Below are 144,179 nucleotides of genomic sequence, written 5' to 3' on the forward strand. Positions count from 1 at the left end.
GGAGAGCTCTTGCCAATTGATATTATGTGGGGCTGGGAGGTCTCTGGTGGTCCAATGTCCTGAACTCGGCTCTCCCACCTCAGAGTCTCATGCCTGACACCCGGCCAGAGCACCAAGACCCTGTCAGCCACACGGCTCAGAAGAAAAGCAAGAAAAACTAAAAGAAAGAAAATAAATAAAATAAAGTTATTAAAATAAAAAATTACAAAACTATATTATTAAAATTAAAAATTAATTTAAAAAAATGGAATAGACCAACCAAACCAATAAACAAATCCACCAATGACAACAAATGCTAAAAACTATACTCAGATAAACATAAAAATCAGAAAGTAGTCTGTTGCATACAGCAAACCCCAAGTCTACCCTTGCTCCCAAAGTCCACTGCCTGAATTTTGGGATGATTCATTGCCTATTCATGTATTCCACAGATGCAGGGTACATCAAGTTGATTGTGGGGATTTAATCCGCTGCTCCTGAGGCTGCTGGGAGGCATTTCCCTTTCTCTTCTTTGTTCGCACAGCTCCCAGGGTTCAGCTTTGGATTTGGCCCCGCCTCTGCGTGTAGGTCACCTGAGAGCATCTGTTCTTCTCTCAGACAGGACGGGGTTAAAGGAGCAGATGATTCGGGGGCTCTGGCTCACTCAGGCCAGGGGAAGGGAGGGGTACGGATGCGGGGCAAGCCTGCGGCGGCAGAGGCCAACGTGATGTTGCACCAGCCTGAGGTGCGCCCTGTGTTTTCCCTGGGAAGTTGTCCCTGGATCAAGGGACCCTGGCAGTGGTGGGCTGCACAGGCTCCTGGGAGGGGAGGTGTGGATAGTGACCTGTGCTTGCACACGGCTTCTTGGTGGCTGCAGCAGCAACCTTAGCGTCTCATGCCCGTCTCTGGGGTCCATGCTGATAGACGTGGCTCGCGCCCATCCCTGGAGCTCATTTAGGCAGTTCTCTGAACCCCCTCTCCTCGTGCACCCTGAAACAATGGTCTCTTGCCTCTTAGGCAGGTCCAGACTCTTTCCCGGACTCCCTCCCGGCTAGCTGTCGTGCACTAGCCCCCTCAGGCTGTGTTCTCGCAGCCAACCCCAGTCCTCTCCCTGGGATCTGACCTCTGAAACCCAAGCCTCAGCTCCCAGCCCCCGCTCGCCCCGGCGGGTGAGCAGACAAGCTTCTCGGGCTGGTGAGTGCTGGTCGGCACCGATCCTCTGTGCGGAAATCTCTCCAGTTTGCCCTCCGCACCCCTGTTGCTGCGCTCTCCTCTGCGGCTCTGAAGATTCCCCCCTCCGCCATCCACGTCTCCACCAGCGAAGGGGCTTCCTAGTGTGTGGAAACCTTTCCTCCTTCATGGCTCCCTCCCACTAGTGCAGGTCCCATCCCTATCCTTTTGTCTCTGTTTATTCTTTTTTCTTTTGCCCTACCCAGGTACGTGGGGAGTTTCTTGCCTTTTGGGAAGTCTGAGGTCTTCTGCCAGTGTTCAGTAGGCGTTCTATAGGAGTTGTTCCACATGTAGGTGTATTTCTGATGTATTTGTGGGGAGGAAGGTGATCTCCATGTCTCACTCCTCCGCCATCTTGAAGCTGTTCCAAAGAGACAAGATGCTTAATAATAAATGAAACTGTAATAGACGGTTTTGGAAAAATTTATTCTGAAGGCAGTGTGGATTGGTTTGCAAATTGTGCCTCAACCAGCCAACCCCAATGTTCCTTCAGTTCCAATCTATGCCAAGCAGGACCTGTCAGTAAAACAGTAAGTGAGAATGGTTGTGATGCTTGACAAAGTGAAGGAGGTGGTTACTGGACTTACTGTTGCAATGTGAAAATCTGAAATCAAGATACTGAGACAACGGAGACATAAATTTGGAACTAGGTAACTAATCAAGTATTTTTTAAATGAAAGAGCTAAGCTAAGCAAAGAGTGAAGAATGGACAAGGTTTAGAGAAGGAACATGACCCGGGGAAGGTAACATTTGAGTTGGAGAAGCTGAATTGTCTAAAAATAGAAAACCTATGAATCACTTACTTTGGATTAACTCACAAATACCTTGCTGGGTAGAGGGTAGACTCTTGAAGGGAATCAACTGCAAATGTTGAACAAACAAATAATGAATGAATGAATGCATGAAAGAATATCTGGCTCAATTTATGTTCATAATTTCAAGTAGTACCATTACACTCTGTTCTTTAAAGCTTCTGCCATCCTCTTTAAGCAGACACGTCTAACTCTCTCAACTGTAACTGGGTTACAACACAAAACAAACTGGTTTCTTCCTTAATGAGCCACACCCATGTCTGAAGCATTTTCTCTTACTCGCATTATGTGGGTCTCTCTTCAGCTGAGGTCCTGCATGCCTAAGGGTTTTCTCTGGTCTGACCCAACCCAGATCTATAATGAGGCTATACTCATAACCCTGACATTCCAAAGAGACCAGAGTTGAAGCAAAATTACATGCTAAGTCTTCAAAACAAAATACAATAACCTAAATCCCCTTGGTCAGTTAATATTTGCAAAAATGCTGTCAGTAAGTTTTTAAGCAAACACCATTTATTTGATCTTCCGGAATTATATGTGAAAGGAAAAGGTAGGACTGCTTACCATTTACCTTAAAGTGTAATTCACTAAACTGGAGTTTGGACATTCCTTCTGAATATATAAAAATAACAGGGGTAGGTGTAGGAAGGAGAAAAACAGAAATATTATACTTCAAAATAACACACAAGAGATCTTTGAAAGTTTTGTAAACATATACCTCTTTTTATAAAGAAACATGTTTCAGATATAAATCCATAGATCTATAAATCTAATGTCATTTAAACTTATTTAACTGTTCGCTACTCTGCTACTTTGAATTTGAAGATACCACGTACAATGATAGACCTAATTGCACTTTGGTTATATTCTTATTAAAGAGGCTTAAAATTAGAGCAAATATAGTATTAAAACTCAGCATATAGTATGTATAAACTTTTTAAAATCTTCTTTTAGGTATTGTAGCCTACAGGTTTTTTTTTAAACAACAAAAAAAGACTCTTTTCTGTTTAATAACTGGTATTGTCGAATTTTTTTAAATAGGTGTCAACTGAAAAATTAATTCTAATAAATGATGTGCCTGGATTTAGCTAGATATGTTGGTGTCTGGATGTGGTTGAGAACTCATGAATCTTACATGCTGAACTGCACGTGCTGCACGTATTAGGTTCAACCACAAGAAGTTTGTTTTCCAAACAGATGGCCAACTTCAAATCCAGTCCTGCAGAGTGTTAGGGAATTGAGTGTTTCATGGTATTAGAAAGGGAAGGAGGAGAGGGAAGTAAACAGTCAGCTTGCCACTCCTTTCAATAGCATCCTTCAACAATTGTAAATATTTATGCACCCAACATAGGAGCACCTCAATACATAAGGCAAATACTAACAGCCATAAAAGGGGAGATCGACAGTAACACATTCATAGTAGGGGACTTTAACACCCCACTTTCACCCATGGACAGATCATCCAAAATGAAAATAAATAAGGAAACACAAGCTTTAAATGATACATTAAACAAGATGGGCTTAATTGATATTTATAGGACACTCCATCCAAAAACAACAGAATACACATTTTTCTCAAGTGCTCATGGAACATTCTCCAGGATAGATCATATCTTGGGTCACAAATCAAGCCTTGGTAAATTTAAGAAAATTGAAATTGTATCAAGTATCTTTTCTGACCACAACGCCATGAGACTAGATATCAATTACAGGAAAAGATCTGTAAAAAATACAAACACATGGAGGCTAAACAATACACTACTTAATAATGAAGTGATCACTGAAGAAATCAAAGAGGAAATTAAAAAATACCTAGAAACAAATGACAATGGAGACACAACGACCCAAAACCTATGGGATGCAGCAAAAGCAGCTCTAAGGGGGAAGTTTATAGCAATACAAGCCCACCTTAAGAAGCAGGAAACATCTCGAATAAACAACCTAACCTTGCACCTCAAGCAATTAGAGAAAGAAGAACAAAAAAACCCCAAAGCTAGCAGAAGGAAAGAAATCATAAAGATCAGATCAGAAATAAATGAAAAAGAAATGAAGGAAACGATAGCAAAGATCAATAAAACTAAAAGCTGGTTCTTTGAGAAGATAAACAAAATAGATAAACCACTAGCCAGACTCATCAAGAAAAAAAGGGAGAAGACTCAAATCAATAGAATTAGAAATGAAAAAGGAGAAGTAACAACTGACACTGCAGAAATAAAAAAAATCATGAGAGATTACTACAAGAAACACTATGCCAATAAAATGGACAATCTGGAAGAAATGGACAAATTCTTAGAAATGCATAACCTGCCAAGACTGAATCAGGAAGAAATAGAAAATATGAACAGACCAATCACAAGCACTGAAATTGAAACTGTGATTAAAAATCTTCCAACAAACAAAAGCCCAGTACCAGATGGCTTCACAGGCGAATTCTATCAAACGTTTAGAGAAGAGCTAACACCTATCCTTCTCAAACTCTTCCAAAATATAGCAGAGGGAGGAACACTCCCAAATTCCTTCTACGAGGCCACCATCACCTTGATACCAAAACCAGATAAGGATGTCACAAAGAAAGAAAACTACAGGCCAATATCACTGATGAACATAGATGCAAAAATCCTCAACAAAATACTAGCAAACAGAATCCAACAGCACATTAAAAGGATCATACACCATGATCAAGTGGGGTTTATTCCAGGAATGCAAGGATTCTTCAATATAAGCAAATCTATCAATGTGATAAACCATATTAACAAATTGAAGGAGAAAAACCATATGATCATCTCAATAGATGCAGAGAAAGAGTTCGACAAAATTCAACACCCATTTATGATAAAAACCCTGCAGAAAGTAGGCATAGAGGGAACTTTCCTCAACATAATAAAGGCCATATATGACAAGCCCACAGCAAACATCATCCTCAATGGTGAAAAACTGAAAGCATTTCCACTAAGATCAGGAACAAGACAAGGTTGCCCACTCTCACCACTCTTATTCAACATAGTTTTGGAAGTTTTAGCCACAGCAATCAGAGAAGAAAAGGAAATAAAAGGAATCCAAATCGGAAAAGAAGAAGTAAAGCTGTCACTGTTTGCAGATGACATGATACTATACATAGAGAATCCTAAAGATGCTACCAGAAAACTACTAGAGCTAATCAATGAATTTGGTAAAGTAGCAGGATACAAAATTAATGCACAGAAATCTCTGGCATTCCTATATACTAATGATGAAAAATCTGAAAGTGAAATCAAGAAAACACTCCCATTTACCATTGCAACAAAAAGAATAAAATATCTAGGAATAAACCTACCTAAGGAGACTAAAGACCTGTATGCAGAAAATTATAAGACACTGATGAAAGAAATTAAAGATGATACAAATAGATGGAGAGATATACCATGTTCTTGGATGGGAAGAATCAACATTGTGAAAATGACTCTACTACCCAAAGCAATCTACAGATTCAATGCAATCCCTATCAAACTACTACTGGCATTTTTCACAGAACTAGAACAAAAAATTTCACAATTTGTATGGAAACACAAAAGACCCCGAATAGCCAAAGCAACCTTGAGAACAAAAAAAGGAGCTGGAGGAATCAGGTTCCCTGACTTCAGACTATACTACAAAGCTACAGTAATCAAGACAGTATGGTACTGGCACAAAAACAGAAAGATAGATCAATGGAACAGGACAGAAAGCCCAGAGATAAACCCATGCACATATGGACACCTTATCTTTAATAAAGGTGGCAGGAAAGTACAGTGGAGAAAGGACAGCCTCTTCAATAAATGGTGCTGGGAAAACTGGACAGGTACATGTAAAAGTATGAGATTAGATCACTCCCTAACACCATACACAAAAATAAGATCAAAATGGATTAAAGACCTAAATGTAAGGCCAGAAACTATCAAACTCTTAGAGGAAAACACAGGCAGAACACTCTATGACATAAATCACAGCAAGATCCTTTCTGACCCACCTCCTAGAGTAATGGAAATAAAAACAAAAATAAACAAATGGGACCTAATGAAACTTCAAAGCTTTTGCACAGCAAAGGAAACCATAAACAAGACCAAAAGACAACCCTCAGAATGGGAGAAAATATTTGCAAATGAAGCAACTGACAAAGGATTAATCTCCAAAATTTACAAGCAGCTCATGCAGCTCAATCACAAAAAAACAAACAACCCATTCCAAAAATGGGCAGAAGACCTAAATAGACATTTCTCCAAAGAAGATATACAGATTGCCAACAAACACATGAAAGAATGCTCAACATCATTAATCATTAGAGAAATGCAAATCAAAACTACAATGAGATATCATCTCACACCAGTCAGAATGGCCATCATCAAAAAATCTAGAAACAATAAATGCTGGAGAGGGTGTGGAGAAAAGGAATACTCTTGCACTGCTGGTGGGAATGTGAATTGGTTCAGCCACTATGGAGAACAGTATGGAGGTTCCTTAAAAAACTACAAATAGAATTACCATATGACCCAGCAATCCCACTACTGGGCATATACCCTGAGAAAACCAAAATTCAAAAAGAGTCATGTACCAAAATGTTCATTGCAGCTCTATTTACAATAGCCCGGAGATGGAAACAATCTAAGTGCCCATCATCGGATGAATGGATAAAGAAGATGTGGCACATATATACAATGGAATATTACTCAGCCTTAAAAAGAAACGAAATTGAGCTATTTGTAATGAGATGGATAGACCTAGAGTCTGTTATACAGAGTGAAGTAAGTCAGAAAGAAAAAGACAAATACAGTATGCTAACACATATATATGGAATTTAAGAAAAAAAAATGTCATGAAGAACCTAGGGGTAAGACAGGAATAAAGACGCAGACCTACTGGAGAACGGACTTGAGGATATGGGGAGGGGGAAGGGTGAGCTTTGACAGGGCGAGAGAGAGTCATGGACATATACACACTAACAAACGTAGTAAGGTAGATAGCTAGTGGGAAGCAGCCGCATGGCACAGGGATATTAGCTCGGTGCTTTGTGACAGCCTGGAGGGGTGGGATAGGGAGAGTGGGAGGGAGGGAGACGCAAGAGGGAAGACATATGGGAACATATGTATATGTATAACTGATTCACTTTGTTATAAAGCAGAAACTAACACACCATTGTAAAGCAATTATACCCCAATAAAGATGTTAAAAAAAATATATATCATCCTTCAGAAACTGAACTTTTTCAGATCTAAAGCAGTTCATGGAACTTGTTGAAAACTTACATGTTTGACCCTGTACACATTAAGGACCTCTGATTGTCTCAGGGGAAACCACAACCACCACACACACACACACACACACACACACACACACACACACACACACACAGGCTATTTTCAGTGTTGAGGGAAAATGGAGAAATTCTTATTGTTGCTTCCAGTGATGGATGGTCCTACCTCTCACATGGTAGATCAATATAGATTCTTGGTATCTGAAGTTTTTTGATCTGCATTTTGATCTCTATAGAACCTTTCTGTGTCTGAGTTCTATGCTTACATAAGATATAAACTAACAAGCTCAAATTTTGCTGCCTAAAATCCCTCTTCTTACTGTCATCAACCATAAGAGAGGAGAAACACCCGAGATAACCCCTGGGAAGATTCTCCTTACAAAAGTGGAAGAAAAGGGGAGTCAGGAGTTTCCTAACAAGCAAGAAGAGCTTTTTAATTGCAGGGTAACTATGTATAAGGATCTCTAACTAGACTATAAAAACAGTACTATGACTGCCTTCTATTTATAAAAGTATGGGCACATTCTGAACTGTCATATATTTTCTATGTCATTGATTGGTTCTGAAGAAACAGTCATAGATTTTCTACATCATTGCTGGATTCTGAGAAATTTATTCATAAAAAAAAAAAACCTGTTGCCTGAGCACTGTATTAGATATTGGATAATCAAAGATGACTAAGAGAATGTTTTCTAGGAGCTCACAATCTACCTTGAGCACAATAGCATCACTTGGGGCAATGTAAGTTAGTTAAATACCATGTGTTACAGCTATATTTGAGGCATATACACTTCTCATACTAAAGAAGTTTCAAAAAAGATGAGACTCTTTTAAGACTTTTGTTAAAAAACAGAATGAATTCAAGGTTTCTCTACTTAAGCTTGCCAAGCAGACTGGGAACCAGGAAACATATTTCTTTTTCATAAATGAGTCACTCTTAAAAATACAACATGTTCTTTGCCTGTATGGTTTATGGAATCACTAATAAAATGTTTCTACTGTCATAGGTATGAAGTAAGAATTTGCTAGCTAATAGTCTCAGTGACACCCTTGAGTTGGAGGTAAGTTATGGATAAGGAACAAGGAGCAAGGCGAATGACTCAATGGACAAAGGCTCTGCAAGACCCAAGATTCAGCCCCGACTCAGCCATATATTCATTATTTTAAGAAAAATATTTCACTGCCTTTAGACTCATCTTCAAAGCAAGGGGAGGAACGGAAGGGAACTCTCAGCTCCATAAAAGTTTTATTCTAATTTGAATTTCCTAAACCCTACATATATCAAACAGGGAACACGGTCAGAGTAGGGTTAGTTATGTCAGGGATTGGAGGCAGAAAAAACAAAGGAGTTGCATTTTGAGAACTATGCTGATACACAATAAGGAACGAGAGGCAGCCAAAAATACCAGAAGTGAGTAGTCAAAGCCTAATGCCAATAGTCAGGAATAGGAGCCTGAGAAGCAGTCCCTGGCAAGCAGATCAGATACACAGATCATAAACAAGCCACCTTCATTACAAAGACCTTGATAACTAAGGTAGGTCTTTGCTAATTCCCAAGCCTTTGTGTTTCTGTTTAAGAAAAGGAATAGAGAGCTAAGTTGCATGTAATTGTTAGGTGCCAAGGGCCATATTATGTACTTCCACAAATGCTAGCTCTTTAATTCCACTTGCTTTTGAGGAAACTGAGGTTCAGAGAGTGTTACTAACTGACCCAAGGTTCAAGGGGGCATGAAAGAGCTGGATGTCAATTCTGAAAGGATCTGGTGATGAGCCCTTTGGCTGAAAGTGAACACTGTTTCTTTTTGCAAAGCTTTTCAATTCTTTAGGTTGGGAAAAATGAAAAACAAAAAATTTTCAAATGCTTTCAAAATTAAAGATCTATCATTAACCAGACTTCAAGTACAGTAAGTCCTGCCAGGATGTGAGCTAAGTAGGAAATGAGGAAAGCTAGGAGGTAGGGCCTGGGACCCAGAGATGAGGCATAATTCATGCTACAGCAGGTGCTCAGAGCCATACTAAGCCCACTGAGATATGAAGGTAAACAGCAAAGGAGGTAGAAGACAGAAAAGAAGATCGTGGTAGCCATGAACAGGGAGCAGCCCAGCCAGGCAGATATTCAACCACCTGGGGCAGAAGGCATGTAAGCTCCAGTGTCAGAGAGTCTGGGGTCTGGCAACATATAGAACCAAGAAGAATGGCAGAAAGTGTGAGGGCAGATGTCTGGGTGCCTAACTTGGAACTGGGGTTCAGGAGTGGGCAAAATCTCAGCTGCCAGTTGAATTGGACAGAATAATCCAGTGTCCTATCCATTAATTAGCAAATCAATAATTTATTTTGCACCTACTGAGTTCAGTATTTGTTAGAAAAAGGCTAGGATAATTTACTCCAAAATTTAAACAGTCAATAGTTCCCTTTTAGTATAATACCTTCTAGGTCCATCAATGTGAACACAAATGGCAAGATTTCATTCTGTTTTTTATGGCTGAGTAATATTCCTATATATATACAGTTGTGCCTCCAGATGAAACTGCAACCCTGAATCAGAAACACCCGACTAAGCTTACCCTGTGTTCCTGACCCATGGAAACAGATATTTGTTATTCCAGTCTGCTAAATTTGGGGATAATTTGTAATACAACATTAGATACCTAACGCAATAATTTAAACTAATCCAATCAGTGCATTTCATTCTTCTTGCCACAGTGATAGAATGGTGGGCATTTGTTCTAAGTTGGTGCATTTGGGGTGACTTTCAAGATTCTTAGTGGGGATTCCAGTACATGGAGAGTCTCCTGTCTCCTAGATGGTAAAATGTGCATATGTAAATGTTGGATCCATTCTGCCAGGATGAGGAAAGCCACCTAGAGGACAAAGCTGTCATTCTGAAGAGGGTAGAACATAAAGGACTGTGGAGACATAACCAGAACTGTGATTTTAAAAAAGAAATGCTTGTGTTTCCATCATTCCTCTGTATCTTTTCACTTATACAAGCCAACCAAACTCTTTAATTGTTTAAACTAATCTAATTTGGGTTTTCTGTCAACTTGCTACCAAAAGAAATATCTCAGTGCATACACAGGCAAAGACTATGCCTTTAAACCTTAACAAGCATCTTAGCTTATAATGTATTATTAGAGCATAAAGACTAGTCTTATAAAATTTCCTGATTCTCTGGATCTCAAACACCTGGTCATAGAGCTTAACAACCTGATTAGCTCTCCTTTCCCTTTCTCTGGATTATGCTGTCTTGAGTCTTGTTTCTTAACAGATGAATTCCCTTCGACATAAATCTGTTGTTCACCCCATTTGTCTACTGAGTAGCAAATCCTGCTTCCATATGCCACTCTCTAATTCAGACACCATCTCCAAATATTAACTGCCTTTGAGAGACCAGGCTAAAGGCAAGTCTATTCTACCGGTCCATTCTACCTGGCCATACCTTTTCTTTTCTATCTGGTGATTACCACTAAGGTCCCAGGTCCAGTATATCTTTTAACTGACTCACTCACGAAGCCATTATGAGATTCAAATGAAATTGAGTATAGGTCTGATTTTATAATAGTTGCTCAGTAAATGTGTATAGGATACATAAGAGATCTTTTAAACTTGAGAAATAAATGTTCATAAAGGAAAATGAAGTGAAAGATTGGTGAAATTTGATTATTCTATCATTTTTATTATTCAGAGAATGTTCATTGTAGAAAAAGTAGAAAATCTAGATAAGTAAACCACTCTCTCAATTAAAATAATCTAAAATATATCCATCAGATATATATATATATATATATATATATATACTTATATTTCTTCCAGTTTTATTGAGATATAATTGACTTACAGCACTAAGTTTCAGGTGTACAGCATAATGATTTGACTTACATACATCATGAAATGGTTATCACAATAAGTTTAGAACTCTGTTTCCACTCCACTATTGTTGGCAGGCCCTAGGTCCTCACTGATTATTGGCTGATTACTTCAGATCTTCATGATATGGGTGTATCCACTGGCTGCCTAGTGTGTTCAAGACATGACAGCTGACTTCCCACAGACTACTGGTCAGGAAGAGAAAAAGAGAGAGTGTGCTCCCAGGAAGGAAGCTGCAGTCATTTTTATGACCTAATCTCAAAAATACCGTCAATTCTGCCAAGTTTTACCAGTCAGACTTGTAAAATGTGGGAGGGGACTACACAGGGTGTGAATACCAGGATGGGGGAGCTATTTTGGAGGCTGGCCAATTTGGAGGCTGGCTACCCCATCCATGTACTCCTCTGCAGCCAGGAGCAGTATCCACTTCCCTAATACCTCGTGGGAACACCTCCATGTGTTCCCATGGAGCACTAATTCTAATGGATTATAAGGAGTTTCACAAAAAAAGTGGAGTCTGTGACCAGAAGAGTTCAGGCAACAACACAAAACTAACGTATTTCTTTTTGGATAATAAAACTCTTTTAAAACAAAATATTCTATGGGCCCTGTTTTATATGGAATTCTCTTTGGCAAAAATTAATTGGACACTTGGAGAAAATTTTCACCTTGATCACCCTCTAATCCTAATATGTTATATACTCCTTGATTAGTCAACAATTGTGTAGTGAAAGTCCCCACTGGAGAAATTCACACCAGAATAGTAGTTCTGAGTCTCTAGCTTATGGGCCAAATTCACTAGTTGATAGGTTTCAGCTGGAGTGTGAGTAAATTCTTGAAGGAAGATAATTTATGACTATAGTTTGAAGTCCTAGGCATCACCAATTTTCCAGAAGCTCACAGGATAGAAGGATTGTTTCATGGAAGTAATAATGATATATATTATCCTGCTTTCTATCCCACTTTACAGTTTCACGCTGCACTTTTTATAACCATTGTCAAATACAAATGTTTGTAGTTATCAGGACAGAATATATTACCCTGTCATAAAACAAAGAAGAAAAAAACTTTGCTTTCAGAATAAAAAATTAATCTCCCTACTCAAAAAGCAGCAGAATATGAAAGATAGTCTTCACTTACAATAAGAAGGATTTAGAAATAACTCATGGTTTCAAATCTTGGGTTGAAATGAACATTTTGAATGTTTTCATTTATCTTGTTCCTTGAACACTCCCACTTCCTGCCCCAGAGCAATTTTAAGGTTTTTGTAATCTTCAGACATTCTTATTTTTGGAGGTCACAGCTCATGCCGCATCAAATATAGTGGAAGCTGTAGTAAGTTGCCCAAACCTCCCTAAAAAATAAAGCACTCACTCCACTAAGATTCTGGGAGTGTTAGACACTGCTGAATCATAGCTAACTAAGCCCCTCTTCCAGTACTGCTCTCAGTTATAGGGAACTTCTCACCCAAGCACATAGTCCCTCCTCGAAAGCAGCTTACGTCTTGGAATGTAAGGAAACAAATTCATAGCCCCTTTCCCCAGTTTGGGACAACTCTGGTCATCCCAAGTCAAGATTTCCCTATGGGATTAGCCAAGTCCTTGCTGCAACTGCATCGCAATTCAACTTCTCCCTCTGTCCAATCTTCTCCCCTCACCACTCACAGGTATGTTCCAATGAGTATGTCTCAGTAAATCTGATTCCTAGCCTCCATCTCCAAATCCTCATTCCCAGGGAATTTGACTTAAGACCACTAGTATTCAGAGTGGGACTAAAAAACGGATTTTAAAATGGGATTTTAGAAGCTAGATTACCTGCTGGAGGAGTACTTATAATTATTGTCATACTATATTAGTGAAATTGTTAAAACTTTCACTGGTGATTAACTTGGATGGCATAATGTTGGAATGGAATACGCTGATGGTACAATATGCCATACATGTGAAGAAAAAAACAAAAAGCCAAAGGTGATAAATTACCTATTTAAATTACCAACTTAAAGTACAATTCAGAGGCAATATATACAAAGACTCTCACCTCTCATAGCTGAAGGGAGCAAACCAGGACCAAGAGCTCCAAAGAGTATTGAACTGCTACCTGGAACGTCTGCTATGCCAAGATCAGAGCTCTGATTGGGATGGAGTAGGATCCTTAGATTTGGAATGGGAATAACTGAGTTTATGAACTGGAAGAACTCAACCTGAATGTTCTGGGCCTGTAAGAGTGGCCCACTCCTCCAAGTTGTAGACAAGTTTCCCCCTACTTGAGAATTATGTAGAGGCTTCTGCCTTGCAAGGCAACACATACCTCCCCCGCCCCCAACCTTTGAATATACCAACACTTCTCCTCTAGACCAGTAATTAGGGTTAAGTAACAACATAACATGGCTGGGAAGAACTGGGCCACATAAGGGAGGAATGAGACACAATGCTGAAGAAATTACTGGATTTAGCCAAAATACAGTGACAGGAGGTGGGAGAGTATGTAGAGGATGAGGTCCTAAGAGTACAAAATGAAAGAGGGTGGGCAGAACTCAAAGCTCTGTAAGGAAGATTGATTGATATGGGATCACTCCTCCATGATGCAAGATTTAATGCTCGATCAAGGACTCTAGAAGACAGTACTAACAGCCTTCTGGGATGGCTCTAGTAAGCTTGAGGAGAGAAATGGCTCATATTAGGTGAAGTAAAAATACTAGAACTCTCATGGAGGATGGTGGCAGGAGATATCAAGTGGCTTAAAGACATGATTATGCCAGAATAGTTATACTACCTAAGGCTGGAAGCCCACCACCCAATTATTTTCTATGGAAAAGCCCAAAAGATGTTCCATTTACCAATATAATAAAGAATGAGTGGGACATCGGCATGGTTGAAAAGATCAGTCATGGCTGTCATCAATAGATCAAAACTGATGACAGGAGAGGCAGATACAGAATAATGAGGATTCCCGAAGAACATAGGCCAGTGGTGGCAACTCACTATCCGAATCAAAGACATGTAATTATTGTGAAGGTCAAAGTGGCAGCCAGGGGAGGTGAGAGATGTGCACACTTAGGAAGATGGTTAATAGACCATGGTGTTCTCAGGCACAAGATAATTGGATAGCCAAAACTGTGTTGCTTAATTTATACAACCAAATGAATCAAGGATGGATAAATAGGAGGCTGGGAACAACTGTCCTAATAAAAGTCCTAGTTTCCAGATCTGAGCCAGTTCTCAAGACCAGAACCCATTGGCTAAAGGAGAGAAATGAGAGACAAGGTCCCAATGAGAACATCTAAAAGTATCCAGGGGCCTGCCACACCAGTGAAGTTTTGAGGGACTCTCTAGTGCAAGACATGCTAAGGCTTCTCTCACAGAAACAAACAAACCAACAAGAAACACTGAGCAGCCCTCTTTGAAGGCAATATATTCTGTCTCATTTACCAAATGATATGCAAGTCTGCCAGCTTTGAGAGGGCCCAGATCATAAAGGTTTCTGTTACTAATTTAGACTCTAGTGAAGGCAGCCTTATCACTTGAGCCATTTGAACAAGCAAACCTTTATGTTACTAGAAGTATGGCAAGTTCCAATAGGAGAATAGCATATAAATCTCTAGATTTACAGAGCAAGTTCTGGTAAAAGGCCATGCAAGTAAACACCACTTGGAAAATAGTCCCTGATGTGTTACTGGGGCCTGGTAGAGATAGAGTATCTATCCGTGGGACAACAAAAAGACATTTAACGAGAGCTACCCATCATGAACTATATCCTATCAGAACCACAAAGTCATGAGATCAGGCATGTATGTCCACAGCAATTTATTGTTAGACCGAAGAGCTACATCCAGGATGGCATGAACAGGGCCAGAGCTACATGAACAGGTGGTCTGGACTCCAACCCATATATCACTGTAATACTGGTACCTGTCTCTGAGCCAAAACTATGTTCACATAGGGCTTCCTTATATCTGGCTGGATGAAGGAAGAGGGAAAAAGGACAAGTTTCAGTCACAGATAGCTTGACTCAACATGTGGTGAGAACCAAAAGTGGATCATTTCACATTTCAGCCTTATTCAGGGCAGCACTAAAAACAGCAGGGAGGAGAAATCCTCCTAGTAGGCAGAACTTCAGGTAGTACAAGTAATCATTCACCATCTGTGATAAGATAAATATTTCTTAGTAAGAATATACATAACCTCAAGGACAATGGCAAATAGTTGGCCAAGAGACTGGAAGAAAGAATAGATTTGGAAAAAGGAGGTCTAGGGATAGATCTATGGGGCTGGGCACAAAGTGTGATCCTTGGATCACATGTTAATGCCCACCAGAGGACATCTATTATGAAAGAGGCAATAAACAATCAAATAGGCAGTTGACATCAGCCAGTAAGTATAACTTGTTTGCAGCTATAACCTCAACTCAACACTTGGAGAAATCTAACTGACCAGCACGTTACCCTAATTGCCAGACAGAGGAAAGAAACAAAACAAACCGAAATTATACTTTGGTCTTCACTGTCTTTTTATTCTCAACATCTGAACTATAAATAAAAATATAATTAAAAAGTATAAAGCAGTCAACGAAGCAGAAACTTGTGACCAATAATCAAGAGAAAACACAGTTTATACAGTCTCACAAATGACCCAGACCTATTTATTGGAATTAGCAAAGACTTTAAAATTATAAATGTGATTAAACTTTTATAGGTAAAGATAGATACAATGAGAGAGAAAGAAATGGAAACTCTAAAAAGAACCAAAAGGAAAGTTTATAACTGAAAAATTCAATATCTGAAATTATAATATTAATTGAGTGGGCTCAATAGCATACTGGAAAGAAAAAGAAAAAGAAATTAGTGAACTTGAAGATAAGCCAATAAAAATACCTAAACTAAACTGAAACAGAGAGAAAAAAGGTGCAGATTGGGGGGATTAGTAACTCGTGAATAAATAGCAAGTGTGTAACAGGGTCGTAATTGGAGTCTCAGAAAGAAAGGAAAGATAAAATCGGAAGGGAAAAATATACTTTAGAAGTTATTGTTCAATTTTTTTTAATTTGATGAAAAAATATCAATGTACACATCCAAAATTTCAGTAAACCTAAACAGGAAAAGTACAAAGAGAAGCACACCTAGACACGTTTTTTTTTATATATATATCAATTTATTTTATTTATTTTTGGCTGAATTGGGTCTTCGTTGATGCACGTGGGTTTTCTCTAGTTGCTGTGAGTGGGGGCTACTCTGTTGCAGTGCGCAGGCTTCTCATTGCGGTGGTTTATCTTGTTGTGGAGCACAGGCTCTAGGTGCATGGGCTCCAGCAGTTGTGGCTCGTGGGCTCTAGAGTGCAGGCTCAGCAGCTGGGGTGCACAGGCTTAGTTGCTCTGCAACATGTGGGATCTTCCCGGACCAGGGCTCAAACCCATGCCCCCTGCCTTGGCAGGCAGATTCTTAACCACTGTGTCACCAGGGAAGCCCCTAGACATGTTTTTGATGAAAACCAAAAATAAAGAGAAAATCTTGAAAGAAGCCAGAGGCAAAGAAAGAAAAAAAAAACATATGACGTATAGGGAAACAGAAATACAGGAATGACTGATTTCTCATTAGAAACAATGCAAGTTACAAAACAATAGAAGGGCACTTTAAAGGGTAGAAACAAAGCAAACCAAAACAAAAAGTCAATCTATAATTTTAACCCAATAAAAATATCCTTCAAATATGAAGTTAAAATAAGGACTCAAACAACAAAAACAACAAAGTTAAAGGTGTCAACAAGTCAAAAGCAAATGAGTCTAAGTCTAGCCATGGTAATCCCTAATTATCATAGACATTTAATTACCTCTGAAAGTGTGTAATGCTGGTATAAGAAACAGAGGCCAGATTACTAGGAGGATTTGTTGTGTGGAAGAGTAAGGCCAATACAATGGAGTTCTAACAATAACTTTTTAATGTTTCATGTATGTTTGAGATTCTTTTAATCTCCTTTCTTTAGGTAAATGTAATAGTGCCCCCCACACACACACATAAAAATTAAAAATCTTTAGAATAATGTTTATTTATTGAACAACTACTGTGTGCACAGTCTGTGAGCCAGTCTACTTGTTAGGTACTCTAGAAGTATTAAGCAGAACTCTGTAAAGTATATAGAAACCCACTTGCCCTGAGCAAAAAAGAAGATTTTATGAGCTCATATAAAAAGGTAGAGATATCTGAAAAGGCAGGGCTAGATCTAGTCTCAGGGACATCCCCATTCAGGGTCCTTTAGGATTTCCCATCTCTTCTCTTTACTTCTCCTACCTATTGGCTTCATCCTTTAATGAAAGAAACTGCACGAGACCCAGCTTATGGTTTCAGGTGGTTCTAGTCTTCCATTCTCTACAGTCTTACAAAGAGAACAGAACTCTCTTCCCTATTGGAATCATTTTTAGAAAATAGAAAGTGCTTGTAATGGCCCAGTTTATGTCTTGTGCCATCCCAGTCTTTGGCTGAGACTGGGATCATCAAGGTATGATGATTGGTCCACCTGTCTTGCCAACATGGGGCAAGAAAACCGTGATGGTCAACCCAAAACACATGGAGAAAGAAGTGCTTCCCGAGGAAAAGGTTGTGCTATTATCAGAAGGGAGGATGCCCACCACCATAGGGAAATGAGACATTGACAAAATGCAGTTCTTGGCCTCAAGACATTCACAATTTAGCAATAAATGCAATAAAAATGAACTATAATACTGTAATAAGAGTGCTATACCCAAGATATGTGCAAAGGCCTAATGGACAATGACAAATTTTAGCAATACCAAATATGGTATTTGGTGGAAAAGGATTCCTAAAGAGGTTGTATTTGAGCTGGAACTTGAATAATGAAAGGGAGTTTAGCAAGGGAAGAGAAACAGGGCACTCATAGTGAAGCTGTTGAAATACAGTTTAAAAAAACGTGGAGGGCTTCCCTGGTGGCGCAGTGGTTGAGAGTCCACCTGCCGATGCAGGGAACACGGGTTCGTGCCCCGGTCCGGGAAGATCCCACATGCCGCGGAGCGGCTGGGCCCGTGAGCCATGGCCGCTGAGCCTGCGCGTTCGGAGCCTGTGCTCCGCAATGGGAGAGGCCACAACAGTGAGGCCCGTGTACGGCAAAAAAAAAAAAAAAAAAAAAACCGTGGAAAACAGAACTGTGCATTTGGAGGGCAGTGAGTGTTCCAGCATCATTTAACAAATGGACCAAGAGGATGAGAGGTGGACTGAGGGAGAAGAATCAAAACATAGTTGACATCCAACTATCAAAACATAGTTGACTGTAGAGATCCTTAAATGTCATGGTGATAATTTCAGATACTGTTAGACCAGCCAGATACTCAACTTGTCAACCAGTTATATGTCAAATACATGTTAAACAAAGTATCCTAAGATGAATAAATTGGGAGGCCCACATGGCTGAGAGACTGACAATGGCACTTCCTCTCCTTTATTCCCATTGAGAGTACAGCCACATGTGGCAGTTTACATGGGTTCCTATCAGTGGACAATTTTGTCTAGGTTTAGCTAATCTCATTCTCAGAAAAGGCTAAGTGGCCTGGTACTGCTATTCTATTACTATTTTCTGTTTCTGACTAACAATGTACCACAAATTAAGTGGCTTAATATAACACCCATTTATTATCTCAGTTTTCATTGGTCAGGAGTCTGGCAGGGGTCAGCTGGATTCTTTGCTCAGGTCTCATATGTTTGCAATCAAAGTGGTGACTGGAGCTTCCATCCTACCTGAGACTTTCCATCCTCTTCCAAACTCATTCAAGTTGTTGGCAGAATTTACTTCCTTTTGGCTGTAGAACTCATAATGGCTTCCACCTTTTCCAAGACCAGCAAGAGAAAAATCTCTCTCATGTTTCAAATTTCTTCCTTTTTAAGGGCTTCTGCCTGATTAAGTTGGAGACACCCAGATAGTCTTCCTTTTGATTAACTCAAAATAAACTGATTTGGGACCTGAATCTCATCTTCAAAATCCACTTTGCCATATAACATAACATAATGAAAGGAATGAAATCCATCCCATCACAGCACCACCCACACTAAAGCGGAGGGACTCATACAAGACATACACACCAGGGAGTGGGAATTTTGAGAGCCATTGCAGAATTCTGCCTACCCAGGTTTATTAAACATATCTGCAGAGAAACTGTGGTAGATTGAATAATGCTCCCTTACCCAAGATATCTATGTCCCAATCCCTGAAACCTGTGAATGTTACCTTATATTACAAAAAGGAACTTTGCAGCTGTGATTAAATTAAGGATCTTAAGATGGGTAGATTATCCAGGCCCTAAAGGCAATCACATGCATCCTAATAAAAGAGAGATATAGGGAAATTTGATAGACACAGAAGAGAAGGCAATGTAACTATGGAGGCAGAAATTGGAGTGATGTGGTCACAGACCAAGTGATCCCTGCAGCCACCAGAAGCCGGAAGAGGCAACGGAAGGATAGTCCTCTGGAGGATGCCTGCAGAGGGAATGCAGCCCTGCCAACACCTTGTTTTCAGCCCAGTGAAACTAATTTCAAACATCTGGCCTCCATAGTTGTAAGAGAATACATTCTTGTTCTTTTAAGCCACCAAGTTTGTGGTAATGTTTACAGCAACCGTAGGAAATGAAGATAGAAACCATGAATTAAAGGTGAGACTAATCATGTACAAAGAGGCCAACTCCATGAGAAGGGCAGGGTCGTCACTTTTAATACTAGAACCAGCTCTCTGTCAGCAACTTTATGAACAAAACTAATTTCAAGCAGGTCTAGCAAGGTCAGAAAAAAAAAAAAAAAATATATATATATATATATATATGTGTGTGTATCAAGAGGACAATCTGATACCTCGATTATTAATATGGACTTTATCCTAAGTGTATATGGTGGCTTGAATATTAAAATAGAGCCACCATGATCAGCAAAACCTTTTAATCATGATCACAACTTTTTTAAGGTTTATTTTTAGGTTTTATAATGTAAGTAGTATGACAACTTAGTGGTCCATGGATATAATAAATAAATAATTAAATATACATATTTAATTATAAGCTTTAGTTTTCTGTTGTTTTTGGTTTTCTTACTGTTAGGAGTTTGAAGGCCATTTCCATAAAAAAAAATGGGAGCTATTAGAGGCTCCAGGTCATGGACTTGTCATAATACAATTTATATTTAAATAAATAACTTTTGGTATTATTGTGGAAAGTAAGGGTTAAAGAGAAGAGACAGAAAACAGGGAGAGGTTAAGAGGTTATTGGAGTAGATTATTCACACTAGGTCATTCAAACTGAATTGTGAATGAAGGTAGCACAGTCCTATCATTAATCCAGTTAATAATATAATAATTAACAGCATACAGGATTGACAAGTGTGTGGCAGTCTCAGTGACTTTGTATTACTACTCATAATAATTATTGGGGGTAAATACGCTGTCAATTCCATTTCACAAAATCATTTATTCAACAAATATTATTGAGTATTTACTATGCGCTTAGTAGTTTATTAGGAATTGGGGAGGAAATTAAGATTAAGTTGGGATCAAGGTCCTTTCCCAAGGACACAAAACTTCTACTTACTGAGATGTTAACACATTCAGGTCTGTGTGACACCTATTTCTGAAGGGCAGAATGCAGGACAGAAAAAAGAGGAGAGTAAAATATGAAATAATTTAGCACTATTGTAACTGCTTAAAACCAATGATCTACTCATTGCCTGGAGGAGTTAATATGAGGAAAGCAACAGAACCCTGATAAACTCTAAGAGATGCTCACTGGGGGTCCCAAACTCTTCTGAGGCAACAACAACATTTCAAGGTCTTTTTCATGTCCCAGAATTGTAGCTTTGACTTATACTAATAAGCCCCCCAAAACGAAAAAAAAACAAATTCAGAGTTTTTTTGTTCAACTTTTCCCAGCCATAGCTAATTTGATTTCTAATTACATGATTAGAAGTTAACCTGATTAGCTCTGTCTGAAATAAGTAATTCAAACAGCACTTTACTAGAGAAAGTGGAATTTACAGCTGGATTAAACATTCTAAAATCGTGTTATAAATATTCCTAAAGCTGGAAATGATCTTGAATGATCATCTTGTTCATCCTTCTACTTTCATCCTCCTATTTAGATGTCCTTCTACATAAAGATGACTCCAGTGCTGTATTCTGTTTCTGAAATATTCCAGTACAATTAATTACAACATACTTATTGAAAATTTATGTGCTAGGCACCGTGTTTTGAAAAAGAAAACTAATTCCCTCAGTAATCCTTCCTTATTCTTTAAAAATTTTTAATTATGTTTGACATTAGAAAGAAGCAATCCTGAACTCCCTTCCCCTTTTAAGTTTCATTAAGTTATTTTCCTTAAAAACAAACAAACAAAAAAACCACCTTCAGTTGCCCTCCAGTTTCAGTCAAATAATGTTGAGTAAAGCATGATCCAAATTGTAGTCACTATCAAATTAAGACCATTAATTACCTGTGTGCCCTCAACCTAAGCAAAATGTAGAATGTATATTTACTGGGATAATTCAAGCCAGGAAAAAACACTTTGCTGCACTTGCTAGACCTCTCTCTGACATTCTGATTTATCCGTGGGAAATGATGGCCTGGTTTAACCTGAATGCTCTTGAATTTTTCCATCATCAAAAGAAAAATCAGTCCCCAGTGTCTCTATAACACCAAGGCCAGGTTACTTCACCCTGGGATCAAATATCACCTTTCGCTTTAGATGGCTAACAGGTGAAATAATCTTACATCTTTGTGATTTATTTGACTACTTATATTTGCATTAATTGTGTATACAGTGTGTTTCTTGATTATTATTTCATTTCCACTTATTTTATACCTATTTCTCCCTAGCAACAGAGAGTCCTCAGCCCAGACCTGCTAATGCATGTTTTTCACTTAAAAAAAAAAAAAAAAAAACTAAGAAGTAATATTAATAACAACAACAATAATAAAAGGTTCCATTAATTAATCTAACCTCTATAAATGCCAGTCATTTGCGCCTATGTTTCCTCACATCTCCACCTGGGTTAACCTCTTAATGTTATTATGGTAGGTTTGTGTCCCCCCTAAGTCATGTTTACACATAACCTCAGAATGTAATCATTTGGAAATAGAGTCTTTGCAGATGTAGTCAAGTTAAAATGGAGTCATACTGCACTAGGATGGGCCCTGATCCAATGACTGGTATCCTTATAAGAAGAGGGAAATTTGGACACAGAGACAGAGACAGAGGGAAGAAAATGTGAGACATAGGGAAGAATGCCATGTAAAGATGAAGGCAGAGATTGGAATGATAAATCTATAAGTCAAGGAATGCCAAGGATTGCTGGCAACCACTAGAAGATAGGAAGAAACCAGGAAGGATTCTCCCCCAGAGCCTTCAGAGAGAGCATGACCTAGGAGACATCTTGATTTCAGACTTCCGGCCTCCAGAACTGTGAAAAAATTCTCTTACTCTAAGTCACTCAGTTTGCTGCAATTTGTTACAGCAGCCCTAGGAAACTAATACAGTTACTGTGAGGATTAAGTAGGACAATTTATAGCCATGCCTACAGTAAGCATGCAATAAAAATTAGTTATTATTTTATTTTCATTATCAGTATGAATCCAGATTGAAACTCAAAATGTAAATATGATTAGGGCACATTCCTACTTTAAACTTTTCAGTGGCTTTCTATTGCCCACAGGATAGAATCTAAAACCTTAAGACAGCTCAAAATGCCCTGAACAAAATCTGACCACACGACCGCTTCTGTATACTTCTTTCTCCTTCATTCGCTCTTCTCCAACTATACTGACCTTCTTTGAAACCCTTGTGCTCTCCCATCTCCAAGCATTCTAACATGCTATTCCCTCTGTCTGGAACATTCTTCCCTTTCCTTTCTCCTCCTTTAGGGCTCTGCATAAAGTCCTTTAAGGGAAGCTTTCCTGAGTAGGAGAGATCTCTCTTGAATCCCTTAATACTCTGTACTTTTATCTTCTGCTACTTTCATCAAGTCATATATCATCATATCACATTCCTGGCTACCCTGTAAACTCTAAAAGGACTGACCACAACTGTTCTCTTCTTTGTGCTTGTCAGTACCTGGCATATAGTCAGCAGTAATTCAATAAATATATATTACTTAAATAAATGAATAAGATTATTTAATTATAGTGCCATAAATACAATAATAAAGATACAATCATAGCCCATAAAAGGAGAACAGATGGGTAGACTCTCAGGCCACCTAGGACAAACTGCAAGTCATAGAATTTTGGATAGGAAGTCTCCGAAGCACATTTATTTTAGCGCCTTCCTGTATTTTATGATCCAGAAGCTGAATGAGGTAAAGCATTTGCCTAAAGCTGAATAGCCATCAATGGCAAAACTAGAACCAGTATTCCTTTTCCTCTCCAAAGAGTTCTTCCATAGCATTTTGCTGCTTATACTAAGAGAGATGGATCTGGGACCTTTAAAAAATAAATGAATAAGAGATAATGCAACTGAAGGAATGAACCTGGGGAAAACACTAGACTTGTTTACAGAGGATGGAAATAATAGTGATGAGATGAGAATATGTTCAAGTGGCTCCAAGATTGCCAAATAGGGTGATTCAGAACTGATAGGAAGTAACTCAAATTCCTTAAGTGTAGTCAGAGGATGTGTAACTAAGGGAGGATAAATTAAATTCCTGAAGTGCAACAAGTGTGAGATCCGGGGAGGAAGAGAAGAGAAATTCCCTAAATTGAGATATACCGCAGAAGGAGCAGAGAATTTATGAAACACCTGTTATGTAATAGTGTCCTTCCAAGCCCAAATCCTGCCTGCCTATCTGCCCCTAATAGCTCTCGCCAACTGTCTATCTCCCTGGATGTCATCGGATTGATAAGACAACAAGAAGTAGGAACTAACAGTGCAGTTTAACACAGATAACAGAGCAGCACTGCGTGTACCAGGGCATGGAGGAAGTGTCTTTAGTCAGATTCCTTTACACCCTAAATCCACAAATTCCAGTGTTATCTCTTCCTCTATCCTGGAATTCTGCCTATTTTTCCTATACTTTTCTCTGAGTAAAAGCCCAGTCTTCCTATTCACTCTACTTATACTTCTGGGTAGATAGACTTATATCTACTCAATCAACCAATCTGGAAAACTCGTAGTTACTTGACCCTCCTCTGCCAATATCTAATCAGTTATTAAATCCCAACCAAATTCTTAACATGGACAAGAAGACTTTTTATAGCTTGGTCTCAGCCTACTTTCACAACACTTTTTCCAAATATTTATCCTCATATACCCTATACTCTGGCCACACTGTCCTCTGAAATCTTTACATACAGTAAGTCCCCTACATACAAACCTTCAAGTTGCAAAATTTCAAAGATGCGAACATGCGTTCTCATGTCCAATCACATAAGTTAGTTCACGTGTCTGGCATATATTGTCACATGCGTGCATCCTCCACAGGTGTTTGTGCTTTTGTGTACTTTACTGTACAGTACTGTATAGAGTACAGTATCTTTATTTCAAGCCCAGGATGTTCGGAAACAAGCGTAAAAGCAGCGGTGATGTAGGTAGTACTGCTAAGAAGTGCCAAGTGATAACGATGGAAACAAAAGTGAAAATAATTGAGATAGTGGAGCGAGGTGAAAAAACAATAAATGTCACTCACTCTTATAACATGAATCGTTCAACCATCAGTACAATTCTAAAGAACAAGGAAAAGATCATGGAACATGTGAAGTCTGCTGTGCTGATGATGTCAACGATAATATCGAAGAAGCGTGGAAAAGTGATGGAGATAGAGAATCTTCTCAGTGTGCAGATGCAGGATCAACATCAGCGCTGAGTCCTGCTCAGCTTAATGCTGGTTCAAGAGAAAGTTTAAAGCCTTTATGAAGACTTGAAGAAGAAACGTGGTGAAGAATCAGAGGGCACATCTTTTAATGCCAGCCATGGCTGGTTTCAGCGGTTCAGGGCTAGAGCCAATGTAAAAGTAAGCAGTGAGGCAGCAAGTGCAGATACAGTAGCTGCCCGGGAAGTTCCTGAAATGCTCTGAGAAATTCCCGCCCCCCCCGCCCCACCACAGGACCAACCTGTACTTTTTTATTTTTATTTTTTAAAAGACAAACTATTAAAAGTAAAATGACTGAACTCACACGAGATCAAGATACAAAGACAGAAATTCAATGTAGAAAAAAAGACCTTGCTGGGAAACAGTCAATGGGAAACACAGGAAACATTTCATAGACGCACAAAAAGCTCACGTTGTAAACAGGATTAAGCTGCTGTAGGTTCCTCATCACATCAGGGTTTCATTTTGCTCAGCCTGAGATATCACTCGATTTCAAACTGCCTGTGATCCACTCGGTCTAGAAAAGCTTTCCGTTCAATGAACCCTTCCTTCCCTCGATTGTGGATGGCTAGTTCTTCACCAATGCCCTCTTCCTCCTTGAAGCTCTCCCAGTCCAGCTCGGCCTTCTCTAGGATGCTCATCTTCTGCTTCTTGGCTCCTATTTTCCCCAAAAGGCTGTTCATGCCCCTTGACCTTTTTAACCCTGACCCGGCAGGAAGTGACGGTAGAGCTGAAGGGACATTATTAGCCTAGGGATTTTTCTTTCGCATTTTGCTTGAAGAAGGATTTGGCTTCTTTAGATGTAGCATCCACTTCCTTAGTCACCCTGACTTCACCAGCAAAATCAAACACCTTGGTGATTTTAACTTTTTCTGTTTCTTTAGGTTTCTCTAGCTCTCCTGCTTTGACCAACAATTTACTTGAACTTGTCTCTTCAGCCTCCTCTCCTCTTTTAACTTGTGTACACGGAGGCACTTTTGATTTTAGTCCTACGTCATTGAGGAAGCTGGCCCATAGTTCATCTTCCTTCTTTTTCCTCGTATCCTCTGACTCAATGCCTTTTTCTTGCTCTGCAGCTACATCTTCCTCCTCACTACTACTTCCTCCAGATTCCTCGCTGGCATCCTTCTTGTCCTTTTCTAATGAGAGGCTACCTTGTTTTCTCTTCCTGGCCAGAATGCTCTGAGCCTTTCTTTTTCTCCCTTTGGTTTTCTGTGTCTTCTCTTCACCATCCACTTCATCTTCCTTCACTAAATCATTTACATCATCTTCACTATACTCTCCACCCGATGACACGTAGTCCTCGTCCTCCTCCGAGGTGGAGAAATCTTCAGAGTCGAATTCCTCCAAGTCGCTAAGGCGCGGGGCGGACAGAGCCACAGCAGCTACCCCCAAAGGCAAAGCTCTAGGGAGAAACCATAGACAGAGATGTGGCAGGGTCGGCGGCAGCTGGGGCAGCCCCCGCAGCGTGCTCTGAGAAATTATTGATGAAGGCACATATTTACCCGAGCAGATTTTTAATGTAGATGAGGCAGGACTGTACTGGAAGAGGATGTCAGACCAAAGTTACACCAGTAAGGAGGAAAAGTTGATGCCAGGCTATAAAGCAGCAAAGGATAGGCTAACTGTTGTTTGGTGGCAATGTTTCCAGTGATATGAAGCTGAAGCCCCATCTTAGATTATCATTCAGAGAACCCAAGAGCCCTTCAAAACATAGCCAAGGGCTCTCTCCCAGTTGTATGGAAGAGTAACCCCAAAGTCTGGGTTACACAGGCCGTTTTCCAGGACTGGTTTTTCCACCACTTTTTCCAGGAGGTGGAGAAATATTGCTTGGAGAAGAACATCCCATTCAACATTCTTTTGCTGCTCGACAATGCTCCAGGCCACCCCCATTCACGGACAACTTTCATCCCAACATCAAAGTAGTGCATCTGCCACCAAATACTATGTTGCTTATCCAAATTACGGACCAGGGAGTTATAGCAACTTTCAAGAAATATTATTTACATCACATTTCTTGTCAGGCATCAAAGGTGAGTGATGAATTGGGAACAACTTTGTGACAATTTTGGAAGGACTATAACATCTACAAAGCCATAAAAAACATTGACTTTGCTTGGCATGAGGTTACAGCCATCGCCATGAACGGAGTTTGGAAGAAGCTTTGCTTGCAGTTTATTCACGGTTTTCATGGATTTGAGAAGGTGGATGAGGAGTCCAAAGAGGTCTTCAGCAACTTAGTGACCCTCAGTGAGAAACTGGAGCTAGATCTGCAAGAGGACGATTTCACTGAACTCCTTGCTGTGCAACATGAGGAGCTTACTAATGAAGGCCTGATGGAATTGGAGGCCCAGAGAAAGGATGAAGAGAGACAAGAGGAAGAAGAAGTAACTGAAGAACTGAAGAGATTCACAATGCAGGAAATGGCAAGGGGATTGTTTTTATCTGAGGAGGCACTGTTAGTTTTTGAGGCACAGGACCTGAACATAAAATGGTACATGAAGGTTGCAGCAGCCATTCAGAATGCAATCCAGTGCTACTGTGTCATCTATGATGAGAAAGAAAGAGCTAATACCCAGAAGATATCACTGGATCATGTTTTCAAGAGGGAAGATAGAATTGAATCCAGCAAGGAACCAGAACCTGTGCCATCAACGTCAGGCGTGAGTGAATTTGCAGCTTGCCCTCCATCTCCTATTGCTGATGGTCGTTCAGCTCTACCATCTCCCACCTCCTCTCCCTCCTCCAGTCAGTAGCTCTTCTGGCCTGTTCACTCGATGCCAGCCCCTGTATGCCAGCTGTCGTGCTGTACTACTGTACTTTTCAAGGTACTGTATTGTAAGATTAAAAGTGTTTTCATTATTTTGTGTGTTTTTTTATTTGTGTGAAAAGTATTATAAACCTATTATAATACAGTAATATCTAGCCAATTGTTTTAGTTGGGTACCTAGGCTAAATTTGTTGGACCCACTAACAAATTGGACTTATGAATGCCCTCTTGGAATGGAACGTGTTCATATGTAGGGGATTTACTGTATTTTCTACATTTTCACATTTTTGTTTGTGTCTGGAGGAGAAAGGGGTAATTTAGTTATTCAATTCTGAATGCTTTGCCAGAATAAAAATTTGGGCTAAAATTATATAATCATACACAATTTTAATATATTATATTAATATATTTTCACATATATATTATATATGATAAGCAATAAAGTATCTAGCATGTTTAATTATGAAGTCTATATACGTATTATAGACATTAGTCATTACTCCACTATACTTATATGAAAATTTAGAGTTAGCAATTTATATGCGCATTAAACTCATCAAATGCTAATGACAGTTTAAATAATATTTAATAGGCATGTCTTTGTAATTCTTTTAATAGTAGCAGTGAATATGATTAAGGTAATTAAATATTGCCCCTGGGAAGTGAATGCCTAAAAACCCACGTATGGCGTTTTGAAGACTTTAAGAAACTAATCAGAGATGTTTGGGTAATGCAGCAATTTCTTTGAAGACATATATTTAGTTAAGGAAATTAAGCAATTCTGTACTTTATAACTTTAGAGTGATGGCTATTCCTTATTTTGTGCCTTCAAAGTCTTTTGCTTATAACTCTAGTATAACATTTACTTTGTTTTGCCTTTTATAATAACTACCAAAATAGGAATGAGTCTCCATTAAGACCACAAGTCTTACAGGGTAAGAGTAAATGTATTTGAAGTAGTAACACAATCATTGTTTAATGAATTCATAAGACATCGTACGTAATTTTATTTATCTCAGGATGTTAGGATATTTTAATCCTTAAATTTTACTGCTTACTTATCTCTCAAATTTACCCCCAATATGCTATCTCCATGGATATTGACACTTAAACATTTTCAATTATTTTCTAGATTATTACAATAACCCACTAAATAATCTCTCTGCAGTTAGACTTGCCTTTCTTATACTCTCTTCTACACTGCTGCCAAATTGATCTTTCTAAATGTTAATCTGATCAGATCACTCCCTGCTTGTCCCTACTTTATTAGTCAGGACTGTGATGGGAAATCAGTGTCACACACAAATGGGGCAATGGAGAAGATTTAAATGAAGGGACTGTTTTCAAAGATATGAGCAAGGTCAAAGGAATGGTAAAGACCTCAGGACTCTCAACAAGAGAAAGACACTACCACAAGGCATTCTAAAAGGGAAAAGGGAGAGGGCCTTTACCAAAACCAGGCAAGAGATCTGTAGCTACAGGAAATGACCTTCAGATGAGATTGTGGCCCTAGGTTGAGGAAAGCAGTTATTGCCTCACCCAATTGATTTGGATCAGGTAACCTAGAAGTAGAGCATAAGACAGGTAGTCTTGTGCAAGTGATCTTTGAGGAAGTTCTGAGGTGAAATCTATAAGGGAGTAAGGAGAGTGAGAAAAGGCAAAAGATGAAATTAAGCAAAAATGTGATTTCAGGAGAGGTTTACATTCAATCTAATCCCATAGGACACTTCAGAACACAGATTGTAGCTAGAGGTTTTCTTGCCCAGAGAAAGAAGGGCTTCACTTTCTTATCTGTGCATTAGACAGTCACTGGGGACTGTCTGACCCCGGGAGAGGAGATAGTTTAACTTCTCAGAAATCTTTGGGTGTAACAGCTTCAATCAGCCTAGGGCGATCCTCCAGAGAAATATGCCAGTTTGAGCAGTTACCAGCCAAGACCTGCAGCCATTGGGGGATGGGCGCAGCAGCCCAGCCTAAGCTCTTCCCATCTGTTCTCGGCTTCTTCAGAACTTGGGTTGGTCTAAATTTCTGGAAAAACTTGTAAAAGAAGCATTAGTAGGGTGAATTGCAGCCTTCTTTACTTCAATTGATTTTAAATTATTAAATGATACTTATCATCTCCTTCTCCTTCTCCTTCTAAATTCCTCTTATTCTCACCTAGAACTTCAGATGGCCTCAGTAGCTTGTTTGGTGAGATGATTCAGAATCTCATCGCTGAGAGGCTTGATACCATCATTACCATACCTTTACCAGGCAATGATTGCTGTATTTGTTCATTTATAATTAGGTTAGGCATGGACGTACCAAGAAATATCCTGTAGTTAACCTAAGTACCAAACATATTCCTCCATGCTCCTATTAAGTAACAACAACCATATCTCCTTAGGATCATCAGGTTAAAATACCCAAGTGTATACAAGTGTGCCAGTATGGTAACTCCTTTCTTTGTTTGCTGGTCAATTTGAAAAATTCTAAGTTATCAGCTGTCAGCCATGGCTTAAGTTTAGTGAGACTTTTGCAGTGTCTTTGAGTGAAAGCATCCCTCTTCTGGGAAATAGGACCTCTAGGCCCACAAGGCCTTAAGTTGAGCAAACGGAAAACACAAATTCTCTCAGTCGGGCCCTGGAGTGACTGTGAAGTGAAGTCACACCTTCCTCCATCACTTGGTTTCTGAACTCATTGAATAGTACGGGACATAGCACCATATATGGCCATTGGTTTAGGATAGAGGTACTGCTTTCTGAAGGATAGTATCCCCATTAAGGGGTATCATCTCCAAACTGATATTGCAGATGTACCTTAAATGGGCATTTCCATGCTCTGTCAGGTCAGCAGCCTCCAAATGATTCAATATATGGTAACATCAGAGGATTTATTTGCCATGTTCCCATCATCATGCTTCTTTTGCCATTAAAAGGATCTCTTGGTCTGAGGAGACAATATGTGGAATCCTATTCTATAGATCACTCTGTGAGCCCTTGCATATTATGCTGACTGAGATACTGCTGTTAAAGAAAAAAGGTAAGCACGTACTAGGAATATGTGTCACTCTGCTCAAGACAAATTATTGCCCTTGTCAGGATAAGAGGGGCACAGTGTTATCAAATTACCATCAAGTGTCTGTTTGGTTTCATCAAAGTATGGTATCATACCAGGGATTCAGCATTAGAATCTGTTTCTGGATAGGATGGACATTTAGCTGGGGCATTAGCTAGATCAACTTCAGTGAGAAGGGAGCCCATGCTATTCGGTCCAGAGGTAGTCTCCATCTCTGTCATCATGGCTACTCCATTCATGAGTCTATTCAGCAAGCATAGAAGTTGGTTTATAATCTATTGGACCAGTCATCCTCCATACCTGGTTAATATATGGTAAGTTCCTCTTATTTTGTGTCCATTCCCATATGTCCACCCACATTCTACTTGCTTAGACATCTTTGTCCCTAAACTGCCAATTTTGTTCCTTGCATGCCTCCAGCCAATTAACCAAGTCATTCACCACTGCCTATGCATTCCTGTATATCTTTGTTTTGAGTCACAACAAAATTGGGTGATGAATACTCTCAACAAAATTGGGTGATGAATAATACTGACCAAAGCCCTCTCTACTGTTCGAATTTTCTCATCACTACTGTCCTTCAAGGCTTCCTCTGAGTGGGCTGTACTGTAACAGCAGCCCATTTGGGGCCCAAACTAAAACACCAGGCTGAACTATCCACGGACCAAGTCTGGGTTATTTTCTTCTTCTCCTAAGATGGTCACGAAGAATCATCCCATGAGACCATAGTTGTGAGCTGTGTGAGTGGTATGTTTTGAGACTGTGCTGGGTGACATGGAAGTCTGAGACACTTATTTTTCCAGCTCACTTATGCCCTTTGGAACTGCTTAAGGCTGATCTAAGATGTAATCCTTCCATTTTTATAAATAATTGCTGCTTGGGCTGCTAAAGTTTATGACTTGGTGGGTCTGACAGCCACCAGCAGTGAGCAGTTTTGGTGTCACAGCTACTTGATGTTCCTTGGCCAGATATTTATTCTGCCTGTGATCCTGACTATCAAGGAGAAGTTGGACTACTACTCCACAACGGAGGTAAGGAAAAATATGTCTGAAATACGGGAGATCCGTTAGGGCATCTCTTAGTATTAACATGCCTGTGATTAAGGTCAATGGAAAAGCACAACAACATAATCCAGGAAGAACTACCAGATCCTTTGGAAATGAAGGTTTGGGTCACACTGCCACATAAAGAACCATAACCAGCTGAGGTGTTTGCTGAAGGCAGAGGAAATACAGAATGGGTAGCAGAAGAAGTTATTTATAAATACCAGTTATGACCATGTGACTAGCATCAGAAATAATGACTATAACCACCATGAGTATTTCCTCCTAATTTGTTATGAATAAGTCTTGTGTGTATTTATACATATATTAAGCAAATAGCCTTGTTTTCTTTCCTATCATATTTCCTTACCATATAACATAAGATTTATTGACTTTCTATCAGCATTTAAGTATTGTTAATTTTAAGTCATAGTATTTAAGTTATGGGATAGCTGGAGAAGAGTAAACATCACTCAAGGATTTTACTTCCTCCTCTGGAGAAAAGATTAGTGTATTTTCAGTTGTATGCAGGATGGTTGTATCACGTAAGGTGGTATTATGACTTTGTTATTATCTTTATTTGGAGATTAATTATGGTTTAAGAAGATATGTATAGGGGAGGAGACCAAGATGGCAGAGTAGGAAGATGCAGAGTTAACCTCCTCCAACGAACACATCAGAAATACATCCACATGTGGAGCAATTCCCACTGAAACAAACTGGAGACTATCAGAAAGACTTTTACACATCCAAGGCTGTAAGAAATATCCACATGGAGTCAGGTAGGAAGGGAAGAAAAGTGATCATGTCAGGACCTCTGCCCCTAGTAGGGGACACAGAAGAGAAGGGGGATGACACAGGCTCAGAGATCCTGCCTGGGGAATGAGCAGTTTGAACCACATAGGTCAGAGACCCAGAGCCTGAGTCCCCTTATCTGGTTTGAAAACCAGTGGACTGACGTGTGGACTGTAAGAAGCCTCGACTCCACTCATGAGGAGTGCACACACACTTGATTACTCCAGAAACAGGCTGGGGAGAGCAGATTAAAACTGCCCAGGACTCTAGCTGGTTTCCTGCAACCATCCCAGCGTGCACCCCAGACCAGGACTAGAGCCCTCTCCAGACTCTCTTGCTCCTCAGTGCAGCTCCACACTAGGGTAAAGGCTGCCACAGCCGAGGAAAGAATGCAGTTGAGGGAGACAAAGCTGGTTTGGACTCAGCACAGCATCTGAGTGGGGCAAGGGCAACCATTACTGGTGCACATGAAGGCAGCAGATCAGGATTGGTCTGGAACTCTAACTGGTGTGCTGGGACCACTGCAATGCACACACTGGCCCACACCAGGTGTCCACTCCGGCCTGTCTTGCTCCAGTACTGCTCACCTCTGGGATGAGGGTGCTGGTGCTGGAAGCTGAAAGAAAACACACTTAGTGGGAACAGAAACAGCTCAGACCGGATCCTCATGGCTTCTACTCCAGCAGCTTGGGACCCAATCCCACCCCCAATAAGGTAGTGTTGACACTAAGCAGAAGAGAAGTCCTAGCTCCTACCTGGTTCTGGCTGTAGACTCTCCAGCCCCACATTCCACCAAGGTCATAGCTGGTAGCACACCTTGAGGGAAGAAAGAAGGAAATAATAAAGATTAGAGAGAAAATAAGTGAAATACAGACCCAAAAAGAAGCAATATAAAAGATCAGTGAAACCAAGATCTAGTTTTTTGAAAAGATAAACAAAATTGGTAAACTTTTAGCCAGGCTCATCAAGAAATAAAGAGAGCAGATGCAAATATACAGAATAAGAAATGAAAAAGTAGAAATAACAGCCAATATTAAAGAGACACATAAAGTCATAAGAGACTATGAAAAGTTATATACCAATAAATTGGACAACCTAGAAGAAATGGATAAATTTCTAGAAACATACAATCTTCCAAGGCTGAACCAGGAAGAAGTAGACAATCAGAACAGACCGATCAGTAGTAGTGAAATTGAATTTGGAATAAAAAAAAAAAACTCTCAGCAAACAAAAGGTCAGAACCTGATGGCTTCATAGGTGTATTCTACCAAACATATAAGGAAAAGCTAATACGTCAAACTATTCTAAAAAATTGAAGAGGACAGAATACTTGCAAATTCATTCTACAAAGCTACCATTACCCTGATAGCAAAACCAGACAAAGACACTACAAAAAAAAGAGCAAATTACAGACCAATATCTCCAATGAATATAGATGTAAAAATCCTCAGAAAAATTAGCAAATAGAATTCAAAAATATATAAAAAAGATCATATACCATGATCAAGTGGGATGTATTAGGGATGCAAGGATGGTTCAATATCCACAAATCAATCAGTTATACACCATGTTATCAAAAGGAAGGATAAAAATTATATGACCATTTCAATAGTTGCAAAAAAATCATTTGATAAAATTCTACATCCATTCATGACAAAAACTCTAGTCAAAATGGGTATAAAGAGAACATATCTCAACATAATAAAGGGCATTTATGACAAATCCACCGCTAACATCATACAGTTAGTGAAAGGCTGAGTGCTTTTCCTCTAAAATCAGGAACAAGACAAGGATGCCCATTCTTGTCACTTCCATTAACATAGTACTGAAAGTCCTAGCCACAGCAATTAGATAAGAAAAAGAAATAAAATGCATCCAAAATGGAAGGGAAGAAGTAATACTGTCACTATTTTCAGATAACATAATACTCTGTATAGAAAACCCTAAAGTCTCCACCAAAAAACTATTAGAACTAATAAATGAATTCAGTAAAATTGTAGGATACAAAATTAATATATGCAAATCTGTTGCTTTTCTATATACTAACAATGAACTACCAGAAAAAGAAGAAATAAAACAATCCTGTTTAAAATTGCATCAAAAAGAATAAAATAACTAGAAAGAAACTTAACCAAGGAGGTGAAAGACCTATACTCTGAATACTATAAAACAGTGATGAAGGAAATTGAAGATGATACAAATGGAAAGATATTCTGTGCTCTTGGATTAGAAGAATTAATACTGATAAAATGTCCATACTACCCAAAGCAAACTACATATTTAATGCAATCCCTATCAAAATATCCATGACACTTCACAGAACTAGAACAAATAATCCTAAAATTTATATGGAACCACAAAAGACCCCAAATCGCCAAAGCCATCTTAAGAAAAAAAGAACAAAGCTGAAGATATCATACGCCCTGATTTCAGACTATACTGCAAATCTACGGTAATCAAAACAGTATGGTACTGGCACAAAAACAGACACATAGATCAATGGAAGAGAATAGAGAGCCCAGAAATAAACACATGCACTTATGGTCAATTAATCTATGGCAAAGGAGGCAAGAATATACAATGGGAAAAGACAGTGTCTTCAATAAGATGTGCTGGGAAATCTGGACAGCCACACGTAAAAGAATGCAATTAGAATATTTTCTCACACCACATACAAAAGTAAAATCAAAATGGATTAAAGATCTAAATGTAAGACTATAAGTCATAAAACTCCTAGAAGAAAACATAGGCAGAACACTGATATAAATCATAGCAATTCTTTTTTATCTGTTCCTAAGGCAAACGAAAAAAAGGAAAAATAAACAAATGGGACCTAATTAAACTTAAAAGTTTTTGCACAGCAAAGAAAATCATCAGCAAGATGAAAAGAAAACCGACTAAATGGAGAAAATATTTGCAAATGATATAACTGATAAAGGGTTAGTATCCAAAATATATAAACAGCTCATACAACTCAATATGAAAAAAACAAACAACTCAATTTAAAAATGGGAAAAAATACCTGAAAAGACATTTTTTCCAAAGAAGACATACAGATGGTCAACATGAACATGAAAAAATGCTCAACGTTGCTAATCATCAGAGAAATGCAAATCAAAACCACAGTGAGACATCACATCACACTTTTCAGAATGACTCTCATCAGAAAGACTACAAATTACAAATGTTGGTGAGGATATGAAGAAAAGGAAACCCTTGTACACTGTTGATGGGAATGTATATTGGTGCAGTCACTGTGGAAAACAGAATGGAGATTCCTCAAAAAACTAAAAATAAGGGGCTTCCCTGGTGGCGCAGTGGTTGAGAGTCCGCCTGCCCATGCAGGGGACACGGGTTCGTGCCCCGGTCTGGGAAGATCCCACATGCTGCAGAGTGGCTGGGCCCGTGAGCCATGGCCGCTGAGCCTGCGCGTCCGGAGCCTGTGTTCCGCAACGGGAGAGGCCACAACAGTGAGAGGCCCGCATACCGCAAAAAAATAAAAAAATGTAAAACTAAAAATAAAGCTACCATATAACCCGGCAATTCCACTTCTGGGTATGTACACCAAGAAAACAGAAACACTAAGTCGAAGCACCTCATAACAGCACTATGTTATGTGTTCATAACAGCACTATTTGCAATAGCCAAGATATAGAAACAACCTAAGGTCCATCAACAGATGAATGGATAAAGAAGTTGTGGTATATATACATATATCACAATGGAATATATATATACAAATGGAATATTACTTACCCACACAAAAAAATGAAATTTTGCCAATTTCAACAACATGGATGGACCTGGAGGGTATTATGCTTAGTGAAATAAGTCAGATAGAGAAAGATAAATACTGTATCATTTATATGTAATATCTAAAATAAATAAAGCATATGAATGAATATAACAAAAGAGAAACAGACTCACAGATATAGAGAACAATGTAGTGGTTACCAGTGGGGAAAGGGAAAGAGGGAGGGGCAAGTTATGGGCAGGGGATTAGGAGGTACAAACTACCATGTGTAAAATAAATAAACTATAAAGTATATTGTGCAGAACAGAGAATATAGCCAATATTTTATAATAACTTTAAATGGAGTATAATCTAAAAAACATTGGATCACCATGTACACCAGAAATTAATATAATATTTAAGTAAACTACACTTCGATAAAAATATAAAATAAAATTAAAATTAAACATATGTTTAGATGCCAAGTTGACAAAAGGCAGACTTGTGATGGTTAATTTTATGTGTCAACTTGACTGGGCTAAGAGATGCCCAGATATCTGTAAAACATTATTTATGTGTGTGTCTGTGAGGGTGTCTCTGAAGAAATTAGCATTTGAATCAGTAAATTGAGTAAAGAAGATCTCCCTCACCAATGCAGGTTGGCATCATCCAAAGCACTTAGGGCCTAAATAGCACAGAAAGGCAAAAGAAGGGTACATTTGCTTTCTGCCTGAGCTAAGATATCCGTCTTCTTCTGTCCTCAGACATTGGTGCTCCTAGTTTTCTGGTCTTTGGCATTGGACTGAATTATACTACCAGGCTTTCTGGGTCTCCAGCTTGCAGATGGCAGATTGGAGGACTTCTTACCCTCCATAATCAAGGCCAAGTCCTATCATAAATACACATATATATAATTTTATCTGTATTTATAAAATATATTTTGTGTATTATTGGTCTGTTTATCCAGAGAACCTGAACTAATACACCATGCCGAGTAGCATTCCAGCAGCTGCATTTTTTTTTAAATAAATTTATTTATTTTTGGCTGTTTTGGGTCTTCGTTTCTGTGCGAGGGCTTTCTCTAGTTGCGGTGAGCGGGGGCCTCTCACTATCGCGACCTCTCTTGTTGCGGAGCACAGGCTCCAGACGCGCAGGCTCAGCGGCCGTGGCTCACGGGCCTAGTTGCTCCGCGGCATGTGGGAACTTCCCAGACCAGGGCTCGAACCCGTGTCCCCTGCATCGGCAGGCAGATTCTCAACCATTGCGCCACCAGGGAAGCCCCCAGCAGCTGCATTTTGAATGATGTTCTCTGCAGCGGATGGCATGCTCTTGCTCCAAAATAGTTGCCTGTTTGAAACTCTTCTGTTGGGGCTTTCAAGAGACTCCATGAATATCTTCATCTCCTACAAATAACTCATGCACCATTATAGGATCTTCTGGGTTACATGATCCAAGTGGTAGGACTACTTGTACTATGGCCTTTCTTGCCCAGGGTCCCTACTGAAGCCTGGCAGCTTTCCACATCACTTGCTAAATCATTCAGTGCAGTGTGATGTTTGCTCCACATTGCTTCTAATTTAATGGTAGAATGCACAAGGTAAAATAATTTCCCCTTTACCTTGGACCGGTGCCCCAGACCACTGACTCCCTAAAAGGGTCACAGATGTGACAAGCCACTGGATCTCTGTATGGCTTATCTTTCCTCCTCTCTGAAGCTTGTGTGTCTTACATGGCATCCAGAGTCACCTAGGCTGTGAATTCAGCTTTCTCTGAAGTTCTGCTATTCTCAATATCAAGTCCTTTGCCTATTCAGCAGCTCAGTAGGCCTTTCAGTTGCAGGTGATAAGGATCTCTTTAAAGGCTGCCAAGGAAGACCTCTGACTTTCACACTTACCTTTAATAGATGATGAGTTATTTTCTCTCCAGAATGCACCAGCAGGCACTCACCAGTAGTCACCCAATTCCATATCCCTTAATTTTATTATTTTCTCTCTGTCTCTCAAATGTCAGAGACCCTGTAAAAGCTAGTGCACTTCCATCATCTTAGCAATTGTACTACTATGACATCCAAGAAACTATCAACACACTGCTTGTCATTAGGGACAGGGTCTTCATCGCCATTCAGCTGGTATATGATCCAACTCCAGAATTACATCTTTAGAGTTTGCTTTATAGGACTCATTTCTGGTACGAATTGGCTTAAATTGTGTTCCCTAGAAGCAGAATCCGAGGCAGAGAATCTAAAACAAGTGATTTATTCAGGGAATGCTCTCAGGATAAACCTTTAAAGAGGGGAGGAAAAGAGGACAGGGCAAAGAAGAAGCTAGACAAAGATGTGGTTTCAAGAGAAATTCATCCTCAACCTGAACCCATGAAGAGCTCTGAAGTCTCAATTGTTTATAGAGGTTGTACTACTTATATCCAAGGATGCTGGGTTGTTATATCCTTATATTGGTAGACCACTGATAACTGACCACTGGCAAAGTGGAGGATTGCATAACTTTCTAGGCATCTCCTAGTAAGGCAGTACCCACTAGCTAAAGGCTCTCCCCATTACTGCTAAAATATAAGTTGTCAGTAGCCAACACCTGCAGCATCTGGGGAATGAGTGTAACACTCTGACACACCAGTCCCCCTCCCCTCCAGCTTTCTGACTTCCTAAAGGTGCTTCTCTTTGATCAAAATCAGAGGGCAAGAGAGACCACAGATGCAACTATAAAGGTTCAATTCTTAGGACACAGAGCAGGGTAGAGATGGTTGCATGACGGATGCAGGGGAGCACACAGAAAAGGTCCTGTGCTTCTGCATAAAATCACTTGGGGCTCCCACATAACCTAAAAGATTAAGCCTCAGTCCTCAGCATGGCAGGCTCTTCACAGTCTCTCTTCCTTGCCTGCCTTGAAGCTTTATACTTCATGGCTATTTACCTGATATAACATATGTCCTGGCCAACATTTCTCAGACTTTTATTTCTGAAATACTTTTCTTCTTGCCTGATATTCCCCTTCCCAATCTCATTACATCTTCCTGCCACCCTACCACAACTTCCCCATACTGGGCCACACATACACACACACACAGAGTTTATCCTAACAACAATCACTCGACTCTAGCTCTTATGAGTCGGTTTCTCAAATAGATCTTAAATTACCTGAGAAGAGAGATGGCTTTATTTTTCAATTGCTCTGCCACAGAGTAGCAACGAGGGAATGAATGGAAGAAATAATGAATGATTCATTCATATCCTTCAAGGGTCAGTTTTAAGTAACACCTTTTTTAATGTCATCTCTGGCTTCTCATTCCTGTCTCAAATTTTAGATGGCCCTCCACTCTGTTTTTATAACCCTTGACCTACATTTTTCACAGGACTCCCCATAGGGCATTATAATGATTTGGTCAGGTGCCTGTCACCTGCACTGTAATATAAGCCTTTCATCATTATAGTTCCAGTGCCTGGCAAATAATAGGTCCTTGAAGAATATGAAAGATGGATAAATGATTGAATGAGTGAACGAGTGTAAGAGACAGTGACAAACCATAAAATTTCCAGGAAAGGGAGCATACTTTTCTTTCTCAGAATCAAATGAAGAATTGAAAATTACAATAAAATGGAATTTTAATAAGTGTGGCATGTTCAATGGGTTGCACAATATTTGACAGAATATCATAGATGGACAGATAATAGATAGCTTATATAGAAAGAGATAAGGAGATAGAGATAGAGATAGACTTAGGGTGGTTTTATCTGATTAGCTTTCAATTCAGATCAGAGAACATTTCCAATTTCTAGTATATGTAATATTATCTATAGTTTTTGAGTAAGGATACATTTAAGTTAATGTGTTTAAGGTACTCAACACTGCTAATTTGTTAATATATGAGTATCATTGGCAAAAACATTCCTAAGAATCTGATTAATCTCTAGATGGACAGCCTTGAGACAAAATAGTTTTAAAACACTTTGATCTGAAAATGATGGCTCTTCAGGGTTCTCAAACCCAAGATTTATTTAATTCAAAAAGCTTCTCTTGAAGAATTGTATGGAGAAAAAGCTTTTATCTTATTCTTTGGGGTGATCTTTCAGTGAGCTGCCGCATACCACATATGTTAATGCTTCAGCACAGGGAGTCTTGGTTGTTTATGAACTTTGTTGAGTGCAAAGGTTTATTTGCATCGTCTGATAGCTTTTGACAGGAGTTTAGCTCTTCTAATGGCAATAATAGTCATCTGTTTTTCTAAGCACTCTGATTAAAATAAAACAAGGAAATGAAAATGTGTTTAAACATGTTTCAGACTAATAATGTCAGTCTAAACCGACTGGAAATACAAGTGCTGTCTTGGTGATCCTCCTTCTAATCTTGATCCTTAGTAAAGCAAAGTCGATGCAACCACAGTTCCCAGGCTCAGTGTGACTATTTTTACCCAATTTCTTTACCTCTTCAATCATAGTATATCTTATCAGTAACAAAAATTAAAAATATTCTATATTATCTATGATTAAATCATCTCTGTTTAGTTTTCCTGTACCTACTATTTTATTTTGAAGTAAAATGGAGCAACTCTGCATTGCTCAATATTATCATTTGTTTTCAATCTTATTTCTTCTAACTTAATACAAAAAGGAAAATTTTAAGAGTTGGAAAGGACCATGGAGATAGTTTTATCTGGTCTCCTACTTTTATCTTTGTGAACAACTTAAATCCAGAGAAACTGCACAAGTGAGTAGGTGACTATGCTAGGAAGAGAACCCCATTTTCCTGATTAATATTCTCTGCCTCCATTTATCCCACACTACTATTAAGGTGCCATTAATGTCTCTATTCACTCATTCATTCCTGAGTTCATAAATGTAAATCTCTTAGAATCTTAGAACTTAGTGTCTGGTGCATATAATATTTATTAATATCTTATTTTTCTTATAATTAACTATTATTTAATTAAATTATTTCATTATATGTAATTAGAGTTTTTGTTAAATCAGAAACATATGCATAATTGTCTATAATGTATTTACATTGCCTCTCCTTTCAAGGAGAATCACTTTATAAAACATTTACTCATTAAGGTAGGTAGAATAATAGCCCCTCCCAAAGATGTTTGAACCTTAATTCCCCAGACCTGGAATATGTCATATTTCATGGCAATGGGAGAAGAATTAAGGCTGTTGATGGAATTAAGTTTGCTAATCAACTGACCTTGAGTTGTGGAGATTGTTTTGGATTATCCCCATGCCACCAATGTTATCATAAAGGTCTTTATAAGTGCAAGAGAGAGGCAAAAAAGAGAGAAGAGAGTTGGCAGTGAGAAAAAGACTTAGGCCAAAGTTGCCAACTCTGAAGATGGAGGAAGAGAGCCAGAAGTCGAGGAAGAGAGCCAGAAGTCATGGAATGCAGGTGGCACCCCGAATCCACAAAAAAAAGGAACAGAGCCTACAGAAAGGTAAGGAAGCTCTGCAGACATCTTAATTTTAGCCCAGTGAGACCCACTGCAGTCTTCTGAACTACAGAACTGTAGGATAATAAATGTATAATTTTAAGCCACTATGTTAGTGGTAATTTGTTACAGTATCCACAGGAAATGAATATACTCATTTTTAAAGGAATACAAAAAGAACATTTTTAGATGTACAACCTGTGCATTTGGTCAAAGCGATTGTAGAAGCGTGACCAGAACACTCTAGTACAGTGCTAAACAGTAGAAGAATTTGAGATAATGGAATACCCCACATCTGTATTGTCCAGTGTATAGCCCTTCACTACACTGAGCTCTTGAATGTGGCAAGTAGGCCAGAGAAACTGAATTTTTAAATTTAATTAAAATTTAAATAGCCACATGTGAATAGGGGCTAATAAATTGGACAGCACAGTTAGTGTCTGGTTTATAATTAAATGTTTCTCCCCTATTCTGCCAAGATAATGTAGCAAGTCAGAAACAAGTCTTTGCCTGCTAAAGCAAAGAACCCTGGAACCCTGTTTAGCAGATTATGTACTTGGTAAATATTTAATGAAGTCTGTGGGAATGTGGTGGCAGCCACCATTAATATCAAGGAGGTAGAGGAAGACAGTTACTGGGGGGAAGATAACAACTTTTTTCAGCCAAATTCCAACAGGTTTGGCGTCTGCCGGCAATAAGGTCAAGGGTATCCAACCAGCAAACTGCACGCATCCAGTGGCATTGATCCCACATGTGTCTGATATCACAGGGCAGAGTAACAGAAAATCAGTTCAAATTCACTCCCAACTGTGGGGATTTTGCAATGTCGTGTTCTTTGTCCTCTTTGTATTTCTCCTGTTTACTCACTGATTTTGGTTCAACCTGCTTTAACCTCTACCCTGTGCAACTTTCATAGAATAAGTAGTCTTTTCTAAGGCTTTCACAGGTGGGATAAAAATTGGGATGCAGGGGACGGCTGAAACAGCGGCAGACTTTTTTGAGAGTTTTACTTTCTAATTAGAACATAAAAGCACATACACACACATCTTCGGAAAACTAATTTCAGCTAGTTGTGGTTATTTTTCAGTAGGTTATGGGATTTTAATTATGTACTTATACTTCATTTGATGGCCCAATAAGGCAGCTTCTCCCATTGCAAAATTTCTCACTTCTCCCCACTCTCCATTCTCACTGTTAAGTGCTGGTTCAGGTCCACATTGTCTTCCTCCCACACCAACCATTATAAGACATAAGACTTACTAAGCAGTCAATATGTGGCAGCTGAGCGGCTAAGCATAAATATTTTAAATCACATAAAGGCATACAAGCGTCATCTCCACTCATCTGTTCACACATTCGCTTAATTACCCAACACTTCCTGAGCACCTACTATTCACTCTGATACGACTCTGGTCTGGGGCCTTGTTGAGGGCTCAGTCTGTGGATGTCCCTGTACGGGTGGTTTGGAGACTCACGAAGAGGGTGAAGATAAGCATGTGCTTCAGGTTAGCACGGGCCGCCGCATAAGCTCTCTGCCTCAGAAGCCAGATCCACTGAGTTTGGATGCCAAGTCTGCCCTTTACCAGCTGTGTAACTTGGGTCAAGCTACTTTGATTATCTGGGCCTCCGTTTCCTCATCTGCTGTGATCAACACCTAGCTCACTGGCTGTTTTGAGTACTAAGTGAATTCATACAGATAAAGGTCTTAGACTCTAAATGATCAGTAAGCATTAGTTAGTGTATTAATTTCATGTCTCCACATGGCTAGGCTATAGTGGCCAGTTGTTTGGTCAAACACCAGTCTAGATGTTGCTGTTAAGGTACTTTTTTAGATTGATTAACATTTAAATCACTAGACTTTGAGTCAAGCAGATTACTCTCCATAATGTGGGTGGGCCTCGTCTAATCAGTTGAAAGCCTTAAGAACAAAAACTGAAGTTTCTGAAAAAAAAAAAGAATTCTCAAGCCTGCAAGATTTTAAACTCAAGCTTGCAACATCAACTCTTACTGAGTCTCCAGCCTGCTGGCCTACCCTACAAATTTCAGACTTGGCAGCTCTCACAATTTCATGAGCCAACTCTTTAAAATAAAGGTTAGAATAAATAAAGAATTATTTAAAATAAATCTCTCCTCTATGTATATACATATAATATGTAACATATTATTATATATTATATGTATATAACTTGTCTAACATCATGTTTAATAAAGGAATCTATCTATCTATATCTCCTATTGGTTCTGTTTCTCCAGAGAACCTTGCCTAATTAAGGCAAGGTTACATTAAGGAGGTTAAAAGTAAAATAACATAATTTGACCTTGATTCTTCTTTTTTTTTTTTTTTTTTTTTTTTGCGGTACGCAGGCCTCTCACTGTTGTGGCCTCTCCCGTTGCGGAACACAGGCTCCAGACGCGCAGGCTCAGCGGCCATGGCTCACGGGCCCAGCCGCTCCACGGCACGTGGGATCCTCCTGGACCGGGGCACCAACCCGTGTCCCCTGCATCGGCAGGCGGACTCTCAACCACTGCGCCACCAGGGAAGCCCTGACCTTGATTCTTGATGGTCAAATTAGTGGGGTGTCTCTAACATCTCTGATATTTAAAAGGAAACCTTCCCCTAAACAGAACACAAGCAAAGGGATAAAGTAAGTGAACAGTCCTTCACCAGCTTGCTTCAAAGTAAATTTTTGTGATTCAAAGAGTAGATTTTATGGAAAAATTCCATCTTTTTTTCTCTCTCTTTTCTGAAGAGATAGATCTGCTAGGCTGGGAGCTGATGGGAGGGACTAAGGGGGAAATATATGTCCACATGATAACTAGACAGAGACTTAATACAAATCGTAAACTAAGGATTTTCCCACCTAACCTTCTGAAGAGGCGCGCTGATCTGCAGTCATTCGGTACCGTATCTCCAACCTCCCTCTGCTCTTGGCTCATCCCTTCTCAGAAAGGACACTACACAGGACTTGGAGGGGAAAACTGTCGAGGGCCAGGAGAAAGGGCCAAGAAATCTCATCTAAAGTCCCCCATCCCTCACATCACTGCCTTTTCGATTTCTGAATATAAAATATCTGCCTGCTAGAAACAGTTCCTATCCTGTCACCATGATTTAACTGTGACATTAAGTGGGATTCTAACATAATCGAGGCAAGAAAAAGAGTCTTTCTGAACAAATGTGAGGATCATTTGTAAATGGCAGGGTTAGTAAATTAAATATATCTGTTCTGCTTGATATAATAACCACCATTTCACGTGCTTACTATGTACTAACCACTGTTTTAAGTAATGCACACACATTAACTTGCTTAACCACCACAACATGATGGAGTAGAGCTTTACTTACTCGCTTGAAAGAGGAAAAGTCTAAGGCTCAAGTATGTTGCATAAATTTCGCAAAGTTACTCTACCAGCAAGTGATAGAACCAGGATTCAAAAGTTTGTGCTTTAAACCACTTACACCTCGTTACTTTCTCAAAAACTCCAAGGGGACTCAAAGGCCTGTTTTAAATAGTAGTTATGACAGGCAAGCACCAATCGTTTTCAGTATTGGTAACCTTCATGTTCTAATACTAGAATTCATGTTAAACTTTCACATTTGTACTCTGATTCCTTCCTCAAGCCCTAAATAATTATACAGCCAATTGTTTACTTAGAAATGTGTTCATCCATTCTGCTTTTATGACCTGAGAAAGCCTGAAAAGTCAACAGTAACACGCATTGTCACTAAGTGAAACATTTACCTCCCAGTGGCTTTCGTACGCTCATCATTCCCCATTTCTGAGAATCTGCCACGCTTCCTCTTGGGATTGTTTCTTTGTCTCTACCCTCTTCTATCATTCTTCGTCTCACCTTTACTTTCATCTCTCTTTGTATGTCTTATGCTTATTCCTCGTTCTCAGGATCATGGCTGAGCCCAAGCATCAGTCACTTACGGAGTAAACCAGCAGGCTACTTGCTGTTTTCACCCATATTTCCCTCCTCGGCAGCAACACCTCACCCTCCACATGATTCTGGATCCCCCGGGTGTATGATCTTAGTGGGCAGCAGCAGAGTTTGAGAAAGGATGGGAAAAGGCAGGAGGGCAGTCATAGTGTGGAATATCTCACTGGTGGAGAAACACATGATAAAGATACCTAATCCCTAAAAGCCAATGATCCTTAGTTGATTTGGTTGACAAGGGAACGCCTGTAGGACAGTGCTTAAACGCATGTGCTTCAGGGTCTAAGTGTGTAGTTTGGAATCCCAGCACTGCCATTTACCAGATCCAATCCTGGGAAAGTGATCTGACATCGCTGTGTCTCTGTCACCTTCACATGGCGCATTTAAACCTCTGAGCTAAACATTTGGTGATGACAGTATGTTGCCCACTGGTATCAGCTATTATTACTTAGAGTCACAAAGCTTTAGACTTGGGTGACCTTTTAGAAGTCAATTCCTAACTTTTATTGATAGGGAAACTGAGAAAAAGAAAGGAAGTAATTTGTCTGAGGGTACACAGCAGATTTTCCTACTCAGCGGGCCAGGATATTCGCCACACTATCAATGGTCTTTCTAGAAACTTCTTGGTCACAGTGCCCTCTCTATTGTTTACGCCTCACGTATTAAAAAACAATGTCTGTAAGTTGTTTTTCCTCTTGAGTTGATGGATTTATGCTGAGCCATTATCTCACCTATCTGCTCTGAGGGAAGGAAGGAAAACTAGACAGGATTAGGGATGCCAGAGACAGGCATGGGTCACAGTGGAGTAAACAGCACCCACCGCAGCCTCACAAGTGCGCTGTGGGCAATGAAGTAATCAGCCTCACACAGACCTGGAATAATAATAAAAAAAAAAACACGGGGTCATACTGACCACAGAGTTCATCCTTCTAATTCCCTGACAACTGTAGGTTGATAAAAACAGGTCCCAAGGTAGATTAAAAGGCCTGTGCACAAGTATGTTCATTGAACTCAAATCTTGTCTTTATTAATCTAATCTGAACAACAAAGAAAAAAATTTAAAAATAGTTTTAATTCTGAACTGACTGGAACAAAAGAGACAGGACTATTTGGTTAACATGGTGGTGTTAACATGGTGGTGTTAACATGGTGAAGACTCAACCTGGATGTGGTCCTGCCCTACAGAGCTGCCTGAGAGCCTTCCTGGGGTCTGAGGTGGCTTTCAGATAAGGGACATCACCCACTTGTTTTAATCTTGCTTACTCCAAATTAAATCTCTTCATCCAGCTCATGTATTACCTTATTCATTGCTAGTCCCCAAATCTCTGTGCAGACTTATCCTTTGGATTTAAACCTTCAAAAGATATCTGGGGGCTTCCCTGGTGGCACAGTGGTTGAGAGTCTGCTTGCCGATGCAGGGGACACGGGTTTGTGCCCCGGTCCGGGAGGATCCCACATCCCGCAGAGCAGCTGGGCCCGTGAGCCATGGCCGCTGAGCCTGCGCATCCGGAGCCTATGCTCCTCAACCAGAGAGGCCACAACGGTGAGAGGCCCGCGTACCGCAAAAAAAAAAAAAAAAGATATCTGGATATAGCCAGGTGGAAGTGAGGGTGGTAGGATTTTGGGTGTTTTGCTTTTTCGCTTTTTTATAGACTTTTTTTAAGAGCAGTTTTAGGTTCACAGCAGAATTGAGCAAAAGGTGCAGAGATTCCCATGTTCCTTCTTGCGCCACACGTGTATAGCCTCCCCCATTACCAAAATCTCCCAAGGGGTAGAGTTGTTTTCACTCCTGTCATTCACACTATTAACTTTTTTTTTTTTTTTTTTTTTTTGCGATACGCGGGCCTCTCACTGTTGTGGCCTCTCCCGTTGCGGAGCACAGGCTCCGGACGCGCAGGCTCAGCGGCCATGGCTCACGGGCCCAGCCGCTCCGCGGCATGTGGGATCTTCCCAGACCGGGGCACGAACCCGTGTCCCCTGCATCGGCAGGCAGACTCTCAACCACTGCACCACCAGGGAAGCCCAACATTTTTTTTTTAATTGTTCCCTCCTTGTTACAAACTGGCAGCTGCCATAGTAAATATCGGAACATATCTTGTTTTCTCCTTAGCATGTTTATCTCTGCCTCCCAGGCGTTTCTGTTCTTACTAAAATCATAGAAGCTTCTCGTTCCATCACACTGGCACCACATACACAAAGCAGCCGGGAAGACATTTTAATTATTCCAGACCACAACACCTGAGGTACACTTCTGAGTAACTACTAAGAAGGAAGCTTTAGAGACCCATACAGGGAAACCAAAGGCTGAACTAGACTAAAACCTGAGGTGTTGGCCATAGCCAGTCACTGCAAAAACGGCATCTGAACCTGGACTTCCTAATCCCAGTCCAGGCCTCTTTCTGCTGGGGGTGGGGACTTTTGGGATGCTGTCACCTTTGAGGAATAGCATCTGATAATTCATTAATGAAACACACTTTGGAGGAGTAGAGGCCCATTGGTCGGGTCCCTCTGAGAACGAATCACTGCTCTAAGACAAAGTGCTGTGGGGAAGAGGCTGGGGTGTGTGTGGTGTGTGTGTGTGTGTACACGTGTAGGGGTGGGACAGGGTAGGCTGCATTTTCATAAGGATGGTAATAGATCAAAGGACATATATTTTGGTCGAGCTGAGAAGTAGTTAGAAAGCAGAGTGGGCTGAGAACCAAGTACTGCATATGCTACTAACTTGCTGTGTGATCTTATGGAAATCACGTTTCTTCTCTGGATCTCAGTTTCCCAATCAATAAAGTATAAAGATTGCTTACTACCCTTGCAAAAATATGATTCTAGGAGAGATCTTGAAGGGAAGAAGGGGGCAGAGGGAGGAAAGGAGGAGAAGGAGGCTGAACCGAAGGGAGGTAAGTGTGTGTGAGGGAGGGAAGAGGGGTGGAGAGAGATAGGAAATGTCTTTTAATCAGATAGTGGGAAAAAATTGAAAATGAAACTGTGCGCCCCTTAAGGTCTCTATTTTTCATCTTTATGCATTTTTACTGTTTAGATATACGGAGTCATTTTTGGATAAACGTAGATTGAATGAATGGAAAGCCTGGGAAGGCCAACAGAGGAAAAGAGCTAGGGGAGAAAAGAAAGGAAGAGAGCTCGGGAACACTCTGCGCGCCTGCTCTTCCTCGGCCTGTACCCCCTTAGGGTACAGCTCCCACGCTCCCTCTCGCTTCCCCGTAAGCCGCCCCGAAACCGCCAGGGGGCGCTGCGCGGCGGCCGGGCCGGCCGGGGCGGGGCTGCTTTAAATCGCGGCGCCCAGCGGCTCGGCGTCTCAGTCCCGGCCCCGAAGTAGCTGCGGATTCTCGCCTACCAACTCCAGCGCCAACCCGGACCCGGACCCAGAGCTTCTCCGCGCAGCTCCGCCACCCCCGGGAGTCCCGGGGCGCACCTGCAAACTCCCGCTTGTGCACCGGCCGCCCCTGAGCCGGTGCGGGAGCCCGAGCGAGCCATGGCCAACGCGGGGCTGCAGCTGCTGGGCTTCATCCTGGCTTTCCTGGGCTGGATTGGCTCCATCATCAGCACGGCGCTGCCCCAGTGGAGGATTTACTCCTACGCTAGCGACAACATCGTGACGGCCCAGGCCATCTACGAGGGGCTGTGGATGTCCTGCGTGTCGCAGAGCACCGGGCAGATCCAGTGCAAAATCTTCGACTCCTTGCTGAATCTGAACAGTGAGTGCACTCCCTACTCCCGCAGCTGTGACCCAGGGACCCAACCCCCCAGTGGCTCCGTTTTGGAGGAGTAGCTACCAAACGACCCTGTTGTGTGATTACATGTCTATCAACCTTCAGTGGATCAAGTCTTCTGATCACCTGTTCTGCCATGAGGAAGTGAGAGAGACCTGTGGCTTGGGGAAGGGGAGGCCCAGACCTAAGCTCTTGTTTTTCCTCTGACACCCTGGGTGACACTTTTCTGTAGGTGTGGTTTCATCTTACATGCCTACGACTGGGGTGGTGATGGAGCGAGTGAAGGCCAAACTAACTTGAGCTCTTAGGCCTCTCCTGGACATTCTCAGATTCTGTGAAAATTGAAGAACTGTAGAGTTGGGTCAAGAAAATGATATGCCTTGAAAAGTTTGGAGCCTGGTAGCTTCTCCAGTTTGTAAAATTAAATAGATAATCCCAAAGTTATTACATAGGATTTTTTTTTTCCCAATCTGTCTTTACTGTGGGTTTTCATAGGAGAAATCACATTCCTACATGGAATGTCCCAACCTAATGTCTTCTACTCACTTGAGTTTGAATCTTTTGATTCTTTTGACTTTTAAGATCCAGTAAGTGTGAGGAAGCCCCTATGCATCCCCTGGTGTGACTCTTTTTTTTTTTTTCAAATAAAGGAGCAATTTTAATTTTTTTTTTTTTTGCTTGCTCCAGGTCTTAGTCTCTGCACGAGGTGTCTTCGTTGCGACATGCCGGCTCCTAGTTGTGGCATGAGGACTTTTAGTTGCGGCATGCATGTGGGATCTAGTTCCCTGACCAGGGATTGAACCCTGGCCCCCTGCGTTGGGACCGCAGAGTCTTACCCACTGGATGACCAGGGAAGTCCCTTGAAGAAGCCTCTTAAGATTCTCCAGAGGGTTTAGCTTTCAGGCCAAGAGTGTTCAGAAGAGGCAGACTGTATAATGTTATTTTGGAAAGTGAAGGTGGGTGGCAGGTGGAAAAAGGATGACAACAAAGAGAAGTTCTGAATAACCTCCCTTCATAATATGAAGGGAAGAATGGAGCCACTGAAGACAAATGCCACAAAGGAGACACAGCTGATGAGCTCAGCGTTCAGGAGAGTGAGGGCGGGTCTTCTCTTGAGTTTCTGCCTTCCACAAAGGAATTTCTGTGTAATGGATATTGGCTTCTTATTCTGTCGGGTTGGAAAGGATTATGTAGAGAGAAATAGTCCTAAAGATGGTGGAAAGACGACAGGAATTTTTTCCTTTCATTTTTTTTAAAAATAAAAGCTTTTGAGTGTCTTGTCAGAAACTCATTAAATTCCCACTTACTTAGGTAATAACAATTCACGGCTAGAGTATCTTCCTTGAGATATTACATTAGTTGTCCTGAACCTTGTGTCTGTCATGCACTTGGACTAAATCGAAGAAAAGCTTCCTTAGTCTTTGCCTAGACAGGCAAGCCTGCCCACAAGTCCCCTTTGTGTGCTGATGGTAAGCAGTGTTGTCATCGCTCAACTTTACTTCAGTTGTTTTGTCCACCTCCTGCGTGTGGTTTAGTCAAAAGCTATATACTTTAGAGTTGTTAAATCTGTGCCAAATCTGTTTAAACCGCTTGAGTACCTCTGGAATTCGGTGAGTCAGTGTACATACAGTAGTTTTTTTAGTGTTGTCATTTCAGCTTTTCAAAGTTACCGTATTAGGATTCTTTTATGCCAAACATAAGGAGTATATTAGGTACACACCTTTATATAATCATTGAATCTACCCATGGATGGATAAATACATGTAAGAAATTGTATCAGACATATCATGTTGAGGAATTGGCAGGTGGAGACCATTCTAAGGGCAATTCCAGAGAGGTCTCTGATTCCTCTGATCAAAATAGTTCATTTTCTACATGTTTAAATAGGTTTCCTGTTAACTGCCTTAAAGGACCAAATGAAATCAGATTGATCCATGTTGTCAATACTCAAACAGGTCATCCCTACTCATGATAATGTGTTAAAATGTTTTATTTTCATTTATTCCTAATTAATATAGCTGTTACAGTTTTTAAAGCTGTGGTAGAAGATCTAAACAATACCTTCCCTCTACCCCATACACATTTTGGAGATTTCTTCCTGATGAATTTTTTTTAACTCCAGATCAGATTTCTTTTCTTTTTCGTTAAAGCCAGAGTTTATTGAAGGTGGGGCTGAGGCCTTTCTCTCAAAACTGATTCCCAGAAGGAAACTTGACTCATTTGTACCCTCTCCAACCTGCCAGTAACTAACTAGATGTCTTTGGATGGAGGCCAGAGAACCTACCTGTCTCCATTTCTCTACCTGGACAGCTGTGCTCACACCCACCTGATGTAGAGAGCTGGGGAGGTGATTCATTGGCTGGTTTTGGTATAGTTCTGTGACATCTAGAGGTGAACAGGATTATCTGTACGTATAAGCAGTGTTCCTTGTAACAAGTTGTGTTCCACAAAGTGCTTTTAGGTAAAAAGCTTAGCTAGAAGTTTCTTGAAATTGTACCTTGTTCTTTTTGCCAGTGGAGCCCATCTGGCAACTTAGGGCCGAGATTCCGGGATTTATCAAGGTTGTAGCACTAGATATGTTAAAATCCCTTATTCCCTTTCTCTAATTAGTTTCAGCTGTAAAAAGAACGTGACAGTGTCTATAGGGATACAGTGTGCATAAGCCAATATACGAAAGGAGATACAGCCAGGCTTCTTTAGGTGGTTCTTGGAAAGCAGTTTATGAAAATGTAACTGGGGAACTTCCTGGGGAAACAAATCTTATACCGTGGATTGTGGTTTTACTATGGTTGAGACAGTTTCACTCCCATCCAAGTATGGATGTTTATTGACATTGATGACTGATAGTTGGATTATACAAAAAAGAGTGTCAGATAGAGTTGCAGTCGACTTTTCTTGATTAAACTGTACATCTTGCCTTGTTTTGATCCCATGCTCAAACTTTTGGCAAGCCAGTGCCTATTTCATGTGCTTAGTTAATTGCTTCTTCTGGCTTGACTTTAATAGCTAGAGCTGTCCAAAGACTGGGTTGCCCCAGGAGGTTGCATGGTGGGAGGTGGGAAAGCAGAGGAATAAGTAAGCGTTTTGAAGGAATGTTGTAGGGAAAAATCCAAGTCCCAGACAAATGGGAGGTTAGGCTAGACTTTCTCTAAGTCTCATCTAGCCTTGGGATTCTGTAATTTGTTTATAAGTTCCTCTAGGCTGTTCAACTTGCTTTGCATGAATCCACATGTGTGTTGGTGTGCTTTAATAAGTACTGGTTGTGGGTGAAGTTTCCCAGCACTCTCACCATGATGTTAGGCTCAATCAAAGAACAAAATCACTGACTTGGACAGTCTTTGAAGCACAGGCAGAGAGGAGGGCACCCACTTACACTCCCCTAGACTGCATTATGCCTGCTGAACCAAGGGTGTTTAAGGGGCCATTTGTGTTCAGATCCGTTTCAAGAATTAGTTCTGACTTTTGGAATGATGAAAGTCAAAACCCAAAGCCAGGCTTGAGTACTCAATTCTTACCCTGGTCTTGCACTAACTAGCCATGTTTATAGTGGTGATCCACTCAATTTCTCTGGGCTGTAGTTTCCCCGCTTATGAAATAGGGCAGAGTAGGAGGAATGGGGAGCTGAATCCATGACTCATTCATCCATTCGACAAGCATGAGCCAGGCCCTATCCGTGTTCCTAGAAATGCAGCTAAGAAGATTGGTAAGATGCAAATGTTGATTCCTTCCAGTGCCAACATTCTTTGTTAATAACTGCAGTGATGGAGCAGAAACAGCCAAGGGGCATGGTTTAGGTTTCCTTGATTGGAGTGATGAGTAAGAGGCACAGAGGTAACATGGAAGCGTACATTTAATCATGAGGCAATTTCTCTAAGAAACAAACAAGGTAGCAAAACTGCTTGGCACATCCTGAAAAAGTGGTGAGCCCTGTCTCTTCCCAGACCACAGTTATTGACTGTGCTGGAGTCTAAGGTCACATCCAACGGCCACCAGTTCATGGTCAATCAAATGGAAATGCTAGCAATGAGGACTCTTGAGAAACTTTGAACTTGAGCAAAAGTGAGCAATTTAATAAGGGAAGAAGTCATGGGAGTATAGTTCTGTGACACTCTGTGATGAGTTCCTTTAATTGCAGAGGAGAGAAGAGGATTTTTGTTCTAGTCAGCCAGTGGTCAGTTTATTTATTTGCCTAATACTTATTAAGGAACTACTGATGCAAAGAGAGACTGTGTGAGGATAGAGACATAATTAAAATCTACTTTGTTTATGATATATAATCATAGGGTAATAATATAGTAATATGGCTAGTAAACAGCATGAACAACGTCACATAGTTAAAGGAGATTCTGCTGCTTGTATAGTAAAACTTTAGAAAAGCTTTAGAAAAAAACATTCCACTGACTTGTCTATGCTTGTCTTTCTACGCTTATGTTGATTAACTTCACTGTAGTAGATCAGTAACTTCTAACTCATTTCTTGTCTCATAAGTAGAGATCTTTGTAAGTATGTTTTCAAATTATACTTTCAGGTTGCAAGTGGTAAGAACTCCTTAAGGAGTCTTTAATCTCAAGATTATCAGTCTAGCTAAGTATAATATAATTAAAAGACTGTCTTCTCCGTGTACTGCTGATAATGATGAGGATAAATAGTGTAACTTGTTGAATGTTTGCTCCAAAGACAACTTCTTTAGCTGCTGATAATAATATTGTAGAGGTATCTGCAAATTTAGTGGGCCAGAAAGGAACATATTTGCTTCTAGATCTGAGCCGATCAGGTCAACTCAGAGATAATAGTTCAAGACTGTATCTCTCTAGTCTAAAATATTTTGCAGCTTTCAAATATTTCTCAACTTCTCTGCCCTACTGATCATTGTTCCACCAGAAGAAAACTTCATCTTGGAAGCTAATTAGATGCATAATTTAGAAAATTTTTTAAAATTATATTGGGTTAAACAAAAAGTATGAATTTTTTCGCCCTAGATGAGTTTCTAGCTTTTAATGATCTAAACTAGATCTGGCTTTATGTAGCAAGGTTTTAGTATTCTGAGGCTTTCTAGGAAGGCGTTTCTCAGTATTATTTCAAAGATGAAGCTTAACACAAAAGAGTATTTTTACCTATCACAGTAGAATTTTTAAAGGATAAAGACATGTTCAAATTTAAATTCACTGAACACAGATTGAGTAATCCATGAAGCTTGCCAGGTACTGTTCTTAGTGCTTTGGATGGAAATATGAACAAATATTTGGCCAAGCCATCAAGGAGCTCACAATTACATATTTTAGATCTCTGACTTAAAAGGCTTCCATAAGACGTTAATTTGAAGGATTCATATGGTTCCAGCTTAAAACTGTGCAGTTTAGATTCTATCTGCCATAAAACCCTCATAACTTGTAATACAACACTTGCTTACTTTGATCTGTAATTCACCATTACATATGCCCAACTAGTGAGTTTTCATGCTGTTATGATTCTCAGCCTTTTTTTTGTATTTTTTACATTTCCCCCTCCCATATCACTATAGTTAAGAATTCATCCAGACGTCTCCAGTGATGCAAGATGAGATTTTGTGACATTTCCTAAGTCAGTGGATACCAGGACGTAAATGAAAAAAAAAAAAATTGCTTCACAAAATAACACTATTGCTTTGTCAGATTTTTCAAAACAAAACATGATCCCCTTGCTCTATATGGTTTACATGATTCCTGAGTATAGGTTTTTCCCCCCGGGTTTTTTCCCCCATTTTCTCCATAATTTTTTGTGCGTTATGAAAATGATACACTGTCCTATAAAGAAATAAAACATACTAGGGTTTGTAGTGGAACGAGTAAAATGGGGCATGAATTAAATGTGCTTTCTTTGAGAACTGAAAGGGGAACAAACTTAGAGATGAAGACAGTGAAAATGAGATAATTCCAGACGAGTGCAGGTGGAGCCTTGGAGTGGTTGATCCATGTACGCTCCCTGCCTGGGTGGTTTTATACAAGCCTGACTCAGGAGATTGAGATCCAGCAGACTCCTCGTGAAGAGTAAACCTTGTGATCCAAGTGCTTAGACCTGCTGGGCTGGTGGCCTGCTGTTTTCACATGAAGCACAGATCAGAATGATTATAGAAGCTGGATCTGGTTTGGGGCCCTATAACTCGAACAAAGTAGAAAACTTTGAGATCAGAGAAAGCAACCACAGTGGTGAATAAAGGGTTGGAAAACTGAGCTTAATGGACAAACAAAGCAAAAGGTGGTGAGAGATGTAAGGGGCTATACATACTTGAAGGGCTATCATATGAAGACAGAGAGTAAAAATCTTGTCACCTCTTCTTTAAGACCCTCCAGTGACTTCTGATCACACTTAGAACAAACTCCAAACCCCTTCCCCTAGCTTGCAAAGTCTTACATGATAAATGCCTTCTGCCTACCTTGCTAACCCACCTCATTTTACTTTTACATCCTACCATCCTCCAGTAGTGACTAGCTTTGCCAGTTTGTCCAGGGTTGAAGACCTTCTCAGGAGTCCGGACTTGTAGCTTTAAAACTGAGAGAGTCCTCGGCAAACGGACAGGTGGTCCCCCTGTCCTCCACGTGGATCATTGTGACTTTCAGTATCTCCTCTTCCAGTGTTCCTTTGCTTGAAATGCTTTCCTTCTAAGTGGAACTTAGGACCAAATCTGAAATCTGTGTTATGTATAAGAGCTTAGTTATTTTTTATTTTCCTTCTAAGTAATGACTGTCTTTGCAAAAACTGTTGGTAAACCAAAAGGAAGGACACACCATAACTGTGGAGTCCTTAGTATTTTCCTCTTCATGCCACAGTATGGTTTGTGATTCCAAAGAAGAAGTGTCACAAACCCATGGTCCGTGAAACCTGTGTTTTGATTCAGGAGTTCTTGTACCACCCTGGAAGTGGTAAGTGTGTGGGTAGGGTGCACACTTGCGCACACACATTTATGGGGAAGTAGATCTATGAGGGGAGCGTGGAAGTGCCTATGATTTGATTTTAATTGAATCAAGTAAAAATTTATCTTGACTTCCAAAATATCTCTCAAATGCAGTTAAAAAAATGCCTTTGATACTTTCAGAAAGTGGTTACTATGATTTTATCATAGATTGCCTGGTTATGGCAAGGATGGAAAAATTAACAATTTAAAATTGATGTTTTAGAAATCTTTAGTCTTTATGATTTGTAGCCTAGGTTCACCACCCTGAAAATACTGACCCTGAGCCTAGGTCTAAATAGAGAGTGAGATATAAAACCTTCCCATGATGTCAGCCCCTTTTTTTTTTTTTTTTTTTTGCGGTATGCGGGCCTCTCACTGCTGTGGCCTCTCCCGTTGCAGAGCACAGGCTCTGGACGCGCAGGCTCAGCGGCCATGGCTCACGGGCCCAGCCGCTCCGTGGCATGTGGGATCTTCCTGGACCGGGGCACGAACCCGTGTCCCCTGCATCAACAGGCGGACTCTCAACCACTGCGCAACCAGGGAAGCCCTATGTCAGCCCCTTTTGAAGACCATCAAGAAGTCAATTGTTCCACCTTCTCCTTAGAGATAACTGTCATTCACACTTTACATAATAAAAAGATGGTCCCAAAGAATAATGAGTAGCTCACCCAAGATAGCATGCTTAGTTACAATGTAAATATTTATATATGCAAAAAAACTTGTCACCTGTTAACACTGTTAAAGAGATAATCATCTTTATTTGAAGGAGGAAATAAAGATAGAATTAATCAAACTCATCTAACCAGCATAGTTTCAGCTTTTTTTCTTTGAAAGTCTGTGTGTCTTTACGCCACAGTGATGGTATCACCTTTTTACTCTTTAAGATACTTACTGGCATAATCTCAAACTTGGCCCTATCGATTTGATTGTGACTTAGTATGCCAATGACAATAACAGGAAATTAGAAAATTAGTGGAATCCTGAGAAATACTACATTGAATTATCTGCTATTTTACAATATAGCAGTTTAAATAGTTTTAAAAACTGGTGATATCTCTGAATATAAACCTACTATGTTCCAAAATAACATCTCAAAGGCTATTATGTTTTGTTCTAAGAAAATGGTGTTCATATCTCCCACCCCACCCGCATCACTGGAGATACAAGTGTTGCTTATCCAGCCATGATAATCTATGAGAAATTCACTAGTTGTCTTCCAGGTTCACCCACCCAGATTTTCTGCAGCTTGATGAGTGGAGTATAAAGCTATTGACTATTACCAAGATATATTGTAAACCATTTTAATTATAAATGTTTTAACATTAAGGATAACACATATGATTGTTATTTCAGAATTAAAAACTCCATTAGTAAGGATTAAAAATGTATTAGTTCAGCTAAACCTATTCAACCAAATCACTAATTATTTTTTCAGAGGATTTTGAGCCTAATGTTGAAAAAGTAAACTGTTAGAGCTGGAGGAATTCTTTTTCATCATTCAGCCAGGTATTTGTTTTTCTGGAGAAGAAACTATGTTGGTTACCTGCAGAAACATCCCTAGAAGCAGAGTCTCCTGACTCCTGGTTAGATTTTCTCTCTTCCATACAACATTGAAATATACTTGGTCTTCTACCACTCTTCTCTTGTTGGTCTAGGTGTGATTTTTACATGTTCTAAAATGTTTTCTGTCAGGCACTCTGCAAGCAACCCGTGCCTTGATGGTGATTGGCATCCTGCTGGGACTAGTAGCCATCTTTGTGGCCACTGTCGGCATGAAGTGTATGAAGTGCCTGGAAGACAACGAGGCACAGAAGATGCGGATGGCTGTCATTGGGGGCGTGATCTTTCTTATTTCAGGTAAGAGAGGCCCTGTCCCCCTTAGACCTTATTAAACTCTCTCTGACATGGGTTAAGGTATAGTTTTTGCTTTCCTGAGATTATGGTGGATTTGTTGCACTTGAATCGATTGAATTCACTTCCTTTAAAATCTGAAGACATAGGAACCTTAAGTCCATTTGAGTTTCACATTCTCAAACAGGAACCAAATGAAAATCTGTATTCACAGTGGACAGGTCTATTCCTTGAGGTTTCAGGTGCCAACTGGTTGGTAGAACCATTCTCCCCAGGTGAAGAGAGATTTTTCTATCTAGCAAACACTGAGGAACAATTCTATGTAATTCAGAAAATTTCTGTAGTGTCTCTTCCGATGCTATGTGGGAAAGATGGGGAATGGTGAGAGAGAACATAAAGAATGTGTCAATCATACAGGTGTGTGAGGAATGAATGAGACTGGGATTATTGGAGGAAAATGAGGACATCATTCCACGTGGGCAGATCTGACTCCAGAATAAACAGGTGGTACCCGTAGATCAGTGAAGAGAAAGGTCAGTTGGAATGGAGGCGAAATGTTGGAATGGTAGGGAATAAGAGTAAATGAGTTAAGAAAGAAAACAATAGAGAAAGGCCTTGGAAAAAAACCTTGACAAAAGAGTGAGATTACATTTTCCATAGAAAATGAATGTGTATGTATTGCTTTATTCAAGCGTTGATATGTGACCTTTGAGAAAATGAAAGCCAGAAGAAGACATGGACAGGTCACTTGTAAAGCCTTATAATAAGGTTTATATTAAATAAGATTGTGTTTATATATAAAACAATAGACTATTATATATACTAGTTGTCTATTGTTTTGAAATGGACTAGTATATATAGTATATATATATAGTAGTAGTAGTATGTAGTAGTCTATTGTTTTTGAAAACAACACCAGTGATATAATCTACCACTAGGAAACACTAGAATTCGACTTTTTTCTCATTTTCTCTTTAACAAAAGTATGTGGATTTCATCAATAATGAAGGAAGAGTGCCTGTGGCTTTGCTAAAGGTTTGGTTAAAGTTTATTCAAATTAATCCTAGATAGCATTTTATTCCCAACAGTTTGATTTTACATCAAAGGCTGTGAATGCACTTACTGTGTAGGACCCTTCCTCCGCTTGCCTTCTTGTAACTCCGGTACATCACTTCCCCAGTCTCAGGGACTTCCTAGGGAGTGAGGCTTGCAAGTTCTACAGCACTTGCATGGTCTGCTTGAGCAGCCAAAGCAATGGTGTTTTCTCTCAAGTATTAGAAGCAATTAGGTTGGACCACTTTTTTTGTAGGAGGAAGGGAGCAGAGGGGGTAGCATAGAAATATTTAATCTGTCTAAATTGATGAATTTTTAGAATGGCTATAAAAAGAAGTTATTTAATTTCTTTGGATAAGAAAAATCAAGGTGTTGTATACTTCTTATGAATGGTAGAGTGGGTTATTTTGACTAAGTAGTTTCTCTGGCCTTACTGAAATGTGAAAGGCATGAGAAATTGAGTGTTCAGCACATATTGATCTGATGTGGCACTTCAGCGAATCTCATGGCAAGACCTGGCACATCTGGCCAGTGAGGCTGTAGGAGTTCAGGTGATCTAGTGCACTCTGAGACAGGTCCTACTCGTTCCTGCTATCTAGCTATTTACTTTCATTTTGATTCTTCAGAAATGTGAATTTTAGGGCTTCCCTGGTGGCGCAGTGGTTGAGAGTCCGCCTGCCGATGCAGGGGACACAGATTCGAGCCCCAGTCCGGGAAGATCCCACATGCTGCAGAGCAGCTGGGCCCGTGAGCCATGGCCGCTGAGCCTGCGCGTCCGGAGCCTGTGCTCCGCAACGGGAGAGGCCACGACAGTGAGAGGCCCGTGTACCGCAAAAAAAAAAAAAAAAAAAAAAAAAAAAAGAAATGTGAATTTTGAGTTTTGGTCAAGAAGAATGTAGAAGGGTTTTCATCTTCCCTTTTGTATTGTAAGTGACTAGCTTTACTAATAAGGACTTTGGTTTTACCAAAAGTAGTCTAACACAGTGATGTATAACAATATATTTGAAAGAGATCTTAAATGACATGAACCTGCTGAATATTTCCAACAGAATGTTGTTTGTGCCGGTGACCTTCAACTCTAAGTGAATAAAATGACATGAATGTTATAAACTATGCCTAACTCCCACCTAATATTTTCATCTGTCTTAAGAGAATACTTAGAATAAATCATGTCTGAACCTCTAATCTCCCTAAATTAAAGTCGTCTGAATTAAAATGGATTAAATTAAAAATGTCAGCACTATTGATGAGATTTAATTCTTGTAAAATACTTATAAATTTAATGAGCCGTATGTTTATGCTCAGTGTTCCATAGTGGTTAACAGTCTTTTGTTTTGAATTTCTGTAGGTCTGGCTATTTTAGTTGCCACAGCATGGTATGGCAATAGAATTGTTCAAGAATTCTATGACCCCATGACCCCGGTCAATGCCAGGTAATGCTGTTCACTCCTAAAATAGTTTGTTCTCTGAGAAAATACCCTTTTAATGTTCTGCAAAGTCCAGCTTGTGCCGTAGCTTCCCAGATTTGCTATCCAGAATTTTATGGAACTTCTGTCAAACTTGAAAATAATTTGAATGGCCTGTGCCTCATGTCTGATCATTGCTTTAACAGCAATGATTGCTTTAACAGCTATAATCATTGCTTTAACAGCCTGTATTGATAACAAAATGAACTTCAAAGTAGAAAAGTTCTAAGCTGTATACTTTCCAAGTGTATGCTGGACTTTTTTTCATATTTAAAAAATGTTTTTAAGATTAATAAAGATACCAACATATTTGAAATTTTATTTTTGAAGTGTATTCTGAAACTTTTAACACTTGTGATTATTTGTAACTAAACACATGACTGATTGCAAAAATAGTACTGTTGTAGAGGTTAACAAATAATATGTCATTTCTAATGGTTTAATCCTGTTTATGAAAAAACAATTTATTTATGAAAAAGAAAAGTTAGCACTTTGAAATACTGTGTTCCATCACAACCATAAAAATAACTTTAGAAAGGTCATCCTTCTTAATATTACAAGTTGTGGAAGTTAAAGGGCTGACTCTTGGCTCTCACGTAATGACACCCTTTGATCAGAGACACGGCTCTTTGTCTCACTGTGTTCACATCTTTAAACCCGAATAACTATATTCTGAGTCAGAATGTTAAGATGTAATTATTGTTTGTTGAGTGCTAAGACGAATGGATGAAAAATCCCAGTGGTGGAGAGATAAGGTATGCTTCTTTGTATAAAATCACCCACATAGAGGAGAACACATACTGCAGTGATTGTGTTGGGACCCATCCCATAAGATCTACACTGTAAGCACAGAATCTGCTGGAGGTCAGTAGGCTAAAATTTTACCAGTAATGGATATGAAAGCACTTTATAAATTGCTAGGCACTGTACGCTTATTTACATTGTCCCACATGATTCTGAAAGCAGTCCAGTGAGGCAGATGGAATCATCCTGCTTTAAGAGAAGCAGCAGCTGAGGTTGAGAAGAGGAGTTACTGGCCCACAGTTTAGCAGTTGAGAGTTTGCATCAGAATTCAAACTCAGGCCTTATAACTCTAGATCCAGCCCTTCTCTCTCCTTATTGTCCACCATCAGTCACAGATCTTCTCCCCAGAAGTATGGCTTCATACATCCACCTGGATCAACTTAACCTAGAATGATCTATGAGCTGATTAGAAGTCTTTTTTGCAAAACCATAAATTTCAGATTTCAGTGTTTATCAGTGACTGACTATTGAAAACTCTGTCTCCAACACCCTCTAGCAGTTTCTTTGTAGAATTTGGTTGCTACTTGGTGATAGCATGACTTGTTAAGTTTTAGCCTAGGAACCATTGTCCAAACCTGACTTCCAAGGTATATATAAACATGCTTTACAAGTCTCCTACACATGAAAAAGTCTTTGGAACTATTTGTATAATTAACCTGGTGTTGCATGCCACATTGCCTGATCTACTATTGCAAATTGTCAACAGCTGCAATGTGAACATTCTCGTGTGTGTGCCCACAAACCTTAAAGTACTTCGCAGAACTTAAAGGGATCATGGGGGATTTTTTTTCAGCAGAAAAAATATAATGAGTGTGATATTGATTTCATTCTTTAATTATATTAGAGAAGTTTCCAGTGATTCACTGATTAAGCAAATACATTGTCTCTTCTTTTCAGGTATGAATTTGGTCAGGCTCTCTTCACTGGCTGGGCTGCTGCTTCCCTCTGCCTTCTGGGAGGTGCCCTACTTTGCTGCTCCTGTCCCCAGAAAACAACATCGTACCCAACACCAAGGCCCTATCCAAAACCTGCACCTTCCAGTGGGAAAGACTACGTGTGACACAGAAGCAAAAGGAGACAACCCTGTTGGAACAATCAGAAAATGAACATTGAAATACTGTATTGGCGTTAAGGTCTTAGATTTTGACTATTGTAGTCTGAACTGTGGTATTACCAAAAGAACATATTTTGTTAAATACCCATTGCTAAAAATGACATAGTCTTATTTTATCTCCTTTCCTCAATATAAGAGGGAAGCCTTTTCTATTTGTATTACTGCTTCCCACTGAGTCATCATCTCAAATGTGGGGAGAGGGCATTCCTTAAGTATATATAGATATGTACATGTACATGTTTTTCTATTAAAAAGTTAGGTAGTAAAACCTCATTATGTTGGTACCAGCATTCTTAAAATATATCTAAAAAAAGAAAAATATATTTATATTGATTAAATAAGTAGTTTATTTGGTATTCTTCTCTTCTTTCTTTATGTATACATATATAATAGGTCAAATATCATTTACCCTCCTTCATCAGCTTTTAATGTCTTTCACAGAAGACCTGACCTACTTTACCAAGTATGAATTATTTCAGTTCTTCACATGTGCCCTTTTCATATGTTTGTATCATATTTTTTTTTTTACTATGATCTTATAGTGCTTGCTCTGTCACCATTCAGTCATTCTTCATGACTTTGTTTTTTGTGAGATTGGGCTTAACTCTCGATTCTGATAACACATTTATATGCCTACAGTTTAATTCCTAAAGTCAGTAAGAATCTCTTACAGACCAGAGTTTTGGGAGCAGATCTTTCTGTGTGACCAGATGGTATATTCCTGTTGACCTTCCCATATGCTCCCTGTACTCTGACCTGTAACACACTTGTTTGCTTTGAAAATATTTGTCCCATTGAGGAGCTGTGTGCTGCTTTCCCAAGTGTTGTGACACAATTCTATTGATTGAATTTTTTGACCTACTTATTCACAGCTGTATATCCTCCCAAACTACCTTTTTCTTGTCCCCTTCCTCAAACTGTATTGTTTTCTCATATAGTTTACCTCGTCCCAGAGAGGGATGACCTTTTTGTCTGAATGAAGTGCTAGACTTTCTGTAGTGACAGCCTGATGACAAATATTCTCTCTGTAGCTGTAAGCAGGTCACTTAATCTTTCTCCTCTTTTCCCATCTGTTAAATTGAGATAATGATACTTAACCAGCTGCTAGAGTGGTATAAGTATTAATTAGTTGATATTATGCTCATTCTTTGAACATGAAATATGCCTAAGTAGTGTCTCTGTTTGCTAAATTGTCTGTTAAGAAGTCATTGAACCAAACCTACACGCAGGCATCCCATCGTTCGGCACCTTCCTTTCTCCACACACCCGTTTCCTTCCTTTCAGCGGTGGCCACCATGCTGTTGGTGCTCTGTTCCGTTTTAACAATTGCCCTTAGTTTTCCAGTCTGTGGAAAATGCTCCTTCACTCGAGCAAGATGATGTAATGGGAAGGGTGTTGACTTCGGTGTCTGGAGACCTGATGTGAGTCTTGGTGCTCTCAATTACAGTGTGAGTTTGGGCAGGGCACTTGGTTGCCCTAGATTTACTGCTTCACTTATAAAAAGAGGATTGTACTTCCTGACCTGCCTACCTCTCAGGGCTGTTGTGGGGATCCAGTGAGATGGGATACATGTAAGTGTGATTTTGTGAGGTAAAAAGTATTATACTAGGGGAAAGAATTAAGGAATTTAAATGCATAGGTTTTGGATTACTTTTCAAATGACTGAAAAGAGACAAATTGTAAGCAATAGGTTTCTTGCTTTAACCAACCTCTCGAGTGATGAGACACTAAAGTGAATTTCAGATTACTAAGTGAAAAGGATTCTGGGGCAGTCTTAGTTTTCTTCAGTCACTATGGCCTGATACTTTTTGTGGCTAAGCTTTTCTCCTTTCAGGAATGTGGACTTGACCTAGGACAAGTCTGCAGATGTAATGGGTGAAACAGAAGTGTACATGTTGGCAAACCAAAGAATGGAAGATTTTTTTACTTTTAGTAACTTGCAAGGGTATACAAGGTGGATATCTGTTATGCGATGTTATCAGAGGTATTGTTATTAGCTGGCAGCTAACACTGCTAGGATAGGTAGTTTGGGAATGTAACTCATAGTGAAACCATATAGGGGAAATTATCCGAAGGACTGCATCCTATGATTTGAACCTAGTAAATTTTAGTGTGTCTTCCAAACCTGAAAGTCTGTGCTCCTAGAATGTATAATTCAAAGAACTTCTGCTACCTACATAGATCCTAATGATGGGCAAGTATAAATACATGTGGTTACTAGTTGCTAAACTCTGAAATCTATAGTCCAAAATGGCCAGCAGGATGGTTACACCAAAATTTATCCAATTTTGATATTTTTGTACTCTGCTACCATACCTGGAAACAGACAAATAGGTATTTTAGGGGTTTGTAATGGGAATTTGTATAAAGTGTTACTCTTTTTCAATAAATTGTGGGTTTTTTAATATAAAATAAATCCTTGGTTTTTTGTTTTTTTAATCATTTATTTCAAGATTGCCATGCTTGGAAGAAGAGATGGTTTGGGACAGGATCTGACTCACCATGTGTTACTAGAAAAGAGCTACGGTGCCTCTGCACCACCACCTGTCAACTTTTTGAGTGGCTCCACCCACTGGAATGCCCTATTTCTCTCCAGCTATGCTTTTCCTCGTCAAGGGTGGTGATACAAGAGAATGTCAGGAGATGTTACTTCATTTTCCCCATCCATAGAAAGGGGACATGCTACAATAAATGACTAAGGGATAAAATCACCAACTGTAAATCATCGTGAAAGCTTAAGGCAGTTGTGTTTCTCACAAGTTGGAAGAGAGAAGGACAGCCAGAAATCCATTATTGTTTTTGTAATGACTATTACCAAAACTACTTCTTAGGAAAGCAAGTGATGAAACTCATTCACCTGTTATCTGAAAATATCAATAATTGATAAAGCCTTAGTTGTAACCTCTCTGTAAGCAATTTATGTATTAAAGAGACAGGCTTGTAAACAAAGGATTGCAGCTCTATGTGGAGCTCTATGTGGACATTAGACTTAAGGGTGAGAGACTAAGATTATTCTCAGTCCCTTTAAATTAAGCAGATGCATCAGAATCCCCACTCTTTCTACAGAATTTAAATTTCTGAGGAGGGGTCCAGGCCCATGAAGTTTGAGAGGTAATACAATTCCTAAGTGCTCCTGACAAGTACTCTTAAGAGAAAACCTGGATTGTCAGTCATACGAAGTACACACCCGCTCTGTGTGAGCTCCTCGTTATGGATGCCATTGTCCTGCAAACCATGTTGTTTCTCCTACTCATCAATTCGTACTTTCTATGTGGATCCGTGCCCAGGTCCAGGGAAAACTCCATACCATTCCCACATTCCAACCTTTTAAAGCCTGTTGTTAATCCTAGTAAAATCTGGTAATGGGTTTTTTTCCTTCCTTTTGAGTGTGGCTCAGGTATAAGATTTCTGCAGTCTCCTCCTACCCCACCCGAGATATACCCCAGGTACCCCCAACCTGCCTTAAAATCTCTGTAACTAGCTGGTACCATGGAAACTGGCGGAAGTCACTGCAGGTTCCAGGATTATGTGGGGACAGACTATTGAGTTTAAAAGCACAGTGAGAAACGTTCTCAATGCAGAACTCGTGGAATTTTTAATACCCATCTTCCATTGACAGGTTTTTCCCACATGGCCAATATCAGCAATTAGACAAGAGATATGACTTTGTTCAATTAATATTTACTGATCACCTACCATGGGGCAGTGCCATTAAATGTTGACAAGGATAAAGGATATAGAAAATAAATAAGACCCTCTCCTGGGCCCCAGGAGGGTGAAGAGTGTTAAGTGGGAAGAAAAATGAATTTGAAATCTAGCACTGGGCTCTGCCAATGATCAGCATTGTGAGCTATGGAGATCTCCATCCACTATTTTCTCATTTGTAAAAGGAAGAGCTTGGCCCCATGCAGTGGTTCTTATCCATAACAACATGGAAGCATTTGAACACTGGAGGTTTTTGAAACTTCCCAACTCCAAGGATTTAAACCCAGGTTACGGAAATCAGAATCTCTGAGAGGAGGGTATCAGGTGTGAGTTTCCCAGGGGATTCCACTTCACGTTCTGAATTGCACATCACTGGGCTATGTCATCTCTCAGGACCAAGCTTGCTCAAAAAATTTTCTATATAAACCACATCCGGGTACTTCATACATGAAATGTTGTTTATTTACCCTTTAACATTATGGTTCTATTTTCTGGTTTTAGGGATTTTTTTGTTTGTTTGTTTTGGTGAGAGGAGGGAAGGAGTTAAACGGAGATGGTCTTCAGAAGCTGTTGTCATATTTCTTTGGTAAATAACCTTCTTTCTTGTCATTTACTATTATTTTTTAAGTCACCACCAATAGTCATTAATACAAAGCAAATTCTCGTTTAAAGAACAGCCTTCTGTTTAACAAATAATATTAGCTCAAGAGTGTAAGTGTTTATCGTATTATAATCACTGAGTTATTTTCCTTTGTTATATGAAAATTTCAGGGAAGTCCTTAGTCAAAGTATAATCTTGCTACATTTATTTTTAATTGAATAACATTTCTGTGATTTGATTTTATTTATGTAATAATTTCCATGATTTATTGCTTTTATTCTCTGTTCCCCCCAAAAGAAAAAGTAAACACACACACACACACACACACCACACACACACACACACACACACACACACTCTAACCAGTTGGGGAAAGATAAAGTTTGAAAACTGGACAAGTATTTCTTAACTGAGATGACCTGGACCAGAGCACTTTCTTCTCCCAACGGGGCTTTTTTCCTTTTAATCATTTTTGTCCATTAAGTTTCCTGTTTCGTTTAACGTTGTGCTTTCCCCAGGTGTCTATTGCTGCTGCCTAACTATAAAAAGTCCAACAGCCTATAAGAGACCTGAAATAAGCAGACATCTGAAACAAGGGTCAGGGTTAGCAGGTTAGAATATTTCCTTGGAGATGGGAGTGGAATACATGAAAGAAAAATGACCTCTAATACAGCAAGGAAAAAGGAATTTATTTTTGAAAATTATTTTTTACCACAATATTTATTTTTCCCAATAATAAAATTAAAATGTATTAATAATAAAGTAGAAAAATATAGAAAAGTATAAATAATTATTTTAAAGATTATAATAGCCATATTATTCAAAAGCAAAACTATTAATAATTTGATGTGATCTTCTCTAGCCGCCTTTTCTTTCCCAAAGATAAGCTTTGGAGTTTGTTGGTGGGTTTTTGTGTTTTTGTTTTTGTTTCTGTTTTTTTGCCGTATGCGGGCCTCTCACTGTTGTGGCCTCTCCCGTTGCGGAGCACAGGCTCCGGATGCTCAGGCTCAGCGGCCATGGCCCAGCCACTCCCCAGCATGTGGGATCTACCTGGACCGGGGCACGAACCCGTGTCCCCTCCATCAGCAGGCGGACTCTCAACCACTGTGCCACCAGGGAAGCCCTGTTGTTATTTTTTACTTTTTTTTCATAGTATCACATAGTAAAAATAATTTTGATTTCTTTTTTGTTTTCCATTCAAGTATATAGTAATATACTGTTACCATGCAGAGCTCATAAATATTCATTCAGTAATATTTTTAAGAAGCTAATATTCACCAAGTATTTTCTGCCACAAAGGAAATGGTGGCCCTGGATTTGTGCAACGTAGCCACCATGAATAAAACAGACAAAAAACCCTTCGCTCCTAGAACTTACATTCTATATGGGAATATAGACAGTAAAATAAACATGCTAAATATATAGTATATTAGATCGTGATAAACCATATAGATAAAAACTAAAGTAGGCAAGACTGGGAAGGTTGGAAGAGGGTAACAATTTAAAATAATAAGGTCATGGAAGTCCTCAATGAAAAGGTGATGTTTAAGAAACAATATCAAGGAGAATAAGAAGCAAATCAATTATCTAGGGGAAAGAACATTCCAAAAAAACAGCAGGTTTAAATGCTCAAAAGTGGAATTATGTATAAAATGTTCAAAAAAGAGTAAGGAGGCCAGTGTAGTTAGAATGCTTTAAGCTAGAAGAGAGTAATAAGAGATGAAGGCTTGAAGAGAAGGGGAATCTAAATCGTATAGGGCATGGTGGACCATTGTAAGGACTTCATCTACTATTAAGTAAAGGGAAGAAACAGTGTTAGGTTTTAAGCACAGAAGGCACAAGATCTAAATTAAGATGTATTTTTTTCTGTTGTGTTGAGAATAGACTATAGGAGGGCAAGGAGAAAAGCAGTGAGTTCAAACAGAAGGATATTACCAATAATTCTGGCAAGAGGTGGCTTGGTGATAGCAGTGGGTAGTAAGAAGTGGTTATAATCTGGATAACATTCTAAAGTAGAGCCAGCCAGTTTTGCTGATTGACTGGATGTGAGATGTCATGTTAAAATAAGAGTCAAAGATGACTCCAAGATTTTTGGCCCAAACAGTTGATAGGATGGAGCTGCCAAAAACCAGAGAGGGAAGACTACAGGAGAGTAGGTATGAAGAGAAAATCAGAAGTTTTATTTTGGACATGTTAAGTTTAAGATACTTATTGCACATCCAAGTAGAGATGACCAGTAGACAGTGGGAAAAGGCAGGAGTGTGGAAATCTAGAGTGAATAAAGTGTTTTCAAAAGAAGAGAGAAGTCAAACATTTGTTTCATATGACTTACCAAGTTGAAAATATGTCCCAGTCTTTGGACATTTAAGTTGATACCTATAATCACTAGGTTAAAAAGTCAATAAAAGTAGAAACCAAATCTATTTTACCCATTGTTGAATATTTTATTATCTTCCGAATTTTTCATTCTAGTGTTCTCAAAACTATCCTCAAAGAAGTCTGGTGTATTAGAGTCATAGGCCTGCCCTGGATTTTGGTCCTGATTCTGCCCTTTACTAATCTACTTTTTAATGATTACATTTTAATAATTTAATGTAGTAGCAGAGACCAAATGTCTCAGTTTAAGTATTCTGGGAAGCAGAATGTCAAGACAGGGTTAGAACTGCAAGAGGTGGAATGCTAATTCCTGTGGAAGAGCAAGGGTAAAGAAAGCAGGAATAGACAGGAAAGCCTTTACAGGGGTTGGCAAACTTTCTGTAAAGGGCCAGATAGTAAATATTTTAGGCTTTATGGGATACATATAGTCTCTGTTACATATTCTTCTTTGCTTTTGTTTGTTTTACAACTGTCTAAAATGCAAAAACTATTCTTTGCTTACAGAGCATACAAAAAAAAAAAAAAGGATGTGATCCAAATTTGGCCCATGGGCCATAGTTAGTCAACACAACCTGGTCTAACACTTGTGAAAGGAGAGAGGGAAGGGAGGATAATTCTGCAGGAAAAGCCTCAACCTGACGTGCAGCTCTGAGAAAGTCTTGGGGCCAGTCCATGGGGAGCTGTGGTTTAAAGGATGTCCATAGAAGAGTCCTGCACTGGGCAGAAATGGACAGGCTCTAGCACCCCTGCTGCACTTAGTCATTATCTGTGAGCTGTCCAGCAAAAGTGTGGCTTCAGCTGGAAGGCTGCAGCAGATCCCAATGGCAGTTCAGCTGAAAGCCGTTGGCAAACTGTCCCCACTATGGCAGATTCTTATCTGAAGAGAAACGTAAATAACGCACCTCCTGAATTTCACATAAAAGTACAGAGAATTAACCACATAGAGTTTTGTTTGTTTCATATAACAAGTCATCCAGAGGTAGGTAATCCAAATATGGCATGAAGAATCTGTAATACAGCCAAATAACCAGGTGTATTCTATCTTCATACTTTATCATTCTTAGTATGTGGCTTCCATTCTCATAGCTACTTTATGGCTTCAAGACTGCTACTCTTCCTTCACCCTCATTGCCTTATTCAACATACAAAGATGAAGAAGAAAAAGAGGAAGAAAGAGAAAGGTAGAAAGTAATATCACGTATATCAGAAAATCAAAACTTTCTCAGAAATCCCCAGTGGAAGGAAAAACTAACTTAACAGTGAGATGGGAACAGTGGGATGAACAGTCCAAAATAGCTCGAGCATACGTAAAACCATGGTATAAGACATGACAGTATTGCAGATCAGTGGAGATATGAGGGATGCTTCAATATATGTTGTGGGGAAATTGGGTATCCATGTGGGGGAAAAATAATCTCTAACTCCTACCATATACAAAAGTCAATTCCATTTGGGTTAAAAACTTGAATATGAAAACCAAAACTTAAAAAATGTCAGAATAAAAAAATAGGACAATGAATTATTTACCATGAATTACAGGATTTTTTTTATTATTAAATAAGACACAAAAAGCAAACCATATTTTTAAAAAAGGATATATACAACTACATTAAACTGAAGAACTTCTGTTCATCAAAGACATAATAGGAACAAAGAAAGACAATCTATAATGGGGAGGAGATAACCACCACATAGTATATAATAAACAAAGATTTAATATCCAGAATCTAAAAGAAACCCCAATAAATCAATTAAAAAACACAACTCAATAGAAAGATAAGCAAAAGTCATGCAAAGTCATTTCACAAAAGATAAATGATGCAAAGTCATTAAAAGTATGAAAATATGCTCAACCTTATTAATAACCTTAATAATAAAAGATTATTAATAAAATTAATAAAAATGCAAATTTAGACCCAATCATATTCTCTAGATTGGCAACATTTAAGAAGTCTAGTAATACAAGTGTTGAAGGGAATGTGGATCAATGGTGGTAGGTCTCTCTCAATTGGTCCAACAAATTTTGAAATATTGCATTATACTGTAAATTTAAACACCCAAATTCATATAAAAATTCACTACTGGAGAAACTCTTACATATATACAAGGACACACATATAAGAATAACAACTGTAGTAATTGTAATAGTGAGAAAATTGGAATCCTTTCAAATGTCCATTGGTAGGGGAATGGTAAATAATTTGTGGTATATTCACACAATGGAATATCTTATGGCAGTAAAAATAGATAGAATATAGTTGTACATAAAATGGATGTTTTTAAGAAATAATTTTGAGTGAAAAAAAGAAAGTCCCAGAGGAACACACTGAGCATAATATCATTTTTATAAAACTCAAAACTAGCAAAACTAAAAAATATATTGTTAAGGCATTATACATAAGAGATAAAACTATGGAAAAAGAAAAACAGAAATGATAAACACATAATTGAATATAATGTTACTTCTGGAAGAAAACAGTGGTTGGATGGGTGAAGAACTGACAGGCATATAAGTGTTGTTGGTTATGTTCTACACCTTGGGTTAGGTAGTGAGTGGGTTCACAGGTGTTCATTATATAATTATTATTCTTCTACACTTACATATATTACATACATATTCTTTGGTTTGTAGCAAATAGTGTATTAGAAAAGACAACAAAGAAATACATTATAAAACAAAGAAATTCTCAGCCAATTTCCACTTTTATGTCTCACTGGATAAAATGGTGTTTCTGTGGTCACATCTAGCAACGAGTGAAGTTGGGATGTATAGTATCACAGATGGGCACATTGCTGCCCATGAAAATCAGATTTTGCCTGCCTCATTAGCTACAACACCTTGACCAAGTTGCCAATACCGCTTAGCTTCAGTAGTAATATGTGTCCAACTTAACCCATTGGATTTTAGTGGAAGTCAAATGACATGATATACATGAATGTCCTTTGTAAACCAAAAATATTGAACAAATGTAAAGGATTATGGTTCTCGGGCATAATTCTTTTGGGGAAATTGAAGCCTTTACCTTGACAATTTCAAGTGCACAGTTGATTGGGTAGAGTCTTTCTCTGATTTTGTATGTTAACCTACCTCTTTGTCTGTCTTCCAGAATAATATATAGACTCAGCATTGAGAGTCCCATGTTAGAAAATTAAGAAGCCAAGTTATCATAATGTATCATACAGACATGCACATTTTCTGATAATGTACCTTCTTAAAAAAAAAAAAGGATAAAACAGAAAATGTAGATACAATAAAAATAATGTCTAGATGCAGCCACATTACTACATATTTTACTTCTTCATAAGATGTTGGAAACAAAGCAATTTTGCTGAAATGTTCAGTGAAACTATCCTCTATTCAATGCCACATTAATTTAGTGCTTACTCTGTGCCAAATCTTGACCCAAACAGAATTGCTGTAGAAAGATGAGTAAAACATAGTCTTTGCCTCAGAGCCATCTTTTTGCAAAAACTCAGACTGACACCATTCTCACAGTAGTCTACATGAATGATGCCCCCTATAGGCTGTGCAGTGTATAGCTCAGGCCACAAAAACAGAAATAATGGATAAAAAGAAACATAAAAATAAATCAAATAGGATACGAATGAGGTTTGTGGTAAGAAACTCGAATGACCACTAATAATCAGGAAAAATGATTAATTTCATATTCTTCAGATTGGTAAAAATCTTAAAATCTAAATATGCCAAGCGTTGTCTTAGATATGAAGAAAGGAGTGCTCACCCTCATTTATAAGTGTAAATTGATAAACTGCAAAAAGAGCTAATTTTAAAATGCCTAGTAAAAGTTGATCTTTCACTGTGATTCAGCAATGTCAATTTGAGATATGTATCCTTGAGAAGCCAACACATGTACATATCATGACCGTGTTATAATAGAGGTGAAACTATTGATGTTAAAGTACTGCGTGGAGCCCAGAGGCAGGAGGAGACTCAGTCTGAGAAAGCTGATAGAGAGGGAAACATTGAGGAATGGTCAAGAATCTACCAGGTGGGTAAAAGAAAGAAAAGCATTCCCAGTAGAGAGCAGAGTGTGCAGAGGTGTAGGGGTCGAGCAGTGCAGTGAACAAAATGTGTAAGTTATGGGAAGTGACCCAGTGTACTTGAAGCGAAGAGAAAGTGTAATGGAGATGATGCATATGCAAAGATTCAAATTTCAGATTAAGGAATCTGGTAGGTGCTTCGCTATCTACAAAGATTAAAACAACTTTTTTTTTTTCTGAGAATTAACAGGAAGGTATGGTAAAAGCTTTACAGTTTACGATAATTTTACACTAACCATCTTTTTATACTAGACATATTCTGTGACTTTTTTTATGTCCAATATTCACTCTCCCTTAGTAACAACATGAAGGTTTGTTTCAGAGAAATATCCTACGTGACTCTCAATAGGTGTGGTTCAAATGGCCTACCCTAACATCCACTTCCAATGAAAAGGAACATCAGTATATTCCATGTTCATGCCAGATCTGTAAATATCATTACAAATGTTATTATAGAATATAGAGAAAAATAGCCAAGAATCCCTTAGACATGCATATTCAATTGTATATTTACAGTACATGCTGAGGAAGACTGGAGTGTCTGATGAATTCTTCCAGTCTAATGATTCTTGGTTTTTCTCTTGAAGGAAGATTTTTAAATCCATCAGTGAATCCTGTCAACTCTACCTTCAAAATTTGTCCTGAATCTGACCATTTCTCTCCACCTGCTACTGTAGTTTAAGCCACAAGCATCTCCTACCAATACCTGTGAAATAACCTCCCAAATGATCCCTTGCTTCCAGTCCTGTGTCTTACAATCTATTCTCCAAATGCTAACAGGAGTCATCCTTTGAAGACATAGGTTAGATAATTCTCCTGTCTCTCTACTGTTCTCAATCCTCCAGAATTTCTAACTTAGGATAAAACCTGACACCACCTTCCTATCCTCATACCTTACCACTCTCCTCCTAAATTATCCTGCTCCATCCACTCTAGACTCCTTGCTATTCCGTGACAGAATAAACAAGCTTCTTGAATTTATTGTTTTCTCCCAGAAGAATCACAAATATCACTGTATCAGAAAAGACTTGTCTGATCACCATATACAAAATAGGCCCTATCACCCTCTATTCCCTTATCCTGCTTTATTTTTCCTTAAAACATGACAAGCATGGCAGAAAATTATATATTTATTCATGTATTCGTGTATTGCCTAGCTGTCCCACTCTGGAGGTGGAGTATTTATATATTTACATATTTTTTATGTTTGTTCATCATTGTATCACAGATGTCTAGGACCATTGTACCTATCCCATTGTAGAGTTCAAATAATAATTAGTAAATAAGTTAAACAAATAAATTGTGATTAATTTAAGGCAGAACATATGAAACAAGTTGGACCAAAGAGATTCCATCCTTTTATTGTAATTATTATTAGGAAAGGAAACTCTCTTTCTCTAGAAGTTGCTAGATGAAAAGAGTAAAGCCTACAGCCAAAAAATAAATGAATAAATAAAGCCAACTCTATGAGGAAAGTAGGGCAGCAAGATGTAGAAAAGCAGAACCTGATAACATAATTCCAGCCCCTAGATCCAGCCATACCTAGAACTAGTTGTAACTCTGGACTTTTCAGTTATGTGCACCAAAAAATTTCTTATTTTCTTAATGCACTTCAACTTGAATTTCTGACATTTGCTTCTGAAAAAGTCCTGACGAGTATAATCCTCAATCTCCTCATATACAAATAGGTAAATTGAGATCTGGAAAAAGGAAGAGTTTTAACCAAACTCACAAAATTATGTTGAAGCCAAGGCTTAACTTTGGATCTTCTGAGTCCAAATCCTGGTCTTTTCGCACTCTATTGCTTAGCTGCTGCACAAATAGATTCAAACCCTCCCACGATCTTAGGTTGTTGTACATTTATAAAACCGCCTAGTATTCAGGCCAGGAATCCTAGGAAATTAAGTAGGTTGAGATGAAGTTCCTGGGTTATTTAATCTTTTTAAATTTAAACTGCTACCTCACTGTAGGGGAGTCCAGCTCAGAAAAAAATATCCTCTAAAGAAAATATCAGGATTAATCCTCTAAATCTAACTTAAGCTATAGGTTTGCTAGAGAAAGAAAAATTACTTTTATAAACATTTGTTTTTTCTCATAAGTCTTGTAACATTCATGCCTTTCCTCCCACAGTTTATTGCAAGTCATAAATCTTTTAATTCCCTGCAACCTGGTGAATGTAACCCAATCATTGTTTCCGTGCACTACTGTGGACCTGACAAACCCCATGAGCTCAATCATGGGACTGCCAGACAATTATAAGAAAATGTCTAGCTCAGTACCTGGAACACAGTAGATATTTGATATCTTCTATTCTTTACATACAAACATGAATGTGTCTTGTGTAGAGCACTGTAAAAGATTGGAGGGGAGTTTTCTTAATTTTTATAATTTTCAAGATCTGAGACATTCACCTCTATTGGATTCCCATGTTTTTAAAACATATCAGAAGATGATTAAAATAAAGCTAGAAAAGAGGAGCCTCTACATCATATTTTGATTTTACTGGAGAAGAGAAAACATGAAATTTTCTGATAGACTTTATGCTTTAATTCTCATATTTATTATTTTTAATAACTTGTTTAAAGATATTTTCAAAAACTCTAATCCATTTTTATCAGCAATGTGCTTTATGGTTTATATTAAACTATTTATTATGATAGGAACAATGTGAGTAAATCCTGAATCTGTAAGAACAAATGACTTTCTCCTTGGGATAAAATTAGATTAAAAATATGTTCTTCAGATGGACATTAGATATTTTTTAAAATTAAGAGATAAAAGTAATGTTTATTGAATGTATCATTTGTATGAAAATGGCATTATTTAACTCTTGAAGGAGCTTATGTATTCACCAATTTCAACAGGGTGTGTTAAAATTTGTTTTTACTATTAATGGCTTTTGAACTCTCTTTTTTTAAAAAAAACAAAACAACTTAATTTTGTTGAAAGCTTTTTCTGCATCTATTGAGATTATCATACGGTTTTAATCCTGCAATTTGTTAATATGGTGTAACACAATGACTGATTTGCATATACTGAAGAATCCTTGCATTCCTGGGATAAAGCTCACTTGATCATGGTGTATGATCCTTTTAATGTGCTGTTGGATTCTGTTTGCTAGTATTTTGTTGAGGATATTTGCATCTATGTTCATCAGTGATATTGGCCTGTAGTTTTCTTTCTTTGTGACATCCCTGTATGGTTTTGGTATCAGGGTGATGGTGGCCTCGTAGAATGAGTTTGGGAGTGTTCCTCCCTCTGCTATATTTTGGAAGAGTTTGAGATGGGTAGGTGTTAACTCTTCTCTAAGTGTCTGATAGAATTCACCTGTGAAACCATCTGGTCCTGGGCTTTTGTTTGTTGGAAGATTTTTAATCACAGTTTCAATTTCAGTGCTTGTGATTTCTCTGTTCATATTTTCTATTTCTTCCTTGTTCAGTCCGAGAAGTTTGTACTTTTCTAAGAATTTTTCCATTTCTTCCAGGTTGTCCATTTTATTGGCATATAGTTGCTTACTATAGTCCCTCATGAACCTTTGCATTTCTGCAGTGTCATTTGTTACTTCTCCTTTTTCATTTCTAATTCTGTTGATTTGAGTCTTCTCCTTTTTTCTTGATGAGTCTGGCTAACGGTTTATCAATTTTGTTTATCTTCACAAACAACCAGCTTTTGGTTTTATTGATCTTGCTATTTTTTCCTTCATTTCTTTTTCATTTACTTCTGCTCTGATCTTTATGATTTCTTTCCTTCTGCTAACTTGGGGATTTTTGTTCTTCTTTCTCTAATTGCTTTAAGTGTAAGGATAGGTTGCTTATTTGAGATTTTTCTTGTTTCTTGAGATTGGGAAAACTAGACAGCTACATGTAAAAGAATGAAATTAGAACACTTCCTAACACCATACACAAAATGGATTAAAGACCTAAATGTAAGGCCAGACACTAGAAAACTCTTAGAGGAAAACATAGGAAGAACACTCTATGATATAAATTACAGCAAGATCCTTTTTGACCCACCTCCTAGAGAAATGAAAATACAAACAAAAATAAACAAATGAGACCTAATGAAACTTAAAAGCTTTTGCACAGCAAAGGACATCATAAACAAGATGAAAAGACAACCTTCAGAATGGGAGAAAATATTTGCAAACGAAGCAACTGACAAAGGATTAATCTCCCAAATATACGAGTGACTCATGTAGCTCAATATCAAAAAAACAAACAGTCCAATCTAAAAATGGGCGGAAGGAAACGAGGGGAAGGTGGTGGGAGACGAGGGGAAGATGGCAGAAGAGTAAGACGCGATCACCTTCCTCCCCACAGATACACCAGAAATACATCTACACGTGGGACAACTCCTACAGAACAACTACTGAATGCTGGCAGAAGACCTCAGACCTCCCAAAAGGCAAGAAAGTCCCCATGTACCTGGGTAGGGCAAAAGCAAAAAGAATAAACAGAGACAAAAGGATAGGGATGGGACCTGCACCAGTGGGAGGAAGCCGTGAAGAAGGAAAGGTTTCCACACACTAGGAAGCCCCTTCGTGGGCGGAGACTGCGGGTGGCAGAGGGGGGAAGTTTCGGAGCTGTGGAGGAGAGCACAGCATCAGGGGTGCGGAGGGCAAAGCTGAGAGATTCCCGCACAGAGTTTCGGTGCCCACCGGCACTCACCAGCCCGAGAGGCTTGTCTGCTCACCTGCAGGGGTGGGGGGGGGGGGGCTGGGAGCTAAGGCTCAGGCTTCGGTCGGAGCGCCGGGAGAAGACTGGGGTTGGCGGCGTGAACACAGCCTGCAGGGGGTTAGTGCGCCACGGCTGGCCGGGAGGGAGTCCGGGGAAAAGTCTGGACCTGCCGAAGAGGCAAGAGACTTTCTCTTCCCTCTTTGTTTCCTGGTGTGCGAGGAGAGGGGATTAAGAGCACTGCTTAAAGGAGCTCCAGAGACGGGCGCGAGCTGCAGCTAACAGCGCAGACCCCAGAAACGGGCATGAGATGCTAAGGCTGCTGCTGCCGCCACCAAGAAGCCTGTGTGTGAGCACAGGTCACTATCCACACCCCCCTTCCAGGGAGCCTGTGCAGCCCGCCACTGCCAGGGTCCCGGAATCCAGGGACAACTTCCCCGGGAGAATGCACGGCAGGCCTCAGGCTGGTGCAACGTCAGGCTGGTGCAACGTCACGCTGGCCTCTGCCGCCGCAAGCTCGCCCCGCACTCCGTACCCCTCCCTCCACCGGGCCTGAGTGAGCCAGAGTCCCCGAAGCAGCTGCTCCTTTAACAGAGGCGGGGCCAAATCCAAAACTGAGCCCCGGGACCTGGGAGAACAAAGAAGAGAAAGGGAAATCCCTCCCAGCAGCCTCAGAAGCAGCGGATTAAAGCTCCACAATCAACCTGATGTACGCTGCATCTGTGGAATACATGAATAGACAACGAATCACCCCAAATTGAGGAGGTGGATTTTGAGAGCAAGATTTATGATTTTTTCCCCTATTCCTCTTTTTGTGAGCGTGTATGTGTATGCTTCTGTGTGAGATTTTGTCTGTATAGCTTTGCTTCCACCATTTGTCCTAGGGTTCTATCCGTCCTTTTTTTTATTTTTTTTCTTTAAAAAAATTTTTTTTCTTAATAATTATTTTAATAACTTTATTTTATTTTCTCTTATTTTATTTTATTTTATCTTCTTTCTTTCTTTCTTTCCTTCCCTCCTTCCTTCCTCCCTCCCTCTCTCCCTCCTTTCTTTCTTTTTTCTTTCTTTCTTCTTTTTCTCCCTTTTATTCTGAGCCGTGTGGATGAAAGGCTCTTGGTGCTACAGCCAGGAGTCAGTGCTGTGCCTATAAGGTGGGAGAGCCAACTTCAGGACACTGGTCAACAAGAGACCTCCCAGGTCCACATAATATCAAGTGGTGAAAATCTCCCAGAGATCTCCATCTCAACACCAGCACCCAGCTTCACTCAAAGACCAGCAAGCTACAGTGCTGGACACCCTATGCCAAACAACTAGCAAGACAGGAACACAACCCCACCCATTAGCAGAGAGTCTGCCTAAAATCATAATAAGTCCACAGACACCCCAAAACACACCACCAGATGTGGACCTGCCCACCAGAAAGACAAGATCCAGCCTCATCCACCAGAAAGCAGGCACTAGTGCCCTCCACCAGGAAGCCTGCACAACCCACTGAACGAACTTTAGCCACTGGGGACAGACACCAAAAACAACGGAAACTACAAACCTGCAGCCTGCAAAAAGGAGACCCAAACACAGTAAGATAAGCAAAATGAGAAGACAGAAAAACACACAGCAGATGAAGGAGCAAGATAAAAACCCACCAGACCTAACAAATGAAGAGGAAATAGGCAGTCTACCTGAAAAAGAATTCAGAATAATGATAGTAAAGATGATCCAACATCTTGGAAATAGAAGAGACACAATGCAGGAAACATTTAACAAGGACCTAGAAGAACTAAAGATGAAACAAGCAGCAATGAACAACACAATAAATGAAATTAAAAATACTCTAGATGGGATCAATAGCAGAATAACTGAGGCAGAAGAACGGATAAGTGACCTGGAAGATAAAATAGTGGAAATAACTACTGCAGAGCAGAATAAAGAAAAAAGAATGAAAAGAACAGAGGACAGTCTCAGAGACCTCTGGGACAATATTAAATGCACCAAGATTCAAATTATAGGGGTTTCAGAAGAAGAAGAGAAAAAGAAAGGGACTGAGAAAATATTTGAAGAGATTATAGTTGAAAACTTCCCTAATATGGGAAAGGAAATAGTTAATCAAGTCCAGGAAACACAGAGAGTCCCATACAGGATAAATCCAAGGAGAAATATGCCAAGACACATATTAATCAAACTGTCAAAAATTAAATACAAAGAAAACATATTAAAAGCAGCAAGGGGAAAACAACAAATAACACACAAGGGAATGCCCATAAGGTTAACAGCTGATCTTTCAGCAGAAACTCTGCAAGCCAGAAGGAACTGGCAGGACATATTTAAAGTGATGAAGGAGAAAAACCTGCATCCAAAATTACTCTACCCAGCAAGGATCTCATTCAGATTTGATAGAGAAATTAAAACCTTTACAGACAAGCAAAAGCTGAGAGAGTTCAGCACCACCAAACTAGCTTTACAACAAATGCTAAAGGAACTTCTCTAGGCAAGAAACACAAGAGAAGGAAAAGACCTACAATAACGAATGCAAAACAATTAAGAAAATGGGAATAGGAACATACATATCGATAATTACCTTAAATGTAAATGGACTAAATGCTCCCACCAAAAGACACAGATTGGCTGAATGGATACAAAAACAAGACCCATGTATATGCTGTCTACAAGAGACCCACTTCAGACCTAGAGACACATACAAACTGAAAGTAAGGGGATGGAAAAAGATATTTCATGCAAATGGAAACCAAAAGAAAGCTGGAGTAGCAATTCTCATATCAGACAAAATAGATTTTAAAATAAAGACTATTAGAAGAGACAAAGAAGAACACTACATAATGATCAAGGGATCGATTGAAGAAGAAGATATAACCATTGTAAATATTTGTGCACCCAACATAGGAGCACCTCAATACATAAGACAAATACTAACAGCCATAAAAGGGGAAATCGACAGTAACACATTCATAGTAGGGGACCTTAACACCCCACTTTCACCCATGGACAGATCATCCAAAATGAAAATAAATAAGGAAACGCAAGCTTTAAATGATACATTAAACAAGATGGACTTAATTGATATTTGTAGGACATTCCATCCCAAAACAACAGAATACACATTTTTCTCAAGTGCTCATGGAACATTCTCCAGGATAGGTCATATCTTGGGTCACAAATCAAGCCTTGGTAAATTTAAGAAAATTGAAATTGTATCAAGTATCTTTTCTGACTGCAACGCTATGAGACTAGATATCAATTACAGGAAAAGATCTGTAAAAAATACAAACACATGGAGGCTAAACAATACACTACTTAATAACGAAGTGATCACTGAAGAAATCAAAGAGGAAATAAAAAAATACCTAGAAACAAATGACAATGGAGACACGACAACCCAAAATCTATGGGATGCAGCAAAAGCAGTTCTAAGAGGGAAGTTTATAGCAATACAATCCTACCTTAATAAACAGGAAACATCTCGAATAAACAACCTAACCTTGCACCTAAAGCAATTAGAGAAAGAAGAACAAAAAAACCCAAAAGTTAGCAGAAGGAAAGAAATCATAAAAATCAGATCGGAAATAAATGAGAAAGAAATGAAGGAAACGATAACAAAGATCAATAAAACTAAAAGCTGGTTCTTTGAGAAGGGAAACAAAATTGATAAACCATTAGCCAGACTTATCAAGAAAAAAAGGGAGAAGACTCAGATCAATAGAATTAGAAATGAAAAAGGAGAAGTAACAACTGACACTGCAGAAATACAAAAGATCATGAGAGATTACTACAAGCAACTCTATGCCAATAAAATGGACAACCTGGAAGAAATGGACAAATTCTTAAAAATGCACAACCTGCCAAGCCTGAATCAGGAAGAAATAGAAAATATGAACAGACCAATCACAAGCACTGAAATTGAACTGTGATTAAAAATCTTCCAACAGGGCTTCCCTGATGGCGCAGTGGTTGAGAGTCTGCCTGCCGATGCAGGGGACATGGGTTCGTGTCCCGGTCTGGGAAGATCCCACATGCTGCGGAGCGGTGCATGTCCGGAGCCTGTGCTCCACAACGGGAGAAGTCACAACAGTGAGAGGCCCGTGTACCGCAAAAAAAAAAAAAAAAATCTTTCAACAAACAAAAGCCCAGGACCAGATGGCTTCACAGGCGAATTCTATCAAACATTTAGAGAAGAACTAACACCTATCCTTCTCAAACTCTTCCAAAATATAGCAGAGGGAGGAACACTCCCCAACTCATTCTACAAGGCCACCATCACCTTGATACCAAAACCAGATAAGGATGTCACAAAGAAAGAAAACTACAGGCCAATATCACTGATGAACATAGATGCAAAAATCCTCAACAAAATACTAGCAAACAGAATCCAACAGCACATTTAAAGGATCATAAACCATGATCAAGTGGGGTTTATTCCAGGAATGCAAGGATTCCTCAATATATGCAAATCAATCAATGTGATAAACCATATTAACAAATTGAAGGAGAAAAACCATATGATCAGCTCAATAGATGCAGAAAAAGCTTTTGACAAAATTCAACACCGATTTATGATAAAAAACCTGCAGAAAGTAGGCATAGTGAGAACTTTCCTCAACATAATAAAGGCCATATATGACAAGCCCACAGCAAACATCATCCTCAATGGTGAAAAACTGAAAGCATTTCCACTAAGATCAGGAACAAGACAAGGTTGCCCACTCTCACCACTCTTATTCAACACAGTTTTGGAAGTTTTAGCCACAGCAATCAGAGAAGAAAAGGAAATAAAAGGAATCCAAATCGGAAAAGAAGAAGTAAAGCTGTCACTGTTTGCAGATGACATGATACTATACATAGAGAATCCTAAAGATACTACCAGAGAACTACTAGAGCTAATCAATGAATTTGGTAAAGTAGCAGGATACAAAACTAATGCACAGAAACCTCTGGCATTCCTATACATTAATGATGAAAAAGCTGACAGTGAAATCAAGAAAACACTCCCATTTACCATTGCAACAAAAAGAATAAAATATCTAGGAATAAACCTACCTAAGGAGACAAAAGACCTGTATGCAGAAAATTATAAGACACTGATGAAAGAAATTAAAGATGATACAAATAGATGGAGAGATATACCATGTTCTTGGATTGGAAGATCAACATTGTGAAAATGACTCTACTACCCAAAGCAATCTACAGATCCAATGTAATCCCTATCAAACTACCACTGGCATTTTTCACAGAACTAGAACAAAAATTTTCACAATTTGTATGGAAATGCAAAAGACTTTGAATAGCCAAAGCAATCTTGAGAACGAAAAACGGAGCTGGAGGAATCAGGCTCCCTAACTTCAGACTATACTACAAAGCTACAGTAATCAAGACAGTATGGTACTGGCACAAAAACAGAAAGATAGATCAATGGAACAGGATAGAAAGCCCAGAGATAAACCCACGCACATATGGTCACCTTATCTTTGATAAAGGAGGCAGGAATGTACAGTGGAGAAAGGACAGCCTCTTCAATAAGTGGTGCTGGGAAAACTGGACAGGTACATGTAAAAGTATGAGATTAGATCACTCCCTAATGCCATACACAAAAATAAGCCCAAAATGGATTAAAGACCTAAATGTAAGGCCAGAAACTATCAAAGTCTTAGAGGAAAACATAGGCAGAACACTCTATGACATAAATCACAGCAAGATCCTTTTTGACCCACCTCCTAAAGAAATGGAAATAAAAACAAAAATAAACAAATGGGACCTAATGAAACTTCAAAGCTTTTGCACAGCAAAGGAAACCATAAACAAGACCAAAAGACAACCCTCAGAATGGGAGAAAATATTTTCAAATGAAGCAACTGACAAAGGATTAATCTCCTAAATTTATAAGCAGCTCATGCAGCTCAATAACAAAGAAACAAAAAACGCCATCCAAAAATGGGCAGAAGACCTAAATAGACATTTCTCCAAAGAAGATATACAGATTGCCAACAAACACATGAAAGAATGCTCAACATCATTAATCATTAGAGAAATGCAAATCAAAACTACAATGAGATATCATCTCACACCAGCCAGAATGGCCATGATCAAAAAAATCTAGAAACAATAAAAGCTAGAGAGGGCATGGAGAAAAGGGAACACTCTTGAACTGATGGTGGGAATGTGAATTGATTCAGCCACTATGGAGAACAGTATGGAGGTTCCTTAAAAAACTACAAATAGAACTACCACATGACCCAGCAATCCCACTACTGGGCATATACCCTGAGAAAACCATAATTCAAAAAGAGTCATGTACCAAAATGTTCATTGCAGCTCTATTTACAATAGCCCAGAGATGGAAACAACCTAAGTGTCCATCATCGGATAAATGGATAAAGAAGATGTGGCACATATATACAATGGAATATTACTGAGCCATAAAAAGAAAAAAAATTGAGCTATTTGTAATGAGGTGGATGGACCTAGAGTCTTTCATACAGAGTGAAGTAAGTCAGAAAGAGAAAGACAAATACCGTATACTAACATATATATGGAATTTAAGAAAAAAAAAAAAGTCATGAAGAACCTAGGGGTAAGACAGGAATAAAGACACAGACCTACTAGAGAATGGACTTGAGGATATGGAGAGGAGGAAGGGTAAGCTGTGACAAAGCGAGAGAGTGGCATGGACATATATACACTACCAAACGTAAAATAGATAGCTAGTGGGAAGCAGCCGCATAGCACAGGGAGATCAGCTTGGTGCTTTGTGACCACCTAGAGGGGTGGGATAGGGAGTGTGGGAGGGAGGGAGATGCAAGAGGGAAGAGATATGGGAACATATGTATATGTATAACTGATTCACTTTGTTATACAGCAGAAACTAACACACCATTGTAAAGCAATTATACTCCAATAAAGATGTAAAAAAATTTTTTTAATTGAAAAAGAAATAAAAATGGGCAGAACACCTAAATAGACATTTCTCCAAAGAAGATATACAGATTGCCAACAAATACATGAAAGGATGGTCCACATCACTAATCATTAAGGAAATGCAAATCAAAACCACAATGAGGGGCTTCCCTGGTGGCGCAGTGGTTGAGAGTCTGCCTGCCGATGCAGGGGACGCAGGTTTGTGCCCCGGTCCAGGAAGATCCCACATGCCGCGGAGCGGCTGGGCCCGTCAGCCATGGCCACTGGGCCTGTGCGTCCGGAGCCTGTGCTCCAGGGCGGGAGAGGCTACAGCAGTGAGAGGCCCGCATATCGCAAAAAAAATATAATAATAATAAATTTTTAAAAATGCACAGATTTAAACAAAAAAGATAAAGAAACCACAATGAGGTATCACCTCACACCGGTCAGGATGGCCATCATCAAAAAGTCTACAAACATTAAATGCTGGAGAGGGTGTAGTGAAAAGGGAACCCTCCTGCACTATTGGTGGGAAGTTAAATTGATACAGCCACTATGGAGAACAGTATGGATGTTCCTTAACTAAAAATAGAACTACCATACCACCCAGCAATCCCACTACTGGGCATATACCCTGAGAAAACCATAATTCAAAAAGAGAAATGCACCATAATATTCATTGCACTATTTACAATAGCCAGACATGGAAGCAACCTAAGCTTCCATCAACAAATGAATGGATAAAGAAGATGTGGCACACATATACAATGGAATATTACTCAGCCATAAAAGGAAATGAATTTGAGTTATTTGTAGTGAGGTAGATGGACCTAGAGTCTGTCATACAGAGTGAAGTAAGTCAGAAAGAGAAAAACAAATACTATATGCTAACACATATATATGGAATCTAAAAAAAAAAAAAAAAAATGTCTCTGATGAACCTAGTGGCATGACAGGAATAATGACAAAGATGTAGAAAATGGACTTGAGGACATGGGTGGGGAAAGGGAAGCTTGGGAAGAAGTGAGAGAGTAGCATTGGCATGTGTACACTACCAAATGTAAAATAGATAGCTAGTGAGAAGCAGCTGCATAGCACAGGGAGATCAGCTCGGTGCTTTGTGACCACCTAGAGGGGCGGGATAGAGAAGGTGGGAGGGAGACGCAAGAGGGAGGGGATATGGGGATATATGTATACATGTAGCTGATTCACTTTGTTATACAGCAGAAACTAACACATTGTAAAGCATTTATACTCCAATAAAGATGTAAAAAGAAAATTAAAATTAAAAAAACAAACTAAAGGCATGTGTTGTTCAGAAAACTTTTAAAAATTAAATTAATTTACATTCTATTTTGAAGCACGTTTTCACTTTAACTATTAATACATTGTCCTTTTATACCAATCAGCCTCTCATTCAGCCAAGATTATGAATTAAGTGATCACAATATCTATGTATAGTATGCGCTGAACACTTACCTAATACTAGCAAATTTGTTTTTTTAAAGTGAACCGGCGTCTACTCTGGCACAGTCATAAGGCCAGCATTTAGCTTTGTAAAGATGGTGAGACATGGTTTGAAACTTCAAGTATCTTAGAGGGCAGTGTTTTCAGCTGAATAACTGCCCTGGATAAACCATCCCCCAGACTGGGGTAAATCTTAACAGGAAACAACTCTGAAAACATTATGCAGCTTCCTTTGGTTCTCCTTCATGATTTGCTTTTATTTCCCTCTCAACTAAAGCCATCTCAAATTTAAAACTCCAGGCTCAATGTATTCCGAGAACTCCAGACTGGATACACAGCTACTTACCCAATAATAGGATGTCTAACAGGAATCTCAAACTACAAAAGGGAAAAAACAAATTCTTGATACAAAGCAAACAAAACAGAAACTTCAGAAGGTCTCTGTCTCCTCAGTTTAACTACAGCTCTGTTTCTGCAGTGCTCTGGGCCAAAGCCTTGACAATATCAGTGGCCTTATTCTTTATCTCATGCACTCCATCCATCCATTATCAAAACCTGTCAGCTGTAGTTCAAAAGTTATCTCAAATCTAATCACTTCTCACCACCTTCCTCCAAGTCACATAGTCTCTCATTTGGATTACTGATATTTCATTGGACTTTTTCATTGCTCACTGGGCTTCAATCCTCATTCACTCACGGTGTAGTTTCCACACAACAGCTTGATTATTTAAAACCCAATTCATATGACGTTACTCTTCTGCTCAAAACCATCCAAGCCTTTTACATCTCACTCAGAATAAAATTCAAATCCCACACCTTGACCCATTGCCTGTAAGGCCCTACCATAGTACCTGACCCTCAGTTACCTGTCTGATATCATCTCTCCCTGGCTCATTCTTTGTCAGCCACAATGATCTCCTTGCTATTTCTCAGTTACAAAAATCATATTCCCAATTGAGGACATTTGCATTTGTCATACACTCTGAGTAGATAGCTCCTCCCCCAGATACTCACATGGTTTATTCCCTCACTGCATTCAGATTTTTGCTCAAATGTCACCCTGTCCAAAAATCCTCCCTGACCAACCTAAATAAAACAACATATAACCCAACCCCTCATCACTCTCTAACATCTTACCTGCTTTTTATTTATAATTCTTATCACGACATATATATCAAATATACAATGTGCATATTACATATTTCTATAAATAAAATAATATATATTTTATATATTATACATATTTGGGGTTTCTTTGTTTATGTGCATATCTTTCATCTCTCCAGTGGAACATAAGCTCCATGAAAGTGGAGAATTTTTCTGTTTTGTTCACTGCTGCATCTCCAGTTTCAATAACCGTTCCTGGCTCAGAGCAGACAATCAAAAACTTCTTGATTAATTAATAATAAACTTTTCTTCTTTTACTTTAACATTGTCATACAGTGTGCTTCACAGCTTCTTAAAAAAGGAGAATTCTTTATTTCTGATTTTTCCACACTCATAGTAAGGCGGCAGAGATGTAGAATAAAAGATGAAATACCTCCTTAGTTACACCTTTGTAGAACTCCAAGGATGAATTGGCTGACAGGAAAGTAGCTGTAGAAACGAAAATGGTGAGGACAAAGACAGTGTTTTTCCTTTGTTCAAAATTCTCTTCCACCCAGGACTAGATAAGGTCCTAGAAGTCAAATGGGACAACCCGACCTAGGCTGAAAACTTTTTCTAGCATCCTAGACAAGTGGTCACCCCTTCTACCTCCAAAGACAAGATATTCACTGATGCAGGGCCACAGATATCATAAGTCACATACTTCTCCCAAGTAAGCTCCATCCTCTGGAGTATCTTTCAGAGGTTATATTCCATTTATCACTAGAGAAGTTTTCCTAAGTCCCCCAAAGAACTAACTTCCAGGTCCTCTTTCAGTCTCAATCTTAACCAAGTGTAAAATCTGTTATAATTTCTGAAGCTCAACATGAGGTCCTGTTTTCTCTGCCAAGCCTCCAGACCTTGAGGCAATGTTGTCAGGCTTTCTGTAACTGTGATTCAGCTCACAGGTCATAGCAAAGAGAGACTGAGAACCTCCCACGAGAGATTCTTTTGTCATGAATTTATACCAGGACTAGATTATGTGACAGGCTTACCAGGGCTGATGAACAGTAAAGCCACTTAACAGTTCCAAAAATGAGAAGTCACCTGCTTTAACGTGAGCCTTCTTGACTCTAACCAGTCAGGGATTCACACTGACACTTAAGTAGCTTCATGATTAAGTTGTCTTTCACTTACTACTTGTGACATTGGTGAGGTCATTAATTCTCTCTAAGACTCAATTTCCTCAGCTTTACTTGGGAATAATAACTACCTAATTCACTGGGTTGTTGCTAGTATTTAACCTTTTTTTTTTTTTTTTTTCCGGTACGCGGGCCTCTCACCGTTGTGGCCTCTCCCGTTGCGGAGCACAGGCTCCGGATGCGCAGGGTCAGCGGCCACGGCTCACGGGCCCAGCCGCTCCGCGGCATGCGGGATCTTCCCGGACCGGGGCACGAACCCGTGTCCCCTGCATCGGCAGGCGGACTCTCAACCACTGCGCCACCAGGGAAGCCCCCTGTTGTTAGTATTAAATAAATAGTTATACTTCCTGGTCCTGGTAGTCATTCAGTGACATTACCTACTATTATTCTTTTCTTGATAATGACATGGGAAAAAAATGGGATATAGGTTTATCTTCTAGAATTCTTCGCTATTTATCCAGTGAAAGTTCTCACTTAGAAGTGAAAGTAAAAGGTGAGACTTCTTAGAATTAGTATAAAATTTTGAGTTATTGATCATTCAAATAGAATTTTTATAAAATATTTTGCAAATATGTGTTTCTAGTAAAAGGTAATCAGGTACTTGAAGACATTCCACTTAAATAATAGTACCATAATCAGATAAAATATTTTTATTCAATTATCTAGACAATTTGATAACTTCAGTATTAATATAAACATTTACCCTTCAGGGGTATCTCAGATATGAGATTGGATTTTGGGACAAACGGGTTGGGTCTTGTCAATGTGATAAAGGGAATCATAAAATTAGTTTTTTCCAGTTCTGCAGCAAAATCACCCAAATTTAGTGGTTTTCAAAGTTTGATGTTCAATCTTCTGGGGAACACTGAGACTTATTCAGGAGTTTTCTGAAATCAAAACTATTTTTATAATACTACTCAGATGTTACGTGCCATTTCCACTGATGGTGAAAAAGCACTGGCTGGTGAAACTTCTGGTATCTAAACATGAATCAAGGCTTTGACACCACAGTGTATTTGTAATCATTATATAATATTCTTCTCTGCCACATCAGTGTAACTAATTCATCAAAGAATGTCCTTCATGAAACACTAAGAATTATTAATTTTATTAGATCACAGCCCTTGACTACAGGCTTTGTCAATATTCCCTGCGACAAAAATGAGACATATGCATAAAGTACTTCCCTGTCATACTGAAGTGTGATAGCTGTTTCAAGGAAAAGCTCTTGTATGATTATTTGAGTTGCAAACTGAACCAGCTGCTTTTTTCATGGAACACCATTTTTACTTGAAAGGCTGATTGAAAGACAAACTATGGTTAATAAACCTTGGGTATTAGGCAAACATTTTCTTGAAAATAAAAGAAGTGAGGCTGTCACTCCAAGGAAAACAACTGAGAATATTTGTTGCCAATGGTAAAAATTTGCACTTTCAAATGAAAATGTATATCTATTTGCAACTTGGAAAACGTGTACCTGCTATTATGAACTTGATAACTTTCTAGTGCTTAAAGATTTTTAGGATGTGACCGACAAGGGCTTAATTTCCAAAATATACAAATGGCTCATACAACTCAATAACAACAACAAAAAACCCACAACCTAATAAAAAAAATGGACAGAAGACCTAAATAAACACTTTTTCCAAAGAAGACATGCAGATGGCCAATAAGCACATGGAAAGATGCTCAACATCGCTAATTATTAGAGAAATGCAACTCAAAACTATAATGAGATATCACCTTACACCAGTCAGAATGGCCATCATTAAAAAGTCTACAAGGGCTTCCCTGGTGGCGCAGTGGTTGAGAGTCCGCCTGCCGATGCAGGGGACACGGGTTCGTGCCCCGGTCCGGGAAGATCCCACATGCCGTGGAGCGGCTGGGCCCGTGAGCCATGGCCGCTGAGCCTGTGCGTCCGGAGCCTGTGCTCCGCAATGGGAGAGGCCACAACTGTGAGAGGCCCGCGTACTGAAAAAAAAAAAAAAAGTCTACAAATAATAAATGCTGGAAAGGGCATGGAGAAAAGGCAACCCTCCTACACTGTTAGTGGCAATGTAAATTAGTGCAGCCACTATGGAAAGCAGCATGGAGGTTCCTTACAAAGCTAAAAATAGAGTTGACATATGATCCAGAAATCCCACCCATGGGCATATATCCAGAGAAAATTCTAATAGAAAAGATACATGTACCCCAATTCTCATAGTGGCACTATTTACAACAGTTAAAACATGGAAGCAATCTAAATGTCCATTGTAACTGAATCACTTTGCTATACACAAGAAAGTAACACAACATTGTAAATTATACTTCAATAAAAAAAATTTTTAAAGATTTTTCTTTTTGAGATTGGTGATGTTAACAAATTTGATTTGTTAATATTGTGGAAAGATAGTACCATTCATTTGGAAAATCTGTATAACTTAGTGAACTAATATTTTACAAACAATCAGTGCATAATATTACACAATCATGCATGGATAAAATACTGATTCAAAATGCAAGATAGTTTTGATACAATGAGGTTATCACCTCACACCGGTTAGAAAGTCCATCATTAAAAAATCTACAAACAATAAATGCTGGAGAGGGTGTAGAGAAAAGGGAACCCTCCTACACTGTTGGTGGGAATGTAAATTGGTACAGCCATTACCAATACAGGAACAGCATGGAGGTTCCTTAGAAAATTAAAAATAGAGCTACCATTCCTTAAAAAACTAAAATTGATCCAGCAATCCCATTCCTGGACATATATTTGGAGAAAACCATAATTTGAAAGGATACATGTATCCCAGTGTTCATTGCAGCACTATTTACAATATCCAGGACGTGGAAGCAACCTAAATGTCCATCAGTGGAGGAATGGATAAAGAAGATGTGGTACATATAAACCATGGAATATTACTCAGCCATAAAAAAGAACAAAATAATGCCATTTGCAGCAGCATGGATGGACCTAGAGATTGTCATACTCAGTGAAGTAAGTCAGAGAAAGACAAATATCATATGATATTGCTTATATGTGGAATCTAAAAAAATGGTAAAAATGAACCTATTTACAAAACAGAAATTGAGTAACAGATGTAGAAAACAAACATGGTTACCAAGGGGGAAAGTGGGGGTGATAAATTGGGAGATTGGGATTGACATATACACACTTCTGCATATAAAAGGTAACTAATAAGAACCTACTGTATAGCACAGGAAACTCTTTTGGGTGCTCTGTAACGACCTATATGGGAATGGAGTCTAGAAGAGAGTGGATGTATGTCTATGTATGGCTGATTCACTTTGCTGTACAGCAGAAATTAACACAATATTGTAAATCAACTATACTCCAATAAAAAATTAATAAAAAACACAAAATGCAAGATATTCCATTTTATGTACACACCATACCTTCTTTATCAATTCACCCATTGATGGACACTTTGGTTGTTTCTATCTTGAGTATTACGAATAATGCTACAATAAACATGGTAGCGCATCTATCTCTTTGAGATCCTGATTTCAGTTCCTTGGATAACTACCAAAAAGTGGGATTGCTCGATCAATCTCAATAGTTTGGTCAATTTGCCATTATATATTTTCTATAATGTTATTTGCACCCTGCTCTTCAGGTCCCCAGCTCTGGCAAGTCATCTGATTTTTTCCTAACTGGTTTTCAATTATTTTCCTATGCAGAACATTCGATACTTTTTCTTTTCTGCACTGTTATTTTATTAGTCCTTCGATTTTTTTATTTTCTTGGTACAGGAAAGTAGCTTCTAATAGTTTTCTTTTCAGTTTTCAGAGATTGTATGTAGGTCAAGATGACACTTGGGGGCTTCTCTGATACGACCTGCTTAATAACTAGTCAGTCTATAACAAATTCTCATTCCATACTAGTTTGGTAATATTCACATCTCAACTATCTATTCAAATCCTATATATTAACTTTTTCTGGTTCTTGAAGTAGACTTTTTCCCCACAAATTTAGTTAGAGGTTTTAGTGTATGTGAAATGTCAATATGTACCAGGAAAATGAATTTGCTTGGAATTCAGTGTTGCTAGAGCTAATTAATTGTTACTAAAATTATAAATGAAAGGATCTTGTGATTGTGCTGAAGTGTGCCCTATATTTCTCTGTAGTCCTTTCAGGAACTAGCACAAAGCCATACATATAGTAAGCACTTTGCTTTATCGGGCTGCAGAGATACTTTATCATTATAAAGTTGGATTATTTTTAATAAAATTGATTCTGCTATCTTTTTCTCACATGGTTACTAAAGTTAAAATGTTATAAACTAATGGTAACAGAAGCATCTGGGGTCAAGGTTCTGGCTCTATGCTAATGGTTTACAGGCAACGGCTGCCAAGGACAGGTCTAGTGACTACTGAGCCCTCTTGTCCTCTCCACTTCACCCCACTTAAATGCAGGGGCAACTGCAAGGGACAAGTCAGCAGCCATTTGTTTTGGCTCATGAATTCCTCTAGACCACACCTTAGTCTCCACCTTTGTTCTGATATGCTGAATTTAAAGCCTTATTTTTGGACTGGCTAATTGTCTCTTTGTAGATATCCTCAAAGTATTTTTCAAGTACTTCACACACATACACACACACACACACACACACACCTGGCAATTATTACCATAACTGCTCACTACAGTAGCTGTCCCATTTCTCTAGTGAGTTAGTCTTTGTAACTGAATACTGTGAAACAATACTCCTTTTCAGCCTCAAGTGATATCAAGAAGCTGAGTTATTCCATAAATCCTCTGTTCCTTGGTTATATAACTTTCTGTTCTCTCCTTTGCTTCCTGATAGCAATAACCAACAACAATAACCATGGCAACCCGTGGCAGCAGCTAATCTCCTTCCTTCCCTGTTGTCTAACTTCTAGCCAATTGCTGACTACCCTTTCTTACTTATTAATAATTGGAGGAACAGTTTGGTTAAACACTCAGGGATTCTTTTAAGCATCAGCCTTATCGTTCTGCAGAAACTACAAAACTAACCCAGTCTATGAAAATGGTTGAATTTGTTCACAGTACTTTCTTTTCCCTTAATTCTCAAACCTAATCTGTCACTAAGTCATGCTGAGGGTTATTTTTTCCTAAATACACCTCAAATCATCTGTTTCTCTCCATTTTCTCTGCCACTATCTTGGTCTAAGCCACTGAACTATTTCAATGTCTCCAAAAAGATGCCTCCCTTCCATCTATTTCCATGTCCCTTGCCAGTCCTAGGCCTATTATCCTCAGATCAATCCCTCCCTCTTCCCATGTGCTGCTTGACATTGTAAGGAGGCTAACACTTGCAGACTGTGATAACCAGGTTATGAGTCTGCAGGCTTTTTGCTAATGGGAGACATTGGCAGGAAATGGGAGTATATAGGAAGGGAGACACCAGCTATTAGTATTTCCCTCTTTCCTGCCCTACCTTGTGAATCATCTCTGGCACTATCTCCACCACTTCTGGGTTTTAGCTATCACCTCCCATGGTTCCAGCTTCTGCTAGGAGACCCTGGACCCCAAGCACAAGTTTACCACCTCCTTCCTTGGTCCCTCCAGCCTTGGTGTGTTAGAGAATTCCAGCTGTTACTAACTCTGGGTTACTTTGCTGTTACCTGTTGACTTTTAGTCCATTTCATCAACTGTTAACTGTCAGCTGACTCTTACCAGACAGGAAATTGTCAGAGAAAAATATGATACAACTATAACCAAGGAAGTTTAGGGCTCAGCACTGCTCTCCTACTTAAGACCAAGATTAATTCCAGGGGCAAAAAATAACAAAGCTATTATCATAGATTTGTTGCTGACTGTTCTTTGCAAGAGCTAAGAATACAAGCACACCACTGACACTGAATAAGGACTGTTTAGAAGGAAAAATTGGCAACATACACCAAAAACAAACAAATAAATAAAAACCGTGATATGAATTGTTTCCTCCGCACATAGACCACTAATGATTGTTTATCATGTGGATTCTCTCTAGCTGTTTAACTTTTTCTTTTCGAATATGATAATTGGTGGGAGCATCCGCCCCTGGCTAGACAGATGACATGAGGGTAGGTACAGATGCAGCAATACACAAATGCTGTTAAGATGAAAGTCTCCAGGGAGGAGACTCCTTTTTTGTTCTGTGATTGTACGATTACTGAGCTAAAGGTACCAATATGTGCTTCATCTTTAATTGCCAGATTTCTCTGCAGTACACACAATTCCCTTTCTGCAGTCTTAGCAGTTTCTCAACAATGCTGGTGGTCAAAAATCCCTGTACAGTCCAAACACTTTTGAACCACAGCATAATTTTAAAATATACAGGGTTTTACCTTATATCCCATGGAAAGCATTCTCTGGGTCTGGCTAGGTCTCCCTTCCTTACAGACTTAATTTGCTGTAAGCTCATTACAACTAAATTAGAAAGAAGCAAAAAGGCACCAAACTGTATTCAGTTAGATTCACCATAATGTTTATAATTTGTTACTTATGAGGGGAAATCAGTCCTTTTTAATTGAGGCTCTGATTCTACCACTACCTATCTTCATTGCAAGCTGAGGTTTTCAGAGAAAGAAGTGATTTGTCCAAGACGTGCTTTCGCCATAACTTTTCTAAGTACAAGTAAATTAATCTCAGTGTTGCCTCTGGTGTGATAATACAGGAGAGTGGTTAGAGCATGACCTCTGATTTTGAGAGATCTGGATTTGAGTCCTGGCTCCAACACTGACCAGCAGTGTAAACTTGGGTAAATTGAATCCAGTGCCTCAGTTTCTTCCTCTCTACAGCAGGAATAACAATCAAATTATTGTAAGGATTAATGACATATTTGTGTGAAATCCTTACCACAATGTTTGGTACCTAAGGAGTTTGATGTATGCTAGTTATTCTCTTCTCATTATCATTTTTATTCATAATATGTCTACTTACGTTGTATGGCTTTTATTATAAAATGTCTCCCCCCATATTAAAAATATTCCTCTGTCAAGTACGAGGCATAAAATGAGAATCAAGCTTTCTATAATAAATAACTGAATATGTAATTATTTCATTAAGATCATATGTACGAATCAAACAAGGAAGAAATTATTACTCCTCTTCTGCAAATATAGAAACCAAGTTTTCAGGAAGGTATGTTGTTCAAACCAAGGTCTTCTGCCTCCAAAATTCAGGTTCTTTCAATTCCCCTTTGTGATCTGATATACATGAGAGCAGCCAAAATAAACTGAACTTTTCATTCTTGTTCTCCCTCCCCCACACCAGGCAAACTCCACCCTCTCAACCAGCCACATGTTTTTTCAATGTTTTTTTCCTCACCATCTCCCATTTTCTCACTTCTCATTTACTATTTTTTAGTTCCAAACAACTTGATTCAATTCAGTGAAAGTCATGATAATAAACATATAAATATCTTGAAGACACAGTCCAACCCTTAAGAAATTAAAAATTAGACAAGTTCTCAAATGATGATGCCCAATTTATAAAAAAACAAACAGTTACCCAAGAAATATAAGCAAGGTATTATGATGTTGCAGAGTTGAAAAATCACATCTTGTTAGGGAATTAAGAAAAGAGATTATGGAGGAGACTTGAAAGATAATATGGTTTCATCATGAACTGTCTGAGCAAAGATATCCCAAGAATGTCAGAGATATTTGTGGGGAGCATGGAATAGTCTGATTGCACTTAGGATTCTTGTAAATAGTAGTAGTAACTAAGAGGGAGAAAGGGATTGGGAATATTTTGTGGAATGTTTAGAACATCAGAATGAACAATGTACACCTGATCTGATAACCAATAAGGAAATCTTTGACAGCAGTGTTTACTATTGTATTTTTATATCTTTCCATATATTTTGCTGCCCAGTTTCAGATTCTAGAATATTTAGACAAAAAACGTAACAACACTCAAAATCCAAGCATAAGATCTATCCAATTCCTCTACTTAAAGTAAAGATACTTAGGTTATTACTAAAAGATTTCAGGAATCATTGTATCTTATGCTTTAAATTCTTTGGGCACAAAAGTAAACATACTTATAACAAGTGTGTTTTCATATATGGTTGGTTTCATTACAAGCCACAAGACGTGTCAGAACAAATAACTCAAATCACATTCTCTTGCCTATTGTAAACACAGAGAGAAATTCAAGTGTTTTGGTTCCATTCACCGATAGAGTTGAGGAATTTCTCTCTGTATAGAACTTCAAGGAGGAAAAGAGGCTATGTTCTGTATTGTGTTAGCACGTTAGAGGAAGATACAATACCTATTTTTTTTAAATCAGCAATTGAGAGTTTTATAAGTAGTCTCATAAGGAAAATCCAGCTGGTATAGTAAATCCCTGTGGATAAGAGTGGATCATTTATAAACAGCTGCTTTGCAAAGTACAATCTCTTTTCTTCATTCTACCCGCACTCCATCATTAAAGTGAAACAAATCTGTTTTCCTTCTTGCCTTTTTCTTCCCTTGATAATTTCACCAAGAATTTGCAATTTTACTTGCCTTTTCCAGCAATCAACATTTGACTTTTTTTTAGATCTTCTCTACAGGATATTTGTTTATTTCATTGGTATCTATATTCTCTATGTCTTTCATTCTATTTTATTTGAATTTAATTTGCTGTTATTAAAAAAATACTTCTTGAGATAGATGAGCTAAGATTGAGTTTTCTGTCTCATTTCTTTTCTCAAATATGAATTTAAAGATAAAAATTTTCCTCTAAGAACAGCTTACCCTGCAATCTGTAGGTTTTGAAATGTCATACTTGTGTTAGCATCCAGTTAAACACATGTTCTAACTTCCATTGTTATTTCACTGATCCACAGGCTATTTTGAAGTTCATACCATAATTTTTAAAAAGTAAAAATTTTTGTTCTATCTTTTTTTAAATCATTAATTTCTATTTTAATTGTGTTTTGGTTAAAAGACACACACTGTGATCTCAGTCCATTGAAATGTGCTGAGATTTGCCTTATGGTATAGAGTTGGTCAATTATTGTAAATGCTCCTTCAGTAATTGAAAAAAAAAAAGTATATTCTAAAGTTTGGAGTATAGTATTTTATATGTCAATTAGATCAAGTTTTCATTTATATTTTTCAAATATTCATTGAGAAATTGACTTTTGTTGTTTTGTTATGTAACTTTTATTTTATCATATGTCGTTTGTGTCTGTGTTATTAGTTGTCTGCATTATTATTTGCATACAATTTAGAATTATATCTTCTTTATAAATTAAGTATTTAATCATTTTGATGTGACCCTATTTATTTCTAGAAATTCTTTTGTTAAAAATCTTGTCTGATATTACAATAGCTACACTGGTTTTCTTTTGGTTATTATTTGCCTGGTATATTTTTTTCTATCTGTCTGCTTTCATTCTTTCTATATCCTTATGTTGTAAACGTGTCTCTTGTAAACAGAATAAAACCTTTCTGAGCTGCAGCATTTGTCAGGCTTTTTTTTTTCTTTTTCTTGCCAGGTGACTGGAACAAGCCAGCCTGATTCCACGGGGGCTGGACGGAAGCTGGCCTAGACTTTTCTGAAAGGACAGTAACAAGGTGGCAAATTTTACTAAGCTGTAGAAAGGATTCTATAATTCCATGCCTTATAATTTCCATGGATCAGACATGCATAAAATTATTTTCTAAAAGTCGTGGTGGAGAAAACCCTCCATGATAAGTATCAGCTAACTTCAGCACTACTCTATGTTGGAGGTATAAACAAACTGATGTTCCGGTTGGAATATTTCAAACATTGAATGCCTCTTTCTTTATAGTTTAGTGCTATTTAAAAAATCCAACTTCTCAGTAACAGCTGGTAGGATAAGAGGAGAGTGAAAATCAGCTATAAAAAGCGTGGCAAACTTGGAAAATTTCAATGCATCCTAATTGTCACTTTTGCTGAGTGCTTAGTCCCTGTAGCTTTAACACAAGAGTATTTCCTAAAAGGTCCTTGAGAAAATGCTAATAGATGTTCTTATGAAAAAATAATGAAAGAAATATCTCCTTCCATAATTTAATTTTAATATTATGTTAGGAAATATCAAACATATTTTGCATCCTTTCATTATTTAAAATGCAATGTCTTACATATTTATTTTGAATAACTAAGTTATACTAAAACATTCTGTGGCTAAAAGGAGAAAAAAAAACAAAACAAAATCTTGAGGTTCTCAAACTATGACTGAGTGAAATAAGCAAAAATTCAGATTTCCTTAAAATAAATTAAATAACCACATCCTTTGTTTTAAAAAAGTGATAATCTTTCCAAGATGTAAGCATTAATAATGTTTAGAATATCCTAATTCAAGACTATCAGCTTATTACTGGGTGGTTCATCTTCTCTTTACTATAATGGATGTGTATAAAATAGGATTTTCATGTTAAGTGGTACTCAAAATAAAATACAAAATATAAATTAACTTGAATTCTCTATTTTTATCTGTTATAAAGTTAAAAGCAACTCATTAGAAAAATGAATGTTTATCATTGCTGGCAACAATTCAGTTGTGAAATCATTTTTAGCTATCCACTGTACTCAAATTGCTTATTATTGCTCATGATTCTCCGTTGGATTTCTATTAATACATTATAACCTTATAAGTATTCCTGTGGTCTGATGAGTTAGGAAAATATCTAAAGTATTGGGAGACATTTATATATTGGAAAGAAAAAATTATGCATATAATTTGGAATCAGAACAAGATTTAAATCTCATTTCTACTTACTAGCTGTATGACCTTGGGCAAGGTCCTTGGCCCTTACCCAAGGGTCTTTATCTTTACAAAGAACACAAAGATGCTACAACTGGGAGCACTTCCATGGATACTTGGAATTGGAAAGAATACCAAGATAACTATTCCAACACTTTGATGTTTGAACTTTTTTAACATCTACACTTCAGGCGATGCTGCTTGAAGTTCACTGATAGACACTCAAGCATCTGTTGAATTGAAAGAGATGTAAAGAAGAGAGAATATTTATACGTGTCAAAGAGTGAGGTAGGCATTCAACATATTATTCTGCTTTGACAAAAATATGAAATTTATTTTTATTATTATGCTCTGAAGCTCAAGAAAACTAGATAATTGACAGAAATCACAAAAGTGAGAGACTGAATATACAAATAGACAATGGTCAGACCATATATAAAAATAGAGCTCTGACCCACTACCTAAAGCAACCTGCCCAGAAAATCAACTTTTTATCTACAAGAAACAGTCCAGGAAGCCAGCCTTCTATAATAAGGACTTGTAGGAAGCCAGATTTCTTCTCTAGTAACAATCCAGTAAGCTGAACAGTAATTCTTGTAATAATTGACCCCAAATGATCAAGACTTGATTATTAACTGACAGCCTCCCTAATACTCCCCAATTCCAACTTAGGACCAACAAGAGAAAGTCAAATATGTACCCCTATATCTTCCCTACACCAACAGCCTCTAATCATGGTACACCTGTAGCCTTTCCTTTTTTTCTACTGTAAAACTTTCCCACTCCTCTCCCTGCCTTTGGATCTTTGCCAAAATGCAAGTGACGGTGACTGACACTTTTGCTGTAGCAAGTTCTCGGTAAACAAGTTTTGCTTTTCTCATTTAGCTGGTCTTTATTTATTTCCATAAAATCTAACAAAAACTAGGATTTAAGAAATTATTGCATGTGTGCAATAGGCTACATGTACAAGATTATTAATTGTAACACAATTTATGATAGGCAAATGTCCATCAATAAAGGACAAATAAATTGTGGTATAGTTATACAATGGAAAACCTTGAAACAATGAAAAATTAACACATTAAAGCTATAGACAGCAATGTGGATACATCTTCCTTTCAGGAAAAGGGTATTTATAATTATTAGAAATGGGCATACAGGGGGATTGTAGCATGCCCACATCTGGTATTACAGACCTGATTGGAGTTATATGGGTTTTTCTCGATTCTCAATCCAGACTCCTTTGCTATAATATATTCCTTTCCCAGGATAAACATCACAATTATTTACTGAATTTAAAATCTGAGTGTAAGAGTTTTGGGATACTTACAATTTCTGTGTGATTGATTCTTGTTTTAAGGTGAGAAAAAAATCCTTTCCTGGGAGCGTGAGCTCCCTTTAAAATCCACTCCTAAATTCCTGCCTCAAGCCAGGTTTGTGCATCTCCTACAACTACAGCCAGGTTTTTCTGCTCCACAGCTGCTGGGAAAGAATGACCACTTAGCATACTTGCTCTGAGACTCAATTGGATTCCAAATGGAATTCTAGTCCATGAATGGGGCAGGGAAGGAATGAGGAGTTACTTGTTAGAGCGTTACCACGTTTCTCCTCCACATCTAACCTCTTTCTTAACTCACCCCATTAGGAATAAGAAAAAATATCTCTGAAATTGCATCATAGAAGTTCAAGCCTCTAGACCTATGGGGAAAAGGACAGATGACTTCTGGGGATGTTGGTGAAGGTCACACTGACTTAGGCTTTAAAGTCATAGCAAGTTTTTTAGTTTGTTTAAACATTTTTACATGTTATATGGACTCTTAGAGCTCTTCTCTTTTCCTTTATTTATATTGAAATAATTTTAGACTTACAGGAAAGTTGCAAATATAGTAAATAGACTTCCCACATAACTACATTCAGCATTCCCTGATGTTAACATCTTAGAAATATATGTATATAAACTGACCAAGTGTATACACACATCTATTTTCACTTCTGTATCTATTTGTGTGTCTGCATGAAAACCAGGAGTTTATACTGGTATCTCTGATTCTAATCCACTATCCCAAGGTTCATTCTAATCTTCCTGAAAAAAATGGTAAGATTTTAATGGCAGAGGAGCTCTTTCTATTAATGTAAACAAAAACATAGAGCTTCAAAAGTCAACACTACTGAAGGAAATGGTAGGTTTTGCATGGCTTGGGTGGGAAAAGGATAGTTATCCTGTGAAAATTTTGCCAGTAGAAAAGGAAGGCAAATATAAGGCAGAACCACACAATTAAACACATATAAAATATTTATTTGATTTATTATTGAACATAGGACTATAACTTAAACCTACATTCTATTAATGAGTACTTATTAGGAATTTAGTCTCAATCATATAGAAATTTTCTCCTCCTCACTCATTGTTCTCACCTCCCAACTCTACATTTTCTAAACACTCAGAAATGTACAATCTTGCCTCCTAAAATTTGGAATCAGCTGGGTTAAGACTCATTTCCTCTTTCACAATCTTGGCAGCATCTGGGATGTTCTCTGCCAAAATTCCAGGCAGCTGTGTAAAATCTGGTGCTTGGGAACCAGCAGACATGTGAATTAATTGTGTGGGTGCTATTGTTTGGTGAAAATTTATAGGTTTATAAGCAGCGTGAATAATAACCTGCTTGGTATAAGATGGTAATTTTATTCAAGAATGCACGTCTAACACTGCAAAACATTATTATGTCTTTGTATTGTACATCTCTTCTATGATTTATGTAATTATTACACTTAGGAATATTCACTGACTCTGTTAAGTATACTAGTTTCCTGATGTGTGGGACAGTTTGTCCCTTTCTGTTGACTCAACACTAATACTTTACAACCTGTTGAGCTTCCTACTCTATTCTCCTGGGCTTAAAGCTTAAGGCAAAGTTGAATAAGGTACAGCATATATATGTCTCTTTCTTTTACCATTTCACAGCCAACTTCTGACTTCAGTGCCAACGGTGTAAAGAGCTTAGAAGTCGTCACTCCTGTCCTTACAACAAGAAGAAGCTGAACAAATTGAAAATCAATGACTTTTCTTTGACCCATCAGAGAAGTGAGATTGCAGGGCAAACCACCACCCTACAGAGACAGATGAATTCAGAGAGACACAGCTGAGATCCACTTACCTAGAGCAAAAGGCAGTAAAGTTATAAACTCATAGGAAAAATTGAATGGTGATTTTGATGAATGCTAGAGGCTGAGTACAGACTACCATGGGGATGTGAAAAATGCGGGATGCAGTCTTAGAAAGATTGCCACAGTTTTGTGGGTTTTACCTCCAGGAATCCCATAAGATTATAAAATTAAAGACCCAAGAAAATGGTTTCATGTCTCTGGTGGGGAAGGGGGAGGGTAGGGTATAATCATTGTGAAATATACAAGTCTTCTCCATGACAAAGGCCTACTCTCAAGGGAAAAATACTATCAGAGTTTTATTCCAATTGGGGGAAGGACATGTCTCCAACTTCAGTCCCCTCTAGCCTTCCTGTATCACCTGAGGTAATGATGGGCTATATCACTGAAGAAACTATTGTGAAGGTCGTCACCAGAGACAAAGACACACTAAAAGACTGAGATTTAATCATAAGATTATAGAATTCTTCCTGTCCCCCACACTTTCTCACTGTACCAACAGTTTCCAGCATTATAACAGATTACAGCTGAAAGAGCTATAAGACAGACCTTCTCGGAGAAAGAGTACTAAGGGAAACCCAAAGTCAAGACAGGAGACAAAAACAAGGACGGTACAGGAATTGGAAGCCTCTGACACCTACAACTACAGCAAATATTAAAAACAACCCAATTCTTAGGCAGATTACCATAAATCCGTACAATAAAGTCCTATTTACCTTAATTCCTATTATGTGATATGTCATATCCAGCTTTAAAAAAAACGACATGCCACAATAAGGAAGTGCATAGGCTAAAGAAACAAAGCAAGTATCAGAACAGGCTCAGATGTGACCCAGATTTGAAAGTATCAGAGAATTTAAAATAACTATGGTTACTATATTAGAAATTTAATGAAAAAAGTAGACAACATGAAAGAACAGATAGGTAATGTAAGCAGAAATACGGAAATTCTAAGAAAGATTCAAAAGTAAAAACAGTCATGCCTCAGTATCCATGGGGATTGGTTTCAGGACTCCCCGTGGATACCAAAATCTGCAGATGCTCAAGTCCCTTGTATGAAATGGTATAGTACAGTTTGCCCCCCATATCCACAGGTTTTGTATCCACAGGTTCTGCATTTGTGGATTCAACCAACTGCTGATCAATTCATGGTTGGTTGAATCCACAGATGCAGAACTGCAGTCATGGATGGCTAACTGTACTAGAAATAAAAAATGCTGTAATGGAAATGAAGAATGTCTTTGATGGGCATATCAGTAGACTGGACATGGCTGAGGGAAGAATCAGTGAGCTGGAAGATAGATCAATAAATAGAAACTTCCCAAACTGAACAGAAAAAACAACAACCCCAGAATATCCAAGAACTGTGGAAATTTTTCAAAAGGTTTAACTTGTAATTTTAATACCGAAAAGAGAAGTAAGAGAAAATGGAGTTGAGGGATTCAAATTATGATCTGGCAGGAAAGGCACAAGTCCTTTATGTCTGAGGAAGTATATGAAGATCCACTGTGGAGCCATGAGGAAACCACAGGACCTTAATGAAACAGAAATAAGGCTTAACAGATCAGAAATAAGATCCAGAGAATTGATCAGATGTCTTCATTTTTCAGTGTATTCCAAAATCTTAATTTTCCTGCAACTGGGTGGCTGTAGGATCCTCTTACAGTAAGAGTCAGAAGCTCTCATCATGATATTTAAAGGTCATCTCAGACAGGTAAGGGCCACAGCTTTACAGTTCTGTTTGTGCTACCACCCTGCCACCCACAGTATTCTCTTCTGTTTCCCTTGACTTTTCCCCATCAAACCAATCTTCTCCAGAGAAAGAATCACAGCAGGGATGAGGAATAAAAGAAGCTATAGCAACAAAACTCTTCTTTGGCCCTTTCTCAAGCACCTTCAATGTCCTGTGCTTGGTTTATAACACAATCCTGTACCATACTGTCCAGAAGAAAAGCATAAATTTTTCCAATATTATTATGTTCTATATAAAAATGTTCTGTATCCAATCCCCAGCCTGGCTTTCAAGGCCCACTAGGATAAATGTTTTTTGTTTGTTTTATTTTGTTTTGTTTATCTAGAAAGTTAGTATAATTAAAAGGTTTGTTTGTTTGTTTTTGCGGTACACGGGCCTCTCACTGCTGTGGCCTCTCCCGTTGGGTAGCACAGGCTCCAGACGCGCAGGCTCAGCAGCCATGGCTCACGGGCCCAGCCGCTCCGCGGCATGTGGGATCTTCCCAGACCGGGGCACGAACCCGTGTCCCCTGCATCGGCAGGCGGACTCTCAACCACTGAGCCACCAGGGAAGCCCGAGAGTGGCTTTTAAAGAGACAAGACTGGCAGCAGAACAATCAGGAAATATATAATTAATTCATTTGAAAGTGATGAGGGTCTGAACTAAGACTATGGTGATGTCAAGTAGAAGAGTATATTGATGAACGGTTAGGGACATGGGGCCAAAATGAATGTAGGTGAGTGATAGAGAGAGACACTTATATTTGAGGACTATATAAACTGAATATGTTCCCTAACAAGGACATATTAGTATTATTGTTTCTGCTCACAAATATGAGTAAGACAATTATAAGTCTAATAGGAACAGAGTCTATATTTTAAAGAGTCAGAGATAAGTTTGCAAAAGGTAAGAGAGGCAGGTTACAAAAAGTCACAGAAGTTTGACATATTTAAACATGATGCCACAGACAAGAAGAAGTCAATGGAGATTCTTGAATGACATCATGCACCAATCTAAAGGGTGAGTGGGAGGGGAGAGAGGTTGGAAGGAGAGATAAAAAACCTTTGCAGGGGCGCTTCCCTGGTGGTACAGTGGTTGAGAGTCCGCCTGCCGATGCAGGGGACACGGGTTTGTGCCCCAGTCCGGGAATATCCCACATGCTGCAGAGCAGCTGGGCCCGTGAGCCATGGCCGCTGAGCCTGCACGTCCGGAGCCTGTGCTCCGCAATGGGAGAGGCCACAGCAGTGAGAGGCCCGCGTACCGCAAAAAAAAAAAAAAGCCTTTGCAGGATCTCAGGCTTGGAGTGAGCAGCACCAGAACCAGGTAGGGGCAATGGGGAAGTTGCAGAGGACCCCATATTGATCAAAGGCACATGACATATAACACCTCAGTTTCTCATCTATAAAGAAAAGGTAACAATCCTATTGTCACACAGTTAAACCTCAGAGCAGCAGTATAGTATGGTGGATAAGAGTAGAGTCAAAAACCAGACTCTAGGGGTTAAAATCCCAACTCTCCTACTTACTAGCTGAATATCCTTGTGCAGGTTGCTGAACCACATGTGCCTCAGTTTCCTCAACTGTAGGATGAAACTTAAAACAATACCCACTTCATAGGCTTGTGTGAAGGTATATGAAATACACATACACAAAGAACTTTATTCAGCACATAGTAAGTTCTATGCAACTGTTGGCTATAATTATATATATAGTAAGTACCTTGCTCAGTACCTAACACAATGCTCAATAAATGATATAGCTTGTATTTTTAAAATAGTTGGAAAAACAGGGCTTCCCTGGTGGTGCAGTGGTTGAGAGTCTGCCTGCCGATGCAGGGGACACGGGTTCATGCCCCGGTCCGGGAGGATCCCACGTGCCGCGGAGTGGCTGGGCCCGTGAGCCATAGCCGCTGAGCCTGTGCGTCCGGAGCCTGTGCTCCGCAACAGGAGAGGCCACAACAGTGAGAGGCCCACATACTGCAAAAAAAAAAAAATCATATAATAGGTAAGGACTAAAAGCCCACCTGATTCAATTCTACCTAAGACTCAGCATCAAAGTTTCCCCCTACAGCATCCCTGCTCTGCAGGTATCTAGCCTCTGCTTGGACAATTCCCACAGCAAGGAGCCCAGAAAGGCATTTCATGGAATGTGCCAGGACTCCAGGTTAAGATTTGTTCTCTGCTTCAACCTCTCTCTGGCATCTGACAAATAACCATGAGTCATTGCTCAGTTATTCTCAGTACAGATCATAAAACCAAGGCAGATAGCAAGAGGGCCTTGCCCTTGCATCAGTGGTTGCAGCCCTATTTTCTTGAGTCTGTGGCTCTCCCAGAAGCTGAATAGAATCTGCTTCTTTTCTTTTCCTTGTGCATGTCTTAGGGACACTTGATCTTCCATTCCCAATTATAACCCTATGAAAAATATAGAATTCCATTTTCTTACCTAGATTAAGCAACTTCCTGCTATACTAACTGGGGACAATATACGTAAAGAGCCTAGAACCTGACAGTTTAAATAATTCAACAAATACTCATTGCGCATACACCAAATATCAGGCACTGAGAAGATGAGACTAAAAATAAATCAAATATCAATCTTTTTTCTAGGACCTCAAATCTAGTTGGAAGGATCGATTTATATGAATAAATAAAATGTAGGGCAGATAAATACAAAGTATAGAGAGAACACAGAAAGAGGAGCCTGATTTCCTGAAGGTTTGTCAACAGAAATGATATCTTCCTCAGGGTAGCTCCCAAACCTGGGCCTCTTCCTTCCCTTTTCCCGTCCACATTAAGCTGTATCACTGTGGGGTAGCAAGTGTTGTTCCCATACAGGTGGAAAGATGTCATTTTAGGACTGTGTCCTTATTCTGTCAACTTGCCAGTTAATGCATGATCTGACTCACGATGCCACAGGTATTTATTGCTCAACAAGCCAGGTGTGATAGCTCTGGGAGATCCAAATCCCACAACCATAATGAAGGCCAGAATTTTCACTTAGTAAACACCTGGTCTGTAATTTGGTTTTGTTTTCTTACTTGATTGAGCTATTGCCTCAAAACTACAGGCTTTTAAAAATACTTATTTTACTTTACATTTTTCTCTAGAAATTGTGCCAGCTTAACTGGCAAAATTTGGAATAAATTTTCCCTCTCTATTTTTTTGAGTGTCTAATTAGATGGGGTATCGCTTAAAATCTTCTAATATCTGCACAGAAGCAAATCTTGAAATGATTTAATCTGGACCTCCTATCTGATTCTTGAATCAGCTCTTCGTCATTCTTACCATGTGGATATCTAGTCTTCTGGTTGCACAACAGCGACATGCAACTATACTTATGATCAGCCCATAATACTGGGCTTTCTTTATGAAGGAGACTAGTACTTATTTTGTGTGTTAACTCTTCTCGTTTTTAAAGCAGAGGCCTCATCATAACTATCCTATCATTTTAGTGTTGCACAATTTTCAGATTGTTTTTTCTTGCGTTTCCATGATTCTTACATTCCTGTGAAGAAGACAAACTGGTATTATCACCTATCACCAGGAGAACAGCCACCTGGATCCCTAGTCCAAGATTATGTTTACTACTTCAAACCATGATGACTACCAAAATGTTTTTCAATACCCTCATATGACTGTCCCAAAACCCTTTATCAGCACTTGACTTACAATGTGACAGTTTCCTCAAGGATGAGCGTATCATGCCCTGATGTCCAAATTGACTTGTTATACTTCAATGCAGGGTTTTGGAGTTGACTAGAACAAAAAGGCACAAACTCATTGTACTGTTGTTCTTCACCATCATTGTGAAGAATTTATTCTTTGTTTCCACTATTATTTTTTTCCTCTCAAGAATAAACTTGGATCCTTCAAGATGTCAAACCTTTTAAAGAGTTGCCAGAGTTTAGTTAGGCATGGAGTCATGTCAAATAATAGCCACAGTTGATTTAATGCCTACTATGTGGCAGTCACTGAGCCAAGGTCTTTGTACTCCACCTCCCATAGTTTTATAGTTGAGAAAACTAAGGCTTAAACAGTTGAACAACTCATCCAATGGTAAATAGCAATGAACTTCAGGCTCTGGGATTTAAACCTAGATTTTTCTGACTTGAAATCTTGAGCTCTTAGATCCTATGTTAGTATTTCTTAAAGTGTGTTGTCCAGACCACCTGCATTAGATTACCTGAGGTATGTTTCAATAAATCAGTTTCCTGGACCTTTCCCCAAGGCTACTGAATGGGAATTTCTGGAGATAGGGCCAGGCATCTTCATTTGGAACAAGTTTTCATTTGGATCACTAAGGTTTGAGGACCACTTCGCTCTTCCATCCTCCCTCTCAAACACTTGTATAAGCGGGAGGGAAGGGTGTGGAAAATCTTTAGTTTCACCGCACACCATGGGTGCTGCCACATGGTGACAACTGCAACCAAAGGTTACTGGGGCTTGTACACTTTAAGGGGGTTGTACTTGGCTATTTTGACACTGCACAGGATGGTTTGAATCAAGTTTTTGGCACAATTGGAACATGGAGTGTTTTTGCTATTTTCCACATCTATGTTTAGAGATACTGAGGATACATGAAGATTTTAAATCTCAGAACTTCTTGTTTTGTAGAAAGGCTGTCCAAATTTCTAAATAGCATCTCTTCTCCCTGTTCCAAAGTTTCTGCAGCTATGTAGTTACCATCCTCCTGGGCTATTCCTGCCATAAGTGCTTTCTCCAAAACTAGATCAAGGGGAACTAGTATACCTCACTGAGCCACTGAGGAACGTTTATTGAAGAGAACAATGCCAGCAAAAAAATCATCGCCTTGATCAGTGAGGAAGATAGTGCAATGTAGAAGCCATAAATCCTCAAAAACTCTCTGAAATGTACAAAAGGAGGTGCCTATGGGATGAGACATAGGAGGCCATAGTGTCTTCAGGGTCTAGAAATGAGTCCAAGATCATACATGAGGGACGTTCATAATTAAGATGTTAGGAGTTTACACATTAATTACTCCTTCCTGCCTGACTCTTGTGTATAGGTCCTGCCCCTCCAGCTAGCCCGTCTTCCATTACTTTTTTGTGACTCTTCCAAGCGCTAGTATAGTGAAATACACCAATGTAGTTGCTTTGTTAATGCTGATTATGAAAATCCAGTTGCATTTTGGGTAAAGTATACTGTAAAGTAGAGAGTCTTAATTTTCAAAAGCTGAATCAAAGTGGGATATAACTCTTCTGTTTTCATGAAATTCTTCATGGCTTTTGCAAAATAAGCAGGGTGATAGTTGATAGTACAATTTATTTTTCCAATTATTTAGTTTATCATACATACATATATGAGTGTATATCATATATGTGTGTGTGATTAGCCAGTCTTGAGGGCTGCCTTGTGTGGGCAGTATTCTCCTCATTTTTGCTGAAGAGACAATATGGCTCAGTTAAGTTAACTGCACAGATAAGGTAATTGCACAAAGTAATGGAGCTAATGCTAGAGTCAAAACAGTAATTCAGGTCACTCCAAACCAAGGGCATTTTCTTCTGCAAGGAATCTCCATGGGAAAAATTCTTCAAAGAGGGATGTAAAGTATGAATTACCATTGTTATTGCTATACACTATTGATATTATTATGTCTCATGTTGACTTAGGTTCCCTCCTTCTAAAATGCTGATGCCTGTTCCAGGGAATTCATGATAATAAACTGTAAAAGATTTCCAGCTTCTGAATACTTTGAGATTAAAAGTTCAAAACCTGCTTGAGGGGCTAGGTATTGTTTTCATTTCTTTTCTGTGTGGGTGGTCCGCTGTGATCCCCAAGACCACCAGCACTGTGGGGCTGGAACACCAGCTGATGGTGCACTAGGGAATTAGGCTGTTGTTTTGCCCTCCCAAATAACAGCTGAGCTAGCCAAGCCCAGGTCAGCATACACACACGCACACACATGCACACACACACACCTGCACCAAGAGAGTTAGCCTCCAACTTCAACTCCACCCACTGAATCCCTTCATCAAAAAGAGCTTTCCTTGCCTTTCCAATGCTCCCAGTCCCATCCACAGATATCTAGAGATGTAGACACGCAGGTTTCGAGACCCTAAGGAGAGGCTTATAAAAGGTATTCCCAATCCAGCGACCCAATTTTTTCAAACAGCAGCCTGAGCTTAGGTTTAGGGAATGTACGTGTTTCTCAGTGTCTGTCTCTTATCTTGCGAATACATCTACCCCAGAATTAACCTCTGCCTCTCTGCCCTGGGGCAGCCTGTACGTATTACATGCAAAAAAGAATTCCTTCACTCATAATGAAATACTTCTGTCTGGCTATTTGATGTGTGTCAGGTGTATCCAGCAAATCAGAGGCAGGCCTGGGATCTGCCCAGCCTCTGGACTCTAATTTTCATATTTTAGTGTACAGTCTGTGCAGCGATTTTGAGAGAAGTTCTACTTCTAACTACCCATAGAAGTTTTAAAGCCTGTTGCTTTAAAGCAATCCTCTTGGTAAATAATATTTCACAGTCCCCAGAGGGCATGTCAGATTGCTGTAGGCGTTATAACCATATTTCAACCTCCCAAGTGAGGAATAACTAGCTAAAGACCAGAGGAGACACTTCTGACATCTTGGTTTTAGACAAACTTGAATTGAAAAAGATGCAGTTGTATTTCCCTTCCTTTGTTTGCCCCAGTGAACTTTTGTTCCATCAGAACTGTTCTTTCTTCAGAATCTGGCATCTACTGCTCAAACCACCCCCTCATGCTTGGACACGTTTATGAACTTTTCTCAGAAAGTTCTGACGGTACCTCTCTGGGACATTTTGTCAGGAGCTTTTCCTTGCAGCCAAGTCTTAATGAATTCACAACTACTCTTTTATGCATCAGGGCCTCCCTCAGACACTTCCGTGATTGGGGTCAAGTTGGTCAATCTCCACTTTTTAAAAAGAGCTGGAGGAATTAGGATGACCTTGAAAAAATAGCCTGGAGCTCATTCCTAGGGCACTCTCCCATAAAAGGTGCAGCTTGGGACCTACATAACTCCATCCTAGGTTTCAGAAATTCCTCTAGGAATGAACAGAAGAGGCAATTAGCCTCAACAGGTCATAATAGGAGGCGAAGGGTAAAGGTAAAGAAAGAAAGAATCATAGCAAAGTGTAACAGAATGGAGTGTTTGGGAAAAAAATTAGCAATAAGTGTTTCATCATACAAAAGGAAGGAAACTCATACCTGTTAAGTAACTATCATGTCTTAGTTCCTCAGTAAAGCACTTTAGTATAGAATCTCATTCAATTCTCCTCTTAGAAAGAAAGTTGAATTGTGTCCCCCCCAAAATTCATACTCTTAAGTCTTAGTCTCCAAACTTCAGAACGTAACTTTATTTGGAAATAAGGTTATTGCAGATGCAATTAGTTAAGGTGAGATCATTTAGGAGGGGCTCAGTGAGGATTTGCTCAAATGAATGCCATTGAAATATTTTTTTATTATACTTTCCGACTTTAGAGGAAGCTTATACCTTGAGAACTTCTTTAAAACAGTCTGTTCGTGATTCCCTGATAGAGCACACTGACCCCATTAGAATTGTATCCTTTCCATAGTCAAATCTGGAATAAAATAAAATGCTGAGGTTTTTTTTTTTTCAACTTTAGACATGATTGCACCCTGAGTGTTTTCCACTGCCAAGAATTCCACATAAGAACTTTGATCTGATACATGCACCCCTATGTGCATAGCAGTACTATTTATAATAGCCAAAGCATGGAAACAACCTAAATGTCCATCAACAGATGAATGGATAAAGAAGATGTGGTATATATACACAATGAAATATTACTCAGCCATAAAAAAGAATGAAATAATGCCATTAGCAGCAACATGAATGACCCAGAGATCATCATACTAAATGAAATAAGTCAGACAGAGAAAGACAAATATCATATGATATCACTTATATGTGGAATCTAAAATATGACACAAATAAACTTATCTGCGAAACAGAAACAGACTCGCAGACATAGAGAACAGACCTGTGGTGGCCAAGGGGGAGGGAGGTGAGGGAGAAATGGAGTGGGAGTTTGGGGTTAGCAGATGCAAACTATTATATATAGAATGGATAAACAACAAGTATAGCACAGGGAACTATATTCAATATCCAGTGATAAGCCATAATGGAAAAGAATATAAAAAAGAATATATATATATAATATATATATATATAATTAAATCACTTTGCTGTACACCAGAAATTAATACAACATGGTAACTCAACTATACTTTAGAAGAAAAAGAAAAAATAATTTTAAAAAAATTTGACCTGAGGCTTTTCTACTGTAGGTTACAGAACTCGGGTTTTCCATAAACTTCAAAGAGAAATGGTAAACTCTTCATTATTGAAATATTAGCAACAGAAAATCTTTACCAAAAACAGAAAAACCCAAAACAAACAAACAAACAACAACAACAAAACCCCACCTCTCCATCCACAATTGCTATTACCCAGAGAGGTTTTAAATCATACTTAGGGGCAATAGCTTGCTTTTAGAAATACCAGTTACTGTTTCAGGTCCTAATAAAATTGTGCATGAGGACATTTACCCTGGGCTTACAGCAGGAAAGACACTGGTCTAACACCCTCCTTCAGCACAGGAAAAACTGAGGCCCAGAGAGGGTACCACTCAAAGTCAAGACCAGACCCAGGTGGTATTATTCCCATTCCAGAGGTTTCTCCACTATCTAAACTGCCTTTATATGTATTTATTTTTTCTTTTTGCAACCCCAGTTTTCATTATGAAAAATTTCAAGAAATGAAAAAAAAGAAGAGAAAACAGTTTAATGTACACTCATATGTCTATAACCCAAATTGGGTTGAACAATTGTTAATATTTTGCTATATTTGTATCATCTTTCTTTTTTACTGAAGTAGTTTAAATTACAGATAGCGTGGCATTTTGTCCCTGTTATGCATTTCTAAAAAATAAGGATATTTCCCTACGCAAGCATAAACCATCATACCTACCCAAATTAAGAATAATTTCTTAGCATCATCTAATACCCAAATCATATTCAAATTCTTCCAAATACTGCCATAATTTCAGTTATAGCTGTTTCATCTAACTAGGATCCAATCAAGGCCCATACATTGCCTTTGATAGTTATGTCTCTTAAGTCTCTTTCAATTTACAATATTCTTTCTTCTAATATATTATTTAATTTTATTTATTTAGTTTTTTAATAATATTGATTATTTGAAGAGACAGGAAAGTTATTCTATAAAATGTTCATCTTTTGGGTTAGTCTAAATCCTTCCTTATGGGTATTTGTTTTGTTCTTCTATCCGCCCCCCCCGCCCACTCCCTGTGAATTGGAAGTAAGATATAAAGGCTTGATTACATCAACATTAAAATGCCTCTAGTTTTGAAGATAGAAATTGGCAGCCATTTCTCTAGTATAATTAACTTCACAAAACCCTAAAGATTGACTTACAAGAGATGGAAGGGAGAATACAGGTAATGCCAGCATGTGGTGTGGAAAGGAGAATATCCCAATTACATGACTGCATTCCAGGATCTGTTATTGAGCTCTGATCCTCAGAACTTGAGTGGATTTAGAGACACAGAGCAATGAAATAAAAACCAGAATATTACTTCCATAATTTGTAATGAGATATGAAGCATTAAACTAAAATGTTTTCCTTGACCAGCCAGTGATTTCCAAGCTTAGCTGCATTTTAGAATTATCTGGGACTCTTAAAAAAATACCACCTCCGGGCTTCCCTGGTGGCGCAGTGGTTGAGAGTCTGCCTGCCCATGCAGGGGACACGGGTTCGCGTCCCGGTCTGGGAAGATCCCACATGCCGCGGAGCGGCTGGGCCCGTGAGCCATGGCCGCTGAGCTTGCGCGTCCGGAGCCTGTGCTCCGCAACGGGAGAGGCCACAGCAGTGAGAGGCCCGCGTACTGCAAAAAAAAAAAAAAAAATACCACCCCCAGAGATTCTGATTTAATTGGTCTTGGGTGGGGACTAGGCATTGGTGCTTTTTAAAAGCTCCCCAGGTGTTTCAAAAATGCAACCAGGGCTGAGAAACACTGCTGTAGGTAGATCTAAGTCAGAAGCCAATTTCTCATCAGAAAGTTGTTTTGGACACACAAAACCAGAAATTGCCATGTCAGTGATACAAATAAAGAACGTCTGCACAGTCTGTATCAGCCAGTGGTGTTCAAACTTCTGCATACATAAGAGAAATTGGGGTATACATACTTAAAAAAAAAAAAAAAAAGGAAAACACTGGATCCCTGTTTTCTACTTCACTCTCATCTTTCCCATCCCCTGTAAGATTCTGACTAAAGAACTCTAGGGTGGGCCCCTAGATGCTGCTTCAAGAAACAGCCAACAGGAGTCTGATGTAGATAATTCATGGTCCCCACACTAAGGAATACTAGTCTACATCCTCTGGGATACACTTGCTTGGAGGAGTAGATAAGACCTGTGTTGTTCTCAAACTTAAGCTGCATCAGAATAAACTGCGAGACAGGCATGTTAAAACACAGATAGATTGCTGGGCCTCACCCCTAGAGTTCCTCATTCAGTGGGTTTGGGCTGGAGCCCACAGTTTACATTTTTAACAAGTACTAAGGCAGTGGTTCTCAGCCAGGGAGAATTTGCCTTCTAGAGGACCTTTGGCAGTGTCTGGAGATTTATTTGAAGACGTTATTTTTTTGGAGCAGTTTTAGGTTCACAGCAAAATTGAGAGGAAGATACCTAGATTTCCCAGATACCTCTTATACTGCTATCAAATCCCCTACCCACAATATTTTGTCATCTCAAATTTCTCTTTCCAATTTTTTTTCATCTGCCTTCCAGATCTCAAGATATTGTAGATCCCTTCAAAGATTATTCCTCGAGTTCTTTCTCATTGGAATCTTTATAGATTTTTTACACATTTAAGAGTTTTGCTTTGAAGGTACCTACCCTAAAGCCATCCTCCTTGTAAGTCTCAATCATGGAGTAATTACTAGGTTTTTTTCAGGATTGTTTGAAATGTTTTTATTTCTATAGCAATATAAAAAATAAGCTAAGGCATATTTATCTGGAGACAATAATAGGCTTTATAATAATATTTATTCTTATAATGTCCATGATTTTTTTTCTTATGCTCCTTATGCCACAATACTAATTTATTAAAGATTTTTAAAAACCTTCTTAAAGTCTAGTGCACATATCTATGTTATGTTAGAAGAGGATATTAGGTTTTATGAAACGAGAAAGGGTGGAACCTCATTTTGAAGTGAAGAACTATTTTCACCCAGGCTGGAGAACAAGTTCTACGGGTTTGGATTCAGCCCCTGGGGCACACAGGTGACTTCAAAGGCCCACAGGGTTTGAGGGTTATAAACATAACTTGCTTACTCCAAAGGGCAGGAGCAAAGCCTGACATTTCTTTCTTAACCTTGAGAGAGATGTTCCCATTCAAATGGTGATTTATTGTTGCACTCATGTGTTTCAGGATCAGAAATAGGTATTATAAAATCACACAAACAAGAAAAACATAATCTAGTAAAACAGACTGAGATGTGCCTCAGAGATTGACGATTGCACAAATAACTCTAAATCAGGCAGAAAACCCAAGTGCTCTAGTAGAGATATAAGTTGTGATCTGTGGTTATTTGAACAATCAGGGGAGGATTCAGAAAGGAATAGCATTGAATGATGCCTGGGATTTGAAATAGCTGAGTTGATAAGGAACATTTCAGGCTGAAAGAACAGTATTAGCAAAAATCTTTGGACATCTGTAGATAGGTGTAACAATAGTGCAAGAGTTAAAGGTACATCTTGTAGAGCTGCTGGGGATCCAGTGATGAATAGAAAGACTTAGTGGGGAATAAATAGCTCATTGACTTGAACTAAACAGAAACAGCCATCTGGGTATACGTTCTCAGTTTGAGAATGACTGACTCTTAACTTAAAGCTCTCTAGAATCTGTTGGTGTCTTCTGTGTTACATCCTAAGGGTCGACAGGAAGCGGGTAATATATAGTAAGCCCAGGTCTCTCCACCCTGGAAAGCCCATTGAGTTCACTCTTAATGAAGACAATAAAAGCCTCAACTCTGTATAGGACTACAGTTGGCACACTTGGTATTAGAAAGCTTCCAAGCACAATCTTAGTGTCTTTATTAGTCCTTGGATTTTTCAGTTTTGGTTTGTTTCCTTTCATTTTTAAATTTTTTGCCCATAGATATTATATTTCATGGAGTGCAGTTAATTCCCCAGTTCTCAGCTGTATATAAATCACTGTTGGTGAAACTTTTCAAACCACTACCTGTTGACTGCTTACCTTATGATTTCTGTGAGAAGGTTGGGAATCTGTTAAGAAAGGAACAGCTGAAGGACATCCAACAACATATTCCAAGCACTTCTAGTACCCAATTGAATCTTACAATGCAAGCAAACTCTGTACTCCAAGGAGCTCCCTTGAGACACCCAAAAGAAGCCCAGTCAGCCACTGGGTTTGAGGAATTCCAGGGGTGGCACCCTATAATAGTGGTATCCTGATGATGGCATCAGACAAGAATGAACTCCCAGAAAGATCTCAGAAAGCCTGATGTCATTTAAGACCTCAATTATCCAAGTAAATGAAGAAGAATTTCATTTACTTGGATAAAAAAAATGTAAATGTAAAGACTAAAGAATATTCTTCTCTGAAGACTTGTTGAAATAGGCTAATAACAACAAATTCCCTGATGACAGGGAATTTCCCCCGTCATCAGCTTGGCACAGATAAGTGTCTTACTATGCTACGAAAGGAAGCAGTTCTTCCTCTATTAGTGTGATGTTTCCTGCACCACGAGGCAGAGTTTTGTGAGTGGGGTACCTTAGATAAATTAGTGGATCTTTAAGTCAAAAAGGATTGCTGGAGGTCATATCCAGTTTCGAGGTGGGTCCTCACATAAAATATCAGAGAGAGAGAGACATGCAGCAAAAGAGACCTATGGTGGGAGAAGCACAAACGTTAGAATCAGGAAGTCCACGCTTAAATCCCTCAGCTACCACGTCTAGCCATGTCATCGGCTTAACTTCTCTGAGTTACACTGGAATATGGGGTTTGGGAGGACAAGGTACTAATACTATTTTTAACACAACAGTCCCAAGAATCAAATGTTATAATGCATCTGAAAGTGCCTCATAGGTTAGTGAGTCTCAAATTTTAGTTTGCATACAAATCACCCAGGATCTTGTTAAAATGTAGATTCTGGGGTAGATCTGGGGCAGGGCAGGGAAGTCTGCGTTTCTAACAAGCTTCTGCATGATATTCCCTTGTGGTTGGTCCCTAGAGCCCCTTTCTAATAGCACAGTGGTAGAGAGTGAAGTGTCACATAGTAATTGGTTGTTGTTATTAGCCTATTTCAACAAGTTTTCAGAGAAAGATATTGTTCAGTCTTTACATTTACATTTTTTTTAATTCACTAACTCCTACCAGAACCCTCCACATCAACCCACACAGCTAATAATTCTACAAAACTCACTTAATATAGTGAATCCTGCTCAAAATAGTAATCAACAGTTTCACTGAAGAGTAGACTTACGGGAAAATGATTTTTTCACTCAGTCTTTATGTACAATGATTTCACAGTTATCTCTGTATACATCAGATATATGGGAATTGTGATGATGCAAAAAAATTAAGTGCTTGCTAAGTTGCAAAAGAAAATTGGAGGGGATTTTATAAAAGGATCCCTTGGAAATCAGTATATAATATTTGCATATAGTGTATGTCTGTATAATGTGAACATTTGTGTAATATTTTATATAATTTACCATTTTCAGGACACTTCCACATGTGTTGCCCCATTAATCCTTTGCAGAAAAGTAGACTGGGCTGGAATCATTTGGCCCATTTTACTGATGACGAAACTGGAACACAGAGAGCTGAAGGGAGTTGCTCAAGGTCGTGCTCGTACGGTTGCTGCGGCACTAAGACAAAGCCCAGTTTTTCTGATTCCTAATTCAGTGATCTTTCCTTTGTCTCCCTGTCCACAGTGCTTACCATACTGACAAAAAAGTTATGGTTTGGTTTGTTGAAGCCTGGTTATGAGTAAGGTAGCAGCACGTAAAAAGTACCAGACATCACAGAGTTGGTTACTGCAGGTACATCGTCAGCAGGGAGCCCATCAACGTGGCTATCTCTCATAGTGATCAGATGAAAACCTGCTGCAACCCTGAATTTTCAGATGATTCATTTGCTTGTTTAATTTCCAGCCAAGAATGCAATGTCTTACTCCTTTTGGAATGTTTACAGATGAGAGTTAGAGCTTGGGGGTGGAGGACAACTTGATTACTATAGTCATCCCAAATGGGTGCTTTATCTTCTACTCTCAGAAAATATTCTTCTTGCCTTTCTTCTTACTTCCTCTACGATATGCCCCTGAACACTCCATCTCACAGCGATCTCAATCTCTCTTTCCCTGTTTGTGTTAACAACCCTGTGAGTAATGAGGCATTTGGCATCTAGTATCGTATACTGTCTTGCCTGTAGTGATGTTTCACTCAGGGATGTGTGTGTGTGTGTGTTCCTTGCCAAATGAAACTGGGAATTCTTTGAGGGCGGGGACAAATATGTTTCATGTTTCATCTTATATTGAATGATGGAAATAAGAAATGGAGGCACAGAATGAAAGCTATATTGAATTTGGGGTCAGATTATCTGGATCAATTTCTCACGAGCCATATGACCCTGAACAAGACATTGAAACTTTGGGCTTTTGCTGTCTCACCTAGAAAATGAGAATATTAGTACTTATACTATTGTCATGAAAAGTAAATGAGTTAATATGTGTGCAAATACAAGTACTTGGCAAACTCATAAGAACTGTATAAATGTAAAGAATGTATTTGTATTTACTTTAAAAATAATGTAGATTAAATCTGAGGAGTCTGCTGGTAACACCAGTCATACACAAATGTATTTGCTTCACCCCCAAAACATTGTATATCTCTATGTCCTGCTATTCAAAGAAATATAGCCACATGGAAGCAATATTATTAATTTGCTTTTGCAAAAGTGGGAAAGGTAAAAGATTTTTGAGTCAAGGAAAGTTGATATAATCCAGATGCTAAAAATGTTCATTAAGAGCTGTCAGCATTGTAGTTTCATGGAATCCAGATAGTAGGAGTTAAGTTTTGGCTTAGGAAATTCCCTTTTAAATTCTCATTATTTTGCAGAAATATTAAGTGAAACAGCATAACTACCAAAACCTCTAAGGGTAGGAAAATGATTCACTCTCTAGAATGAGGGTGCTAATGTAAGCAGAACTTGCATGCCTACCAGCTCCTCTGAAAGTGATTGTAAAACCCAAACCCATCATTCTTTTCCTACTTATCCACTTTCTGCTGGTACCACATCAAAATACTTCTGGTTTCTGGCCCCAAGACCATTCCATAGCATTCCTTCTCCTCTTTCTTTCCCTATCACACACATAATAATAACTGCTACTTATTTAATACCCACTAGGTGTCGGGAGCTGCACCAGGGCTCTTTATTGTCTATAACTTTCAAATACATCTTTCAAGAAGGTTTCATTGTTCCCATGTTATAGAAACCAAGATCCCAAGAATCTTAAGGACATTGCTTACAGTCCTTCTGTGGATCAGGGGACAAGAATTCAAACTGGTAGAATTCTGGTTTGAATTCAAAGAGGCATTTGGCATTCAAAGAGTTCAAACTGGTAGAATTCAAAGCACTGTGGTGCTTTGCCCCTGCTCTTACCAGTCAGCAGCACTGTCCAAGTCTCAACTTTTTTCTTTCAAAATGTTTTACATTAATAACCCAGGCAATTTAAAAAATGTTTTCAATCACTGGGATCTACCTGTAGACATCTTTCAAATGAAATCATGAAGATATGAACATCCTCCAGACAAATACTTTTTGAATTAAATTGGTGACACCAGATAATATAAAGATAAGGGTATGAATAAGAACATACAACATGATGAACTGAGTAGTGACATTCTTCATATGTAGTCAAAATATTTTTTTTGAATTTTATTTATTTTTTTATACAGCATGTTCTTATTAGTTATCTGTTTTATACATATTAGTGTATATATGTCAATCCCAATCTCCCAATTCATCCCACCACCATCTTTTTTTTTTTTAATAAATTTATTTTTGCTTGTGTTGGGTCTTCGTTTCTGTGTGAGGACTTTCTCTAGTTGCGGCGAGCAGGGGTCACTCTTCATTGCAGTGTGCAGGCCTCTCACTGTCGTGGCCTCTCTTGTTGCGGAGCACAGGCTCCAGACGTGCAGGCTCAGTAGTTGTGGCTCACGGGCCCGGTTGCTCTGCGGCATGTGGGATCTTCCCAGACCAGGGCTCGAACCCGTGTCCCCTGTACTGGCAGGCAGATTCTCAATCACTGCGCCACCAGGGAAGCCCCCACCACCATTTTTTAAGAAGGGACTGGTTTAGTAAAAAAAAACAAAAACAAAAAAACACTGGATTACGAAGCAAAACCCCAGGTTCCAGTCGTTGCTCTATAACAGACTTTCTGTGAGATAGTTGGTAATTATCTTTTCCTCCAGACCTCAGATTTCCCATTTTTGACATGATGAAGTTCTATGAAGTGTGTCACTGACGTACAGCCAACTGTCCTGTGGCATTAGCTTGCCCAACTTTATCCCCTACCTTTCTACCCACACATCCTCATCATGCCTTTCCTCTTTTTCCAGTCTAGCCTTGGAAATTACTACCTTGCTCAGACATGCTTTATATTAATCTACCACCACAATGCCCACACTATTTTAACTTAATATTATTCTCTAAATTAATATGCAAAACTTTAGCTTTGTTTTAATTAATCATGTCTATGAATTCATACATTTAGAAAAATTTTTTTTCTAATACTCATGGAATTTCATGGATAACCTTAAATTTTCTTTTACCCCTGAACCCAAAATCTTGTATATCATCCATTGTAAACAAATCGTACCTTGGGAAACTCAAGTTTTCCTTTGGGACTCCACAAAGAAATTTGTCCTCATCTCAGAGAAGACATAAACAAAGACAAGCTGTGAGGGAAAGTCCAGCTGGGAACGGAGCCAGTACCCTTGACTGCCCTCCTTCTCTACCTCTCAGGTGCTTTCTCAATACCTGTCCAATTCACCAGGTTGACTCATTCACTTAATGAATGAGTGATCTTCTGGTGATCTTCTATCACCACCGGGCCTCACATTTCAGAGTCCTTTTGTGTGTCCTATGGGTGGACAAATCTCCTTTCACCACAAACACATAAAAGACAAAAAGGCACACTAGGTAGCGACTTAAAATAACATAGTTTCAGTTGTGCCCAGTCCACCATCTCCTTGACAAAGAAGGTACTTTCTTAGCTGAACTGCATATTCTCCTTCTGGGTATCAGAACACCCTGAACTGCTCAGCGTGGTCCATCTGACCCTCTTAGAGATCATTCTTGCTTTGTGTCCCTGAGCAGCAATGACCTTGAGCAAGACCACTTTTTTTGTTGTTGTTTTGTTTTTGTTTTTTCCTCTCTGGTTTCTTGGCTGTAACGGGGGAGCAAACACAACCGGAAGTTAGACTGAACTGGGCTGCAGTCCTAGATCTACCACTTACTGGTCGTAAGTCATGAATAAGTGACTGAAGAGCTCTATGTCCCAGTTCATTTATGTGTAAAATAGGAAAACAATTTTAAAAAGTGATTTTTATGAGATTTAAATGAGGTAATGTGGGTAAAATATCTGGCATAGTATTTGGCAGCATTCTTATCAAATGTCATTTCCACTTCTGGTATCTGAAACATAGTTATTACCTGGAGGTTATTGTTGGTTCTAGTCTGTAAGAATACTTGGCTTCTTTAGTTACACTTAAACTATATTTCTATTTGTGCCCAGTGAGACACACTGTCCCCATGAAGGCCTCTCTACCTCACATCAGCTCCTTTGGCAAGACTGTCATATCAAAAACTTGACTTCTGAGGGACTTCCCATTTTGTTCCTGTGCGGCCTGTGGGAAGCTAATTTAAAAGCAGAACCGATTTGACTTACTCTGAATGTTTAAATGCTTTCTGGCTTGAAATTCCATGATTTTTTTTTTTCTGGTAACCTATGTAAGTATTCAGTCACTTCCACCTATAAGAGACAAAATAATTTACATGTTCACTTATTCAAATATTTAGCAAAATGTTGATATTTATCAACAGATATGTAACAGACACAGAGGGGTTCATGATCCCACTCTACTTTGGGTTTTCTTTTCGCTTTTTTTTTTTTACATTTGTTTATTTTTTTATAGAAGTATAGTTGATTTACAATGTTGTGTTAGTTTCAAGTGTACAGCAAAGTGATTCGGTTATACACACATATATATCTATTTTTTTCAGACTCTTTTCCCTTTTAGGTTGTTACAAAATATTGAATATAGTTCCCTGTGCTATGTAGGTCCTTGTTGGTTATCTATTTTATATATAATAGTGTGTATATGTTAATCCCAAACTCCTAATTTATCCTTCCTCCCTTTCCCCTTTGGTAACCATAAGTTTGTTTTCTATGTCTGTAGGTCTATTTCTGTCTTGTAAATAAGTTCATTTGTATCTTTTTTTTTAGATTCCACATATAAGTGATATCATATGATATTTGTCTTCCTCTGTCTGGCTTACTTCACTTGGTATGATAATCTCTACATGTTGCTGCAAATAGCATTATTTCATTCTTTTCTAGGGCTGAGTAATACTCCATTGCATAAATACACCACATCTTCTTTATCCATTCGAATAATAACTGCTGGAAAGGGTGTGGAGAAAAAGGAATCCCCCTACACTGTTGGTGGGAATGTAAATTGGTACAATCACTATAGAGAACAGTATGGAAGTTCCTTACAAAAGTAAAAATAAAGCTGCTATATGATCCAGCAATCCCACTTCTGAGCATATATCCAGAGAAAACCATAATTTGAAAAGATGCATACATCCAAATGTTCATTGCAATGCTATTTATAATAGCTAAGACATGGAAACAACCTAAATGTCCATAGACAGGTCCCACTCTACTTTGATGTAGGTTTGAAAATTTCCCTAGCAAAATGTAAAAGGAAGATTTTCTTTTATAGTTTTCCAAATTACCACTTGGATGACTCCAAAACTACAATTGTTTCTCTTTATCTTTTACCTCCTACCATCTATCTTCAAATAGCTTACTTTGCCCCATCTTGTATTCTCTATTCTGACCAGAAAAATTATTAACCTTCCTAGGTAAACAAAGCAGTTGATTTGTCTCTGGAGCTCACACATATTCCTTCCCTTTTGCATGGCCTGCTGCCCAATTTCCTGTCCAATGAACAGAGTCATTTTTCTCCTGACCACTGATAATGACTGTTTCTCCCATAAAGAGTTTTAAGTGAATCCCGTGGATTAAGTCTATCGCTGTGCAACCACAACTGTGTAAGGATGTGTCCAATGTTTCTGTAATAGCCTTTGAGTTTTTTGTTTTTCCAATGGGGTTTGTTCCACCACCACTTTAATTTTAAGTTCCTCAAGAACAAAGATGAGGAACTTTGAATAATTCCACTTCCTTAATAATTTGCCACAAAATCAAAAGCAATGTCTTCTGCAGTGTGAGCCTTCGGGGCATGTGAATTAGAAAATATTTTTCTGTTGGGAGATCTGAAAGATTGTATGAATTTTCTGGGAGACCAAAGTGACAAATTTCATATAATTAAGGCCAGGGCATAAGCAATGTTGGGTGGTCTGATATCTAGACAGCTTAGGTGAGAAAGAACATTTTCTGATTTCATCCTTCTTTTTACTTTAAGTGTGAGTATTTGTTTTTGATCCTCTCTCACTACTGCAGTCCTTTCTTTTTGCCTCCCACTGATGCTGCAGCTACATTAATAGCTATTAGCAGAGGAAGGAGAGAAATATCTAACATAAAATAGTAACAACTTGAATGTGCTTAAGAAGTATTCGCTGAGCAAAGAATTGAATTACCATCGCCACTGCTTCAGCCAAAAATTAATTTTTTCTTTGAGGAAAGGATATTCTGTGTGCTGGTTATAGAGAGAAAAACACCCTCTTGAGGGGGCAGGAAGCAGTGGACATAGTTCTTAAAAGGAAAGAAAGAAAACTTCTCTTTCTCAAGCCTGCTGCTACATATGTAGTCAGTTGGGAAAGCAAGATTTCTGATGAACCCTGAAATCCCAAAGACTGTGGTCCTGAAAACCCAGGCAGAGGGACTAGACTAGAACATCAGCAAGGGCCCCTTCAAGTACAAAACTCCTCTAACATTTTGATATAAAAAATGTATATAGTTCTGTAATTTTTCTTTTACTTAAGAAGGAAGAAAGGAGATAGAAAGAAGAAGGAAGGAACAGATGGAGAAAGAAACAAGGAAAGGAAAAGAATGAAAGAAGAAGAAATAACCAAAAAATTGTAAAGAAAATTTGGCTCCTCTGAAAGATGAAAGAAAGAAAGAAAGGAAGAAAGGAAGGAAGGAAGGAAGGAAGAAAGAAAGAAAGAAAGAAGAAAGGAAGAAAGAAAGAAAGAAAGAAAGAAAGAAAGAAAGAAAGAAGAAAGGAAGAAAGAAAGAAAAGAAAAAGAAAGAAGAGAAAAGAAAGATATCAGCTTTGAGTGATGGTTTAAAGTTTTATTAATTAATTATTTATTTAACTTGTGTTCATGTAGCTCCCCCTATGGGCAGAAAAATTGTTTTTCAGATCCTCAAGTCAATGAAGGCTTTTCAAGCGGCAGATGGTTTCTGGAGCAGAGCTGAGAGGGTTATATTCTCACAGGAAAATGTGTTCTTTGCCATGAATAATAAGATGAACTACTTAGCTTATAAATATTGGAGATCTTTAAAATCACTACTGATTTTATTTTTAAGAGCTACACTAAAGGAGCATGTATTATTGAGACATGGTAATAAAAATTTAACAAATCCACGCATCTAGAGACCATATTAAAATACAATTTTTGTTATGATTTCTTTAGTGTCCATGTTAAGCTTTGCTGAAAATAACCAATAATCATAAATATTTACAACAAAATAACGTCTTTTATGGAATGAAGACCTTATGAAGCCATTTTTTATTAGTTAATCCTTCAAATAGGGCAGAATTAAAACATCACCATCCTTCCAAATGCATAAATGTCAAAACTAAGGTATAAAAAGACCAATGTACTAATTTGAATGCAAATTAGTGACTGAGATTCAGGTATCACATTGACATGGAGCTGAAGAATTTGCAGGTCAAGAATCAATTTCCTTAGAGTTGCAGAACGACTGAATGTTTTCCTCTGATTTCTGCCTCTGAAAATTATGATGATACATCAAGGCACAAATAAATGGCATCCCTTCCATCATGTTTCCCTCATTTTCAGACTCAGGAAGTAACATTTACAACTCTGTACTCCTGTCACACTTTACCTGTACCTCTTTATAAGCCTTTTAATATTTATGTGATAATGATTTAGTTTATATCTATACTGTGATCTCCACGTGGACAAAAGACACTGTTCTTATTTCTTTGCTGTCCCAAATTTTCACTGGGACGAAGAGGGGTATAATCAATTAACTAACTATATGTGTAAAAATATACAGTGCCTAGCATAGGATGGTAAAATCCCAAATAAGTGTTTTGGATGAATGAATAACTTCTGATAAGTGAATAAATAAACCCATGAAGTAATAGTTTCAGCAAAGTTCAAGCGCAAAGCAATTTAAGACTCCTAGAAGGAAACATAGGTCAAAGCAACATAAAGCAATGTTGTATAAACTAAGTAGAATTCAGTGCTAAAGGAATACTATGTGAAGGTGTGACAGAATAGGTGTCAGTTTATTTAGAGTGTAGGTCCGATTTGAGCCAGGTTTCGAAGGATATGGACCAGTAGGCACATTCTTTCATTCAAGCACTATGCAGCATGACCCCATCATTTTGTTGAAAGTCCAAAATTATTCTAAAGAATAAAGTCTAAAATGTTCCACTCTCTACCACTGAGTGAGGCAGTTGTTTGGTGGCAGTCCGTTTTAGCCTTGGATCAACATAAAGAATCAAAATATTGCCTCTTGGGCTTCCCTGGTGGCGCAGTGGTTGAGGGTCCGCCTGCCGATGCAGGGGACACAGGTTCGTGCCCCGGCCCAGGAAGATCCCACATGCCACGGAGCGGCTGGGCCCGTGAGCCATGGCCGCTGAGCCTGCGCGTCCGGAGGCTGTGCTCCGCAACGGGAGAGGCCACAACAGTGAGAGGCCCGCGTACCACAAAAAAATTTTAAAAATATATATATATATAGCCTCTTAGTGTCTAATAAATATCTCCATATTAATAGGTCCCAAATCGAACTCTTGATTTCCCATGCCCTTAACTTGTTTCTCCTCTATTTTTTCCTATCAAAGTAAATCGCATCATCCCAGACTCAGTTTCTCAATCCTAAAATCTATAGAGCCTCTCTTCCTCTTTTTCTGATTAATAATCAGGCCGTGCTAGTTCTTATCTCCAAAACCACCTGCTTCGATTTCTACTACCATCATCTTAGTCCAGACTACCACCATCTTATGCCTGGACATGTTCCCCTAGTTAGTCTCCCAACTTTCAGTTTGTCCATCTCCAACTTATTAGAAATGTGTAACATTTTTTACAAGAAAAAACAAATAGATCAATGAAATGCGCCAGCGAGATCAGAAAAAAGACTCATGTATTAACATTTTTAAATCAGTGAAGAAAGTGTGGACTACTCAAAAATACTGATTATCTATGTAGAAAAATAGATTCACACTTAATTTTATTCTCAAAAACAAATTCCGGGGTTTCCTTGGTGGCGCAGTGGTTGAGAGTCCGCCCATCGATTCAGGGGACGCGGGTTCGTGACCCGGTCCGGGAAGATCCCACGTGCCGCGGAGCGGCTGGGCCAGTGAGCCATGGCCGCTGAGCCTGCGCGTCCGGAGCCTGTGCTCCGCAACGGGAGAGGCCACAACAGTGAAAGGCCCGCGTACCGCAAAAAAAAAAAAAATTCCAGATGGGACTAACACTCAAATGGCGATAACAAAAAAAAATTCCAAATTATTAACAAAATTATAGTGAAATTTATCATAGCCTTGGGGTATAAAATCTTCCTAAATAGACACAAAAATAAATGCTTTAAAGGCTGATAAACTTACATCAAAATTTAAAACTTGGATATAGAAAGAAAACTATGAATTGCCATGTCTTCTCTCCTAGCTTATATTTTTTTCTCTGTAGCTTTCTAGTTGATTAGTGCTCCTTTTCATTTTTTGTTAAATTTTGAAAGATAAAAGTTTTCTTTCCTATCATCTAGTGATGTCTTAAATATCTGACATACACATTTAAAATTATTTTAACAAAATCTTATCCCTAGCTTTATCCAACCTCCATGTTGATAATATCTAAAAGTTTACTTCTCCCTCATCATTTAAAGCTAATTTTTAATCAAACAATACTTAAATTTACTAATCTCATTTACTGATTTCTTTGGTTGTGATACCTTCTTGCATCTTAGTATATACTATTAACTTAATTTTTATTCTTTCTAGACTATATTTGTTACTTGTCCTTTCAAAGAGAATCTGTGGGTTATAAACTTTATGAATCCTCTGTGTCTAAAATTCTTTGCCCAGCTAAAATAGGTTAGCTGAGTATAGAATTCTACATTCAAGTTTATTTTATTTTATTTTATTTACTTTTTTGCAGTATGCGGGCCTCTCACTGTTGTGGCCTCTCCCGTTGCGGAGCACAGGCTCTGGACACACAGGCCCAGCGGCCATGGCTCACGGGCCCAGCCGCTCCGCGGCACGTGGGATCCTCCCGGACCGGGGCACGAACCCGCGTCCCCTGCATCTGCAGGCGGACTCCCAACCACTGCGCCACCAGGGAAGCCCTCAAGTTTATTTTATCTTAATTATATGGAGATATTGCTACTTTGTCTTCTCACAAACAGTATTACTAATGTTATTCTATTTCTCATTCCTTTGTAGTTTATTTTTTTTTCTATATAAAGTTTCTCCTCAGAAGTGAATTTCTTTCCATTATTTTCTTAAGTTTCATTTTGTTGTTTCTAGCTATGGGTGTTTGTTCTGTTTGTTTTTTAATCTTGCTTGGCAAGTAGAGAAACCTTTAATCTTAGGAGTCATGTTCTTTTCACTTTTGGAAAATTCTTGGTCATATTTCTTTAATATTATCTCCCCACTATTCTCTCCCTTTTTTCCTTCTGAAACCTCTTTTAACTGAATATTTAGATTCTGGACCTATTCTTATCTTTGACTTTTCTTTAATATTTAGTATTTTGGGACATGTTCAGGGAAGTTTCTCAGCTCCGCTTTCTAGCACATTTTTAATCCCTTTGTTTTTTTTAATTAAAATACTGTTTTTTATTTACTAGAATTTTTATTTTGTGCTTCTTCATAAGCACTAGTTCTTTATCATAATGTTTGGGTCTAACTCTTTGAAGATAGTTTTTGGAAGAAGTTACCTCCTTTGGCTCTTTGAGCTTATTAAATATTACTTTAAAATCCTTTTTAGGCTGCATTATGACCTTTACTTCCTTGGTTATATGTTCTTTTGGTGGTTGAGTTTATCTGTGTTTATGTAAAGATGTTGGTGTTATTTAGCGGTTTTGTCATTCTTAGCTATTTGTACAGGAATTCTTTCCACATTCTGTGGGGAGAATTTCTCCTAGTGTAGTGGCTTCACAATTGTGTAGATACTAACCTTGAAGATGGCCTAGCTTTAGATTTGTCTGCTGGGCAGAGACATATCAGAATTATTTTCCAAGCAACACAGCCCTGGTTCCAGCTTCATGATAGTAAAGCAGCAGACTCTGTGGTGGTTTCGAGTTCGTTTTACTCTTTTAGAAATACTTCTTCAATTCTGGTCCATGAAACTTTCTCTTACTTGTTTTTGAGTGTGGCTAAAAATTTGTTCATTAAAAAAATATGTATATATCATTTTAATGGGTTTTGTGTAGAAGGGAGGCATTTTATCATATTTCTCATGGGCCACCTTGAACTTAAAAAGGAACATAACTGATATTTCTAGTTATAGTTATAGACACAATAGTTATAGACACAAAGAGCTATAGCAGAACACATGGTATGATGGAGGCTCAACGTGAATATCAAGGGTATGGGATAGGAAAATATCAGTGTAAGAAGGGAAGAGCGAAGTAGGAGTTCTTGGAACTGACTTATACTTTTGGAAAGCTATTGATAATATTCTTCAGTATTTACAAACTGCTCTAAGGCAAAACATGTCTAAGATTACCTCAGCACTATTAATCAGAGTCTGTTAGTATTTTTCTTAATTAATTTTTAATTAATCTTAACTTTTCTTAACAAACATGTAAAATTAAGAAAAAATAATTTAAGTATACAACATTAGCTGAGCAAAATGTGAATCTCTTATTCCATGTCCCCTTCACCACTCCTCCATCCTTCCTCAGAGGCACCTGCCACTAATAGATATGTCTGTATTCTTGCAGTCCCCTTCTATGAATTGACATTCATACACAGATAATTACATATTTCAAAAACAAATGGGAAACATTGTCGTGCAATTTGTCTTTTCAATTAAAATTATTTCTTTAAAAATTCTGCATCATTTCATACAGATGCACTTCTTTTTTAATTACTGTTGCCTAAAATTCTACAGTATAATTTCTCTTGAATAAAGTTTCAGTGCCTGAGTACCCAGGGTTGCTCATAGACTTTCCAGGAACATATGGGAATGAAGAAAGAAATTGATTTCCAGATTCTTCAACTTTCCATTGTACTTTGCCCCAAAATTGACTTGCCTGAGAATGCTCCTGTGATCAGGTCGATCTTGTTTCCTCTCTCCACTTTCACAATCAATCAATCACCACTCTCCTATTTAACAGCAGAAAAACATGTCTCTCACCAATCCCCCTTATTTGCTATGATGTAATTGCCTCAAGATATAAAGCACTTTGGGGTGCAAATCAAAGGACCCTTGGAAAATGCATAGCTTCTGGGGGAAGGGGCCAGGAAAAATAAGACACAGAAAGTTTAAACATTGGCAATGTAACATTGATTTCACTCAGGCAACTGGAATAGCTTAGCACTGGAATTTGAAAGCGAGATGGTTGTCCCTGGAACAGGTATTTATATGCCTATTTGAATTGAAAATGAAGTCAAATATTTTTGACATAAATATGAGAGCTGTCTTTGCTCTTTAGATTATATGGCAGACTTTCTCCATAAATTGAATGAGTGAATTTATAGCACTTAGACTTGAATGAAAATATATTTAAAGCATATGCACAATTTAAGAACATCAGAAATCACATCTTTTGCAATAAAACATTATGATTAAAGTAACGTCAATATCATAGTTTCTCAAAATTCTTTTGAGGAATAAATGAACAAAAATTTTAAAGACAATAGTCTTCTGATACTCTCCTATTGATGGACTTTCATCATTCCTCACTCAGCTGATGCTTCTGAGCACCTACTGTGTGCCGAGTAACTATTTTAAGATGTGGAGGTGCCCCAGTGGATCATAATAAACAAAATCATCCAAGTAACCAAACCAAAACACAGTCAAAAAACAATCCAGTTGAAGGAGATAGAAAATAAAAACACAACTTCATAAAAGCATAAAATATACACTATGTCAGATGGTGATGACAAAGTGTACACTTTTAAATAGGGTGCTCAGGAAAGGCTCAATGAGGTGACATTTGAGTAAAGGCTTGAAATACCTCAGGGGATATATGAGGAAGTTCAGGCAGAGGGAACAGTTAAGTGCACGGGCCCCTATGCCAAGGTTATGTCTGGGCGTTTTGAAGATTTAAAAGGAGGGTAGAGGGATTCCCTGGTGGCGCAGTGGTTGAGAGTCCGCCTGCCAATGCAGGGGACACGGGCTCGTGCCCCGGTCTGGGAAGATCCCACATGCTGGGGAGTGGCTGGGCCATGGCCGCTGAGCCTGCGTGTCCGGAGCCTGTGCTCCGCAACGGGAGAGGCCACAACAGTGAGAGGCCCGCGTACCGCAAAAAAATAAAAAAATTTAAAAAAGGAGGGTAGAGAGTCTTGAGAAGAGTGAACCAGGAGAGTGTTGGTAGGTGAGGTGAGAAAGATAAGAGGAGAGAGCACTGGGAGGAAAGAAGTGAGGGCTAAAATTATGTTAATTAAGCCTTACAAGTTATTGTGAAAATCCTGGCTTTTACTCTGAGTGAGATGGGAATCCAGTGGAGAATTCTAAGCAGGAGAGAGACAGGATTCATCATTCTACTGGCTCTATTGAAAATAGACCACAGGCGGATAAGACTGAAAGTTGAGAGACCAGATTAGGGGGCTGTTCTAGGCATTCAGATAAGAAATGATGATGGCTCAGAGCAAAGTAAGAATAGAGGAGGTGAGAGATGGTTTGATTCTTCATATATCTCTAAAGTATAGCCATAATAGAACTGTACAAATTACTGACAAATGGGATGGAGGATATGAGAGAAAGTGGTTTCAAATAATGACTTCTAGGATTTTGGCTTAAGCTACTGGAATGATGAAGTTTCTATTTATTGTGCTCTAGAAGACCAAGATGAGAACGGGTTTGGAAGACAAGATCAAGAGTTTGTTTTTCAAGTTATGTGTGAGGCGTATATTAGATATGGAAGAGAAGATGTCAGTAGGCAGGTGGATGCACGAGTCTGGAGGTCAGAGGGGAAATTTGAGCTAGAAATAGAAATTGTCAAGTGAAGAGTAGTGGATGTTGAATCAGAGAATCAGGACACCAGAGGAGGGCACCAAGGAAGTGAGTATAGATGGAGAAGAGATCTTAGGACCAAGTCCTGGGGAACTCCAACAGGAGGAGGTGAGGCACATGAGGAGGAACCAAGAAAAGAGATTCAGTCTCAGAGGCCACTGAGGAGGAGAGAAAGCTAGGAGAGCGTGACATTTTGGAAAGCAAGAGAGGAAAGTGATTTCACTTTAACATGTTCCGCATTTTCAGTATTTTTTTAAAAATTAGGCAATGGGGCTTCCCTGGTGGCGCAGTGGTTGAGAGTCCGCCTGCCGATGCAGGGGACACGGGTTCGTGCCCCGGTCCGGGAAGATCCCACATGCCGCGGAGCGGCTGGGCCCGTGAGCCATGGCCGCTGAGCCTGCGCGTCCGGAGCCTGTGCTCCGCAACGGGAGAGGCCAAAACAGTGAGAGGCCCGCGTACCGCCAAAAAAAAAAAAATTTAGGCAATGGACGTATATCTTTGTGCACATATGTGAATATTTCCTAAGGATTGATTCCAGAAGTAGAGTTGCTATGCTAAAGATGTGCGCATTGAAAACTTTTATAGATTCTGCCAAATTGCCTTCCAAAACTGCTTCACCAATTTAATCACCCTTCAAGAGTGTTTGACAGTGCCTGTTTCCCCATATTATTACACACTCTTGATAATACTAAATTTAAAAAATACATACAAATATCTTATTTTGATTTTAACTTGCATTTTTATTAATGTTAAGTTTGAGAATCTTTTTATCAGTTTATTGGCCATTTATAAATCCTAAGTGAATCCTGATACAAATCATTTCCCCATTTTTCTGTTGACCTGTTTTCTTAATGATGTGTAGATGTAGAAGGATTTTTATATTCAGAATGTAATTTCCAGTCTGCCACTTGTTGTTTACCTTTGTTTATGGTGTCTTTCATCACAGAGAAATTGAAAATTTTTATGTAGTCAAGTGTTTCAAACATTTTCTTTATGGTTCTGGGGTTGTGTTTTGCTTAGATTTTCCCCACCATATGGTTGTAAAAATTATCGTGCATTTTCTCCTTAACACTTTTATAGTTTGCTTTTTACATTTACCTCTCTAAGCCATAAGGAATTTATACTGGTAGATGGCTCAAAGCTGAAAATAACTATTTTTTTCCAAATGCATAACACATTCTGGCAACGCCATTCATTGAATACTGACTTGCTCTCTTTCTTCCCACTGAGTTGAACTGTCACTTTAATTAACAGCTGAACTTCAACATTTTTTCATCATTCTGTTTCTGGACTCTGTGTGCTACTCAATGAGCCTACTTATTTATTTCTGCATAATTTGACATCTTTTAATGACTATTATTTTATGATTTTTATATATCTTAAGCAGGTCCTTTATTTTATTAGGGGGGTATCGTTTCACATTTTTTAAATTTAAATATTAGAACATATATATGTGAACATATTAGAACATATATATTAGAACATATATATGTTCCAGTATACAGCAAACAAAAATCTTTTGGGATTTTGCATGGGATTTTGTTGGATTTGTAGCTAAATTTGGGAACAGTATGCATATTTATAATAATAATATACTGCACTTCTTTTAAAAAGTGCAGTATACCTTTTCCTTCTTCTGTATGCCTTGGTAGGGTTCTACAATCTTCTTCATGTTAGGCTTATTCCTAGTTAATTTATGGGTTTTCCTAGAATTTTGTGAGGAAGAGTATATTGAAAGGGTGCCCAAGAGGACGGCCTACTTCAGATTTTAATATTTCTAGCTCTATTGACTGGCCTCCAATATTCACCTGGCATACACCATAATTAAAATATGTCTTCGGGTTAATTTTGGTTTTGTTTTTCCCAGCTCAGTACTTGTCAATTTATAGAAGATAATGTAATAAAAATAGACCACTAGATGGCAGAAGAAGCCATCTTTTCTGGACTGATGTACGCTTTTTTAGAAAAGAAACAACGCCGCTGAGAAGAATAAATTATTTTATAGCCCACAACACATCAGCACACACTGGCAATAATATTGACCTAAGAAAAGTCAATATTAAATAGATCAATGATCTCTACTTCAAAACAATTGCCATAAATTATACTTTATTAAATTCTTTATGTAAACATACGTTTACTATTCTTCCTCGAATTCTTCCTTATTACACTGCAGAACTGTGGGTATTCTGTAGAATTCAATTTTTGATCTTCTGCTTTGCTTTGTTCCTTTTGCTTTACTCCATCTAAATAACTTATCTACTGCAAGGTTTCAACCATCATCATCTCTGTGCCCAGAACTCCTGAACTGCATTCATGACTTTGAACTCAAATTCATCCTCAAATATCTTATTTTTAATAATGGACAGACATGTCCCATAGGCTACCTGAGTCCTTCTCTTCCTCTAGGACACATAGGTTGCTAACATTTGCCTCCTCCAGGGACCTCTTGTCTGATTCGTTTCAAGCAACAAATTGCATCCCATTAGTAGGCTGTGAAAGCAATTAAGTTATTTGCATCCAGTAATATAAAAAATAATGCAGTAGAAAAATGTCAGAGAGCAATGCCCATAGTAAGGGCAAATATTCATTCTGCGAGATACTTGTGTCAGCTAAATATATGCATGTATATGAATATGTGTACTGGATTGTGATAAAAATGTATTTTTTACTGTGGATCACAGTCAAAAAAGCTTGAAAAAGAAAAAGAAAAAAAAAATGCCCTAATAGAATCTCTCAGACTTCATCTTACCTAATATAATGGAGGATCCTTAGGTTCCACTTTCCAAAATATACCATGCCACTTTATATGCTAACCCTCGGGCCTTTGCACAAATACTGAATATATTTGCACAAATATCCTACTCTATGCTTCTAGGTGCATGAGACTGTGAAATCTACCTAGATGTCTCCTTAAAGTCACAGAAGTCCTAGCCTTTCCACAGGTGCTTAGGTATATGAGCTCTCCCATCTGTCCTACCATAATTAGCTTCGGAGTTCCAGCTTGCTGTCCTCTAAGCCTTGCTGTATACTCTATCCTTGCCTGACTTTTTTGGAAGAGCGGGTCTAAACCCTATTCATGCTGAAATTCCATAGGAAGTCTACGTGTAAGTCGCACTGTCATTTAAAGGTGAACACATTTGAAACTTAACTCATCTTCTCTGTTTCAAATCAGCTTATATCTTAATCTGTATGGTATTCACAATTTTATCTATCTGTTAATTACTTAGGCTTGAGATCTTAAAATGAATATTAGATTAGGGCTTCCCTGGTGGCGCAGTGGTTGGGGGTCCGCCTGCCGATGCAGGGGACACGGGTTCGTGCCCCGGTCCGGGAAGATCCCACATGCCGCGGAGCGGCTGGGCCCGTGAGCCATGGCCGCTGAGCCTGAGCGTCCGAAGCCTGTGCTCCGCAACGGGAGAGGCCACAACAGTGAGAGGCCCGCGTACCAAAAAAAAAGAATATTAGGTTAGATGATAAAAGCTTTAACTCAGGAGAACATGGCTTTGAATATCAGCTTAACAACTTTTTCTCTGTGTGTCTTTATGCAAGTTACTTAGCATTTCCAATTCTCAGACTTCCTCATCTATAAAATGGAAATAATGATAATACGTATGTTAAAGAGTCACTAAGAAGATTAATGGTATGATGCTTTCAAAGCACTTAACAGTGTCTGACAAATATTAAGAACACACAAAATGTGGATTATTGTTTTTAATAGTAGTAGCAGCGGCAGCAACAATCCTGAAAGAAATCAGCAGAACTCGTCAAGCCTTTGGTATGATCTGGATTCCCTTGAGTTTTTCACCTCCATCGTACATAGCTTAATGTGAAGTACATGGAATGCACTCCATAATAGGGTGTGCCTGGGTTAAACATTTTATCTTAATATTCTCTAATTATTCTTTTTAGTTATGTAACTAATCTTTTAATATTATTTTCCTTAAGTGCTTATATTTGTATTCTATATTAGAGAATCTCTTTTTTTCTAAAAATGTTTCTTATGCTCTACAATTTTGTAGTGAAAATTATGAGATATTAGTGCTGTTCCTATTTTTTTTAATAAATTTATTTATTTATTGGCTGCATTGGGTCTTCATTGTCGCACATGGGCTTTCTCTAGTTGCTGCGCGCGGGCTTCTCATTGCAGTGGCTTCTCTTGTTGTGGAGCACAGGCTCTAGGTTCGCAGGCTTTGGTAGTTGTGGCACGTGGGCTCAGTAGTTGTGGCTCACGGGCTCTAGAGCGCAGGCTCAGTAATTGTGGTGCACGGGCTTCATTGCTCCATGGCATGTAGGATCTTCCCGAACCAGGGACCTAACCTATGTTCTCTGCATTGACAGGCGGATTCTTAACCACTGAGCCACCAGGGAAGTCCCGTGTTCCTTTTTTAAAAAAAAGAAATACATGTATGCTTTGCATTTATAGAGATGAGATTAATAAAATCTGTTTTTCCTCATTATGAATTCCATGTTTTAAATGTAAAACAGGAAGAGTCAGAGCCTAAATGTTGGAAAACTACTCAACAGTGGCTTGAGGATCTCTTTTCTCAAATATTTGATGTACTTTGGAAATTTTAAATTATCTGGTTCCTTGACTGTGATATTGTGATTTATAAGGAATATATATTTGCTCATGTAGATGACCAGAATATATTTATCATATATATATATGTGGTCTTTGTCCACAGTTCTTGACTCACAGCTCTCAAAACTTGGCATTTTCTAAGTGTTGGGAGTGATAAGGTGTCTTTGTTATGTGAATGAGGTGACTTTTGGAATCCAGGGTTGGAACTCGAGATAGTACCTTTCATCTCCTGGAAAGGGAGATGGACTAGAGGTTGAATCAATCCACAATGTCCAATGATTTAATCAATCATGACTATTAATGAAGGCTTCATAAAAATCCAAGAGGATAGGATTTGGAGAGCTTCCAGGTTTGTGGACAATCAAGATATGGAGAGAACGGTGTGTACTGAGAGGGCATGGAAGCTCCATGCTCTTTCCCCATACCTTGCCCTATGCATCTCCTCCAGCTGGCTGATCCTCAGTTACATCCTCTTAAAATAAAATGGTGATCTAGTAAGTAACATGTTTCTTGGAGTTCCGTAAGCCACTGCAGCAAATTATTCGGATGCAAGGAAAGGGAGTCATGGGAATCTCTGATTTATAAGCCAGTGGGTCAGAAGCACAGATAACAGCCTGGACTTTTGACTGGCCTTTGAAGTGAGCGGGGGTGGGCAGGCAGTCTTGTAGGACTGAGTCCTCAAACTGTGGAATCTGATGCTGTCTCTGGGTAGATAGTGTGAGAATTGAGTTGACTTCTGGGACACCCATCAAGTGTTCTAAGAATTGCTTTTTGAGGTGTGGTGGTCCTCGTCTTTCCCCCTGTCTTATTGCCCGTATTGGAAATTGAGTCTCAGAACACCAAAGGTTGACATTCTCAACATATTCTGGCAAGAGTATACCTTCACTGTCGCAGACAAAGAAATATGATCTTTGGAGACACTGTTCCCTGTTCTAACCCTATACCTAATTCAGTGCCTGGCGTGGTGCTCAATAATATTTATTGAAGGAATGAATAAACGAATACAAGGAATCAAATCCTGACTGCTAATTAACATCCTGACCTTAGTCAAGTTATTTACCTCTAGAACTTAATTTTTGTGTGTGTGTGTGTGTGGTACGTGGGCCTGTCACTGTTGTGGCCTCTCCCGTTGCAGAGCACAGGCTCCGGACGCGCAGGCTCAGCGGCCATGGCTCACAGGCCCAGCCACCCCGTAGCATGTGGGATCTTCCCGGACCGGGGCACGAACCCGTGTCCCCTGCATCGGCAGGTGGACTCTCAACCACTGCGCCACCAGGGAAGCCCTAGAACTTAATTTTACTCTTCTCTAAAATATGGAAAGTCTACTTACATTTTTGTGATCATGTAAAATGAGGAATTTATGAAAGTGTATGACAGATAGTAAGCATGCTGTGTATTGGTTTCCTCCTCCCTTTTATTGTTGGAATAATAAAACTGATTTATCCAAATGCTCAGGTTATTCTATTATAGAGATTTTATTGTTTTGGTAGGGCTATTACTGTATAGGATAGGTGGTAATTTAAAATGGTAATTTAAGCAGTAAATATTATTGCTAGCTCTAGAAAGGATTTCAGACCATCTTATCCTATTGCTTCATTTTATAGATGAGGAAACTGAGGCACGGAAAGGGAGAGTATCTTTACCAAGTTCCCACAAGTTCATGGCTGCAGTGGAGCTACATTCCAGATTTCTTAGTTTCTCAGCACAACACAACTATTTTTCTTTGCCTCCCCCTCTTCCTCTCTCTCTCTCTCCCTCCCTTTACTCTACAAAGCAGCTTTCCAAAGTTATAGTCATTGGCCGAGAGGGACCCACTGGAGAAGATAGTTAGCAGGCAAAGTTAAGACATGGCATCTGTTAATGTTTTCTTCTCATGTTAAACATCAGCTAGAGACTTAGGACAAGCCCTCTGGGGCGGCTGGAGTTGTGCAGCTCACATGCAACACTGGCCATCCACTCTGGCCTTTGAGATACTGGAGCACAGATGGGCAGCTGGGGAAAATGCAAGAGTCAGCAGTTAATCGAAGGGCAAATCTGCAGTGTGGTTCAGGATCTGGGCATCTCTTCTGAGCAATCAGATTGTGGAATCTAACTGGCTCCATGTCTCTGTATGTCACCGGTGTCTGTGTTCAATAAATATTTAGCCTTTGTGTTCATTAAGTATTTAGATATCTTATTAACTGTTTTTTCAAAGTATTTCATATTTACTTGTATTTATCTCCATTATTTATAATATGTGTCCCTAAGTAACATATTAAAACAGTTTTATACATAAAAATAGTTTACTAATAAGTAAACTTCATGTAAAATTTTATTTTCTTATAATTCTATTAATCTTTTAACTGAAATATGTTTTGTTTATTTAAGCAGCTCCCCTCTTCAGATTTTTTCTTCAGATTGCAGAAAAATCTTGGCATCTGGTAAAAATGTGTTTGTAAAAAAAAAAGAGACAAGTAGAGTTGATCTCATCATTAAATTTTAACTTTTCAATTTTAAAATAATCAATAGTTTTTCATAACTTTAACTGATTTAGAATGAGTAGATACAATCAGTATTATCTTTCTGAGAATGTTTAATTTCATTGAGAAGTGAAATTTGTCAATGTGGAACCTAGAAAATGGTACAGATGAACCAGTTTGCAGGTCATAAATAGAGACACAGATGTAGAGAACAAACGTATGGACACCAAGGGGGGAAAGCGGCGGTGGCGGGGGGGTGGGGAGGGCGCGGCGGGGATGGTGGTGTGATGAATTGGGAGATTGGGATTGACATGTATACACTGATGTGTATAAAACTGATGACTAATAAGAACCTGCTGTATAAAAATAAATAAATAAAATTCAAAAATTCAAAAAAAAATGTGACACAGACACTAAGTAAGCAAGTGCTGTTGGAAAAATGGCGCCAATAGACTAGCTCCATGCAGGGTTGCCACAAAACTTCAATTTGTAAAAAAAAAAAATACAGTATCTGTGAAGTGCAATAAAGTGAAATCATAAAATGAGGTATGCCTGTGCATTAATCTCACAGACATTATGCTGAGAAAGAAAATGGACACAAAAGAATCACTGTATATGGATTTCATTTATATAAAGTTCAAGAACAGTGAAACTAAACTAATGAAAACAATTTTAAATGATTGCCTCTGAGAAGTGTTCACTGAGAAAAAAGCAATTAGGAATTTTCTGGGATGATGGAAATGTTCTATATCTTGATGGAGCATGAGTTACCTGGTTACATGCATTTGTCAAAACTCTGCACGTTGTACACTTAAGATTTGTGCATTATATTGTATGTAAAGTTTACCTAAATAAAAGAACTATAAACAGAAAAAAAATGGAGCCAAAAAAAAAAAGAGAGAATGTTTAATTTAATTGAGAAGTGAAATTTGTCGGACCGAAAGAAGTAGAATTAATTATGTTTTAAAATATCAGTCACTCATTCATTCAGTTGATTGTTTATTGAGCATTTCTTATTTTCCAAGCCTTTGCTAGCACATTTCTTACTGTATTACTTGTTATAAAAAGGCTCTATAGTAGGTATTGTTAGCCCCATATTCCACATGAATTAACTGACATTTAAAGGGGCCCATGTCACATAACAAATAAAAGGTAAAGCTGGGATTGAAATCCAGGGTATTTGGGCTTCTCTCATTGTCTCATGAAGTTTCAATAAACTAATAACACTTATTCATAATAATGCTGCTAAATAGTACTTACTTATCAGTGGCCACATGTTAGACATTATTATAGATAGTGTCTGACTTTTTTTTTCACATTACTTCACACACAGGTAAGTATTATAAAAATCAGGAAAGGAATGTCAGCTCATATTTATTTGGTATTAAGAGATGCTGATAATTGAATCTCAGTCCGATTGTAAATCCTGTACTAGGGCTTCTTAACCAGGAATATGAGAATAGAATTCAAGGGGCTCATTAATCTGGAACCAAATAGAAAGTCATTTTCATACCAGTTTTTAACTGAAATTTAACATTTTCTTTAACTATGAATAGTGACCAAAAAAAAAAAAGAAAAATCACAGTAGCATTGGAGGCCCAAGACAGTCAAAGGTAGCCAGCATATTGAAAAGGTTAAGATTGAAAAACTTCCATACTTCATCTTACAGAAGTCATTCCTACCATGTGCCTAGCACTGGGTTTCATAAATCAACAGAAAAAAATTACCCTTAGGGAGCTCAGAGAATTGCAAAGGAAATTGACATGTGAACATTAAAATATATATATATATATATATATATATATATATATATATGGTATTTAAAGACCACAAGAAAGGTGGTGAGAGAAAAAAGATAAAATCACCAACTTTACCCCAAACAGCTCCTCAGGGAGAGAGGCCACCAGGAGACCTTCCTACAAAGAAGAGCTACTTGAGCTACTTCAAGATCAAGAGGAACTCACCTTGCCAACAACAATTCAGCAAATGAGTGAGAATTCCTGGTAAAAAGAATGACTTGTGAAAAAGCACTACAATGTGAGAGGCAAGGTGCATTTGGAGAACTCAAAACAGTTCGGAACAAATGGAAAGCAAGGCGTATGTCAGCGAGTGTCAGAGACTGAGGCTCAAAGCCAGTGGGGCAACGTCATGAAAATCACTGCCGCGGTAAGATGCTGAGTCCGCGAGCGGAAAAGCCTTGGGAAGGATCTATCTCCCATGAGAATGAGCAGCATGTTTAACAAATAAGTGTTCAGGGCTGACCTTTACACACCTTCATTATTCCCTGGCCATAAGGGCTGCTTTGCCTCAAACCCCCTTAAGTATCAGATGTTTGATTTCTTAGAGGTGCAGTGGAGACAGCTGAGGTTGACGAGATGCCCCGTAAAGTAGCAGGATCCTCTTAGTGTGGGGTCCTGGGCTCTGGAATTTTAACCAGATGTTTGGACACAGCCTCCGTTTATTTTCCTTCTGAGCATGGTTCTCACTTTATCCTGTTCACTCTGACCTACAGCTGGGAACAGAGGCTGGAAACAAGAGGGTTTGCCTGAGTTCTAGGAGACAGAAAAGGAGGGAGATGAAAGCATTGGCACTTTGAATCTTGACTTCTGTTCAGAGATCTTCCCGCACTGCTCAGAGAGGAGTCCACAGCTTCAGTTGGAAAAAACAAGTGACATTTTCCAACGCTATTGATAAACACTGGTGGGACTAAAGTTGGGATCTGATGGGCTTGTGTAGCAGCAGGGGCCAGCGATACAATTTATTACAATAACAGTCATTGGGCCCTTTCTGCGTGTCAAGCACTATGCTAATCGTTTTAGAAACATTAGCTCATTTTTTCCTCACAGTAATCCCATGAGGTAGGGATTACTTTTTCTACTTTACCATTTAGAAAGCTGTGTTTAGTGAGGTTAAGTAGTTTCTCAGACTTCACCCTACAGTCCACCTGTTCAAGAGCCAGGATTTATACATGGGTCTGGCTGACTCCAAGCCCATGCTCTGTAAAGAGGCAGTTTTATGTAGTGGAAGGAGCATTTTTTAAGGAGTCTGGATCTAACCTCTCATTCTGCCACTTAATTTGCCACGAAATCTCAGTTAAGTCATTTACTCTGTTTCTGGGCTTCCTTATAAGCAAATGATGTACTACAGATATTTGTTGTGGAAACCAAATGAACTCATGTGTATACAAAGAGTTTTTGATGTTGTTAAATTCTACATCAAAGAATTTACATATTTTTATTTATTTCAAAGCCTCAGTTGTTGTACCTATAAATTTGGGAAATAGTGGTCCTGAATAACTCACATGGATGTTGGAAACAACCGAGATGACCTATGAGGAAGTACTTTATAAACTGTAAAGTACTGTACAAATGAGGCAATGTGCAAGCAATCAGCTTATAATTCTAATAGGCTGCAAGGGATTATAGTGATTACCGTCAGTTCCTCTGAGACTAATAACAAGTATCACTAGTTAATATTCTTTCACTTTTATTAGGTTCCTTAGATTGCTGTGGCATATATTTTCCAAGTAACTTGGCATAGAACTTCCTCCTATCCAGATCTCCTTCTCCCAGACCCTCTGCCACTGTAAAACAAGAGGACGCCAGCATGAAAGTAGCAGCATGTTCTTTGAATGACCTGCCAAAGTCAGAGCCTCATGTATTACATATCTTAAGAGCTACACATGCATTCATACTATAAAAGAGGTTTTGTGAGAGAGACAAATACAAACACCATGAGGTCACTTCTTCCAGAGTATAACAGGATGCAGATTCTTGGAAGGAAATAGTATAAATGTCCTCTTGGAAAATTTTGTCTCTGAGTACAGAACACATTATAAATTTTTCCAGAACCCTCCAACATACAGTACATCAAACAGTGTGCCTTTTCTTTTCTTTCCTTTATTCCCCTCTCTCTCTCTCTCTTTAAGTAGTTCTATTTTCAGAGAAAGGAGGAACAGCTGGGAGGAGCTTTTAGTTACCAAGGATTTCCAGCATCAGTTTCTGCTCTTCAGACCCCAGTCCATTTGCAGACAGAGCAGTTCAATCAGTCTAGAATCAAGATCCCAATCCCACTTTTTCAGCTGGGTGAATAGTCCAATTTTTCAGCCCTCTTCATCTGCCAAGGAGAACAGAATGACATGAAGTTAAACAAATACTGAAGTGGAAATCAAGAGATTTGGGTTCTATTAAATAATTCTACAGATAATTGTAGTATGACAAAATAACTCTTTTAATGATAGCTACTAAATTTCTAGCACCACTTGACACAAGCTCACTAAACAGTTTTGTTGAATTATAAGAAGTGAGTGTAAAACACTCGGTAATAAGCAAAATTTCAATGAAGGCGTCACTGCACTGATCTGATTGTGGTATTTCTAGACTCCCGGTGGTGCTAGCCGTAGTGTGTAACTTGGAACAAGAGAATGACTCCAGAGGAGGTATAAGAGCTTCAAGCTGAACTCAGGTCTGTTGCCTCCACGATACAATGCTGTCCTTATGATGAGTGAATTGGCATCTCTGAGCCTCAGTTTCCCCATCTATAAATGAAGCAGTTAGATTAGATAATCCCTGAGACACCTTCCAGCTCTGTGAGTTTACTTCTATATAGTACAGCACATAACAATTTAAGAAACTCTAGACTTAGAAAGAATTTTCTGTAAACACTCAAAGTTAACTCCCCACTCCAGAAAAAAATAACATCAAACACGCAAGAAATTGTATGATCTCTTCTTACAGACAGTAATGCCATAATTTCTGTGGATATCTTATTTGAGAACTACATATCCAAAAACATCAAGTTGCTAGTTGCCATCTTTTACTCTCATCCCATACCCTGGGTAATTAATTTTATGTTTTTAAAAGCCTCAAAGATTGCAACTGTTGATCTTCAGCCTTTTCTTTAGACCAGTGGTTTTTCATTCATGACTGCACATTAAGGTCACCTGTGCAGCTTTTAAAATGTGAGGATGTCTAGGCCCCATTCGCTGAGATTCTGATTTAATTGGTCTGACTTGATCAAGGTGGAGTCTGGACATCTCTTTTTTCAAGCTATCCAAGTGATTCTACTAAGTAGTCAGGGT

The 144,179-nt window shown here is 38.7% G+C and overlaps 1 protein-coding gene and 1 pseudogene across 2 annotated transcripts; one reads left to right on the forward strand and one right to left on the reverse strand.

Moving 5' to 3' along the window:
- Positions 1-25,240: 25,240 nt before the first annotated feature.
- On the reverse strand, positions 25,241-26,888 carry LOC111183497 (heterochromatin-stabilizing protein CFDP1 pseudogene; annotated as a pseudogene).
- A 22,156-nt stretch (positions 26,889-49,044) lies between these two features.
- CLDN1 (claudin 1) lies at positions 49,045-62,982 on the forward strand. Of its 2 annotated transcripts, XM_022569608.3 has the most exons (4): positions 49,049-49,475; positions 58,114-58,278; positions 60,674-60,758; positions 62,493-62,982. In XM_022569608.3, exons 1-4 carry the CDS (start codon positions 49,253-49,255, stop codon positions 62,653-62,655), a joined length of 636 nt encoding a protein of 211 aa, XP_022425316.1. In that variant the 5' UTR covers positions 49,049-49,252; the 3' UTR covers positions 62,656-62,982. The 2 variants fall into 2 exon arrangements, with proteins under 2 accessions (XP_089766809.1, XP_022425316.1); XM_089910683.1 differs by lacking the exon at positions 60,674-60,758 and having other exon boundaries at positions 49,045-49,475.
- The last annotated feature ends 81,197 nt before the right edge of the window (positions 62,983-144,179 follow it).

This window comes from Delphinapterus leucas, chromosome 4, assembly GCF_059928025.1.
Source record: "Delphinapterus leucas isolate spDelLeu-1000000601 "Yukka" chromosome 4, BTC_Dleu_Yukka2, whole genome shotgun sequence".
NCBI lineage: Eukaryota > Metazoa > Chordata > Mammalia > Artiodactyla > Monodontidae > Delphinapterus > Delphinapterus leucas.

Excerpts from the sequence above, each read along its gene's own strand:
- CLDN1 (XM_022569608.3), top strand. The coding sequence starts at position 49,253 with ATGGCCAACGCGGGGCTGCAGCTGCTGGGCTTCATCCTGGCTTTCCTG. Across the intron at positions 49,476-58,113 it reads CTCCTTGCTGAATCTGAACA|GCACTCTGCAAGCAACCCGT; the intron begins GTGAGTGCACTC and ends GTTTTCTGTCAG. Across the intron at positions 60,759-62,492 it reads ATGACCCCGGTCAATGCCAG|GTATGAATTTGGTCAGGCTC; the intron begins GTAATGCTGTTC and ends TCTTCTTTTCAG.